Raw genomic sequence first — 144,179 nt, forward strand, 5'->3', positions numbered from 1 at the left:
AGAGGCAGAGTGAGGGAAGTCTAGGGGGTCTGGAAGAGGCAGTGAGGGAAGTCTAGGGGGTCTGGAAGAGGCAGTGAGGGAAGTCTAGGGGGTCTGGAAGAGGCAGAGTGAGGGAAGTATAGGGGGTCTGGAGAAGGCAGAGTGAGGGAAGTCTAGGGGGTCTGGAAGAGGCAGAGTGAGGGAAGTCTAGGGGGTCTGGAAGAGGCAGAGTGAGGGAAGTCTAGGGGGTCTGGAAGAAGCAGAGTGAGGGAAGTCTAGGAGGTCTGGAGGAGGCAGAGTGAGGGAAGTCTAGGGGGTCTGGAGGAGGCAGAGTGAGGGAAGTCTAGGGGGTCTGGAAGAGGCAGAGTGCGGGAAGCCTAGGGAGTGTGGAAGAGGCAGAGTGCGGGAAGTATAGGAGGTCTGAAGGAGGCAGAGTGAGGGAAGTCTAGGGGGTCTGGAAGAGGCAGAGTGCAGGAAGTCTAGGAGGTCTCAAGGAGGCAGAATGCGAGAAGTCTAGGGGTCTGGAGGAGGCAGAGTACGGGAAGTCTAGGGGGTCTGGAGGAGGCAGAGTGCGGGAAGTCTAGGGGGTCTGGAAGAGGCAGAATGAGGGAAGTCTTGGAGGTCTGGAGGAGGCAGAGAGCGGGAGTCTAGGAGGTCTGCAGGAGGCAGAGGGCGGGAAGTCTAGGAGGTCTGGAGGAGGCAGAGTGTGGGAAGTCTAGGGGGTATGGAGAAGGCAGAGCGCAGAAAGTCTAAGAAGTGTGGAAGAGGCAGAGTGAGGGAGGTCTAGGGGGTCCGGAGGAGGCAGAGTGTGGAAAGTCTAGGGGGTCTGGAGAAGGCAGAGGGCGGGAAGTCAAGGAATCTGGAGAAAGCAGAGGGCGCAAAGTCTAGGGGGTCTGGAGGAGGCAGAGCGTGGGAAGTCTAGGAAGTTTGCAAAAGGCAGAATGAGGGAAGTCTAGGGGGTCTGGAGGAGGCAGAGTGTGGGAAGTCTAGGGGGTCTGGAGAAGGCAGATTGCGGGAAGTCAAGGAGTCTGGAGAAAGCAGAGGGTGGGAAGTCAAGGAGTCTGGAGAAAGCAGAGGGTGCGAAGTCTAGGGGGTCTGGAGGAGGCAGAGTACGGGAAGTCTAGGGGGTCTGGAGGAGGCAGAGTGCGGGAAGTCTAGGGGGTCTGCAGGAGGCAGAGCGTGGGAAGTCTAGGAGGTCTGGAGGAGGCAGAGCGTGGGAAGTCTGGGAGGTCTGGAGGAGGCAGAGCGTGGGAAGTCTTGGAAGTGTGGAAGAGGCAGAGTGAGGGAAGTCTAGGAGGAGGCAGAGCGTGGGAAGTCTAGGAAGTTTGGAAAAGGCAGAATGAGGGAAGTCTAGGGGGTCTGGAGGAGGCAGAGTGTGGGAAGTCTAGGGAGTCTGGAGAAGGCAGAGGGTGGGATATCTAAGGAGTCTGGAAGAGGCAGAGCGCGGGAAGTCTAGGGGGTCTAGAGGAGGCAGAGCATGGGAAGTCTAGGACGTGTGGAAGAGGCAGAGTGAGGGAAGTCTAGGGGGTCTAGAGGAGGCAGAGCGTGGGAAGTCAAGGACATGTGGAAGAGGAAGAGTGAAGGAAGTCTAGGAGGTCTGGAGGAGGCAGAGTGTGGACAGTCTAGGGGGTCTTGAAGCGGCAGAGTAAGGGAAGTCTAGGAGGTCTGGAGGAGGCAGAGCGTGGGAAGTCTAGGAGGTCTGGAGGAGGCAGAGCGTGGGAAGTCTAGGAGGTGTGGAAGAGGCAGAGTGCAGGAAGTCTAGCAGGTATGGAGGAGGCAGAGTGCAGGAAGTCTAGCAGGTATGGAGGAGGCACAGCCTGGGAAGTTTAGGAGCTCTCGAGGAGACAAAGCGCGGGAAGTCTAGGAGGTCTGGAGGAGGCAGAGCGTGGGAAGTCTAGGTCTGGAGGAGGCAGAGTGTGGGAAGTCTAGGAAGTGTGGAAGTGGCAGAGCGCAGGAAGTCTAGGGGGTCTGGAGGAGGCAGAGTGATGGAAGTCTAGCGGGTATGGAGGAGGCAGAGCCTGGGAAGTTTAGGAGGTCTCGAGGAGACAAAGCGCAGGATGTCTAGGAGGTCTGAAGGAGGAAGAGCGCGGGAAGTCTAGGGGGTCTGGAAGAGGCAGAGAGTGGGCAGTCTAGGGGGTCTGGAGGAGGCAGAGTGAGGGAAGTCTAGGAGGTCTCTGACTGTCTCCTGTAGTGTGTGCCCAGTCTCTATCAGCTGCATGTTGAGTGTCTGCAGTCTCTGACTGTCCACTGTAGCTTGTTTACAATCTTTGATTATATTCTGTAGCGTATCCTCAGTCCCTGATCATCTTCTGGAGTGGGTTTGCAGTCTCTAACCTCCTCCTGTAGTAGATTTGTAGTCTCTGACCATCTCTTGTAATAGTTTTACATTCATTAAATATTATATCAGGTACTGCACCTGAGGCTCCCTGTATCAAGCAAGAAACTGGTTTACACACACTACACATGTGAACGTTCTCAGTTCCGTAGAAGGACCCAACCCATCAGGTCCAGGTCTTCCTGGAGAGAAAGATAGAGACTTATGGGCTGTATAATCCTTGTACGATCTCTAACTTAACAGATTCACCACCTCTTCCAGCTCAGTGACTGGAGGTATTCAAGAAAACCTTTCCTCCGATATACAAAAGCCGCCATTGCTGTGCTTCTTCTGAAAGCGCTGCTCTCCTGGCTGTACCAGATATCTGTACTTATTGGGAGCAGTATGCAGGGGAGGGAATAAATTCTCCTGCTCTTAGGATGGAATACCAGCCAGGGCACTGGTATTTCCAGTAGAGCTCAACCTCTATTCACACTAGCCAGGTCTGTGCTTGGTATCTTCGCAATGTTATATTTCAGTTCAGCATTAAGCATTGACAGATTTGATATTTGCAGCCTGTGCACTGTGGGGCAGAGGGATCACTGCCACCCACATCCAATATCTTTGAGGCAGAACTCTGCCTGTAAACTGTATCCATCACCCCTCTCCCATGTGCGCAACATCCACCGCAGGAGGACCTGTCACCAAAGCAGCATAACATCCCATATACTTGGTGGAGGTCGAAAACTTGTCTGACTCTTCAGTCCAGAGTGGAGCACTGGTGCAATTAAAAGGTGGCCCCTCCCAGTTTAATCCTCATCTGTCCCATATCCACCGACCAGATTCCACAGTCATTTATCTAATTCTTCCTGGCCGGGTGGCACATTGGCTCCACACTCCCATTCATTCCTTTGTAGAATTAGTGCGGAGTACCAGCTTATAATAAAAATTAATTTGTAAAGAATTAGGGTGCTAGGCGCATAGAAACGAACTGGGGCGCTAAATGGGAAGAAATAAATAATCTGCTCTGTAATCTAGGATATATGTCAATGGATTGGGAATAGGTGGGGGAAAAAATGGAGAAGGGAGGGGGAGTTTAAAAGTGTAACGCTAACCAAGGTGCAGCCAGACCTAAAAGTGAACTGCATAACAAAAAAATTAAGATTTGCTGTTCTAGGGAACATCTAGAAACGTTAATTATGCCAAAGTAGTACCCTGGAGAAAAAAAACTGCACTTCTTGTGCATAGGTACTTTCTTTTTCTGTATCCTCATTGTGGTACATCTGTAGAGTGAGATCATCTAAGGCACTGCTGCCTCTGACTCCTACTGTGTTGCTCAGTGTTCTCCTTGCTGGAGAGGAAGCTTTACCTGAGGAACTGCAGTGGAAGGATTTCCTTGCTTCTACATTATCTATTCCGTGGATCTGTGCTTCCTCCACCTCTAACTTCATGCCACCAATCATCAAGGTGTAAACTCACCCACACAATGTTAGATGTTTGGCTAGCTGAACCACTAATTTTAAGTCACTGACCCATAATGCAGATCCAGTAAGTCGGAGTAAATGAAGAGTGTGAGTTACTGGGGTTGGGAAGATCCTTGGTCATGGAATGCTTACTTTAAAGAGTGTCATATTTGTTACACTTGTTGGCTGTGTTGTTTTGGAGTTTACATGCTTGGTTTGTTCACAAATGTTTCTATCACAAGTCCATCAAGTCAAACCTATTTTATGTCAGTATTACATTGTATATCTCTGTATGTTGTGGTCGTTCATTCAGGTTCTTATCCAGTAGTTTTTTTAAACTATTGATGCTCCCCGCTGAAACCACCGCCTGTGGAAGAGAATTCCACATCCTTACTGTTCTTACAGTACAGAACCCTCTACTCCATTTAAGGTTAAACCGCTTTTCTTCTAATTTTAGTGAATGCCCACTTGTCTTATTAAATTCCCTTTCACGGAAAAGTTTTATCCCTATTGTGGGGTCACCAGTACGGTATTTGTACACTGAAATCATATCCCCTCCCAAGAGTCTCTTCCCCCCAGTGAATAAGTTCAGTGCTCGCAACCTTTCCTCATAATGAAGATCCTCCAGTCCCCTTTATTAGTTTTGTTGCCCTTCTCTGGACTCTCTCCAGTTCAAGCACATCCTTCCCGAGGACTGGTGCCCAGAACTGGACAGCATACTTCAGGTGCGGCCAGACCAGAGTCTTGTAGAGTGGGAGAATTATTGTTTCATCTCTGGAGTGAATCCCCTTTTTAATGCATGCCAATATTGTTTGCTTTGCTTGCAGCAGCTTGGCATTGCATGCCATTTCTGAGCCTATCATCTACTAGGACCCCTCAGGTACTTTTCCATTCTAGATTCCCCTAGAGGATCTCCCCCTAGTGAGTAGCTTGCATTCATATTTTTGCCACACAAATGCATTATTTTACATTTTTCCACATTAAACCTCATTTGCCATGTAGTTGCCCACCCCATTAATTTGTTCAGATCTTCTTGCAAGGTTTCCAAATCCTGCAGAGAAGTTATTGCCCTGCTTAGCTTAGTATCCTCTGCAAATACTGAGATTGAGCTGTTTATCCCATCCTCCAGGTCGTTTATGAATAAATTAAATAGGATTGGTCCCAGGACAGAACCCTGGGGGATTCCACTTTCCACCCCTGACCATTCAGAGTACTCCCCATTTATCACTACCCTCTGAACTCACCCCTGTAGCCAGCATTCAATCCATGTACTCACGCTATGGTCCATGCCAACGGATCTTACTTTGTACAGTAAACGTTTATGGGGAACTGTATCTGATGCATTTGCAAAATCCAGAGACACCACATCTACGGGCCTTCCTTTATCTAGATGGCAGCTCCCCTCCCCATAGAAGGTTATTAGATTGGTTTGGCAAGAATGATTCTTCATGAATCCATGCTGTATACTGCTGATACCGTTGTCATTACAAGACTCTTGTATATAGTTCCTTATCATCCCCTCCAAGAGCTTGCATACTATTGATGTTAGGCTAACTGGTCTGTAATTCCCAGGGATGCATCTTGGCCCTTTTTTAAATATCGGTGCTACATTGGCTTTTCTACAATCTGCTGGTACCATTCCAGTCAGTAGATTGTTCATAAAAATTAGGAACAATGGTCTGGCAATTACTTGCCTGAGTTCTTTATGGACCCTCGGGTGCAAGCCATCTGGTCCCAGTGACTTAATAATGTTAAGTTTTTCAAGTCTCTTTCTAATCACATGTGAGTGCACATCTTTCAGTTTCGCACTGGTGTTCACATACATACTACACTATATATATGTTATTTGCTTAATGTCTGTAGTGCTTTCACCATATGGATTGTTGATGAGAGAAACAGAATCTTTCCATCTGTGTCCCTGATTGAAGAATCGAAGTATTAGCAATGAGAGTTTTAGGACCACTCAAAAAAAAAAAAAAAAAAAAAAAAAAGGTTGTTATTTTCAGGTAGAAGAGGTGTGACTTGTCATTACAATTGGTACACGAGGGATTCTCAGCACATAAAGAATATATTTTCCTATTGTGTGGCGGACTTTTATTCTACAGTTTTGTAATTTAATTTTACTGGCATCTCACTTTTTTTTGTGTATACACGTCACCGATTTTTGTTATATTGGGTTTGGAATGAGTTGGCAGGTTTTGTGTTTATTATTCTCAACCATTTAGCAGACCGACCTAGTCCCTGATGCTGCCTTTATAAGTTCCAAGGTCAACGGCATAGCTCCAGTAGGGTCGCTGCTGTTGGTTCTCAAGATGTTTTTAGCTATTTGTAAAGGATTTATTTTTCCCACTTACCACCAATGGAACCACCTTCTTCCCACTGTAAAGAGGCCCTTTTTCATGGACCAACAATGAAAGAAGACATGTCTTTGTTACTTTTCTGGTTGATATAATTTTTTGTTTTCATTTCCTGATGAGCACCAAAAATAATGTGAAATAATGCAGGGGAACTTTATAAAATGATTCATCTTGGGTGTCAAACATTTTAGGGGAGTCATATTCTTTTGTTGACTATTATATCTGCAATACAATACATCTTACTTACAACACTGTAGGATATAAACATAATTTTTGGCATTGGTTCCCAAGACCTGAATATCATTAAAAGTTCCTCAGTGATAAAACAAAGATTGAGAAAGGCTTCTTTAGATACTCAACCAGAGGTGGAAGTGCCTGGTAACCTTGGTCACCTGACAAAGGATGGGCGTGCCATAGAATCCAGGCTTAGATGTGAAAACCCATAGGCATCCAGAGCGCCCTTGGAACTCCCATCAGAGGATGGAAGAAACAAAGAAACTCAGGGAGCCCTCAGACACACAGAGGAGGAGAGCACCATCGAAGTCGGGGGGAACTTCACATCCACCAGCAGCAGGGTTACCCTCTGACATATAACAAAGGGGGGAGGGGACTATGGAACCACTCCGAGAGCAGTGGTGGTAAACCTTGACACCCCAGATGTTTTGGAACTACATTTCCCATGAAGCTGGAGCGACGTATGCGTACCGCATGACCACGTCTTACGCGTTTCGTCATCAAGACGTCACCTGAGGCGCGGCTCAGATGACGTCTTGATGACGAAACGCGTAAGTCATGGTCACGCGGTACGCATACGTCGCTCCAGCTTCTGACTTTGCACTATCTTCCGGTTTTGGTAGACGGCCCGTGGAACGCACGCCGCTACCACTCAATTGTTGCGCCCATCGGCCTGTAGCTAGCCAGCAGAGCACTGTCAGCTCCTAGTTTTATTTCATTTTGGCAGCTGCATTGTTTTAATCAATAAATTTGTTGGATTTACGCTATGAGGCTCCTCTCTTCTCTATCTATGGACACTTTCCGGTGGATACTAGTAAAAAGACAGCGGTGATCTAAGTGGAAAGGAGACCCCAGATTCCGTGAGAGGGACACGGATCGTTCAGGACTCCGGCTACTGGATCGACATACACTTGCCCATTACCCCTGCAGGGGTTGGGCTTTCTGGTGAGTGAGGGGACAAGTGGGGGTTCAATCAAAGAAAGTTAACATCAACCACATCAAACCTGTCGGGGATCGTTTTGGATGCACACACTACCTGCTCACAGGGATTTTCCTCACATCCATAGGACAATCTGTATTGGACAATACAATTTTTAATTTTTTGGAGTACTTGGTTGCACAGAGTATTACTACATAACTTTCACTATATAACTCATACACTTTTATGACAATATTTTTTTGTTCGTTGAATATCACTTTTGGGATTTTTCAGTCAATATTAAGAGTTTTTTTGTCATTTCTATGTGTCACATTTCTTTGTACATTTATTAGTGGGATTTTTTTGAGGATACAATTGATGTTCTAGCTTCACCCACATTCGTTTTTATTTTATTTTACATGTTATTGTGGCTTTTTGGATATTCCATATTTTTCATGACACATATTTTAATCAACCTTGTTGCACTGAACATTTTTTATTATATATTTTTTATTATGTTTTTATGTTATGATGCACAAAAAATTTTTTCTCGTAGTGAGGTATTTAATAATCAATATTTCTCATGACACATATTTTAACCTGACCTGGTTGCACTGTACCTTTATCATGTTGGTTGATGCACAATAATTTTCTCGCAGTGAGGTGTGAATTAATAATCTGATTTGTGAACACCGCCAATTCCCCTTTCATATATATGTTTTCAATATTTGGACTTCACCTTGGTGTTTTCCTTTTTCTGGGGGGCTGCAGTTCGTAACTGTTGTTGGTCCTAAGCACGGAATATCTGAATTTATAAGAGGGTCAAAATAGCCCAACCTCAGTCACCCAACCAAAGGAGGGAACCCTATGCAAGTGGAGCTTCACATATCCAACAAGATGAAGGAAACACCTTAGAAGCCCAGGCAGAACCACTGACACCTGCCAGGGAATGTTGAGCCATAAATAAGCAGGGTCAACCTCAGATACTTAACCAAAGGAGGGGAGTCCAGGGGGAACCTCAGACACAGAACCAGAGGAAGGGAGCCTCATAGAAGCCTCACACAGATACAGTGGGGAAAATTATTTGATCCCCTACAGATTTTGTAAGTTTACCCACTTACACAGAAATTGAGGGTCTAGATTTTTTTTTTTTATCGTAGGTGTATTTTAAATGATAGAGACAGAATATCAACCAAAAATCCAGAAAAAAAAGTAAGGTTTCTTGGCTGTCGCTTGGCAACTCGAAGTTTCAGCTCCTTCCATAAATTTTCTTTATTATGATTAAGGTCTGGAGACAGGCTAGACCACTCCATGACCTTAAAGCATAACTTCAGTCATTTTTTTTTTCAACTTTCCATCTAATAAATCTTCTGCCCTTGTTGTTTTAAAGTGTTACTAAACCCAGTAATATGAAAATAGTTCATCCGCCCAAACCCCCCCCCCCTCAGTGCCCACAGCATATAAATCTTATCTTTACATTAAAATATTGTCACTATATACCTTTTTGGATGATCTGTATACCACGGTTACATCATAAACTGCAGTTCCTTCAGTGCTGAGAGTTCAGGAAGTTGGAGATTTTCACTATTTGACTCAGTGGACAGAGATTTATGCAGTATATTTGGCAAATACAGAATCACAGTATATATAAAATAATATGCAAAGTGGTTGGAATGGCTTCAAAATGGCAAAGATGTTTTTATTACAAATTAGGTGAGCAGACTGCAGTTCCTTTTTAACCACTTCAGGACCGAGCCTCTTTCTGAGATTTGTTTACAAGTTAAAAACAGTTTTTTTTTGCTAGAAAATGACTTAGAACCCCCAAACATTATACTTTTTTTTTTTTTTTTTTATAACACCCTAGAGAATAAAATGGCGGTTGTTGCAATCTTTTCTATCACACCGTATTTGCACAGCAGTCTTACAAGCACACTTTTTTAGGAAAAAAATACACTTTTTTTAATTAAAAAATAAGACGACAGTAAAGTTAGCCCAATTTTTTTTTTATATTGTGAAAGATAATGTTACACCGAGTAAATTGATACCCAACATGTCACGCTTTAAAATTGCGCCCGCTCGTGGAATGGTGACAAACATTTACTCTTAAAAATCTCCATAGGCAATGTTTAAAAAATTCTACAGGTTGCATGTTTAGAGTTACAGAGGGAGGTCTAGGGCTAGAATGATTGCTCTCGCTCTACCGATCGCGGCTATACCTCACATGTGTGGTTTCAACACCGTTTACGTATGCGTTCGCATCTGCACCCGAGCTCATTGAGACGGAGCGCGTTTAAGAAAATTTTTTTTATTTCACCTTTTATTTTTTCAGTTTAAAAAAAAAAAATTGTCACTTTTATTGCTATTACAAGGAATGAAAACAGTCTAATGAAAGTGAATGAAAAGTGTCAGTCTAACTCACCGCATCAACTATCTCGGTAAAGAGCCTCTGAGGCTCTTTACCACGTGATCAGTCATGTCCAATCACGGCTGATCACGGTGTAAACAGGAAGAGCCGCTTTATCGGCTTTTCCTCACTCGCTCCTGACATCTCTTTGAAAATCAGCGACTTTAAAAAGGTACCTGCAATGCTTTGATGCGACTTTGAGCCACAGAGTGTAAAGTCGCATCAAAGTCACACTCTAGCCTTAGGTTACGTTTCCACTAGTGCGACTTCAAAGCTGAGCAATTTAAAGTGCAGCTTTTACCCAACTTTACACTCTGGATCAAAGTCCCATCAAAGTAGTGCAGGCACCTTTTCAAAGTCGCAGCATAGATGGGAACGTTTCCCATTGAAATCAATGGGCTGTGACTTGTCATGCGACTTTGTGTCCAAAGTCGCATGACAAGTCGCACTAGTGGAAACGGAGCCTTAAAATTATTACTCACGTGTAGCTCCCTCAGCTAGGTGTGTGCCACACCATGTACAGTGCCATGCCATGCACACAGGGCCATACCATGCACACAGTGCCAACCACGTGGTTGTACACTGTAGAAAATCTGCAGCATGATGTATCGCTGGGATATGCAATTAGCAGACCTCCAGCTGTTGCAAAACTACAAGTCCCATCATGCCTCTGCCTTGTGGCTGTCAGAGTCTTGCTATGCCTCATGGGACTTGTAGTTCTGCAACAGCTGGAGATCCGCTAATTGCATATCCCTGCTGTATCGGAATCTATATCACAGTTTCTAACAAACAGAACATACTTCCAAAGCCTGCCCTCCCCGCTCTCTCAGGAGAAACTGCTATCCAAAAGGAGGCTATGAAGACAGGAGGAGATCTGAGAAGGAGGGATGGGGGTGGGGCTGGGCAGGTCTAGGCATGTCTGCCTAAAAAGGAGAGGAGGGATGGGGGGGGGGGGCGTGTAGTAGAGAAGGACATTTTGCAGGAAGCGAGGGGCCCCCATAAAGAATTCAGAAGGTTGTCCCTGAAGAACAGGAAGAAGCCGATTGTCTGGCTTTGATCCAGGGGTCTTCAAACTGCGGCCCTCCAGGTGTTCAGGAACTACAATTCCCATCATGCCTAGTCATGTCTGTGAATGTCAGAGTTTTACAATGCCTCATGGGATGTGTAGTTCTGCAACAGCTGGAGGGCCGTAGTTTGAGGATCCCTGGATTAGACTTTCTAAGCGACACAAACCGCTATACAGAAAATGAATGATGTCAAAGATAAAGAGATTTTACATATAATTAATAGAAATTTTCTCATTTTTGACTGGACTTCCACTTTAAAGTGGATGTTAACCCGAATTTTTTTTTATTTTTATATCATAATGTAGAGTATAAGATTTCCTATCATTTGAGCCCAGTCTTGCCACACAGAGTTAATCCATCTCTGAGCAATCCTCTTTTATTGTTCAGTGAGATAAAACTTGATAAACTGAGAAAAACTTTGTCAAATCCTCCCCCTTGCTGTGAGTGACAGGTGATTTACATATCTCGTGCACTAGCCTAAGACATAGGCAGTATTTAATTCCCTCCCCCACTCCTTTCTTCAGCAGCTCTGCAAGGATTGGCTGTTCCACACCTCACCATGATTGGGCATGCTGAAGTCATGTGGTTACTTTCCTGTCTTTTCACTGGATGTTAGAGATCATAGCAGAAGTTCAGTGTTAGAAATAAACAGGAGAAAATGCATATTGACAAGGGAAGTGTAGAGGTGGGCGGGGAGTCTACTGACATCACGACTCCACCCACCGAGCTCCAGACAACAGACCCACCCACAGAATATGCAGTTTTTCGGGTCTCATAACAGACAGAGGGGAGACATTTGACAGGTAAAGATACATGCAGGAGGCGTGTATATCCTTATAGATAACCCCCATGGCAGTAGTTTAGAAAGGATGACATTGGGTTTACATCCACTTTAAGGATTTAGAGAAGATCTGTAAAGAAGAGTGGACCAAAATCCCTCCTGAGATGTGTGCAAACCTGATCACCAACTACAAGAAACGTCTCACCTCTGTGATTGCCAACAAGGGTTTCTTCACCAACTACTAAGTCATGTTTTGCTTGAGGATCAAATACTTATTTTATTCACTGATATGCAACTCAATTTATAACATTTGTATCTTGTGGTTTTTTTTTGGTTGATATTCTGTCTCTATCATATAAAATACACCTATGATAAAAAATTATAGACCCTTCATTTCTTTGTAAATGGGCAAACTTACACAATCTGCAGGGGATCAAATAATTATTTTCCCCACGGTAGTTGTCATTTCAACAAGTTGTGACTAATATAATTCGTATTTTCATACTTCTGAATTGTGTTAAATGTTTCCTCTAGCATGAAGCCTTTACAGTCACTTATTAATGGAATCAATTGATTCCCGAATATGTTTTTGGACAGTTGTGCTGGGATGTGGCCCTGTACGTTTTTTTGTTTTTTTTTTTTTCCCCCCAGAATTGTTTTATTCTTGTTAAAAAGCACAAAAGGTGTGAACACGCAGACAGGTACTCTTCATCATATCTACAAGCCTACTGATGAGGAATTGATCTTCGTTCTCATAGCAGTGACATCTGGTGTGTTCAGGAAGAAGCCCCCCCCACAATCACCATTAAAGCTTTATTGATCGATCACCCGATTAAAGCAGAATATATATTATAACAATATGATACATTATAATATCTTACATAGAAAACTTTACAGCCTTTTATCATTCAGAAAGTTTACATCCAGAATCGGTCACATCACTAAGTTTAAAGCAAATTAAAAATCAGAGAAAAGAATAATTTACACATTATGAAGGGGAAGTATTATACATAGATTTATATAGACTGAGGTACAAGAATCCTAATAATAATGATTATGATGATAATTAGGAATGCACCGATACCTTTTTTTTTTTTACAATGAGTACGAGTACCGATACTTTTTTTTTTTTAGTACTCGCCGATACCGATTACCGATACCGACCGCAACTGTTTTGTTTTAACTTCAGCTGTCAGCAATGGTACAAAGCATTGAAAAGTCATTTACAAATGAAATGAATTTTTTTTTTTTTTTTTTTAAATTTAGCGCTTTTTCAATGTGAAAATATATGTTAATATATGTGTAAAACTATTCACTAACAAAGCAAACAATAAAAAAAAAGTTTTAATTATTTATTGTTTATAAAATGGACGTGAAGAAAAAAAAAAGCAGGAAAATAATAATTAAATGGAGGAGAATAGGGAGTTAATTAAGGCTGATTAGAGTAAATTAAGGGTTTATAAGGGGTTAAAACAGAGGAACATTTGCTCATCCTTTTGATCTGCAGATGAAGAAACAGAAATGTACAAAAAAAAAAAGTTTTTATTTTAGTGTTTCAGGGCTGAGCAATGTTGTTAATAAACATTGCCGGCTGCTTTTTTTTTTTTTTTTTTGACAGCTCCAATTACCGGACTTCTTTAAGTATCTTTAAGTTTTGAAAGTATCGGTTTCAGGTATCGGTGCATTTGCACGAGAACCAATACTTGTGCAAATACTCGGTATCAGTACTGGTACTAGTATCGGTGCAACCCTAATAATATGTCCCCTTCCGTCCCGAACAATGGGAGAAGCCACAGATCTGACTAGCCCCATACATGAGTGTCACATGATCGCTCATTGAGGTCAGCTGTATTCATTGTAATTTTCCAAGATGGAAACCGTTCAGTGTGCAAAGGCTTGAAAAACATGCAGTTAAGTAGTTACCAGTGTCATTTGCAGATCAGGTGCATAATGCTTAGTTCTCACTAGTACGACCCTCCCCCCCCCAATTGTCGTGCAACTTCAATGCAACATTAGGGCTTATGTGACTCTAAAGGTCGCATCAAAGTATGAAGACGATGTGACTGAGTCGCATAGATTAGGACGGTTGCCATTGGAATAAATGGGTTTTGACTTGTCATGTGACTATGGGGTTGATTAACTAAAGGCAAATGCACTTTGTACTACAAGTGCACTTGGATATGCAGTCGCTGTAGATCTGAAATGAGGGGAAGCTCTGCTGATTATCATCCAATCATGTACAGGCAAAAATGCATTTTTTCCCCTTACATGTCCCCCTCCGATCTACAGCGACTGCACTTCCAAGTGCACAGTGGATTTGCCTTTAAGTAAATCAACCCCCCCCAGTGTCACAAGTCGCACTAGTGTGAACCGAGCCTCAGAGGCGTGGGGAGTATATGTGGCACGAGAACAGGAATGTAGTGGGAGATGTGCAGTAAGGATGTGTTCCGGGGTGGTAAACAAGGCTGGGGGGATGATATGTAGTTAACTAGGACTACACATGGATAGTAGAGCTGTTGGCATACACATAATAAACAGAAGGGATAAGATGTGGTCATGTGCAGCAAAGCGTTAGCAGGACATGGCCAAAATGGACGGAAGAGATGCGGTCAGGGGTGACATCACACACAGCCAATGGCATCATGTGGAATCTCAGGGTGGGGGACGTCATACGGCTGGACACACAAAAGGGTGCTGGAAATAGAATTCCCTTTCAGCCACATCAGTTCCCTCTACACACTGTACACAGTACACTGCATCATTCTCACAGGAGATGTGTATGGATGCAATAAAAAAACATTTATAATTGCTGGCTGAAGGTGGAAAAATGGATGAAGGTGGAAGACTCGGACCTGCTCAGGAAACCGATGAGAGATTCGCTGATATTTTAATTTGTAAAGGATCACTCCACCCAAACCAAAAAGCATTAAATTCTAAATATCCTTATAATATTGACACCAATTTATGTGAAATTCTCATACAGGACAGAGGGAAGAAATATCTATGGGAGGGGAGGACAAGAAGCTGGTTGTGTTTTGAAAAAAAAAAAAAAAACACTTGTCCAGCCACTTCTTTATCTAGCAATAGCCAGAGCCTGAAAAATAAAAAGGTTTTGTTTGGGGAAGTGAAGAGCATCCCGACAACCCTAAAGCTCAATGAAAAGATGACCAGTATCCTCCATGACTCCCACCCTAGTTTCCTCATGGTGTGGGCCCCATGGTGGTCTTATGCCCTTCTAGTTCTGCAACCCACCAGTTTGGGTATTTCAGGGTAATCTCTTCCGCCCTCTTGCCTGGGGGAACCCCTCTCCCTTCCATCTTGCTCCTTTTCTCTTTTGGGGATGTATTTTCTCTTTTGCAGTTATTGTACCAGAAAGAGACACTTTTTCCAGACACTTTTACATATTAACCATTGAGATTGAACTGAATCTGTCATTTACTACCACCTCCTGATTAAAGAGGAGCTCCAGTCTGAGCAAAATTTTTTTTAAAGTCGGAAGCTATAAATACTATTAGCTGCCGACTTTTTATAAAGGGCACTTACCTGTCCGGGGACCCAGCGATGTCAGCACCCCAAGCTTATTCTTCAGTCGGTTCCGGGTGCAGGCGCCAGCATCTTCACTAAGGGAAACTGGCAGTGAGGCCTTCACAGCTGGTTTCCTACTGTGCGCATGCTCACACACAGGTCCCAGAAGACGGCAGGGGGAAGGAGGAGGGGCTGGAAACACTTGGAGATCGCCACAGGGATCTTACCTGGAAGTGGGTGTGGGTACCTGCACCCCCCCTCCCCAAAAAGGGCCAAATGTGACAGTGGAGGATGCTTCCCCTTTTAGGTGTAGGTCCGTTTTAAAGAAAACTCAGTTGTGTCCTTTAGTCCTCACCACAGGATCCTTTGAGGATATTAAACAGAATCCTGTGGTGTGATTCAGTAAGGTCACCTTCACCTAGACAGGTAGGAAAAGTATATTTACATTTTTGTTTTCACTTTTACGAAGCCTTTTTTTTTTTTAATCAGGAGGTGGAGGGCTGACAGATTAGATGTAAATTCACAAAAGGTCCACTTTTCTTACAAGTCTTGGATACTACAATATGGCATGCAGGTACCGCCATCGTATTTAACGCAAACGTCAGACTCGGGTAAGTGAAAGACAGGATTCCGCTCAAATCCCAGCCCATTGGTCCCTCCTCTCTGACAAGTTTAATCCACACTGGGCTTCGACATAGAGCCTCTACGATTAAGCCCAGTGGGGGTGAAACATGTCAGAGGGGAGTGACCAATAGGCTGGGATTTGAGCTGAAGCCTGTCTTTCATTTACCTTACATTGGAGTGAAATACAGGGTGCGGCCGTACCTGCATGCCATATAATATTTTGGAGCGAGAAGTGGTCTCTCTGCCAGCAACTGAATATAGACTGCAAACCTGGAAGACTGATACTGCAGGCTTGGAGTGGCACCGATCTGTTATGGTAGTTTAATACTACAACCTTGAGATCTCCCCTCTGCCATAATTCCCCAGCTTTGTTCCTGTCCAGCTGGGAGTTTTGGGTGCCCCATGGGGGTGTGTTCCAGCTTCTCCTATTACAGGTCACCATAAGAATAAACAACCAGCAGGGATATTGTGCATAGCAGGTAGGAGACCCAGGAACTCAAAGCAGGGATGGTGGGAACCCCTATTAATGGGCACAGCCAGTTTGTAGATCCCAGGAACTTAGTGCAGGGATGGTAGGAATCCCTCATATTGGGCACAGCAGGTGTGCAAACCCAGAAATTGAGTGCAGGAATTTGGGGGGGGCACCCCCCTCATAATGGGAAAGGTGTTCTACTGGATGAGTATACACATTTCCAGGTACAGTATATAGAGCTGCTACAACATTTCTAGCTGGAAACTGCTCCAGTTCAGGGGATTATTGATGGCTGTATATAGGTGGAGAAGTGCGATTGCTGGGAATGAATTTGGAGTGTATGCACACTGGCTATACCTCAGGGTACACAAGGGATATATTGGATTGCCAGAAATGACCTTTTTTTTTTTTTTGCAAGAAACCTAGAGAGTCATTATCAGATCTGACCTCTCATTACAGAAATGAATAAGTGGATTGCTCCAATGTATATCAGGCCCGGGTAATGCCAATGTGCCTCTGAGCTGTATGCACAGGAGGCGGCACTGCCTAGCCAACTTCTCAGTTACACCCAGCAGGGTACACAATTGCTGAACCCAGTGGGACCCTCCTATAAACCTGACCTTAGACCTCTACACATGATGACAGTGTTGTAGACATTGACCAATAAATATCTAACATTACAAACCCCAAATCCTCATCTGGTACCACGGCAAGGTCATCATGGGGTGACCAATAAATAAAAGAGTAAAATCAGATTATGAAAAGCTTTACCCCAAGTAGAAAAAATAAAATTATAGATTCATCTCCAACCAACTAAGAACTATAACGAGTATGAACACTGCGGAGAACATAAAAGACACTTTAAGTTCCTAAACCTACGTTCCGCGGGGGGGGAGGGGTTGACCTCTGTTGCCCACAGTCCGGGCTGGGGGCAGACATGGTGGGTAATACTGGATGAAAAGGTAGGCCGGTTGTCTGACTAATACACAGAGGAATCAGTCTTCAAGCAGCACTCGCCACTGTACTGTCCATCATCCACCATAACTGTCCCAGCAGCACCAATCATAACCGACTCATGCTGTTCACCTGAGGCTCCTCTTCTGGGCTCCAGATCTTAAAGACGACCCCAATCCGCAGGAAGAACCTCCTCAGCACTGCACGCAGCTCGGGAATCAGATCAAACTGCATGATCTCACACAGCTGGGGGTAATACTTGGAGGCGTGTGCCTTAAACTGCAGAGACAAAAAGGAAAATGTTAGCGACGCACCGCGCAAAAGGTGGAGCAGTGGGCAGACAATGCAAGGCCTTTCACAAGGGATCAAGTGGAACCAGTAGTTGGGAGTCAGGGATCAGCATACCGGGATGGAGGGGCTGCTTTAGAAGTATTGATATAATCTGTGAACTTCAATATTGATGTTCTCTGAGCATTTCTACAATTTATTTTAAGATGCTCCAGGCCGATTCCCCAATCAGATGAAAAGGATTTTGGGAAATCTTAAAGAGATTGTAAAGTCTCACTTTTTTTTGCTAAAAAAAAAAATAACAAACATGTTATACTTACCTGCTCTGTGCAGTGGATTTGCACAGAGCAGCCCGGATCCTCCTCTTCTTGGGTCCCTCTTCGGTGCTCCTGGCCCCTCCCTCCTGTCAAGTGCCCCCACAGCAAGCAGCTTGCTATGGGGGCACCCAAGCCGGGCTGCAGCTCTGTGTGTCCATTCAGACACGGAGCTGCGGTTTGGCCCCACCCCTCTCCCTCCCGATTGGCTAACTGACCGATTGACAGTAGCGGGAGCAAAAAGCGCAGCTGCTGTGTCTCAGCTAATCCCGGACAGTTGCGACATCGCTGGACAGAGATGGGGCTCAGGTATTAGGGGGGCTGCTGCACATAGAAGGCTTTTCATCTTAAAATGAGAAGTCCAGGCAAAGCTCATGTAGCTGGGCTTCTCCTATGGATCACAGGAGTCCAATTAGTTTTGCATTCCTGTGACCCGTTTTCACTGAAGTCCGCTCTCTGCTGACGTCACAGATATTAGTCCCGGAAGTCTGGATTCGCCAGGTGCCTGGACTGACACCCGTCTCAGCCTCTCAGCAAGCCGCTGAGAGGGCCACTCCGCCTCCTCCACAGCTCAGCGCTCCAATGAGCGAGGAGGAAGATGGGTAGAGAGCTGTGACTGACAGTCTGCAGCTCTCTGCTCACGGAGCTCTAAAAACTGAGTGATCTGTGGTGTTCGATCGCTCGGTTTTCAGTGCAAAGGCGCCGGGGGAACAATGCGGCATGCACCTAAGTAAAAATCTAAAAAACTGCGACTTCCATTAAAGTCTATGGGAACAAGTCAGATAGAAGTTGCTTTAAAGTAGTACAGTAACCTTTTATAAAGTCGCAACGACTTCAGGAGTGTTAAGACAGCTTTCATTGACCAACATGGGATTCCACGTCATGAGACTTGGGGCCTCAAGAAGTTGGATCCCAAATCACGCCAGTGGGAGCTGAGCCAAACAGAGGATGCATAAAAGAGAAGTCTGTGTTGTCCCCAATTAAATCTAAAGAAATGCAGGACCCCTTCACATAATTGTCTCATCTATCCTTGTAGGAGGCCAAAAAAAAGGGAAGAGCCCTGAAACTGGGAGGTCAAATCGCCTACAGAAATTGGACAATTTACCACACAGGATCGTTCTGCCATAATACTACGCACTGACTCCACAGCACTCTATAAAGGAAGATCGGTGACATGATGAATGGATACCCCCTTCAACTCACAAGGTGACTGGAGAGGCCTGAATGAGGGACGGGCAGCCCGGAGTGATTGGAGGAGGAAATTGTGAGGCTGATACTGCTCAAGGAACAAGATGGGGGTCATCATACAATCACTGCACCTACCTTCCCGTCTGTAACTTTCAGGGTTTTGGTAAGAAGTAACATCAGTAGATTGGTCCAGGCCTCTCGATGACTTTCTGAATTTACAGTGATAAAATAGGTGAGGGCCTCGCTACACACGCTGCAATGACAGACACAGAGATCATTAGAAAGGAAATGGACCGCATTCCACTTGAACGTGTTCCTTTCCCAATACTGGCAGCAATGCCAAAACCTGCAAAAGTTATGTGACATCAGTCTGGGATCAGGGGGTCTCTTCTTGTGGAAGAACCTTTAAAATAGGATGCACCTGAGCCAAGACGGAGTCATATTTATTATAGCAAGCAGCTTATTCAACCAGGGTTTCATGAAACTTATGAATCCTCCAGAGGTTGCCAGGGGTCCTTGAAGTAACTATTCACCCGACAGTCCCTACAGCGCCAGAGCCAATTGTGAGAGACCAGAGGGGCAGTTTCTCCCATATTTCATGTAACAATGACACTAATCATTTAAGGGGGGCCCTCAACTGACTGCCAATGTAAGGTGCCCCTTCTACCAATTGCTATTGTAAGGGGGCCCTTTTCCACTGATGGACATTGTAAAAGAGTCCTTCTCTTACTGACCACCAATGTAAGGGAGCCCTTCTCCACAGACCACCAGTTTAAGGGAGTCCTTCTCCCTTTGGTCATTAGCACAGATATAACTCCCTGCTAATTGGAGAACCCTAGCACTAACTAAGGGTAGGTTCATGTAGATGTGGCTCTGCGAGCCGCGTTTTGCACATGCACAGCAGCCCATGAAACGTAGGAAAAAGGTCCCTGCAGCAGTTCTAAAATCGCAGCCTGCGCGTGCAGTGTGGTTCCCAGTGCAGGTGTGATTTCTAGTATTTGCAGCGTGCCATTAGAATTAATGGCACCTACACACATCCAGCGCATTTTTCTGTGCAAGTGGTTACAAGCCCCACAGTGGGAACCATCCGCACAGATGTGAACCTAGCCTTAAAGTGAGGTTTGTTGGACTGCTGCGGAGGGACCACTCATGTCTGAAGGTCTGATGCTGCCACTGAAACTGAAAAAAACAAAAACAAATGAGAAACAAAACTTCTTAACAATTTATGTTTTTGAGAACCCTATATGTATCTCATTCAATTTATAGCAGACAACTTAATTTGGGTTTAAAGTTGGGGTTCCCTAAGAAAATAATGCAAGAAGTTTCTCCATTGAAACACTGTTTTAATACAGACTAATGTGGGTGGGGGGGGGGGGACACTAATGGACTAATTTATTTAAACAGACTAATGGTCGGGGAATAGATATAAAGGGGGGGGGGGTTAATTTGTTTCCTAGGTGCTCTGTTCTCCTTTTGTGCTTTATTTTATATACTTCAATGTCTAGAGATATAACTAGACACAACATTTGATAAACTTTCTATAGGTTTCGAATATCTAACGCACAATGCTTGTGTAGGATGTACAGACTGGTGATAGGGGGCTCGTCGACAGAATCTTACGTTAAGAGTCGTTGCTCTATCACATTCCAGGAGTCTTGCCTCTGCGGGTCTGTATACATCCGGAATAAAATCCGCAGACAACAGGCCAGGCTGCTGGTCTCCTGCTTCAGTAGGTTGGGCTTGGATTTCCCCTTGAAGCCTACAGAACAAAAAGCCATCATCACGAGTACTCCCTTCTGCATTTCCTATACGGCAGTGGTCATCAACTCCAGTCCTCAGGGCCCACTAACAGGCCAGGTTTTATGTATTACCTTGGGGAGATGCAGACTAGAATACTGTAATCACTGAGCAGCAAATGATATCCCCTGTGATGTATTTCAGTTATCTTGCAAACCTGGCCTGTTAGTGGGCCCTGAGGACAGGGTTGATGACCACTGCTATAGGGGACACACAATGCGATCCTGCCCCATGTGCCTTACCTGCTCTCCACAGTGCTGTCCTCTGCTCATTGTTGGAATTGAACGCTTTGGCGAAAGAATGCGACTCCTGCAAACAGTCTAGCAGTTTAAAGAGATGCGGAGTTGACATGAACTTGTACATTCCCTGATCTTCCGATTCAATGTGAATCTCTTCTTCCAGGGCATCCCTCTGTGTGTACAGAATATACAAACATGTATTATTACAGGTTCATATACATGGATTCTAGAATTAACTTCTTTCTAACTGCAATCTGTAGACCAGAGATAGGCAACCCAAGGAACAAGTGCCAGAGTGGTCCGCTAATGGAACCCAATTTCGAGGTAACTTGGAAGATCATCAAGTCGCATGTGCGTAGGCTCAAATGGACTTGGTTATGATTAAGCACAGTTGTGTGAAACGCGTCAAACATCTGTACCGGTTACTGTCCTGGGTGTGTCACTTTGGGATGTTTAAATAAAAGGATTCAGGACCAGCTGTTGTGTGCAGCTATTTTTTCCAGTACATGCTATACAGAGGCGAGCACCCATGCATGGAGGAGTCTAACAGGTTTAATTGTCTACCCTGGATGGGGCGTTTCTCCTGCTCTCCATGGCCCACCAGAGGACCAAAGAATCCTCCGCCGGGTGCCTGTATCCTGCTAATATAGTGCCACAGGCTGTGATTGGCAGCTCACCAGGCTGTCAATTACAAAACCTGGCCTGACCCTTTGAACCATCCTGGAGGTGGGCCTCAGGTGCAGAGAGGCCTGCCTAACATTACTGACGTTTACATGCCAGCCCCCTCCTCCTAGTACCAATGTAGGCCCACCTGCAGCTGTGAACATCGTAAAGTGAAAAGGCCCACCTGCCCACCCTCTTCCTACTCCTAGTGGAATGGACTTCAGCAGGTATGAATATGAAACCCCTGGGTTTCTTATGGAGCATGAACTTGGATTAATATGGGGTCTGATGGAGCATATATTGGTTCTGATTTGAAGTCTGAAGGTGCAGGAATTGAGACTGACCAAAGTAGTGAAGTTGAAGGAATTGGGGCTCATCCCAGGTCTGATGGTACAGGAATTAGAGCTCATCTGAGTTATGATGGTACAGGAATGGGGGCTCATCCCAGGTCTGATGGTACAGGAATGGAGGCTCAATCCCAGGTCTGATGGTACAGGAATGGGGGCTCATCCCAGGTCTGATGGTACAGGAATGGGGGCTCATCTGAGTTATGATGGTACAGGAACGGAGGCTCATCCCAGGTCTGATGGTACAGGAACGGAGGCTCATCCCAGGTCTGATGGTACAGGAACGGAGGCTCATCCCAGGTCTGATGGCACAGGAACGGAGGCTCATCCCAGGTCTGATGGCACAGGAACGGAGGCTCATCCCAGGTCTGACGGCACAGGAACGGGGGCTCATCCCAGGTCTGACGGCACAGGAACGGGGGCTCATCCCAGGTCTGATGGCACAGGAACGGGGGCTCATCCCAGGTCTGATGGCACAGGAACGGGGGCTCATCCCAGGTCTGATGGCACAGGAACGGGGGCTCATCCCAGGTCTGATGGCACAGGAACGGGGGCTCATCCCAGGTCTGATGGCACAGGAACGGGGGCTCATCCCAGGTCTGATGGCACAGGAACGGGGGCTCATCCCAGGTCTGATGGCACAGGAACGGGGGCTCATCCCAGGTCTGATGGCACAGGAACGGGGGCTCATCCCAGGTCTGATGGCACAGGAACGGGGGCTCATCCCAGGTCTGATGGCACAGGAACGGGGGCTCATCCCAGGTCTGATGGCACAGGAACGGGGGCTCATCCCAGGTCTGATGGCACAGGAACGGGGGCTCATCCCAGGTCTGATGGCACAGGAACGGGGGCTCATCCCAGGTCTGATGGTACAGGAATTGGGGCTCATCTGAGTTATGAAGGTACAGGAATGGAGGCTGATCTAAGATCTAAGCCATGCTATTGTTCACCGACACACTGTGTCAATTTGCAAGCATTGGACAACCAATGTGGAAAAGGTTGCAGACCCCTGCTGAAGACTAGGGTCTCCTTCTACAACACCCTATACTAATGTATTGTTAACTGTCCCCCCATGACAGCTACCATCTGATTCTATCCGTATCCGCTAGTGATCACTGACAACACAGGTCCCCACTTACAATGGGGAACCAATCATAGTGATTCTTAGTCATGTAATGTGCACTTTGACAGTGATCACATGTAGGCTGGAGGTTCTTGGTCTCTGCAGTGTTTCTTAACCTGACGCCCGATGCAATGCCCGTTTCTGAGTGAGGATGGGGACAAGGCATACTGTCATGCTTTCTCACAGCATGGTGTCCCCTGTTGATGAAAAAGGTAGACATACATATGTTACATTCTGCAGAAGCATTGATCCTTTACCTGGGCTGCAGCCAAGTGTTCAGCATCCTCTTTCTTGCTGGTAGCAGGGAAGAAGACGATATTATCAATGGTCTGGATCAACTCCAGCTGCACAACACATTTGATAAGGAGCCCAGCGAACAGCTTCTGATCAGCCAGCCCTGTGTGGAGAGACAATGATGGTCAGCTTGTGACCGGGGATACCCTGTGTGAGGGGGACAAGAAAACCGGACTCACTCTCACTGCTCTTCCCCTTCCAGTTCTCCTCAGAGACCTGACTTTGTGCCCTCTCCGATGGATTCCTCTCCATGCTGCTCATTGACTGGTGATCGATATCCAGATCCTGCTGGAAACCAGAAAGAATGACCAACACATAAAACACCATCATGTCTTGGAAAAATTCATACACAGCCCTGGCAGGCTGACCCCCCCCCCCTTCTAAAAGACTTGACCTCTGGGAAAAATTTACCCCTCTTCATGACCAAGCCATTTTTTGTGATACGGCACTGCGTTACTATAACTGACAATTGCGCAGTGCTGTACCCAAATAAAATTTACTGTGAGGGGAAAAAAGTATTTGATCCCCTGCTGATTTTGTACATTTGCCCACTGACAAAGAAATGTTCAGTCTATAATTTTAATGGTAGGTTTATTTTACCAGAATAACAAAAAAAATTCAGAAAAACACATTTGAAAAAAAATGTATAAATTGATTTGCATTTTAATGAGTAAAAAAGTATTTGACCCCTTCCCAAAACATGACTTGGTACAGAATCCCTTGTTGGCAATCACAGAGGTCAGACGTTTCTTGTAGTTTGGCCACCAGGTTTGCACACATCTCAGGAGGGATTTTATCCCACTCCTCTTTGCAGATCAACTTCGAAATCTTAATGACTTGGAGAAGAAGTTTGGTAACCTTCAGCTCCCTCCACATATTTTCTATGGGATTAAGGTCTGCAGACTGGCTAGGCCACTCCAGGACCTTAAAGTGCTTTCTCTTGAGCCACTTCTGTGTTGCCTTGGCCGTGTGATTTGGGTCATTGCCATGCTGGAATACCCATCCACGACCCATTTTTAATGCCCTGGCTGAGGGAAGGAGGTTCTCACCCAAGATTTGTTGGTACATGGCTCCGTCAATCATCACTTTGATGCGGTGAAGTTGTCCTGTCCCCTTAGCAGAAAAACACCCCCAAAGCATAATTCCACCTCCATGGTTGATGGGGGGATGGTTGTTCTTGGGGTCATAGGCAGCATTCCTCCTCCTCCAAACACGGCGAGTTGAGTTGATGCCAAAGAGCTAGATTTTGGTCTCATCTGATCACAACACTTTCACCCAGTTCTCCTCGGAATCATTCAGATGTTCATTAGCAAACTTCAGACAGGCCTCTACATGTGCTTTCTTGAGCAGGAGGACCTTGCGGGCGCTGCAGGATTTCAGTCCTTCACGGCGTAGTGTGTTACCAATTGTTTTCTTGGTGACTATGGTCCCAGCTGTCCTGAGATTACTGACAAGATTCTCCCACGTAGTTCTGGGCTGATTCCTCACCGTTCTCACGATCATTGAAACTCCAGGAGGTGAGATCTTGCATGGAGCCCCAGACTGAGGGAGACTGACAGTTATTTTGTGTTTCTTCCATTTACGAATAATCGCACCAACTGTGGTCACCCTCTCAGCAAGTGGCTTGGCGATGGTCTTGTAGCCCATTCCAAAAAAAAGGAGAGGGTAGAGAGCCAACTAAATGAAGGTACACATAGGGGTACCACCGGGTAATTATCCACACACTCAAATCGAGTGGGACTCAGTGGCCAAAAGAGAAGCATATGAAAAAAATGGTGCACTATACCAAAGAGAAGGTGAGTGCCACATGGAAAGAGCCCAGGGTAATAATACCACTATTAGTTGTTATATTAAATAATTTATTAATATTATGAAAAAAAGACTATACCAAATACCAAAATAAATGACAATTGAACAAAAAAATCCTACATCTAACATCATATAGACAACGATGTCTGGTACCAAGGACAAAACACACATAGAAACAAACAAAGCAACAGACAAAACCCAAGCAACTATGTATAAATCTCAGAGCACTATAGAGAAGTGCCAATTTGCAGTAGCTGTACTACCAGCCAGGCAGTCCTATTGGTAAAAATACAGGCAACGGCCATTGCAAAAACAAAGAAAAAAACAAAAAAGAGCGCCAAACCGTGGCTGAAGAGGATACCGCTAGTGTGGAACAATCCTGAGGATAAGGGGAGGGCAAAGGACAGGAGAAAAGGGCTGCGTATCTGCAGATACTGTGGCATCCACTGAATGATGAATGACCATCGACCAAACAAACCACCTGTAGCCTGTCAGTGTTCCTGGGGAAACAGAAAGGTGGATGATAGTTCCCGGATGGCTAAATGGTGATCACAATGAGATGGATGCAGAGATTCAATCAGCAAATGAAATGCATATTTATGTGTGTCAACAAAAAAGTTGTAAAGGCGGCACTGCGTAGCACAGCCATACCAGAGCTCCCGAGCTCTCTCTTCAAGGCTATGTTGCCAATCACGTATCTCCAGAGACAGTTCATTCACGGAGAGTGGAGAGCAGGGAGATCTTTGACTGAAATGACTGACGGGCCCCAGGCTGCTGCTCCTGTGTTCCACTGTTCCCAGAGCGCGGTCCACGCCACGGACCGGCGCAAAAGTGAGGTGGTGGTATCAGCTGGATGCTTGGGAAAGTGTCTGACGCTCAGAGGAGTGACGTCAGCGCGTTTCACTGGGAAACCCCAGCTTCTTCAGGACTCTTGTAGCCCATTCCAGCCTTGTGTAGGTCTACAATCGTGTCCCTGACATCCTTGGACAGCTCTTTGGTCTTGGCCATTGTGGAGAGATTGGAATCTGATTGATTGCTTCTGTGGACAGGTGTCCTTAAATACAGGTAACAAGCTGAGAAAGGGAGTGCTCCCAATAATCTCAGCTCGTTACCTGTATAGAAGACACCTGGGAGCCAGAAATCTTGCTGATTGATAGGGGATCAAATACTTATTTCACTCATTAAAATGCAAATCAATTTATAAAACTTTTTTGAAATGTGTTTTTCTGGATATTTTTGTTGTTGTTATGTTTCTCGCTGTTAACATAAACCTACCATTTAAATTATATACTGATCATTTCTTTGTCAGTGGGCAAACGTACAAAATCAGCAGGGGATCCAAAAATACTTTTCCCCCCCCTCACTGTATAGAGCTTTCTTTTGGTGGTATATGATCACCTCTGCATTTTTATTTTTTGCACTATAAACAAAAAAAAGGCTGAAAATTTTGAAAAACAAATCTTTTTTTTTTTACTTTCTGCTATAAAACAAATAAAAAAAAAAAAAAAAAAAGTCTTCATCCATTTAGGCCAATATGTATTCTGCTACATATTTTTGGTAAAGTAAATCCCAATAAGAGTATATTGATTTGTTTGCGCAAAAAAAAGTTATAGCCTCTACAACCTATGGGATATATTGAAGGAATTTTTATTTTTTTTACCAACGGCGAGAGCAGCATAACAGGATTGCTATATTGCGGGGGACATTCGAACACTTGACACTTTTTTGGGAACCAATGACACCAATACAGTGATCAGTGCTAAAAATATGCACCGTCACTGTACTAATGACACTAGCTGGGAGGGGGTTAACATTAGGGGGCGAGCAAAGGGTTAACTGTCTAGCTATCCAGTGTTTTACTACTGTGTAGGAGGTGCTTTTACTAGGGGAAGACATGGATCCTACTACAGGACCCATGCCTTCCCTCCCGTCAGAACGGCAATCTGCCTTGTTTACGTATCGCTGTTCTGTCTCTCTGCAGGAAGATCTGTGTATAATCACAGCGGAAGCAAAATGCCAGAGGCAGGCATTCGCACCCCCTAACCGAAAGCACAGGATCACATGTGTGAAAATATATATTATATACAAACATATATATATATATATATATATATATATATATATATACACACACACACACACACACGTATATGTATGTATATATATATATATATATATATATATATATATATATATATATATATATATATATATATATATATATATATATATATATATGATCCTGCGCACAGCTGCTGCGCTGTAGCAGTAAAACTGCTATAGGGCGGTCAGCAAGACCAAATGTTGGTGAAAGGATGGCCACAATGTAATCCTTCAGGCATTGTGGGTGTGTGATCCAGGAAGACCAAATTTATTTAAATAGACAGCAAAAGCTTGGACCAATATAAAATACATATAGTTATGCTACAATGATATAGTCAAGTCATTGCATTGTCACATATGAAGTCTGTATATACAAAGCATCTGGCGTCTATATATAAAAGGCATATCCATGTGCAATTTCTTTGTTGTGTGCCAGGAATGGCTGATTTTTCCCTCCAGGTATGGGACCTTATACCAAGAAATGTTCATCTCACTTTCATTAGGTTACTTTCACACTGGGGCGCTTTTCAGGTGATTTAGTGCTAAAAATAGCGCCTGTAAAGTGCTTCTCATGCCTCCCCCCCCAGTGCTTTCACACTGGGGCGGTGCGCTTGCAGGACGAGAAAAAAAGTCCTGCAAGCAGCATCTTTGGGGCGGTGTGGGAGTGGTGTATACACCGCTCCCAAAATTCCCTGCCCATTGAAACGAATGGGCAGCGCTGCCGAACCTGCAAAAGCTCTTCGGCAACACCGCAACCCTTTCTTCGGCCACTAGCGGGGATTAAAAGCTCTCCGCTTGCGACCGAAAAGCACCGATATAAAAGCGGTAAAGCTTCGCTAAAACTAGCGTCGCTTTACCGCTGACGCCGGGCACTAGATACTTTCACGCTAGGTAGTGTGAAAGTACCCTTACAAAGTGCCACCTAAATCAAGGTGGAATCCCACCACTGCTACATCAGGAAATACCACGAGGGAGAAATTCCTGAGCAGGGAGCAGCAGGCACTTTATAGAAAAAAAACAGGCAAATCACATCCTACCCAACACTCACATAACGCCTGTCTGAAGAATCTTCTTCCATCCCAGATGGTCTCCATGCTAAGAGCCTGGAACAGTAAAAGGAAAGAAGTGTCAGATTTTACTTTTCACTAAACAAAAAAATAAAAAAATGCTGCGCAACACCTTTGTGTCTCAAAGGTTAATTACTGCTATTGTGAGTGCTCCAATAATAAATTAAATAATAAGTTAACACCACTATAAACAAAACATGCGCAAAACAACCAATCTCACTGTTGCATGAATAAAACAGGGTGCTAAAAAAAACCCCACACACGTACCGTATATACTCGAGTATAAGTCGACCTGAATATAAGCCGAGGCACCTAATTTTACCACAAAAAACTGGGAAAACCTATTGACTCGAGTATAAGCCTAGGGTGAGAAATATGCAGCTACTGTAAGTGACAAAAAGAGAGTCAACAATGCCCATTTGCAGCCGCACTGTGCCCATTTGCAGCCATAGGTCCCCCGAACTTCAAACTCAGTAGTTAAGGGTTCCTAGATGCCCCCTAGCTGCAGCCAAAATTTGGGGTCTCTGGACCCAAAGGGTCCCGAAATGACATTGCTGCAGATGGACACAGTTGACTGACTTTAGGGCCCCGTATCTCGGGGGCCACTTGGTGCTAGGAACCCCAAATTTGGTGTGCAAACCCAGTGGAACTAGCAGTACAACACATCCAAAGCTGGGGTTCCTAGCACCAAGTGGCCCCCAAAATACGGGGCCCCAAAGTTGGTTCGGAAAATGTCAAGCACTTTTCTGGTGCAAAGAATGACATTTTCCGAACCGACTTTGGGGCCCCGTATCTCGGGGCCACTTGGTGCTAGGAACCCCAGCTTAGGATATGTTGTAGTGCTAGTTCCACTGGGTTTGGGGTCCCTAGCACCAAGTGGTCCCGAGATACGGGGCCCCAAAGTCGGTTCGGAAAATGTCATTCTTTGCACCAGAAAAGCGCTTGACTCGAGTATAAGCCGAGGGGGGCACTTTCAGCACAAAAAATGTGCTGAAAAACTTGGCTTATATTCGAGTATATACGGTAATAAAATAATAATAATAATAATAATGTTGTCCTTTTACATAATGGTGCCGTTTCTTCAGCTCTGCTATGTAAAAAGACCAACTTATTTTATTTTTTTTTATTTGCTAGCCATCCTAGCAGATTCGCAAAAAAACAAAGGCATGCTGGTAGAGGGAGGGATTATATTGGGCCAACATACAGTATTTTTGTTTACCAGTGTGCAATCTTTCTATAGTCAGCAGTAAAACCCAAAGGTTAAAGGACTTCCTGTGTTTCTCAACAGGCCAGAAAAAAAACAAAAAACAAAAAAACAAAACAAAAAACAAAACACCACACATTTTCTTTAGCTCTTCCACCCGTCTGAAAGCCCCATCATAGGCAGACCGGATATAAAAAGAACCGCATAGCTGACACTTACACACTGGGGATGGTGGTCTTGAAGATGTCCAGCATACAGTTACATGTTTGGTCCCAAACCTCAGGACTGAACTTCTTTCCGTTCAGGATCACCAGATTTTCCAGACAGTTGGTGCCGGATCGAGCCAGCTGCTCATTGTCTGGAATGAGAGAACACAATTTGACGTCTTGGGCGGAATCCTGGTAAATTTTCACACTTATTGTTTATTAGGAGCAACGTTACAATTACTTATAGCTTTTAGTTCTATGAAAACTTTCAGAATCCCTCAACTTTTTTTTCCAAACATTTCAATTGCTTTCAGTATCCAGAATTAGGTCACCTGACAAGTGATACAGGTGCTGGATGGGTCACTGATCTACTCCGGGTGCAGTCGGGTGTCACTCAGCACTGATAAAGCAATGTAAGACAAGAGCTCCCCCCCTGCTTGTCCAGAGCCACCAACCACATGGGGCTGACAATCAGATGGAGGTCTCTTCTGATTGGCTATTCCAGGTATGGGCATGAAAAGAGTAAGCTGAGGGGAAAAATTCAACACAGTAACAGATTGCTGATATGAGAGCCAAAAAGGGATACGGGTGGACTGAACACCATTTGGACAGCATATTGGGTTGAGACTGTCAGTATAGGAGGCAGGTTGTGGGTACAGGTGGGCTGTTGGGTTTCAGAAACAACCACTTTTTAAAAAAAAATGTAATGGTTTTTAACAGAGAAGCCCCGATCCCCCCCCCCACCCCCCCCCCACCCCTCCAAGTGCCCCTAGAGCAAGCAGCACTGGTGTTTCCTTGCTCGCAAACAAGCTCTGTGTGTCCATAAGACGCAGAGCGCCTTTGGGCCCCGCCCCCTCTTCACTGGCTGTGACTGACAGCAGCAGGAGCCAATGGTAAACACTTAGCTGAGCCCCATCTCTGTCCAGGTAATGTCCACGTATCTCTCGGCCGTCTGGGACTCTCCCTCCTGATTGGCTGAGACACAGCAATTTCTATCCCCACACAACAGCCCTCCTCACACATCCAAGCAAACTTACCTTGCTTAACACACCAGTGTAACTGAGCAAAGATGTCAGAAAGGAGAATGCCATTGAGGTCTTCGTAGAACTGTGTGAAGACATCACAGATTGCGTAAAGGGCGTGGTTACAGGTTGTCATCATCCATTCGGACTTCTGCAAAAGAGAACCCAGAAAAAAAAAATAAAAAAAAAGGTTCACTCTAAGTATACAGGTGTACAGTATGTATGCAATAAATTAAGGGCAACTAATCCAAATTTACCAGTGTTTGACCAGCACTTCATGGACTTTGATGGGTTGCCATGGTTTACAGCACATAAACGGAGCCATTTATTAAATGAGGCAGATGGTGTGTGAGCAAAATTATTTGATTTCATTGGGGCTTTTAGTAGGAAAAGATTTCCCACCTGTTACAGATCACCATACTTTTTAGGGCAATTCTGTGACATGCCTATAAACAAGCCTAATGCTGGAAATGTATCCTATATGCTGATAATATGGTGCTCAAGGACAAAGCCAGAGAAATGCTAGTGAAACCCACCTGAGGCTGGGCAAAGCCAGGAGCTATGCCTAACAGGGTCGATTCGCTCAAAACAAGAGGAGCATTGTTTGAAATATGCGTGGAAGACTATTGCACAGAAGAGACCAGCGACGAAACGCATCGGGGTGTGACTACACGGCAACCAGAAGTGACGCATTGGCGCTGTTACGAGTGGAGTCTCTCTACAGAGGTTGGAGCCTGCATGGAGGTGGTGAGACAGTTGGGGGGGAACGCTATCGTTTTATGATTTGTATAATGCTTGTTGCAAGATTTTTAAAGGATATAGTGGTGACAATATTACACGAGTGGAGCCCTTCCTTTCTTTTCTACATACCTGGTGACAAGAGCATATGTCATAAGAAAGGCGGAAAAGCGAAATGGATTATTACGAAAGGAGTCATCATAGATCAATATGCGTGTTAACCCACTCGTGAGGATGGGGGGGGGGGGGGCATCAGGATCTGGCGAGTTACTTCCCCCTGGGAGAGGGCTAATTGTGACACAGCAATGGAGGAACTGGTGGCGTTTTCATCGACAGCTGGATATCACAGTGTCCTTATAAATGGATTTATATAGAGGACTTTATACTATCACGTTATAAAGCAATTTTTCTTTTTGATGTTGTTCACTATTGTTGGCTGCGCTACTGTGAAGGAACACTTAACTTAATATTACTTGGATTATTTCACCTGTTTTTCTGCAACATGATCTATAGGACACGAGGACTGATTGCTGAACAGCTCCAAAAGGAAAGAGATTATTTTGATACCCTTTAGGTTGGGTTCACACTGAACCACGGAGTGGCTCACAGCAGGGGTGCAGTGCATCCCTGTTCACCTTTTCAGGTCTGATTTTGGTCTAAATTTTTGACTGAATTCGGACCTGAAACGGACCAAAAGACGCACAGGAGTCTTGTGCAATTCGCACTAGAGATGTGTGAACTGGCTCCATAGAGAGCCAGTCACAAACTCCTAACATGAAAGTTGATTGCGGGGAAACCCGCATCCAATTCGCACTAGTGTGAACCTAGTCATACACACAGATGTATTTGTGTCTATATAGCTGTAACTTTGAATCATGGTACTGATAAAAAGTATAAAGAACACAGCTTGGACCCTTGTACCTACAGGTAAGCCTATAATATAGCTTGCCTGTAGTTACAAGGAATATCTCCTAAATGTGCACAGTTTAGAAGATATTCACGGTCTCAGCAGCCGATAATGTCACAAGCGCATGCGCTCTGATTGGCCAGCATACTCCATGCCGTCCTTTCAGAGCTCTGTGCCTCGCCCGTGACATCGCGGCTCAGCTGTACAAACAGAAAGTTTGAAAGTTTGCTACCGCTTTCTGAAAAAAAGAAAAAAAATACATCCAACAAGCTACATGGAGAAGGCAGGTGATGGAAGCTTTTTGGATAATGATACAAGACGTCATGTGAATGTAAAGAAGGAAATCACCCGCCCAGTCAGACCGGCATCGCTCACCTCCGTCTGCTGCTCTGGGAGCTTCATATTGTCAAATATTCGGAAGACGATTCGGAAGAGGTCATGCCACCAGTGATTCTCAAAGGTATGACCGTAACTCTTCATAATTTCAAACATCACTGTCAGGCCTCTGCAGGTAAAAAAAATGAAAGGAGAATCAGACCGACACCAAATCTTGTCTAGCCTCGAGAGTGGCACTGATGTGGAAAATTTGGGTCAATTTATAAAATCTAGAGGTCGACCGATATGGGTTTTTCTCTGGCCGATGCCAAAGCCGATATTTAGAAATCGCGGTGGCCGATGGCCGATATATGATGCCGATTTTTTTGGGCCGATATATTAGGCCGATTTTTTTTTTTTTTTTTTTCCCTTCATCTCATAAAATCTAACAGTTAGACCCCTTTCACACTGGGGCGCTTTTCAGGCGCTTTTGGGCTAAAAATAGCGCCTGTAAAACAGCTCCCCTGCAGTCTGTGTGAAAGCTCGAGTGCTTTCACACTGAGGCGATGCGCTGGCAGGATGTTAAAAAAAAAAGTCCTGCAAGCAGCATCTTTGGAGCGGTGTGTATACCGCTCCTCCACCACTCCTGCCCATTGAAATGAATGCGCACCGCTGCAGAAGTGCCTGCAAAGCGTTTCGGCAGCAGCGCTTCAGGGGCGCATTTAACCCCTTCTTCGGCCGCTAGCTGGGTTATAAGTGCCCCGCTAGCAGCCGAATAGCGCCGCTAAAATTATGGTAAAGCGCCGCTAAAATTAACAGCGTTTTACCGTCAACGCATGCCTGCTCCAGTGTGAAAGCAGCCTTAAGTAATAAGTGATACAGAAAATTTTTTATATTTAAACATAACAAACCTCCAATCAGTTCACTTGTATGTAGAATTTAGATTAAAAAAAAAAAAAAACTATATCTTAAATATTAAATACACAAAAACAGGTAATCAAAACTTTTGGATGAAAAAAAATGGGCTAACTTTACTGCTTTTTTTTTAAAATTTCATTAGTGTATTTTTTTTTTAAAAATTGCGTTTGAAAGACCGCTGCGCAAATACCGTGTGACATAAAATATTGCAACAACCGCTATTTTATTCCCTAGGGTCTCTGCTAAAAAAATATATATAATGTTTGGGGGTTCTAAGTGATTTTCTTGCAGAAAATACAGGATTTTTACTTGTAAGCAACAAGTGTCAGAAAAGATTTAGTCTTTAAATGGTTAAACTGAAAACTTCTCCACGGGAGTTGTCTATTGATAAAAGAACCTGAAGAGATACAATGTATCTTCTTATCAGACTTGGCAGGCTGCCCAGAGGAGGAGAGAAGAAAACTTCAGACAACTTGCAATTGACTTCAATTACAGAAGTCATTTGCAAGTCCCGCTGAATCGCACAATCGGCTGCCGATTAAGTAAAAAAAGCCAAATATCGGCCGATATATCGGTCGACCTCTAATAAAAACATTTTTGAATTAGGAGGTGAAATATGGCCGTAATGTTGAACGTGATATTTAAAGGCTAAGTTCACCTTTGGAACAAGCCGACGGCTTGTAGTGCTTATTGAACTGCGAGGGCGCTGGTGAGCACTCTTGTAGTCCATTGATTCTCCCTGCAATTCAGTAACTGCCTGAATATATCGGAGGTACGGGCAAACAGTGTACTGGGGGACTGCAGGCTCCTGGCATTGCACCTGCGGTCTTCTGATAACTGGTGCAATGCTTTACAGGGTCCAGTGTAAAAAAAAAAAAAAAAAAATTATATATAATTATATATATATATATATATATATATATATATATATATATATATATATATATATATATATATATATATATATAATCACTTTTTTTTTACCTGCAAAAAAGATTTTTTTATTGTTTTAATAAAAAGGTGAACTTATCCTTTAACTGAGTTTCAGAAACAGCTTCATATTGAACCAATGAAAAAAGGAAATCCCTCACAGCAGGTTCATATGGAAGCTCCCAGGAGGGACGCCTCCCCAGAAATCCAATCTTATATCTTGGAATTTTACCTGGTTCGAACATCAAGTTTACAGCGGTTGATGATGCAGGAAAGCTCAAACAAAATGGGAAACCAGCCACGGACCCAGACACGGTCCCCAGGGGCCACATTCATGTCATCGCTGGTGTACTCCCTCAGTGCCTGGAACAGACAAATGTGATGTGGTCAGTAATTAGGACAGTGACAGATGGCTATAGGAGCAGAAGATTTAGTGTAGGGTGAAGTGCAACCACCCTGACATAAAACGTTTGTGAACAAGTCCCCAGCACAGTCCCCTAAACAGGAACTTGCCAAACTCAACATAAAAAAGGTAAATTCAAGTCAGTTTTTTGTTGTTGTTGTCATAAATAGTGTCATGCAGTGCATGTAAATTGCGTGTTTTAGTTAATAGTTATCTTTATGCAAATTCTGTAATTACACAGATACAAGCCGGCAGCACATCCATTACTGTATCTGTGCAATACAGCGATTGGGCTTTACTCCTCCACTTGCAATATATCAGTTTAAGACACAAATCAGTAATGAGGCCATTATACACGGATCATAGGTCTCAACAAAGCAATAATGGACCACCTGAGGCAAGGAGTCTGGAGAAAGAGAAGTATTTATTACAGCCGTCAGGACCTAATGGCATCCCAGTCTTAGGCCGTAGGGTTAGGTATTGGGTTGGCCCACCCTTTGCAGCTATAACAGCTTCAACTCTTCTGGGAAGGCCGTCCACAAGGTTTAGGAGTGTGTCTATGGGAATGTTTGTCCATTCTTCCAGAAGCGCATTTGTGAGGTCAGGCACTGATGTTGGATAAGAAGGCCTGGCTCGCAGTCTCTGCTCTAATTCATCCAAAAAGGTGTTCTATCGGGTTGAGGTCAGGACTCTGTGCAGGCCAGTCAAGTTCCTCCACCCCAAACTCGTTCATCCATATATTTGTGGACCTTGCTTTGTGCACTGGTGCGTAGTCATGTTGGAACAGGAAGGGGCCATCCCCAAACTGTTCCCACAAAGTTAGGAGCATGAAATTGTCCAAAATGTCTTGGTATGCTGATGAATTAAGAGTTCCCTTCACTAGAACTAAGGGGCCAAGCCCAGCCCCTGAAAAACAACCCAACACCATAATCCCCCCTCCACTAAATGATTTGGACCAGTGCACAAAGCAAGGTCCATAAAGACATGGATGAGCGAGTTTGGGGTGGGGCAACTTGACTGGCTGCACAGAGTACTGACCTCAAATTGATAAAAACACCTTTGGGATGAATTAGAGGAGATTGCGAGCCATCCACATCAGTGCCTGACCTCACAATTGCACTTCTGGAAGAATGGTCAAATATTCCCATAGACACCCTCCTAAACCTTGTGGACGGCCTTCCCAGAAGAGTTGAAGCTGTTATAGCTGCAAAGGGAGGGTCAACTCAATATTGAACCCTACGGCCTAAGACTGGGATGTCATTAAAGTTCGTGTGTAAAGGCAGGTGTCCCAATACCTTTGGTAATATAGTGTACTAGTAGGCAGCAGCATAAGCCAAAGGTTTACGACTTCTGTGTCGCTCAATGAACTATAAAGAAATTGCCTTTAGATACAGTACTGAGAGTTTACACATTTCTTGCCTTTATTTCTAATCATGACCCTCTTTTTGGGGACACAGAACACAGACGTTTTTCACTTACCTGAGGCTTTTCAGAGACATACTTTGCACAGTGTCGGATGAGGCGGATGGCCTCCATGCTGGTGTCAGGAAAGGCAGCATTACATGCAAACTCTGAGAGACATTTTATGGCGTCTTGGAAAGAATCGATGGCAGCTGCGAAGTGATGCTGGAACACATTGGCTACAAGGGAAAGAAAGGGACTAAATCACAAAACTCAAGAAAATCCAATTTACAGTATCTCACAAAAGTGAGTACACCCCTCACATTTTTTGTAAATATTTTCTTCTATCTTTTCATGTGACAACACTGAAGAAATGACACTTTGCTACAATGTAAAGTAGTGAGTGTACAGCTTGTATAACAGTGTAAATTTGCTGTCCCCTCAAAATAACTCAACACACAGCCATTAATGTCTAAAGTGAAAATGTCCAAATTGGGCCCAATTAGCCATTCTCCTTCCCCGGTGTCATGTGACTCGTTAGTGTTACAAGGTCTCAGGTGTGAATGGGGAGCAGGTGTGTTAAATTTGGTGTCATGGCACCTCATGGCAAAGAACTCTGAGGATCTGAAAAAAAATAGGATTTTCTCGTCATACGTACCTGTAAAATCCTTTTCTTTGAGTACATCATGGGACACAGAGTTAGGCGAATATTCATTACCTGCTGGGTTATACTCCATCTCCAGGTGAATGGACACTGGTAGACCAAAAGGTCTTTAGACAGGAAGTGATCCCCTATATAACCCCTCCCACACAGGAAGTGCTTCAGTTTTGTAGCAAGCACTAAATCCTCAAAAAAAAGAGGGAAGGGATCTCTGTGTCCCATGATGTACTCAAAGAAAAGGATTTTACAGGTAAGTATGATGAAAAAAAAATCCTATTTTCTTTTTCATACATCATGGGATACAGAGTCAGGCTAATAGTCATTACCTGCTGGGACATCCTAGAGCAGTGGTTCCCAACCTGGGGGTCGAATGACAATTTGCCAGGGGTCACCAGGTCTGTTCCTGAAGCCCGCACCGCTCTCCCAGCCTTTTCATGGCCGCCCAGCTGGGCTGTTCTTGGAGCCCGTGGCCGCCCACTCAGCTTTTTCGCAGCCACCCATTCAGTTCACAGCATGGCTGGGGGCAGAGACTAGAGGTCAGCTGACTAGTGAGGAATGTGAAGTGGGAGGGGCTGGAGGAAACCCTATCTCCTGATTTCGGCATAGATGTCACTGCTACGAGACACCACAAAGTTGGAGACACAGTGAGTAACACTACCTGTGATTATAGTGGCCATTAAAAGTCCCCACTACAGTTCTCAGATCAGCAGATGACCCTGATCAAGAGCATATAAGTTGGCAGATCAGTACTCCCCCCAGCACTGCCACTCATCCCATTCCCCCACCCACCAAGGAGTAAGAGAAGGACTAAAGATAGAGAATACATGGAAGAGAGAGCAAAATTGGGGGAGGAACAAAGAAAAAGGGAGAGGAAAGAATAAGAGAAAGAACAAGAAAGTCGGCTAGAGAGAGGAATGGGGAAAAAAACAAGAAATTAGGATAGAGAGAGATAAAAGGGAAAGAAGAATAAAGAGTGCTACATCCTAAAATGTACCATAAGGGCTTTTAATACTGTACGAGTGGAAGGGACTCAGGGAGCGCTAAATGTCTGGGTTAGGGGCGCAAATTACTTGTCTTGTCTTGGGTGCTGACAACCCACACTACGAAAATAATTTTACTGTTCGGGGTCCCCACAACTTATTAAGGGGTCACGGCACCAGAAAGGTTGAGAGCCACTGTCCTAGAGCAATTGATAGGAGGGAGACACCCTGCCAAACAATAGCCATCAGAACTTATACGGCAGCCCTCAGCTGCTCGAACATACACTTGATAAACTTTTGTGAACGTATCCACTGAAAGACCAGGTAGCAGCTTACAAAATCTGAGCCACAGATACCTGATGGCGAAAAGCCCAGGAGGTTCCTACACCCCTGGTAGAATGAGCTCTCACTCTAAAGGGAAGAGCTTTACGTTTCAGACCGTAGGCCTAAATGATCAATTGACGGACCCAATTGGCAATGGAAGCTGCCTGCCCCTTCAGCAAGGCTGAGAGAAAAAAAAAAAGGCAAAATAATGTCCTGATTTAAATGAAAGGCTGACACCACCTTTGGCAAAAAGGATGGAACAGGTCGTAACACAACCCTGTCGTGGTCAAGTATGGTTCCCTGCACGAAAGGGCTGCCAACTCTGACACCCTTCTAGCCGAGGTAATGGCCATCAGGAAGGCTAGCTTGCGTGACAGCAAGTCTAATGGAATTTCCTTGATAGGTTCAAATGGTTGTTTCTGTAACAGACAGCACCAAGTTCAAGTCCCAAGGACACATAGGTGACCTAATGGGGGGAAGCAAGCGATTTGCCCTCTGCATAAAGGTTCGGATCTGTGAATGGGAGGCTAAAGGCCTTTAAAAGAATACTGATAGGGCCAAAACTTGATCTCTGATTGTACTCAAAGCCAAAATTTGATTTCCACAGCTGACTGTAGAAAAGAGAGAATTCTCCCAATCACGTATTTCCAAGGACGCCATTTTCTGGCTTCACACAAAGCAATAGAAGTCTTCCAGACCTTATGATAAATTTTCCTAGTGACAGGTTTTCCAGCATTCACTAGGGTAGACACTACTGATCCTGAGATGCCATGGTCCTTTAACACCCTGGCTTCAATAGCCATGCCATCAAATTTAGACTGTAAATTGGGGTGGAATAACGGACCTTGAGACAGTAGATCAGGGCATTGTCAGACTGAACCCTGATAGGGCTATAGATTAAATAAAGCTGGGTGTGCGTCGGAACGTTCCGTGTGTGCGCACGTGGTCCCGGCGAACGGGTGTGGCTGTATTTGCGTATGACGAGAATCCTAATGCACTCAGATAAAAGGCTACTGCGTATGTGCGCCGAAGCCACGTGCGTCATGGCTGCCAAATAAGCTGTTAAATCCTACGGCGCTTTTGCGAATGCACGTGAGCACTGATGAACCAAGGCGAAATGGCGCACCGTCATGCGCCATCATACAGGTAAAAACCAGCCAGACACAAGCAAAAAAGGTACACTCTGCAAACACTCACAGCTAGCCCAAAACTCCCCTGTCTGGTCACCGCACACAGGTGTCCAGCCTCTAGCTAGCTTGACCGATTGTTACAATCACTGGGACACCCCACAATAATAAGTAAAGGGGTTTCACTTACCCATCCAGGCGCAGGGCAGCTTAGAGACTAAGAGCCCAATCTTCATCCTTCACAGCGGGTTCCTGTCACTTGAGAACCTTCAAGGACTGGGTACCCTTTTCATGTTTAGGGGCCACTCCCTTGGACCTGTACAGCACCCTGCAGGAATGCCTTAGCGCTGTGGTGTCCAGGATTCCACTTCGCAGGGTCTAGCGCCCGGAGGCCGCATTACAGGCAAAGCCTCGCAGGCTCTTCAGTCTTCTTTGCGAGGCTCGAGTACCATTTATCTAAGCATATAAAGCCTGTGTCAAATGGATCCGATTGGTCAATCCCTTGATTCATTTAAGAACCATTTATGGGACTAGAGACCTGGAGCTCAGAAAGCTCAAACAAACCGTGCCATCCACCTTGCAGACACTGGTAAAAAACTGAAGTGCTTCCTATGTGGGAGGGGTTTTATAGGGCATCACTCTGTCTAAAGACCTTTGGTCTACCATTGTCCATTCACCTAATGATGAAGTATAACCCAGCAGGTAATGAATATTAGCCTGACTATATCCCATGATGTATGAAAAAGAATTGTCGCACTACATAAAGATGGTCTAGGCTATAAGAAGATTGCCAAGACCCTGAAACTGAGCTGCAGCACGGTGGCCAAGACCATACAGCGGTTTACCAGAACAGGTTCCTCTCAGAACAGGCCTCGCCATGGTAGTTTGCTGAAGACAAGCAGACTAAGGACATGGATTACTGGAACCAGAGGGTGTCAAGCGTGTGTGGTGGCAACCAGGTGAGGAGTACAAAGACAAGTGTGTCTTGCCTACAGTCAGGCATGTTGGTGGGAGTGTCATGGTCTGGGGCTGTATGAGTGCTGCAGGCACTGGGGAGCTACAGTTCATTGAGGGAACCATGAATGCCAACATGTACTGTGACATACTGAAGCAGACCATGATCCCTTCCCTTCGGAGACTGGGTTGCAGGGCAGTATTCCAACATAACGACCCCAAACACACCTCCAAGATGACCACTGCCTTGCTAAAGAAGCTAAGGGTAAAGGTGGTGGACTGGCCAAGCATGTCTCCAGACCTAAACCATATTGAGCATCTGTGGGGCATCCTCAAACGGAAGAAGGTGGAGAAGTGCAAGGTCTCTAACATCCACCAGCTCCGTGATGTATTCATAGAGGAGTGGAAGAGGACTCCAGTGGCAACCTGTGAAGCTCTGGTGAACTCCATGCCCAAGAGGGTTAAGGCAGTGCTGGAAAATAATGGTGGCCACACAAAATATTGACACTTTGGGCCCAATTTGGTCATTTTCACTTAGGGGTGTACTCACTTTTTTTGCCAGCAGTTTAGACATTAATGGCTGTGTGTTGAGTTATTTTGAGGGGACAGCAAATTTACACTGTTATACAAGCTGTACACTCACTACTTTACCATGTAACAAAGTGTCATTGCTTCAGTGTTGTCACATGAAAAGATATAATACAAAAAAAGTGAGGGGTGTACTAACTTTTGTGACATACTGTACACGTATAACGTATAATATATAAAAGATGGTAAAATATAAAAGATGAAGTTACGCCGAGTAACTAGATACCAAAAATGCCACGCTTTAAAATTGCACACGCCCTTGGAACAGTGACAAACTACGATACATTAAATTATCTATAGGCAACGTTTAATAGTCTTTGCAGGTTACCACTTTAGATTTACACAGGCGGTCTGGTGCTAAAACTATTGCTCTGACGTTCACGGTGATACTTCACGTGTGGTGCGAGTGCTGTTTTCATATGCACGCGGGACCAACATGTGCATTCACCTTTGTGAACCAGCATGGGGTGGATGAGGGCCCTTTAACAAATTTTTATTTATTTAAATACACAGCTTCTTCAAAAATATTTTTTGATCAACTTTATTGCCATCACAAGGGATTAACATCATCCCGCGCTAGCATGGGCAGTGACAGGAACTGTTTACTGAGAGATCTGGGGGTCTATTAGACCCCAGATCTGTCCTCTGCCCTAAAAAGCATCAGATCAAACCAAGAGTGGTTTGATCTGATGCTCTCACAGGCCTGTTTACATTATACCAAAACCGGAAGTGACAAAATACTCATCGCTTCCAGTTTTAGACCAGTGGTTCTTAATCTCAGCCCTCAAGTGCCTCCAACGGTCCATGTTTTCAGGTTTTCCTTTACTTTAAATCAATATCATCAATGACATGGTATTGATAAGAGCGATTTTATCTAAGGGAAGTTCCCAAAACATGGCCCGTTGGGGGTACTTGAGGACTGGGGTTGAGAACCACTGTCTTAGAACATAGAGATGATCAGGGATGTTCCGGTTCTCAGTCATCTCTATTGGTCAGGCAGCTTCAGTCCCGGGCTCCCGAGTGGGACGTGAGAGTCCAGGAAAGCAATGGAAGGTGGCGCCTGTAAAAGCGATCCAGCGGCTAATTAGTACGGGTACATTGCTGAAGCTGTTAAATCCTCTTATCCAAACTAAACAAGCTCAATCTTCACTATGAATCAATGGCCACAGCAAACCCGGGGGGGGGGGGCCTTACGTTTTCCAAGGGGATGGCCCACTCCCTCTTCAGCACACAGCAGCTGACTGACAGACTCAGCAGTTCATTTTTTCCTACGAGACTGTATAGAGGGGGGTGGGTCTCCGTTCCCTCCACTCAAGTCTCAGATTACACTTGCTCCCTAAACTATGCTGTGCAGTTTGTGACATCAGATCCCCACTCACTGCCTTCTGGTGCTCAGAAATGCTGTGTAAATTCTGGATTATGAACTGCTGTAAAGGAAAGAGAGGGCTAAACAAACTGGTACAACTTATGTAGGAAGATTTGTTTCTTCCCTGTGTATATTTTGAGTCTAGTTACCTCAGTGGGTACATGCAATAGCACCTTTAAGTCTCCTTCACCACTGCTACATACAGGAGAGCTGCTACTTACTAACGATATGGCCCACAGACTGGAAAGTCAGCTCCACAATGTTTCCGTTTGTGTCAGAGGCGGCCTGATAGAATAAAGCAAAGATGTTCTTCCACCCGGAACGGATATTTGCAGCCTGCATGTTGACAATCTGGGCGATGCAGCGGATGACCATGTCCCGGATGGTTGGAGACCTGGAAGCCAGACAGACAGATGGACACAGCATTTAAAAAAAAAAACATCTCCCAATCCCCTCCTGACTGCACCAACCTGTTCTTCTTCATAATGTGCTCAAACGGTCTCAAGAAATCCTTCTGGAAGCGAAAATTGGCCAGTTCATCTTTTTCCAGAAACTTCATAGAGAGCTGACGTAGGGAGTCAATAGCAAAGATGGCCACGTCTTCATTCGGATTACAACCGACCTATACAGAGTGAAAGGTCATTCTCACACAGACGGGACCACAAGCTCAGTATAAGGCTCTCCCCACCAGGACACATTACATGCTGCAGGAAGCATTTCTTGGATGTCAGCTACACGCACACACACACCAGCAACAGCCAGCAACCTATAGTATGCTAATGTGGAAAAATTTATCAAGTTTGGAGTATATCTGGGCAAGATAAAAAATATTCAGTACATTTTTGCAGCAAAAGCACATTTTCTCGTGTTTTGTCTTTAAAAATGCTGCAAGCACAGAAAAATACCTGCTGATCTGCCAGAAATCCAGTGAACGCCTAATTTCCTGTTTGCGCTGACAACACAGTACCTGTACTACAATGACACCCAAAGCACTCAGCTCTGCCAGAGTTCTCTCCCCCTGGACAACAGAATACACCCCGACACACACACACACACACACACACACACACACACACACACACAACCCCACTCATCAGAGAGGAATTAGTGGATGTACCTGAAAACCATCTTTATTCTACTCATTACTGCAATGGCTTCACTGAGGTGGCTTTACCTCTCAGAAGGGTGAGAACATTTCACAGAGGAAATTACATTCAATGAACCTGGAAACCAATGGATTACCTTATTGAAGTGGTCACCAATCACTTGCCAAATCCTGGACCACTGAAGCCGGATTCGGTCCATGTTGTAGTAGGAGATCTCCACAATCTTCTGCAGGCTGAACATGCGAGGATGATGGATGGAGGCGAGCTCATCCATGGAGACCACACACAGCCAGCGCACAAAGTCAACTGGATAAAAAGAACATACACGTCACTGCTGTAAATGGGCATTCGCTTCATACAGACTCTATAGGGGTGACTATACCATCGCTGTACAATACTGGGAGATCACCAACTGCAGACTCTATAGGGGTGACTATACCATCGCTGTACAATACTGGGAGATCACCAAGTGCAGATTCTATAGGGGTGACTATACCATTGGTGTAAAATACTGGGAGATCACCGAGTGCAGATTCTATAGGGGGGACTATACCATGACTGTACAATACTGGGAGATCACCAAGTGCAGATTCTATAGGGGGGACTATACCATGACTGTACAATACTGGGAGATCACCAAGTGCAGATTCTTTAGGGGTGACTAGACCATTCCTGTATAATACTGGGAGGTCGCTCTGTGCAGACGCCAGGAAGTAAAAGAGCACACAGGAGGGCACATGCGCCTAGTGCATTACCGAAGGTTTATTGTATAAAACAAAACATACAGCCAAAGGGATTCTTACAAAAATAAATGTATATAGGCAGTGTATGACACTAAATCTCAATTCAGTGTGGGAATAGCGTGCCCAAACATATTGCAGTGCTGCACTGGCAAGCCGACGCATTTTGGAGGACGCACCCCCTTCTTCGGAGCTCTGAAGGGAGTGCGTTCCCTGAAATGCTTCAGCTTGTCAGCACAGTGTTACAATGTGTTTGGTCACGCTATTCCTGCACTGTATTGAGATGTAGTGTGATACAATACCTATATACATTTTATTTTTTTGAGTATCCGTTTGGCTGTATGTTTTGTTTTATACAATAAACCTTCGGTAATGCACTAGGCGCATGTGCCCTCCTGTGTGCCCTTTTATAGTTGTCTACTAGATTCCCTGATCCGAGAAGGGCTGCATTGACAAAGCATACCTGAAGGATGTTATTCCATTGCTTTTGATGATCCACTGCACAAGTAGACTCTGAGGCAGAACTCTATGTGAGAGAAGTGTTTATGTGTTTTGTGCAGACTTCAGGAAGTAACCAGATCACCATTGTATATAACTAGACCCTACAACTGAGATTACCCAACATGGGAGTGTGTACACTATAACATTTCCTTTAATTCTACTTTTATTACATGCAGTTATTATAAGCCGTATTATGTGATCAATGCTGAGGGGTGATCCCCCATAATATTCTGCAGGATGACAACACAGGTCACATGACCAGAGTGGGTGTAAGCAACATATGCCAGTCTCAGAAGGATCCCATACAATCAAGGATGTGCAGGCCGTGCTTTCCCTCATATACCCAGAAGCTAAAAAAACAGCACAGGGCATCCACCAAGCACATATATATAGTACATATTCTACCTATGGCCTTTCCATCCAATCGCGTCGATCCAGTAAATATCCTGGAAAAGAAAAACAAACAAAAAAAAAAAAAGGTATAAATAACTAAGCCTCTCCGCAATATTTTATTTCATCATATAACTATAGGGAAAACTTGGAAAATAAAAATACTAAACACTGCACACTTAAAAGTAGTCCTCCCACTGACTGAAATGTTAGCTGTACAAGTCTGGACCATCATCTTCCATAGTTGGGCTGTGCCGTTTACGGACCATCTATGTATTGAGTCATGGACAATCACCATATATTGTTCACCGTTTGTTTTAATAGATGTTAAAGTGACAGTAAAGGTACATTTAAAAAAAAAAATAAAATAAATGATTATAATATAGTGTGGCCCCGAACCTCGTCTTCTGGAGTCCCACGGCGGCTCTCTTGGCTCCTCCTCGCATCAGATAACACCCTGGGAGAAGCGCTCTCCGGGGGGGTTACCTTGCGGGTGCGCTCCCAAGTCCAGCATTCGGCCCCACCCGCCCAGCGGCCACGCCATTGGATTTGATTGACAGCAGCGGGAGCCAATGGCTGCGCTACTATCAATCTATCCAATCAACAGCCAAGAATCCCGGGCAGAGAGGCAGCGCGTCACCGTGTGACAAGTTCGAAGGGTCAGGTAAGTAAAACGAGGGGGCTAGGGGGCCGGTGACTGCCAGGTGTTTTTTTCACCTTAATGCATAGGATGCATTAAGGTGAAAAAACACAAACCTTTACAACCCCTTTTAAGCTTATTACCAGTTTTTCATGTAGGATAGATTTTCAAGCTCCTGAAGAAGCGCTGACGCGCGAAACATGTAGAGAAAACCTTCTATACGCCTCAACAATAAACTGCATCTAAGTATCTGGAACATTATTTGTCTATCCTAGGACATTGCACTTCTGTATATGGCACTATTGATACAATTAGTGGTGTGAGTGCTATGTAGTCAATTTGTCATAATGCGTTTTTTCAATTGATTATATATGTATACATAATGTTTAAATATCGTTAAACAAACTACACTCTATTTTAAGAAATTTGATGTGTATGGGTGTGCCTATAAAGTCCAATATACCCTCCCTTCTAGATTGTAAGCTCTAACGAGCAGGGCCCTCTGATCCCTCCTGTATTGATTTGTATTGTAAGTGTACTGTCTGCCCTCATGTTGTAAAGCGCTGCACAAACTGTTGGAGCTATATATATCCTTAATAATAAAAATAATATATATATATATATATATATCTATATATATATATATATATATATATATATATATATATATATCTATATCTATCTATATATCTATCTCACACACAATTTCCCATCACCCCCAATACCCCTAAAAGATGTCAACAGGCCCTGGGGCTGTCATCCTTTCCTCACTTACTACTGAGTCACTGACTCAGAATAAGCACAAGTTGGTGCAGTCAGGGTAAAAGGTGACACACCTAGGGGCTTATTTACTAAAGCTAGAGAGTGCAAAATCAGTCACATTTCTGCATAGAAACCAATCAGCTTCTAACCACAGCTTGTTCAATTAAGCTTTGGCAATAAAAGCTGGAAGCTGATTGGTTACTATGCAGAATTGTGACTAATTTTGCACTCTCTAGCTTTAGTAAATAAACCCCCTAGAGCAGTGATGACGAATCTTGGCACACCAGATGTTTTGGAACTACATTTCCCATGCTGCTCCAGTACACTGCAGAGTGCATGAACATCATGGGAAATGTAGTTCCAAAACATCTGGGGTGCCAAGAGTCTTCACCTCTGAAAACAGTTTAGCAATATCAGCTGCCTTCTGAACATACTGAATCCCCGAGTGTCCTGCCAATCATATGCCCCGTGATGTCGCTGACTGCAAGCTTGTTCCAGGGCAGCGTCTCAAAGTATGAAGCTGGACACAGCCAGGCATCTTGCATTTTTAGAAGGTCAGCAATGGCCATCTTTGCATTCCTCTCAGTACAGGCTTCTCTTACCTGTCCACGGCCACTACCACACTCTGCGAGCTGGTCTCTCCGACAGACTCCTGAAAACTGGCGATCTGCTTCCTGTCCGCCCCGCTGCCAACTAAAGTGCCTGGAAGACATCACCAGTGAGTCACAGACCCTCTCAGCTTCGCCTCATCCTTATCACCAATCAGAATATCATACTCACCAATTCCGATGCCCATAAACTCCTCGCCTCCGGAAGTGAAGCTCTTGATTCCCTCACGATCTCTCCCAGTTCCGGAGATGTAGCGCGTCTTAACCCCCGTCCCAATGAGCTGGGCGAGCTCCAACTGGCTGATACACTTCAGAATCTGCAACATACATACCATATTACTATATACTTCTATATCTTATCCACCTTCCTATGACATCTCTCTATATACACACTCACACTTCTAGATCATAGTCACCTTCCCATGACATGCCTCTATAAACACTTATTATATTCTACGATATCCCTCTAAATGAAAGCGTTTGTTAACCCATAAAAAATAAAAAACATTTTTTTCAAAATTGATCATGATCCTTTAAAATATTTTATATAGCACAATGCTTGTGCTGTGTAATTTGGCCCCCCGTAACACCTAAAAAACCTGGCTGATCCTGCCAGTTTCTCCCCTCCCCTATGTAAACTGACCACGATAATCATGGCTGCTGAGCCCTGACACCATGGTCAGTTTACTTGCCTCCGTCATCTGCAACCTGCTCTCCTGTGTGGTAGCTTTATGGTCATTGGGTGCGTTCCATTATAGAGTGCTACTGTATGCTGCCCAAACTGAGGCCCGGATTTAGTTCTTCACCACCCTGTCAGCTCTGTATATGCTCAGCCTCTCCTATAGAAAGACACTTCCGGTCTAAATCTGTCTCCACATACTCGTCCAGCCAGGAGTGCGCTATGAGCTGCTCTATGCACACAGACCTTGGCTGGATGGACAACACTGATAGAAGAGACGTGTAGAACAGACACAAATCCCTGATAAACTCTACACACCTCATGCCAGGAATTGCCCAAGTAATTGCCATCGGTGTGAGCTACAGTGATCAGCGTCTTGATGGTATCGATATTCTTCTGCTTCATCTCGGTGATGCTTGAGCTGGCGGTCAGCAGGGAGAAGCGAGCCAGAGCCTGGACATACGCATCTCGTTCCAGCTGCAGAAGGAGAAAACACGAATAAACATTTGGTGCGCAAAAGAGGAGATCCTAAAAGTCAAAAGAACGTGAAGGAGTCCATAAAAGTATTTAAGATGACTGATCTGACAGTGTAAGAGTTACTGGGTCTTTACGCTTGAAAGCAGCCGGTGTTCTGTCGAGAAGTGCCTGGGACAAATGGCGCATGCGCCGTATGGAACAGCACGACAGCGAGACGGCGCCTGCGCACAATAGCCGACAGAAGAAATTTTTCTGTCAGATTGTGCCCCGCGCTCCTGTGGCGAGTTCATGTCGGTGAGGGGCGGATTTCTACCTGTTGTGGGCAGAATTATAAATGATGGGCAGTTGGGGGCGGAATTTTTAAAGATGGGCAGTGCTGCAAAACAAAACTTCTTATGCTAAATACGCCCTGCAAACCCGCCCATCAGTTGGCTAAACACGCCCCGCAAGCGCAAAAGCATAAAAAAGTTTTGTTTTGCAGCACTGGCCATCTTTAAAAATTCCGCCCCCAACTGCCCATCATTTATAAATCCGCCCACAACATGTAGAAATCCGCCCACAACATGTAGAAATCCGCCCCTCGCCACGGGAGCGCGGGGCTCAATCCGACAGAAAACCTTCTTCTGTCGGCTATTGTGCGCAGGCGCCGTCTCAACAGCTGATCACAAAATCAGCTGTTGTGCTGTTCGGCCACGCATGTGCCGTTCGTCCAGGGCACTTCGACAGAACACCGGTTCCAGGATGAGCTAGAAGGAACTCTGTAGTCAAGAAGGAAGACGGGGAACAGCGTTTTCTAAGCATAGTAGTTTTAGGAACACTTTAACAGTTAAAAGGTAAATAACTCACAAAACGTAGATGAAATCTCGCTTTTAGCAACACAAGTCCCACTTATAAATCCTGAATGGTCCCGCTAGGTGTCACTGTCCACAACAGCAGACTGTCAGCTACCTGGTGGATTCCCCCACTACCATTAGTGCTCGTGGATGCTGAAGATCAAGGTGTGACTTGCTTCCGGGATGCAGGGGGAGGTAGCATGTGTTCGGAGTATGCGTGCTCCTTCATCAGGCCTGAACACGTGGCACCTCCCTCTGCATCCCGGAAGCAAGTCACACCTTGGCCTTCAGCGTCCACGAGCAAGGATGGTAGCGTGAAAAAAAAAAACCCACATCTTTTAACTATGGAGTCTTACCACCCCCCAAACTACAAATGTAAATGAACCTTTACTGTTCTGAGCCCCCTATAAGGCTGCTTTCACACTGATGTGCTGCGGATAACCTGCACCGTGGGGGTGCAGTGCATATGCAGGTTAGAAGCGCTTTGCCATAGTCTTATATTATATCCTGCAGGTGTGGTGTACTTTCTGAAAGCACACCAATAGTCCTGCGTCCAGAAAGTGACTCAAACCCACAGGATATAATTGAAGTCTATGGCTAAGTGCAGAAAACCCACAGGAAAGCTTCAGGTACAGGTCCCTGCACCCGCAGTGTGGGTAAACCACATTGCATCAGTGTGAAAGCAGCTCTATACTATTATGCCCAGTGTATTGCTTCACACTGACCCGAAGATCTCTTCTTTCCTGCTGCTGGCATCTGGAGACCGCTACCTGGCATTATAGGTGGAGTGCAGTTAGTATTACTCCGCATGGGACAAGAGCCAAACCTACAGAGGAGGCATCCGCTTATGTGGCTCTTACTCCCTACTACTGTACAGCTCTAACTTCACAAGTAGTCCCCTCTGCATTGCACTCTGCTTGATGCTCTGCAATGGAGGGTCAACAAGCCCAGACTGTGATCTACCAGTCACCTGTCCGCGATCTACAGGTTGCTGACCCCCCACTTTACAGTTTTTGGAAGTGATTTCACACAAACCAATTTATGACAATTCTGTAATTTTCATATAGTTATTCTGTGAAGAGAACCTCTCCCCAGTATACGCGCTACAAACTGCTATTAGCTGGTGATCAAAGGACCCAAAAAGGAGCTTATATTCTCCTCTGAAGCCTGAAACCTTCCATAAAGGCTGTGGTGAGCACTGAATGCAAACTGAGATTTCACTCCAAGCGGGAATGTTGCACATCACACAGCTGGATATACCACAGTGCAAAGCGGGCATTCCAGCATGATGTGAATGGATTATTGGTGGAAGCAGGAGATTGCGTCCGAGCTCCAACTAGAAGATACAGATCTGCATACTAAAGGTGCCAAGGGTTCATTAATGCTTCATAACGTACCTACTACCAGCCTAAGCCAGTGAAACTCCCTTTCTTCACATCAGGCCCCGCCCCTTGTTATAGTGGCAGTAAGCAGTTCCATCGTGGCAGATGTCTTGGGTGCGTCCGTTCCTACCTAGTCATGGCTGTTCATTTCATTTCCTCGATCACGAAACCTGAAAAGTGAATACAAAGTGATGACACTGACCTGCATGCTGAAGATACACGAGATCCGAATGGCGCAGCGAATCCCCTCCAAACAAAGATAAGCAACTTCATTATCATCGCAGTCCTGGAGGCCAATGCTGAAGGCAGCCAGCAGTGGAGTCCATACCAACTGCAGAGAGAAAAAAAACAAAACAAACACTGAGTAAACTCTACACTTCCATGTCTCTATTATATACTACAATGTATGAGGAGGCAGATAGAGCGGCTGATGCAGATACAGCGACTCCCCCCGCACATACAGCCACTCCTGGGTAAAAAGGAATTGTGGGTGGAGGGCAGGGAACAGGGGAAGAATATAGGCGATCTGGAGTAAGTACAAAATTACAGGAGAAGTTCACCTTTAAAAAATAAATAAAATGCATTTTTTTGCAGGTACAAAAAAATGTGCATTTTTTTTTTTTTTTTTTTTTAAGAAGCCTTCAGAGCAATACACTCACGATCAGATCATGGATGTAATCTCAGGCTCCAGCAGGCTCAGCATAGCTATTTACTCGTACCTCATACGGGCAGGCAGTTACCCGAGAGCAGGAAATAGTTCATTGAGAAATACAAGCTGCCAGCCATTACTTCACAGAAAACTGAGAAAAAAAATGGCACTGCCTTGTTGGGCGGACCCCTGCACGGCCACGCTGGTTTCAAATTGTGACAGCGGGTGCGGGGAAAGGATCCCCCCCCACCTGTGGTCACAGGGAGGGGGCTGCAGACGCTGAACACGTTACACTAAAAACAGGTAGAATGTGCAACATGTACCAAAGATGAACTTATCCTTTAAATTAAAAAGGGTTACAGATCTCCTTAAAAATTGAAAGGCAGGATAAGCTGGGCAGATTTAAAATTTTTTTTTTTTTTTTTTTTTTTTTACAAAGAAAAGTCCTGAAAGGAAGAAGATATCTCAATGGAGTAGAAAGGATTCGCTACATGACAGGGATTAAAGCCTTAAATCACATAAGGGAGTAAAGGCAAAATGAATCATTGAATGATAAAAAATGATTGCTTATATTTTTACAGGTACTTATAGAGCGCCACCAGTTTACACAGTGCTTCACACACACACAGATATGGATATAATATAGATATAGATAGAGAGCTAGATATAGATAGAGAGCTAGATGTAGATAGAGAGCTAGATATATATATATATATATATATATATATATATATATATATATATATATATATATATATATATATATATATATATCTCTAATACATACACACACACACACACACTGTGCATTCACATCATTCCCTGCCCATTAATCAGAGTTTTAAATTAAATTTGGGAACATTCTGGGAGAAAGAACCAACCCGATTGTCCTTGTAGGGTGAGTTAGGAATTTTTACAACAAAGTGATAAATTGTTCACAGTCACCCCAGAATTTTGTAGTCTGAAAATGAACATGCCAGACAAAGTTTTATCAGCCTACTTTCTGGAGTAGCCATCTTTAGCACAGGATCAGGTCTCACTTACTTTGAACATAGGTCTGACGTGCTCCAGGTGCGTGGCGCTGGTGAATGGGGCTTTCTCCTGACAAATGGCTTCCATCAGCGCCTTGGCTGTTTTGGCCATCTGCTCCATCTCCATATTGTACAACAAGCGCCGTTCCTTCTCAGTGGGAACACCTGAATAAAAGAGAGAGAGTGAGAATTGAACCCATCCAGGCAAAAAATTTGATTTTTGTACTCACAGTAAAATATTTTTCTCAGAGTTCATTGAAGGACACAGCCATGAATTAAGCTGTATCCTTCAATGAATGAGAAAAAAAAAAAAAAAAAGTTTGCTATATAAAAGACCACCATCTGCTAAAAAGTTACTTGCACCTGGAAGTGATTCAACACAGACATCCACCCAAATACAAATATTAATTCTGAGTGGGCCAACATCATAAAGATCCAATGTCCCAAACACTAACCTGGTTTTGTAGACTTGTTAGCGATGGTGTGCTCCTTCGTTTCCTTCATGGCAATCTTCTTGCCTTCAATCTCATCATATATGGCGGACAAGTACTCCTCTGGGAGGTCTTTGCTGTCATTAATACCGCAGTTCATTTTTATATATTGTTCTTTCGTCATTTTATTTTTCACCTGGTAAAATAAAACACAGACTGTCATATGATCTGGACGGACGGGGATGACACATTCTGAGGGTGTAATAAAAACGCACCTGAGGATTGTGAAGATCTGTGGTGAGCATGATGATGGAGTAGGCCAGGACATAGGCTGTGTCGGCGCTGGCAAACAATGTCTGTCTAGAGGAGAGAGTGAGAGACGTGTAAATCTACAAGCACATTCAAATATCTGAGAGAGTATTACATATGGTAATCAGCTGTCTGACAGCTTTATGCCAATTTAAGGTGATTCTGGATTGGTTAATGTTCCATTAAAGCCTGACCGGGTTGGCCCGCATGAACCACTTAAAAGTCACAAGAAACCTGACGTTAGACTTATTTGAACTACTTCAGGTCCGGAAGATTTAAACCCCCCCCTTCATGACCAGGCCATTGCGGTATTTTAACCGACAACTGCGCGGTCGTGCTATGCTGTACCCAAATAAAATTGATGACTTCGTGAAACACGGAGGTGGATCGCTGATGTTTTGGGGATGTGTGAGCTACAAAGGCACAGGAACTTTGGTCTAAATTATTGGCAAGATGAATGCAGTATGCTATCAAAAAATACTGGAGGAACATTTGCATTCATCAGCCAGGAAGCTGCGCATGGGACGTACTTGGACATTCCAACATGACAATGACCCAAAACACAAGACCAAGTCGACCTGTCATTGGCTACAGCAGAATAAAGTGAAGGTTCTGGAGGGGCCATCTCAGTCTCCTGACCTCAATATCATTGAGCCACTCTGGGGAGATCTCAAATGTGCAGTTCATGCAAGACCAAGACCAAGAATTTACAGGAACTGGAGGCTTTTTACCAAGAGGAACGGGCAGCTTTACCATCTGAGAAGATAAAGAGCCTCATCCACAAATACCACAAAAGACTTCAAGCCGTCATTGATGGTAAAGGGAGCAATACACTGTATTAAGAACTGGGGTATGTAAACTTTTGATCAGGGTCATTTGGGTAGTTTCTGTTGCCATTATGATTTAAAAAGAGTAAAGACAGTTGATTAATAAATGGCTTCAGCCAAACACGAACCATGAGTGAAAGAAAAGTTTTTGTTTTATCATTCATATTCTCTGAAAAATGTCCAAGAAATCAAAAATTCTACCAGGGTAAACTTATGAGCATATACAATATATATATATATATATTTATATTACACACATATACACACACATACAATATCTATATATACCTATATATCTAGTAATGGCGGCGATCAGAGCCTTAAAGTGGGACTGCAATATTGCAGTGGACAAATCAGACATCTGACACTTTATGGGAAACAGTGACATGAATACAGTGATCAGTGCTAAAAAATATGCACTGTCACTGTACTAATGACACTGGCTGGGAAGGGGTTAAAGGAGTTGTAAGGTCTCACCGTTTTTCACCGTTTGTGCTGCAGCAACCCCCCAGAGCAACCTTTTCTTACCTGAACCTAATCGTTCCAGCGATAGGGGCGCTCTGTGCAAAACCCTTGCACAGAAGTATGTATAACATGTTTGTTATAGAAAAAAAAAAAACAAAACAAAAAAAAAAACGAACCTTTACAATCACTTTTACACCAGGGGCGGTCAAAGGGTTAAATGTGTGCCTAGCCTGGGCTCTCACACTGTGGGAGAGCTGCTTTGACTAGGGAAAACCATTGATCCATGTTCCTGCTTTACAGAAACACAGGATCAGAACCTTCCCTTCTGAGAGAACGGTAATCTGCCTTGTTTACGTAGGTGTACGGTGGGTGCCGGTGGACATAGAGTCCGCAGTACCCACTACTGGGCTCCCGCTGTATGTGATCACAGTGGAAGCGGGTCGCTGGCTGTGCGCATGCCCCAGACCCGGAAGTGTCAGATCACGTACTAGGTACATGACCTGACACAGAGCAGCCGACCTACCGCAGTATATGTACGGTGGGTGGTCCGCAAGTGAGCAAAAAACAAACATGTTATACTTGCCTGCTCCATGTGTGGTTATGCACAGAGCAGCCCCGATCCTCCTCTTAACGGGTCTCTCACTGGCGCTCCGGGCTCCCCCACCCCTGCCAAATGCCCCCATAGCAAGCCGGTTGCTATAGGGGCATTTGTGCATGCTGACTCCCAAGTCCCGCTCTATGTGCCCCGTCCCTGATCCCTCTTTACTGGCTGTGATTGACAGCAGCGGGAGTCAATGGCTCTCGTTGCTGTCCCTGAAAAAATGAGGAGGCAGAGAGCCAGAACAGCAGCAGCTCTCATGCACATCACAGGACCGAGATCAGGCACGGGTAAGTGTAAGTGCGGGGAGAGCTGCATACTGAAGGTTTTTTACCTTCAGGCGTAGAATGCCTGAACGAAAAAACCTTCAGGCTTTACAACTGCTTTAAAACACAATTCAATGGCATTATCCATCTCTAGGACGGCAATCTCCTCCATGACAGGTCCCCCTTTAACTGGCGTACAGAGGTCAGCTCAATAACGAGGGCTTCAGTAATGACCTAGTCAGGATCCACATTTAATGCTGATGTTTGTATGATTTTTAAAGCATAATTAGGTTGGTCCAGCTTGGACCAATGTAAGTATGCATATCTCATACATCGCCAATCTCTGGACGAGATGAAAATCTTCCAGGTCTGAGTGGCTGCGCTTATGCATACAAACCATTCACAGGTGGTCGCTCGGCACTGCCGCCAATCAGAGAAGGCCTAGGATTTTTTTCAATGACCACAAGGCCTTCTCTGATTGGATGAAGTGAAGATCATGGGATCACCGCACCACTTTCTTGATACGATCGGTTGTCCAGCTGTAGCTGCGCTTTCTCCATCCAAACTATGACGTCACAGACTTTACAAACGGTACATTTATCATTAATTAGAAAGATTTTATATATAAAATGATGCAGGTTTGTAATGAGCATATGAAAAGGAAGTTATGGTGCAAGTTAACAAGTATCCCAGAGTTTAGCATTTGGTTACAATGGTATGACCTATGTGGATTCTCACTTTGATTCTTAAACTATTTGTAACTGAATAAGCTCATAGCTATAGACATTCATGATTTCACCCTCTAGATGTACAGCATATGCGTTACCTCTGGTTACATTCCAAGTATCTCGCTGCAAATTTCTCCATCAGCCGGTCAATTTTTTGGGCTTCTCCAGGTAACCGGAATCCTTGCAGAAAAAGACGCAGCGCTGAGATAAAGTTCTTGTCATGGAAATCCAACTGGTCCACATAGGTGTACATCACCTCTCTATTAAAGCGATTGTTTTCTCCCAGAAATTCCCCGATCATAGTCTGGAAGAGAATTCAAATCACAGGAGTGACTTTCTACAGGCCTGTACTGCAGTCACATTTCAGCAGCAAAAGTGGTTTTATCTCAAAGTGCCACAAAATACAGAATCTGGTCATAGTAGCTTTTATGTAAATGATTGGTTAAGGTGGATCTGAACTCAAAAGTGAAGATTTGCTGTTATAGATTTGCAACATCTAAAAACAATATCTGTGCCTTAACAGCACCCTAAAAAAATTTAAAAAAAATCTAACCTTTGTCTGGACTTCTGTGCTGAAGTACTCTTATTCTGTATCCTCACAGATGTATATGTGAAGTGTGAGATCATTACTGATGCACCCTGGCTGCTAGTCTAGCCAGATTTGGAGTGAGATTTGGTGAGGTTACTCCTGTGTTTTTCATTGTTCTTCTTAAGAGGAGAGGAAGCTGTACCTGAAGAACTGCAATGCAAGGATCTCCCTGCTTCATGCATTCTGTGGATCTGTGCTTCCTCCATCTATATCATTAACCCACCAGTCATCAGGAAAAGCAGCTCTGACACGAGGAAGCAAAGACCTGTTCCTATACCACTACCACTCACTAGCCTAGTCTCAAAATACCAACCTAATTGCCCTCTTCGTTCCTCCCAAGACCTCCTGCTCTCTAGCTCCCTCATCACCTCTTCCCATATCCTCCTCCAGGACTTCTCCCGAGCCTCGCCATCCTCTGGAATTCGCTACCCCAATCTGTCAGACTGTCTCCAAATTTAGCCACTTTCAGGCGATCCCTGAAAACTTTCCTCTTCAGCGAAGCCTATCCTGTCTCCATCTAACAACTGCACTATTTTCTCTATTAGCTCATCCCCCACAGCTATTACCCTTTTGTATCACTTGACCCTCCTTCCTAGATTGTAATCTCTAAAGAGCAGGGCCCTCCGATTCCCCTCTGTATTGAAATGTATTGTAATTGTACTGTCTGCCTTAATGTTGTAAAGCGCTGCGTAAACTGTCGGCGCTATATAAATCCTGTATAATAATAATAATAATAATAATACCAAGATGCCCACTTCCACACAGGGGCACAAATCATGGTAAATCAGTAATGAGGAAAAGTTCAGCTGCAGGGAGACCACAGGCAAAACTATTGGCCAGTCTTTGCCCTCTGCTTGACTTTTTTTTTTTTATGAACAGCTTCCACAGTACAGGTCCTCTTTAAAGGGGTAGTAAAGGCTGTTTTTTTTTTTTTTTTTTATCTTATTGTATTCTATGAATTAGGATAAAAAGCCTTCTGTGTGCAGCAGCCCCCCTAACACTTACCTGAGGTCTCTCTCTGTACAGCGATATCCACGAGTATCTCAGCCGTTTGAGATTCTCCCTCCTGATTGGCTGAGACACAGCCAATTATTGGCTCCTGCTGCTGTCAAAGTTAGCTAACCAATCAGGAGAGAGAGGGGGCGGGGCTGGGTCAGGGCTCCGTGTCTGAATGGACACAGGGAGCTGTGACTCGGCTCTGGTGCCCCCACAACAAGCTGCCATAACGCCAACCTGGCACAACCGCCCCCTTCCCATCATAGCCCCCACCTCTGCCTACTTCTACTGCAAAAAAAAAAAAAAAAACACGGGAACAGCCCCTAGTGTCCGTCTATGGGGTGCAGTCAGTCCCAGTGTTCATCCTCCTACAGACAGGCCTTGTTACCCCAGGAAAACGCTGCTCTGGCAATAGTGGACAGGAATAGCAGGCACTTACAAAATCCAGCCGGTCCTCTTGGTGAAAAAACTGAGCAATGTCTTGAGGTGTATTTCCCAGCATTCCCTGCTCCTGCAGATACTGAATCCCTCTTTTCGGCTTCCGATTAAACCTTAAAAAGAGAAGATAAAAACATTTTTTTTCTGAGTGTTAGCAAAGTGAAATAAATATACAAAAATGAACATGATGCATGTAATCTGATGTTGGAGCAGATCTCACTGAACTCTTTTTTGGTTAACTTCTATCTGTAGACTGAAATACCTTACTGCTATTTTAGGAAAGTGCCAATAGTGTTCTAATATTCTGTACACCAGTCATACATTGTTACCACTGTACAGGCAAGCAGTAAAGCTATAGTGATTTGCAGGAAAAACGTAGTGTAAAAATTTCTACTCACAGTTCAATGCCGTGCTCAATGATTTCCTTCTGCTGTTTGATGACCTCAAACTGTCCAGGGTAATCAGGGACGGAGGTCTGAGAACCCGTGCTCCCGATCAATGAAGACACCGAAGAATCCACTGAGCTGGCACTGCTTCTGCGGCCTAATATTTCCGGCGTTTTATTTTCACTGGTCTCAGGATCGCAGGGTTTCTCTGGACCTGAAGAATTCAGAAGAGATCGTAGGTCAGTCTGTGGTCTGGAATCACGGTGTGTGTCAGACTCACTGATCAGGGCACATTCACAGTTTCCTACTCGTCAAGATTGATGAGCGCCGGCGTGTTCGCACACTCCACGTGCAGAGCCCGCCAGGAAGTCGGCACGGCGCTGTGCTAATCACAGGCAGTGAGACATTTACCGATCTCTGCAGCCGCGCATCGGGACAATGTCTCACTGTCTGTGATTAGCGCCGTGCCGACTTCCTGGCGGGCTCTGCACGTAGAGTGTGCGAACACGCCGGAGCTCATCCTTACTCGTCAATACCCCAAGAGTGCAGGGTGGATAAAAATTCAATGATGAAGAAAATAAAAAAGTTTTAATATTCAAAATCATTTTTTTTGGTTTTTATCAAATGTATTTTAATAAAATGCTTTTAGAGTCACAATCTATCTAAAGATAGTTTTCCATTTAGGATACATTAATAATTTAGCTTACTCAGCATTAAATGGAGCTTAGTTATGTAGCATGAGGCTGTATATTCTGCAATATTTACATCTTTGGTAAACTCATTCAATGAATCCAAGCTCTGAAAGCTGAGATAGAACATGCACTACATTGTTTTATCTCTTACTGTGAAATTGTGTGAATGCATCAAAGTTCAGGAATATTCCTTTATCCCAATTGTTTTGCAAATCTATGTACACTACAAACTGTATTATGATTGAATCGGTTCTGATATCACCGCTTTACTAACCTGACAGCTTATTATTCTAAATAGAAACTTTAATATTTGCAAACAAAATGAAGGTTTCCCAACTACCAGCAAGAATAAGTGCTTACATTTAAAGAGCACCTGTCATTTCAGATCCATCATGGCAGCGCCTGTTAGCGGGCATCCACTCACCTGCTGCTGCCACGTCCCTCACCTTGTTGTGTCACTGCCGCATCACCAGCCGTCCCATTAAAGAGAATGGGACTGTCAGTGAGTCAGCAGAGGGTCAGAGGAGCCGCCGCTATGGGACAGATATTAGTTGTTCTTTAAAAATTATGATTTAAAATTGAGTTGAGTTAAATCAAGCCTTTTTACTAGTGATTTAAATCAAATCCACCCTGTAAGAGTGCGAAAGCCATTGAACAATTAAGAAAAAAAAAAAAAAAAAAGCAAAGCAAGGCCATAATATGCCACAAAATGGTGTTTAAACAGTGTGCAAGTCAAACACAGAAATGTCAACAGGTCTTGGAAGGGGAGGGAGGGTTAGCGGTGATTAATAATTCTGCACAGGAGGACACACGCACGCACACACGGGAGAACCAAAGATATTTTGTGATTAAAGGATAAAATTTACATTTTGACATTATTGCATTATTTTTTGTTTTGGTAACATGTAAAGCATTGCACCAGTGATCAGTAGATGCCATGCAGATCTCCTGCAGGTCTGTCAGTGTATGGGCTTTGCTCGCACCTCGTACCGAGGAAGCTGATACAATTTGCAGGAAGAATGAGTGAACCTACCACAGCGCTCACAGCACAAAGGCAAAGGCAGCCGGATCTTGTCGTTTTCCATTCACAGAGCTCTATGAATGAGTGACACAACCAGGCGGGCAGAGGGGAAGATCCATCGATAGCTGTCACAGAAGGGGGGGGGGGGGGCAGTACATTCATTACATGTTACACCCCGAATATGGGTGTAACATGTTACGTAAGATGAACTTATCCTTTTAAAGCTGAAGTTTGATCTGCTTATATTTTGCCTTCCCTTTTTTTCTATTCTGAATAAAACCTATTTCCATTACATAGCTTCTCTATGCAAAGGGGGCAGATCATGGCTGGTGTGAAGGGCATGCAGGTTGCTGTACACACCTTATTAACAACATCACAGCACCCTGCCCCAGTACTCCTCTCAAAAGCATTCTGTCCTGATGCAAGCGGTGGGCTGGCTCTTGGAAGCAATAATGCAAAATATCAAATACCTTGATAAGTGGATGTCAGTCTGGAAGAGTAGGCTTTCTAAAACCAGTTATTTTTTGCATGCAGATCTCCCTACGCAACACCCATATGTGAAACTGAACCCCCATGACTGACAGAACCGAATTCTAATGAATGAAAGGGGCAGGCCAGGGACGGGACAATAAGGCTGGGGAATAAAAAGGTGGACTCTATCTAAATGGCTGCAGCTTCTAATGCACATTGCGAGAGGCTCACAGTGTGCATTGTAAATCAGAGTAAGCATTTTCACTATGGAAGGGGCGCCTGTACAACTGTGCAAGACTGAATGGAAGGGAGAAGGTTGGGGTTCAGCAGAAAAGGTAAAATTATTTAACATATACACATTACAGCTGCACGATTCTGACCAAAATGAGAATCACAAATTTTTTGCTTAGAAGATTGCGAATCTTTCAAGATTCTTGTGGCGTAACATCATCTTTTATATCACACAAAAAAAAAAAAAAAATTGGGCCAACTTTACTGTTTCGTTTTTTTTTAAAATTCATTAAAAGTGTATTTTTTTCCAAAAAAATAGCATTTGAAAGACCGCTGCACAAGTACAGTGTGACATAAAATATAAACAACCACCATTTTTTTCTCTATGGTCCACGGAAAAAAAAAAAAAAAAAAAAAAAACACACACACACACACCACACAATGTTTGGGGGTTCCAAGTAATTTTCTAGCAAAAAATAAAGATTTTTAACTTGCAACCAAGTGTCTGAAAAAGGTTTAGTCTTTACGTGGTTAAACTGCCCTCATTTACAGACCGAAGTTAATTCCTTTGATCTAAAGAACAAAATCGTTACAATGTTTATAGTTAGCCTTTTTTTTTTTTTTGACAGGGTTTGACAGCTGTCGTCTTGAACAGAGCTCTGCATAGGGAAAATGCTTTGTTAAGATAGCAAGGGGGGGGGGGGGGGGATTGCAATCTCGATTCTTAACGATTAATCGTGCAGCTCTAATATACTTACTGATGGGACATAATCATGCGGACCAACTAGACTTCAATAGAAGTGAGAAGGCATGCAGAGCTTTTCAATGGATGAAGAGAACAGTCGGAATGTAGTGCAGGTGTTCTCCAACATCTTTCAATCTAAACAGCTGGAAATCTTCAGGAATGGTTCCGATGCTCCCAATAATTAGCAACCACCATAAATATTTCGGAACAAAGCGCAGCTATGACGCGATTGGCTGACAATATATAACAAAGCACCAGTAAAAGGCTAGCTTACCGAGGTTGGATTGGTGGTTGGGGTTGATGTAAATATCTTTGCTCCATTCCACCATACACTTTAATATGGAGACCAGACACTCCAGGCCTTTCTTCCTCAGGCTGATCTCCTGTATGGAGGACACACAAAGGGTGACATGAGGACCAGGTGATAAGCAATCAAGACATAATCCAACCAGCAGTGTTACCTATGGCCTGCTCCCACCCTCACCTGCAGGGGGCTCATCCCCAGCTCATGGCCACTTCTTCCCTGAGCAATTTTGGACAAGTCGTTCACAAGTCGTTCAAAAATATTAGCAGCATTGAGGTCACAGTCATAGTTCACATAGATGTCCACCACACACTGCGCATCTGAGACAGAAGACAATGCAGAGATGTTACACAATTCTTTATTATTCTTCTTTAATATTATTACTATTAGTCTTTATTATATTATTATTACTATTATTCTTTATTATGAAAATGTTATATAGACACAGGTTACGAAAGATGAATTTAGTCTATATACATCAACAAGATCTACAAAACTATAACCATTTGGGAAAAAGCTAACAAACATTGTGTAAAAAAAAAAAAAAAAATCCAAATCATATACTATTAATAAAAACTCTATTAAAGTATTACCAGTATTCTTGTACTTAACGTAGAACTAAAAGCAAAACTTTTGTGTTTTTCTTTTAGTTTTAGATCGAGCGAAGCGGGAATACAACACCTGTCAGGTTATTGTCGGCTTTTGTGAGAGTCGCCCTATTTGTCCCGTTTACCGTTATCACCAATAAAAAGAAAATCCCCAAATTTTGAATCATCACCAGAAAAAGAAGAAAAAAAGAAAAAGAAAAAAAAAAAAAAGGAGGGAATCTCTTCCAATGAGGACACTAGTTCTGGTGACAGAGTAAGATGTGGTGGTGGTGGTGGTGGGGGGGATCTGGCATTTCAAAATGGTATATATGTCCTTAATATGAGATGAGCAATGGCTAGAATAGCAAAGTCTAATAGTCCATATTGATGACTAAAATGGGCAATAAAAGCAGGCAGCCATCCTCATAGGGTGACCATTACCTCTGTAGACATGTGGAAAAGCAGAGAAAAGGGGAGGCGCCAATTGAATGTAGTATAAAATAAAAAAAAACAAAAACAAAAAAAAAAAAACAGCATAAAAATGCACAGGGTTAAAAAAAACAAACAAAAAACAAAAAAACTTACAGAATTCAAAAGGAGATAACGTCCATCGAGATCCGATCAGTCCTGGAGGTGTCTAATGCCGCTCTGCAGCCGCTCCCATGGCTGGTGGGGATGTGGATCTTGTGAACGGCTGTGTATTCGTCCCAGGATGACAGGAAGCTCCACACTGGTCAGTCTGCAGCCATGGGACTGCCTGCAGAGGGGCATTAGACACCTCCACAACTGATCAGATCTCGATGGGCATTACCCCCTTTTGGATTCTGTAAGTTTCTTTTTACCCTGTGCATTTTTATGCTGATTTTTTTTTATACTACATTCAGTTGGCACCTCCCCCTTTTCTTTGCTCTTCCACAGTTCTGGTGACAACCATGGATTCCCTCTCACTTCCTACAGTAGGTTTTGGACAGGAAGTGAATTCATTAAACTAATGGGAGACAGAGGTTATAAAACTCTCACATTAGTCTATCCAAAATGAAAAAAAATAAATAAAAACACTATTTCTATTAGTTCTACTTAAATGTGAACTGTAATGAAATGCAAGATAATTTACACAGCATCGATACATTTATTGTTGGTACCAACAGCCTCAGAACTGACCGGGCTGGCTTTGTCTCAAGCTCTGTCCAGCAGCATGAGAGCTGTAAAAGTCACTCCTGGCCAGAGTGCCGATTGACGTGCGAAAAGGTCACACTACAGTTATGGTTAAAAATGAAGTGCATCCGCTCCCCGGCAGCTGCCCAGACACTCAAGAAAAGGTCTCTAAAAGACCATGATATATGATGAGCCGGTCATAAGCTTACTGCCCACCACCTAGCAGGAGAAAAACAGAGATGATATTTAAAATCAGTGATGGTATTAAAACCTGAATCCAGCAGCATTCGACTGTTTAATCTAACATTTAAAGAGGTATTAGGGTGAAGAAAACTCCCTTTAATTCTTAAACATTCTACCCGCCATTCGTTTAAATTATGTGACTAATGCTTTGAATCTCTGAGTTTTGGAGGCCCAGCATGACACTGCTAGAGACCAGTGAGAAAAATTCCTCATCTTCTCATGGTGCTAGAAAAAAAAAAAAACAAAAAAACTAAACTGCTCAATCTTCCAAAATGGGCAGCCTGGGTGCCTGATATGGAGTGGTGCAGCACACTAGTGGAGGAGCAATACCCTAATGCTATAGCCTAGTGTCCAAACTCCTGGAAGAGGGTGTGGCCTATAATCTAGACGTTTGCTGTAATGCAATTCTAAAAACATGAAGATCACGGTTAGTTCTGATGATTTCACATGAGACACCAATGGTCTCTCCATGTCTAGATGGAGGGTGAAATCACAGAGTGCCTCTACAAATTCAAAAACACGGAGACCACCATTCGTTCTGATGTCACACGAGACACCAGTAGATTTTCCATGATCTGGATGATAGGGGGAAATCACAGAGGAGCTCTACCAATTTGGTATCGGCCTTGAGATACCTGCGCAGATCCTTGTCAGCGTCTGGATCACCATCCACTTGTGCTCAAAGGAACTTGATGAGGTCTCCAGTATATTTAAAAAGATTTCTTTAAAAAACACCTGCAATGAAAGATTAAAAAAAAAAAAAATTATTAATAATATTAACCCTTTCTAAGCCTATTTTTGACATTTGGTGTTTACAGGTTAAAATCCGTATATTTTGCTAGAAAATTACTTAGAGACCCCAAACATAATAAATCAATCTATCTATCTCTATCTATCTATCTATATCTATATCCACACACAGAGAATCTAGGGAATAAAATGGCGATTGTTGCAATATTTTATGTCACACGGTATTTGTGCAGTGGTGTTTTAAAACGCACTTTTTGGGAAAAGGGACACTTTCATGAATTTAAAAAAAACGAAACAGTAGTTAGGCAAATTTTTTTGTATAATGTGAAAGATGTTACGCCGAGTAAATTAGATACCAAACATGTCACGCTTTATAATTGCACGCACCCGTGGAATGGCGACAAACTATGGAACCTAAAAATCTCCATAGGTGACGCTTTCAATTTTTTTTACGGTTACCAGGTTAGGGTTACAGAGGAGGTCTGATGCTAGAATTATTGCTCTCGCTCTGACGATCGCGGCGATACCTCACGTGTGTGATTTGAACACCGTTTACATATGCGGGCACGACTTCTGTATGCGTTTTCTTTGCTGCGCGAGCTCGCAGCGACGGGGGCGCTTTAAAAAATGTTTTTCTTATTTTTAAATATTAATAAATTGTTTTTTGTTTTTTTTAATCACTTTTATTGCTGTAATTGTAAACATCCCTTGTGACAGTAATAGGTGGTGATAGGTACTCTTTATGGAGGGATCGGGGGTCTAAAAGACCCCCGATCCCTCCTTTGTACTTCAAAGTATTCAGATCGCCGTTTTCCGCGATTCTGAATACTGTATATTTTTTTTAAACCGGCGCCATTGGCAGCCGAGTAAAGGGAAGTGACGTCATGACGTTGCTTCGGTGTTTACAATTAGGAGGCTGGAACGAAGCCGCTTACGACTTCGTTCAAGACTGTCACTAGCCGCCGGAGGCAGCGGATTGGTGATCGGGCCTCCCGGTGGAACGGGAGGCCTGGTAAGAGTTGCGGGAGGCAGTGGGAGGGCGCCCCTCCCGCTCCTCCGGTATAACAGCCCGGCAGCTTTTAGCCGCATCGGTTGTTATACCTGGAAAGCTGATCACTGGCTCTAAAAAAACAGTACCGGATGATGCCTGCAGCTGCGGGCATCAACCCGGTATAACCCCCGAAAGCCGAGTATGCACATCTGCATACGCTCGGCGGCAAGGGGTTAAAGCCCTGTTTTTTTTCTTGTTTTTAAAACAACAAACATGTTATACTTACCTGCTACGTGTAATGGTTTTCCACAGAGAAACCCAGAATCTCCTCATCTCGGGTCCCATACTGGCACTCCTGGCCCCCCTCGCTCCTGCCGGGTGCCCCCTCAGCAAGCTGCACCCAAGCAGGCACGCTCTCGAGCCATGGCTGTGTTAGTCCATTTACACACGGAGCCGTGGCTCAACCCCAACCTCTGCTGATTGGGTCACTGGCTGTGATTGACAGGAGCGGGAGCCAATGGGTCCTGCAAAAAACCCAATCAGGAGTACGAGTCCCCGGAGAGGCAAGGCTCTTGTGGACACCGCTGCATCAAGAGGGGGCTCAGGTAAGTATTAGGGAGGCTGATGCACACAGGTTTTTTAAAATTCATGCATAGAATGGGCCATCCTAGCTGGGAGAACACAGTGAAAAAAAACTGCGGATCAAAAAAAAACAAAACAAAAAAAACAAAAACAAATGGATTCCCACATCCACACATTTGAGGTGGGAGGAGGAATCCTCCCCGCTGTGCGATTGTACTCTGATCTCAGGACTTCTGGCGCTTGGATGGATGTGCTGATCAAACACAAATCTACTGTAGAATATACCTGGGCCAAGCTTACCTCCACCTGCATTTTTAAGTGCATTTTGAAGTTGGAGAGGAGGCTCAGGAATATGGCCAGGGACAGCTCAAAGACGTCAGGCACGCCAGACACGCCGTTCTTCGATAAAGCTACACAAAGATATTGCTTAATGGCATTGATGAACATTTCGTGGGTCCTGAAGACGGGGCCGGCACTCTGCAATACTGACAAGAGGAGCTGCAGGGAGATGACCTTGGAGCGGAGTTCATGGGATCTGAACAAAGGGTAAAACCAAAAAAAAAAAAATTTATAAAAAATAAATAAATAAAAAAAGTTATCTGCAGGGCCACATCCTACACATCATTTACTTCTTAAACTACCAATCAATATGGTATGCAAGTAAAGGAAGTCTATATGCAGATCAGAAAGTATATAGTAGTTGAAGGGTTCAGCTCAAAGTGTAGGACTTTGGTTGTCAACTTTGTTTAAAAGCAGTATAGGGTTTTTTTTTTTTTTTTTTTTTTGTGCTTTGTTTTTTTTTTTTTTTTAAGAATCATACTTACCTAGGTGGATGCTGCATCTGTCCCCTGGCACCGCTTAATCCCCATACGAATGATCCGATTATCGGACGAATGATGGTCCGTTTTTTTTTTTGCATGCTAATCTCATGTTGAATCTGATGAGTTTACTAAAGTCACGAAAATTCCCGTACAACAGAATAAAATTTCGAAAGTGATGTCATGTGTTGTAATGCATTTGTATTGCATTTTCGAATAGCTGTATTGATTAAGCGAAAATCATACGATCTGGCATCGTAGGAAAAAAATTTCCGTGCATGTCCGATAGAATATTATCGGATGAACTGTCCTGATCGGCTCTCGAAAGCTCTGTACCAACGATCAGATTATCGTACGGTTGATTCGAATGCGGAATTTTTCGTACGATTTTCGGATCGTGTGTACGGGGCATAACAATGAGAACCGAGCGATCGAACACCACAGAACGCTCGGTTCCCAGAGCACCCAGAGCAGGGAGCTGCTGACTGTCAGTCACAGCTCTCTCTTCTGCCCCCTCCTCACTCATTGGAGCATGGAGCTGTGGAGGGGGTGGCCGGCTCAGCCTCTCAGCAGCGCGCCGGGTGTAGGTCCAGCGATCTGGCGGATCCCAGCTCCGTGGTCGTGATGACACAGAACCTGGACCGACTTCTGCGACGTCAGCAGAGAGCGGACTTAAGCACGCTCTCTGCTAAAAACGGGTCACAGGAGTGCAAAACTAACTGCACTCCTGTGTTGCACAGGAGATGTACAGCCAAAACAAGCTTTGGCTGTACTTTAACCACGCCATTTTTTGCTATTCAGCACTGTGCTGCTTTAACTGGGTCATGCAGCACATACCAAAATGAAATTTAGATTTTTTTTTTTCACACAAATAGCGCTTTCTTTTGGTGGTATTGGATATATGTAAGAGTTTATAACCACTTTATCTGATTTAAACTGAAAGTTCAGCTGGGCTTTCAAATTTGCGTTTGGCATTTTCGGACAGTCACAAAGGATTTGGTTTCAACTTCTGAAGAGTTAGAGACTTAAAAGTGGAACTAAACCCATCAATTTAACAGTTTCCAAAAACAGTTTCATTCCAGCTTCCTTGGCTGCAAATGGAAAAGAGGGTTTAGTTGCGCTTTAGAGTGGAACTTTACCCATAACAACTTGCTAAAAATAATGTTCTTTAGCAGGAACATATTCCACATTAATGATGCTACCAATGTGTGCTGTAAATTGCCTCCAGCATTACTCCTGTTACTTCTTGCTGAAGCCCTGAACCTCAGCAGAAGTAAATCATAAAGCGGAACTAAAACAATCGATTTAACAGTTTAAAAACCGTTACATTTCTTGAATGCCAGGATTGTTAACGATCACATTTGCTCGTTTCCTAAACTGTCAAATGTCTGGTGTCATAACTGATCACATGTCCAGCACCATGTCAGTTGCAGATCAAACAGAAGCGGCTTCCTTGGCTGTAAAGTAGAAGAGGATTTAATTTAGCTTTAAGGCTGTCAGCAGATCGACCTCTACAAACACCCCAAAACATACCCGCTGCAGATTGCAAGTGCAGAGCGCTTTGAACGTGGTACAGGAAAGCCGCACGGAACGCGAGTTTCTCGTGTGAACTGGCCTACAGGTTTTCGTCTCAGTTACTTTTAGGATACCACTCTTTAAAAAACATGAGCAACAACCTTTGGCTCAATACAAGACAGACAACTTCAGACAAATTGTATCACATATAGTATTCTCCAATCAATGAAAAGAAAGTCGACATACTTCGGGTCCGGGGGCCCGTCTCCCAGGGGTTTCATGGACAGCTTGCAGAGTGAACGAAACACCAAGAAAGCATCTTTCTGGAGGATGTGGCTAAATTTAGCACCAGGATGCTGGCCGGGTAGGGAGTCCAATTCCTGCACAGAAAATAATAGGTAATTCCAGAGCATGAAAACAGAAAGACAAGGTAATGCAAGTAAAACCATTTTTTACCAAGTTTACCAGGCCAACAGCATGACTGATGGAGCGCATGTCCTACCTATTAGAGACTAGGGAAACAACATGATGGATAGACAGAGATATGTTCCACCCATGGGAGGCTAGGGAAACGGCATGATGGATGGGCTTATAGATCCTACCTACAGAAGGTTAGGGCAGTGGCAAGAAGAATGGGGTATATGCCCTGCCTATGGGGATGTGGAAAAACAGGACCACGGATGGGGAATTTGCCCTGCCAATGGGTAGCTGGGGAAATGGCATTAATGGTGAGGTATGTATCCCACCTATGCATATGCTGGGGAAATGGCATTAAAAGAGAAGTATGTTTTTTGTTTTATTCATACTTACCTCAGTGGATGGAGCATCAGACCGATGGTGCAGCTGTCCCCCGCCATCTCTGCACTTAGAACCGAGCCACTGATCATCGCAGATGGCTCGGTTTTCACAGATCCCCCAGAGGAGAGCTGCTGATTGTCAGCGTCTCTCCTCTCTGCTCCTCGACGCTCACTGGAGCGCCAAGCTGTGGAAAGGGCAGGGAGCGGCCGTCTCAGCGGCTCGCTGAGATGCTGAGGCTGCCATCAATCAAGGCAGCTGGTGGATCCAGACTTCTGAAGTTGCCTCGACAGATGGCAGTGATGTCAGCGGAGAGCGCACTTCAGACCGATCTCCGCTGAAAACGGGTCACAGGAGTGCAAAACTAATTACACTCCTGTGACCCATAGGAAAATCCCAGCCTAAAAAGCTTAGGCTGGACTTCTCCTTTAATGGTGGGGTATGTATCCCACCAATGCATATGCTGGGGAAATGGCATCAATTGTGTGGGGTGTATCCCACCAATGCATATGCTGGGGAAATGGCATTAATGGTGGGGTATATGTCTTGCAATGGAAAGCTGATGAAACTTGGCATAATGGATGGAGTATGTGTACTGCCTATTGTAGGTTGAACACAAAGACCTACCCTACTGGCTCTACCCCAGAGGGTTAGGGAGAAACCTCTGTTATCCAGCAGATCAGGGGTGACAGCAAGGGTGGGTCTTCCCAGCTGAATTCCTGTGCAATCACTGTCCTTAGCCACATAACATAGAAGGGTTCCCTACTCTATGCAGGTGGCCACTTTAAAAAGGTAGAAACAGTTAAAAAGGTCTAAACAAACCAGACTGGAATTCCTCTTTAGAAACCAGGTGTCACCATATTACAAGGAGTTCTGACACAACTCTACTTTCCAAACTTAAAAAAGTAATAGGATGACTGCTGCATACTATACTTATATGCTAAGAAATCGCTCTTATTATCCTGGAAAGGGTTGATGTCACCTGTGTTGGCTCATTGGCTAAAACTGGTCAATGACTCCCTCTGAATAAACTTACCTTTGAACTCAGGAAAAAACCCAAAGCCTTTCACAAAATATGGTGTAGATGGATCTCTAGCCCCATTACTCTAGTCCCTATTTTACCACTGCCTTAATGATGTTCTCTTGTGGATTCGATTGTTCTGAACTTTGTTATGGAAGATGATATTCCTACTAATATTGTATTTCCTCTGTGACAATACCATGAGACATGTGAGATGGTATGTTTGAAACCATATTTTTTTTTTCTTTGTACACTGGGTTTTGTACAACTGTTTTGTTGTTTTTTGTGAATTTCTTTGCTTAAAACCCAATAAATATATCTTTAAAAATAAATAAATATAATAATAAATAATAATATTAATAATAATAAAAAGTGTCTCATGAAAAATTTGAGAGCAGGAATAGGACACAGCGGTTCCAGTCATGAGGGAAACTGGAAGCCTGAAGTGCCCTACCACAGTCCAGCAATGCTCCAATGGACTCTAAATGTTTTACACCAATAAGAGTGCAGATTGGATACAATTACACTGCAAAAAGCCATGGTGTCAAAACCATTCACAGTAATCCTCCTTCCATTACACTTATGGCTTCATTACATCCAGACAAGCATTGTGACAGTGCTGCTTTTTGGCTAAGCTAGTGTCTCCCCCCCTCACCTTAATAGGGAACAGTACAAACTCAGTGGATATTCTGCCATATACCACATACCAAATAATCTGTAGAAGACACAGACTGTCTGTCGTCTGCGATCCCATTGGTCTGAACACTGTCGGGGGGAGAAAATCCAGCAACTTCTGGCTCACCCGGAACACTGATTGGTACTTTCACCTCTGCAAAGATGTACACGATATACAATATATAAATAACAATAATAACAATAGCACAGTATTTTTTTTCCTTTAAAAATAACAAACATGTTATACTTACCTGCTCTGTGCAGTGGTTTTGCAAATAGCAGCCCAGATACTCTTATTATTGGGTCCCTCACTGGCACTTCTAGCTCCTAACCCCTATAGAGTACCCCCCCCCCCCACCCACACCAAGCAGCTTGCTATGGGGGCACCCGAGCTGAGCCACTGCTGTGTGTCTATTCAAACAGAGCCGTGGTGTGGTTCGGCTCCGCCCCGCTCTCTCCTCATTGGCTCAATGACTGATTGACAGCAGCGGGAGCCAATGGCGCCATGCTGCTAATGCAGCCAATGAGGAGGGAGAGTCCCGGGCAGCCGAGACACTCCTGCAACATTGCTGGATCGAGATGGGCTCAGGTAAGTATTAGGGGGGCTGAGGATGGCTGCTGCACACAGAAGGTTTTTTATCTTGATGCATAGAAAGCATTAAAATAAAAACCTAACTTTACAACCACTTGAAGTCTTTAAGAAACAGTTTACCAGAAGGTAGAGAGAATATTGGTCATCTCTCTTTCCTTCCCCTTCTTCTGTATACTAGAAATGGAAAAAGAGGATTGGATTACTACCTTACCTCCATTCCTTCACTCTTCAATTAGAAATGCCAAGGTCTACTAAATCTTGGAAATAGTTATCTACTATGCATATGTAGTAACCTCAGGACCTTGTCCCACACACAAACAGAAAAGACACTTTAGGTTTTGTAACAATATCACTAAACACACCCCAATATAACAGAAGGGGCATACAAACCTTGAGTATAGGATTCTGAACTCTCTGGGACCTGCTCGCGGGGAGATGGCGCCTCCTGTAGACCATCGCGGGGAGATGGCGCCTCCTGTAGACCATCGCGGGGAGATGGCGCCTCCTGTAGACCATCGCAGGGAGATGGCGCCTCCTGTAGACCATCGCGGGGAGATGGCGCCTCCTGTAGACCATCGCGGGGAGATGGCGCCTCCTGTAGACCATCGCGGGGAGATGGCGCCTCCTGTAGACCATCGCGGGGAGATGGCGCCTCCTGTAGACCATCGCGAGGAGATGGCGCCTCCTGTAGACCATCGCGAGGAGATGGCGCCTCCTGTAGACCATCGCGAGGAGATGGCGCCTCCTGTAGACCATCGCGAGGAGATGGCGCCTCCTGTAGACCATCGCGAGGAGATGGCGCCTCCTGTAGACCATCGCGAGGAGATGGCGCCTCCTGTAGACCATCGCGAGGAGATGGCGCCTCCTGTAGACCATCCTGGCAGGATGGTACCTTGTCTACAGGAGCAGTCATCTTCTCCAGTCCTGCATAGACATGAACATCAGTTAGACCGTTTCCAATTAAATCAAACACAGAATTCCAGCAGACAGACACTTACCTGACACTACAGGAGGTGTCTCCCCACTCGCCTTGCTATCTACTTGTGAAACACCTTCTTGGTTCTGAACACCATTTGTGACATCCCGTTTGCTTGGTATGGGGGATCCACTAAGCTGGCTTCTGTGCAATCTGGGTGTAACTTGTGGGGAGCCCGCAATTTTGTAAGACGCAGGAGAATTCAGCTTAAATGGTTGCTTTTCATGATCCCGGAACTCCTGAGACTGTCGGGAGAGAAAAAACTAATCGTTTAGTAGTCTTCTTCCACTGATGAAAACCTCTATCATGGGCAAAAGGTGAGATTCCTAAATAATTTAAGAACATTCCAGCCATACATCACAGCACTCGTATGAGGTGTAAACCCCTCCATCACCCAGACATGAGCCTGTATGCCTCTTACCACCTGCATTTCCATACGGGCGAAGATGACGTTCAGCATCTGGGTCAGTGTAGCTTTGGCGGTGGTCTGATTCACCAAGTTTTTGCTGGCCAGATAAATGTTGTAACAGGTCCTAACAGTCTGGAGAATGGTGGCCTCATGGATCTCCACATATGGGGAGGTGACGACCGTCAGCAGAGCCTAAATTAAAGGAGACATTGAAACCAGCAAAACTTTTCAGACCTGAAAGAAAACATCTAAATTCCCATTTCATATCCCTTCTCTAGTGTCAGAGGATACAGATCCCACGTCATTCCATGGAGGAACGGATGAGCCGCTTGTCACCACACATAGCAGGAGACATGGTTTACAACTGCTGTGAAGGACTTTCCTGCTCAATGTTCTGCAATTTTATTATAGCAGACCAGGAACTCCATGCTGTCAGAATGTTATTTTATGTAAGGAGAGATTTTTATCTTTGGGATAAACCTACGTGGTCATCTACAAAAGCATCCATCAAAATGGAGCAGCATCAGACATGTGACTTTGTTCCCAGAGCCCTTGTGTTTTAGTGGAAAATGATGTTAAAATTTTAAAGCGACGTACGGGATAAGAAAAAAAAAAAAAAATACTCACCTAGATGGATGCTGCATCTGTCCCCCTGCCAGCTCTAGATCCCCATACACACTATACAATTTTTGTTGTCCGATTTCCTTTAGATTTACCAAAACCATGTAGTGCAAGGGCCTGCCTGATTGCACTCTTAAAGTGGATGTAAACCCAATGTCATCCTTTCTAAACTACTGCCATAGGGGTTATCTATAAGGATATACATGCCTCCTGTACGTATCTTTACCTGTCAAATGTCTCCCCTCTGTCTGTTATTAGACCCGAAAAAACTGCAGATTCTGTGGGCGGGTCTGTTGTCTGGAGCTCGGTGGGTGGAGTCGTGATGTCAGTAGAATCCCCGCCCACCTCTACACTCCCCTGTGTATTTCTAACACTGAACTTCTGCTATGATCTCTAACATCCAGTGAAAAGACAGGAAAGTAACCACATGACTTCAGCATACCAAATCATGCTGAGGTGTGGAACAGCCAATCCTTGCAGAGCTGCTGAAGAAAGGAGTGGGGGAGGGAATTAAAAAATAATGCATGTGTCTTAGGCTGTCACTCACAGCAAGTTTTTGTCAGTTTGTCAAGATTTATCTCACTGAACAATAAAAGAGGATTGCTCAGAGATGGATTAACTCTTTGTGGCAAGACTGGGCTCAAATGATAGGAAATCTTATACTCTACAGTATGATATAAAAAAAAAAAAAAACATTTTCGGGTTTACATCCACTTTAAGGTTTAACCTTATATCATATGGTTTTGGTAAATCTAAAAGGAAAAAAAAAAAAATCTACAGAAAATTGGATAGTGTGTATCCAGCTTAAGACTGAGAACTGAGCGATCAAAGACCGCTGGTTGCTCAGTTCTCGGTCTTCAGTGGTGACTGTCAGCCATCGGCTCTCTGCTCTGCCCTTCCATCGCTCATTGGGGCGCCAGGCTGTAAGGGGGACGAGCGCATCTGGCTCAGGCTTTTAGCACCTCACTGAGAGGCTGAGCCAGCTGCCGGTCCAGGCATCAGGGTGGATCCCGACATTAAAGTCTATAAGTTTCCAGAGTCTGGAGCGGGTGAGTGACGCCTGCTGTCGGCTGAATCTGGGTCACAGGAGTGCAGATCTAAAATTGCACTCCTGTGACCCACAGGAGAAGTAGGATCAAGAGCTTTGTCTCTACATCTCCTTTAAATTATTTTTTTTTTTTTTTGTGTGCATGTCGGTGCACAGGACACAGCCGAACAGCGCTGATCGCCCTCTCAAAAAACTTAAAGGTCAATCAGTGCAGTATTTTTTTTTTTTTTGCGTGAACAGCAGCATTGGTCCCCAGAGAAGTCCCTGCTACCAGAGCTGTCAATAACAAATCCTTCGCCTTTCTAGCAGCATTTTCAGACAGCAAGGGGAAACCTGTCAAACCACATTCCTTAGAAACAAAAGGGATGGATTTGAATGGGACCAAGAGCTATATGCACTTGGTCCCTTGGAGAGGTAAAGGACAAGATCACCTTTTAGAAAAAAAAAAAAAAAAAAATTATATTATATTTTATATATATATATATATATATATATATATATATATATATATATATATATATATATATATATATATATATATATATATATATATATATATATATATATATATATATATAGAGCACATTTTTTTGCAGGTAAAAAAAAAAAAAACAAAAAAAATGTGCATTTATTATTTTTTTTCCTTTTGAAGCCTGTAAAACTTTGCCATGTTGACAGATCTGTCAGTATATCTGTGTACCCATACATCCTTTGCGGGCAGGCAGATACACTGACAGGAAGAGATCAATAAACTACCATGGTGCTCCACAAGGCCATGGTAGTTCATTGAGAACTACAAGCCGACAGCCGCTAAGGCTGTTGGGGCTTGTAGTTCATTCACACACAGCTGGGTGGGCGGAGCCCCGCACGGCCAGGCTGATTTTAAAAAGTGACAGTTACTGCGGGAAACTTCTTCCTGTACTGCTGCAACAGGGTGGGGTGGGCAGTGGCCAGCGGCTGCAGCATTGGGCACATGTTACATGTTTCACCCTAAAAACAGGTGGAACATGCAACATCCCAAAAAGGTAAAAATATACTTTAAATGCCATAAATTTTTTTTTTTTTTTTTTTTTTAACAATAGTTCAGATATTAGCCAAGTGAGATGATACAAAAAGACAGAACAGCGAGGTATTGTGACCGATTTTCTTTCTCAGAATTCAGGTAATCACAGCAGTTAAAGTGTAACCTGAAGGATTACACGGGTAAGAGGTGATACTTTTTTAAAGGAGCAATTAAGAAGGAAGTAAATGTGTTTTACTGGGAGAGGACAGGTTAGGATCACACAAAACTCATCGTAAAAATACGGTAATTCTTGTACCTTTATGATCTGAAGTTGTACACCCTCATCAGTCTGGGGGCCCTGGAAACAGTTACAGATGGTGTCCACTATGCGGTCGATGAGCCGTTTTCCCGCTATGCCTTTATCCGGAGCATTTCCAGTTATGTGCCCATATGCAATCAATTTCTGCAAGAAGGAGGTCATCATTATACAGCCGCCTACACAGAGACCCATAAAAGTCATAAAGTGTAAGGGTTCTCTGTGCCAGAGCTTACATGCCAGGAAATGGCCTTCAATACTTTATACAGTATGACACGTTGTTTGCTTAGTAGCTTATAAAACATTTAAAAAAAAAAAAAATAAAAAATAGAAAGAGTAGTGCTAAAGTGCTGGACCCAAATAAAAGATCTCAACTTTAACTTTTGAAAGCTGCTCTCTCAGGCAGTGTGCTCCTGGGGCTGCCGGAAGTATATATAAGGATTAGTCTCATCTTGCAGTTTGGGTGAGGGGACTAAAAATAGGTGGTTACGCCGAATTTTTACCACTCTCCAACTGCCCCCCCCCCCCCCCCCCTTGCATCCAATTCACACAAGTGTGAACCCAGCCTAAAGGATTAGTTCACCTTTACAAAAAAAAATGCCTATACGGATAAGGGGCATCTGTGGATAAAAACAAATGTTGCAGCTTTGACTATGGTTACTTGCACACTGAGGCGTGCGGGCGCTGGCGGTACAGCGGCGCTAAATACAGTTTTAGCGGCGCTATTCGGGTTTAAAGGGTTAAAACCGGCCGCAAAGCCCGCTTCAGCGGCGCTTTGCCGGCGGGTTTGCAGCGCTGCCCTATTGTTTTCAATGGGAAGGGGCGCTATATTAGTTTCACCGTTCCAAAGATGCGGCTTGCAGGACTTTTTAGACCGCCCTGCAAGCGCATCGCTCCAGTGTGAAAGCCCTCGGGGCTTTCACATTGGAGTGTATTGAGTGGCTCTTTCAGGGCGCTTTGCGGGCGCTATTTTTAGGACTTTAGCGCCTGCAGAGCGCCTTAGTGTGAAAGCAGCCTAAAGTTGAATATTGCCCTTGCTATCTACTTCAGCACCGTAAGGTTGTAGCCCCCCCCCCCCCCCCCCCCACTTTTTTTTACCAGCCCATTTTTTTGCTATGCGGCATTGCGTTACTTTAACTGACAATTGCGCGTTCATGCAATCCTGTCCCCAAACGAAATTAACATCTCTTTTTTCCACACATATAAATCTTACTTTTGGTGGTATTTGATAATCTCCGGTTTCTTTATTTTTTTATTATATAAAAACGGAAAAAGATATATTTTTTACTTTCTGCTTTAAAACAGATCCCATACAGAACATCAGATTGGAAACATCAGAGGGTCCAAGCTGTGGGTGCAACTAGAGCATGACCTCAGGAAGACTGAATTGTTCCCCCAGCTATGGATTCCCAGGAACTATCGCACCCTGTCCGCAAGTACCTCACCTTTGACCAGGTCTACCATTACAATTTGGGATTCTCCTCGCATGCATTTAACTGGCCATTTTTTGTATGTAAATGGACTACATCTATAGCAAGGGCATTATTCAACTTTAGTCAGGGCTGCATAGTTTGTTTTTATCTACAGACACACCTTATCTACATAGGCAGTTTTTTGGTAAAAAGGTGAACTAACCTTTAAAAGCGGAGTTCCACACAAAAATGGAACTTCCGCTTTTCGGAACCCTCCCCCCCTCCGGTGTCACATTTGGCACCTTTCAGGGGGGAGGGGGGTGCAGATACCTGTCAAAGACAGGTATTTGCACCCACTTCCGGCATAGACTACCATGGGAGTCTATGCCTCTTCCCGTCCCGACCGCGCTGTCTGCTGGGAACACACAGCTCCCAGCAGAGAGCGGGGACCACTAGGGACGCGCAGCGCGACTCGCGCATGCGCAGTAGGGAACCGGGAAGTGAAGCCGCAACGCTTCACTTCCCGATTCCCTCACCTAGGATGGCGGCGGCAGCTGCCGAGAACCGAGCGTGTTCTCGGCGTCCCCTGCCGACATCGCTGGACCCCGGGACAGGTAAGTGGCCATGTATTAAAAGTCAGCAGCTGCAGTATTTGTAGCTGCTGGCTTTTAATATTTTTTTTTTTGGCGGTGTGGGTGAACCCCCGCTTTAAGTTGCAAAGGCAAGAAGAGGGTTTTATACATGCCATGGCCACAATCCTTCACTTTGCGGCTCAGCAAACAATGCCCCCTATACTCTCACACCTGCCAAAACGTCACCCATTCAAGTGGAATGTTAGGCTCGGGCTTGCACCCACCTCTCTCTGCATTGCAATGCATATAGCTCTTTAAACAGCAACGTAGGTGGAAACGAGCCCCAATAGGATGAGAGCTCCATAAGCCGAAAGAGAAGTCCAGTAGAAATTTTTCATTCACAGCCGGAGGATGGAAAAATATAGCCAACAAGTTTTGAGAGCTTTAGGCTGGCCATACACGGTTCGAATCTCAGCCGGTTCGGCAGATATTTGAACCGTTAATGGGCAGGCTGAATATACAAGTTGATGGATCGATCGATACAACCAGCCTGTCATTCTCCTTCGATTATCGCTAGTGGCTGCTAGCGAAAATCACAGTCTTTTCCCGGCAGGGACAGCTTCCCCCACCGGGAGCAGACAACAGACCGAGAGGAAGGATTCCTTCAGCACTGTCTGGGTTGATGGGGGGAAATCGTGCAAGTTTCTTTCCTGCGACCCTTGTTTGAAGGAAATAAATTTGCACCATATATGGCCTGCCTAAAAATCCCACTTCATCAGAGCTTGTATGCTGACAATGACTGAAGATAATACTTAAAAGTGTTGCTAAACCCACAACAGTAAAAACAGTCTGTATATGCAGTAAAGTATGCTTGTTAAGCTCACTATGGAACCTAAGGGGTTAATCCTCTGGATTGTGTAAAAAGGCTGTTTGATCCTGTCTTCTCTCTGTTCCTCCCCTTCTTCCACTGTCCCCAATTCATCTCATGATAGAACAGAGGATAAAGGACAAGCTGCATATGCTTAGTTTGGTGAGTATTGCTAGAATTTTTTTTTTTTTTCTTGGGAGGGTGCATGTTTTTAGGAGAGGGCCAATCAGCATTGTCCAGACAGAGGATCAGGGGTCCTGCAGCCTGATAGGACAGTCAGAGGAAAAATGAAAACTCCTACAAGCTTTACCAGACACTGACAGAAGTCACAAGGCTGCTCTATACTGCTGAGAGAGAAAAAAGGTATTTAGCAGTTTATATTTACTAAAATAATTACATTTCCATGCTCTGTTTTCTGTGGGAGACCAGATATAGTGAATGCAGATTCCTGGTAGTGAATGCAGATTCCTGGGTTTAGTTACACTTTAACAGGTAATTGTAGGAAACAAATATGGAAATGTTTGTAGTACAGGTCGCCCGTATGGTTTCCCTTGGGTGATCTTTGTCACATCACATCACTAGGCTCTTCCAGGCGGGGCAGTACACATAGTTACATAGTTAGGTTGAAAAAAAAAGACACAAGTCCATCTAGTTCAACCATAAAAAAAAATATATAAATAAAAATAAATATCATACAATCCAATATACCCACACACAGCAATACATAAAACTTTCCAACTTGTGTTTCAACATCTCAGGGTATTAGAGTGTTTTTCTGCATACGTTTGCAAATCTTACTCTGCTGGAAAATTCTGTATATTGTCTGAGGGCACATTTCTTCTTCTGCCAATTTTAGTTTTTAGACCCGAGAGGCTGCCATTGTCGCTCGTCTAGCTCAGGTATATGAAAAAAAACTAGAATTGTGGTGCAGTGCGGTCTGACTGAGCTCAGCGCAGTGATGAGATGCTGAGCTTGGAGGATCGCAGTTATCTTTTTTTTTTTTAAGCAAACTTTGAGATGTCACACAGACATCTAAAAGTTCAATTGCCAGCCCCCCGGTGCGAGGCAGTGGATTGCCTCGCACTGTGCTAAAAAAAATACTAATGCATGCAGTACTTTTGTCAGCACATCGCGCCCGCACACCACATAGGAGACAGGGCATTTTTCCTTGTCCATGCCGGTAGGACAGTGCTGAAATAGCCGCCCAATGCAGTCCCACAGCATCTAGTGTGAATCAGCCCTAAAATCCAGGCAAAAAAAAAAAAAATAAAAACTCGTGTGTTTTGTTGGAGTGGAAAGGATAAGAACTGTTTTGTACATAGCAGCCCCGATGCTCTTCTCTGGTCCCCCACCGGCACTCCTGGCTCCCCCCCCCCCGACCAATGCCCCCAATAGCATGCCACTCGGGGCACTGGTTGGTGCTCGCTCCTGAACCCATCTTTATGCTTCCATAAGACACAGAACCGCTGCTCAGCCCTGCCTCCTGCACTCTCCTCAGTGGCTCACTGGCTATGACTGATAGTAAAGGGACCTAATGGCTCCCGTTTCTGTCCAAGCCAATAAGTACAGAGAGACCCGGGACAGCTGAGGCTCTTGTGTACATCATTGGATCAAGATTGGGACCCGGGACAGCTGAGGCTCTTGTGTACATCATTGGATCGAGATTGGGACCCGGGACAGCTGAGGCACTTGTGGACGTCATTGGATCGAGATTGGGACCCGGGACAGCTGAGGCTCTTGTGCACATCATTGGATCGAGATTGGGACTCGGGACAGCTGAGGCTCTTGTAGACATCACTAGGTCCAGATTGGGACCCGGGACAGCTGAGGCTCCTTTGCACATCATTAACTCGAGATTGGGACCCGGGACAGCTGAGGCTCTTGTGGACGTCATTGGATCGAGATTGGGACCCGGGACAGCTGAGGCTCTGGTGGAGGCTCTTGTGGACATCATTAGATCAAGATTGGGACCCGGGACAGCTGAGGCTCTTGTGCACATCATTGGATCGAGATTGGGACCCGGGACAGCTGAGGCTCTTGTGGACGTCATTGGATCGAGATTGGGACCCGGGACAGCTGAGGCTCTGGTGGAGGCTCTTGTGGACATCATTAGATCAAGATTGGGACTCGGGACAGCTGAGGCTCTTGTGCACATCATTGGATCGAGATTGGGACCCGGGACAGCTGAGGCTCTGGTGGAGGCTCTTGTGGACATCATTAGATCAAGATTGGGACCCGGGACAGCTGAGGCTCTTGTGCACATCATTGGATCGAGATTGGGACAGCTGAGGCTCTTGTGCACATCATTGGATCGAGATTGGGACCCGGGACAGCTGAGGCTCTTGTAGACATCATTAGATCGAGACTGGGACTCGGGACAACTGAGGCTCTTGTGCACATCATTGGATCGAGATTGGGACTCGGGACAGCTGAGGCTCTGGTGGACATCATTGGATTGAGATTGGGACCCGGGACAGCTGAGGCTCTTGTGGACGTCATTGGATCGAGATTGGGACCCGGGACAGCTGAGGCTCTGGTGGAGGCTCTTGTGGACATCATTAGATCAAGATTGGGACCCGGGACAGCTGAGGCTCTTGTGCACATCATTGGAGAGAGATTGGGACTCGGGACAGCTGAGGCTCTTGTGCACATCATTGGATCGAGATTGGGACAGCTGAGGCTCTTGTGCACATCATTGGATCGAGATTGGGACCCGGGACAGCTGAGGCTCTTGTAGACATCATTAGATCGAGACTGGGACTCGGGACACCTGAGGCTCTTGTGCACATCATTGGATCGAGATTGGGACTCGGGACAGCTGAGGCTCTGGTGGACATCATTAGATCAAGATTGGGACCCGGGACAGCTGAGGCTCTTGTGGACATCATTAGATCGAAATTGGGACCCGGGACAGCTGTGGCTCTTGTGCACATCATTGGATCGAGATTGGGACCCGGGACAGCTGAGGCTCTTATGTACATCATTAACTCGAGATTGGGACCCGGGACAGCTGAGGCTCTTGTAGACATCATTAGATCGAGATTGGGACCCGGGACAGCTGAGGCCCTTGTGCACATCACTGGATCAATATCGGCTCAGGTGAGCTGCACACAGAAGGTTTGTGAAAAACCTTCAGCCTTCACAACCACTTTAACCCTCGCTTTCCATTTCCTTTATGAATAATGCTGTACCAAGCCTTAGCCACCCGGCCACACAACTAGGCAGAAGAAATGAAAGCCAAAAAGGAGTAGGTCTTTCCAAAGGATTGTGATAACATGAAAACCTAAATCCTGCAAGAACCGCCACATTTATCTTCTATAGAGCAATACAGGGGTACAATTACTCCAGACATTACCTGCAAGCAGTCCAGGGAGGTGCTGACAATGCGGGGGGCCTTTGTCTGACAAGCCAGCTCAAATGGGAGGAAATACTTGTCGGCCTCAATGAATTTTGGTTTGGACAGCGGTTCTGATCCATGTCTGCAATAGAAGGATGAGATATAGACAGAGAAGAGATATAGAAGCACACATCTGTATTTGCTCCATGTTTTATCTTATACAGCAGGCAGTGCCCAGCACACTGATACCGGGAGCAGAAAAGATAAACAGAGATATATAAACAGTCTGCAAACCATAGCTTATTTGAGTAAAGTCATCACAAGATAAAGATTAAATACCCCGTATATTCACACCCATTGAGCAAACAGCGTCTCAGAGTCACACGCTGTACAAAAAAAACTTTACCTGGTAACTGAGACACAAACATAAATTCACTAGAATGGACACACACATTTTATCACATCATGTGTTGTATATACATAGACCCGTGTTTACAGTAGGAGTCACCCAGATTTCTCATTTACATATGGTGAGGGGCTTATGACTGATCTGGAGAACACAGACTTTGTTTTCCCAGCATCTTAAAAGCGTTTGTAACCCCCCCCCCCAAAAAAAAAAAAAAAAGTTATTGTGTAATTTGGCCCTCTATCATCTGAAATATCTGGCTGATCCTGCCTGTCTATGCTCCCCCCCTGTAAACTGCCCACGGTATATCATGGCTGCTGAGCCCTGACACACGTGGTCAGCTTATGTGCCTCCGTCATCCGTAGCTCTCCTCTGTGTATGTGAGCTGCCCCTCTCCTCCTGCCACTATTAGCAGTATTTAACCACTTCTGGACCGCCGCACGCCGATGTACGTCCAAACTTTGCCGGCAGATATTGCTGTTATGGCAGCAGCTAGCTGCCATAACCCCGGTATCCCTGTTTTCGTGCGGCGGTCGGCTTTCTGATAAAAGTGGTCCCTGCGGCGGATTCGCCGCGAGATCACTTTTATCGGTGGCGGGAGAGCCCCCCCATCGCCGCGATATCGGTGCCCTCCCCCGCTTACTGGGGCCGTCGGTAACGGCGGAGGCGATCGCGTACGTCACCCTTCTGTGCCTGGAGATGAGAGAGGCTAAGATGGCGCCCACTCGTGTCTCTATGACACTGTTGGGCGGAAGCGACGTCGAAACGTCACTTCAGCCCACGCCTCTTAAAAGGCATATTTTTTTCAATGTCATTTTTTTTTTAAATGACTTTTTTTTTTTTTTTTTTTTTATTGCATTTTAGTGTAAATATGAGATCTGAGGTCTTTTTGACCCCAGATGTCATATTTAAGAGGTCCTGTCATGCTTTTTTCTATTACAAGGGATGTTTACATTTCTTGTAATAGGAATAAAAGTGACACAATTTTTTTTTAAATAGTTTAAAAATAAAATAATGTAAAATAAATAATAAATTTTTTTTTTTTTTTTAAAAACCCCCGCCCCGACGAGCTCGCGCGCAGAAGCGAACGCATACGCGAATAGCGCCCGCATATGAATACGGTGGTCAAACCACACATGTGAGGTATCGCCGCGAGCGGTAGAGCGAGAGCAATAATTCTAGCCCTAGACCTCCTCTGTACCGCAAAACATGCAACCTGTAGAGTTTTTTAAATGTCGCCTATGGAGATTTTTGAGGGTAAAAGTTTGACGCCATTCCACGAGCGGGCGCAATTTTGAAGCGTGACATGTTGGGTATCAATTTACTTGGCGTAACATTATATTTCACAATATAAAAAAAAAAATTGGGCTAACTTTACTGTTGTCTTATTTTTTTATTCAAAAAAGTGAATTTTCTCCAAAAAAAGTGCGCTTATAAGACCGCTGCGCAAATACGGTGCAAAAAAAAAGTACTGCAACGACCGCCATTTTATTCTCTAGGGTGTTAGAAAAAAAAAAAAAACATATATAATGTTTGGGGGTTCTAAGTAATTTTCTAGCAAAAAAACCTGCTTTAAACATGTAAACACCTAAAATCCAAAACGAGGCTGGTCCTTCAGCATAAATCTAAGGTTTTATTGTATGAAAAAAGTATAGATTGCACTTACAAGATCAGTTGTATAAACAAGCATACAGGAACGCCGGCCGGCTAAAAAAACTCCCCGTGTCTTCCGGGTGTGCAGATCGTGGTGTCGTCGGGACGTAGCCTTAGATTTTATGCTATGTGGAGCCTTTTATCTCTTTTATGGGGACCTATCCTACCCATTATGGTGTGATTGACGGAGAGAGTTCCGGGATTCGGATGGTAACCAGTGTCTGCTGTACAGATCCCTGGCTGGGGTTGCAGCCATCCGCCCTTTAGGTCTCCTATAATCTAGAGACCAACTTTTTCTGGTAAGAGGCAGCAGTTTTGAATGGTGGAGGTCTGCCTACGCACCTTAGTCACTGCAGCAAGTTTTGGTTCTACAATTCACTCAGCACTGGGGGACACTCATTAATACGTTTTTGTGCTATAAAGCATGCATGAACTTTACTAATTATTGTTCCTGTATGGATATGGACTTTTGGTGGAATACATAAGTTTGTTATAATTTTTACACTGTACAATTTACGTTTTTCACACTGTATATGTTTTATTGTCTTTGCACAGCTCTCATACACTGTTGCACTTGGCATTAGCGTTCTGAAGAATTTTTTGTTGTTCACATATAATCACTTATTTTTGTATTCAATATTTTTATTTTATTTTTCCTTTTCCCCCCTTTTTTTCTTTTTTTATGGGTATAGAAAGCAATATCTGTGTTCTGTTTATTTAATATTTATTCAAATTTCATTGCGGTGTATATATACACTGGGTAGTATTATAATTATTTGCACAGTGACCACTTTTTACGTTCATAATTGTTTTTGATGCTGTAGGCACCTGGTTGTTGCCACTCTCATTCTTCTAGCGCGACTTTTTGAATTATATTGGATTTATGGTTTACTACCTTTTAGTCGCAGCTCATCTTATTTTTTCTGTGTTAGCGCAGTATTTATTTAATACCTAATCAGGTGACCTCCCAGTTGACGTCAGTGGGAGATCTTGGCTCCTCCCGCTGTAGCCATGGATCGGAGTAGAAGAGCGGCTAGGAGTGACTGGCCTGAAGATATCTGCAAAAATGGTATTCAGACGCTTTTTTTTCCCCACAAACACTAAGGGCACTTTCACAATGGGGTGGGGGTGGGGGGCATGGGCGGTAAAGCGGCGGTATTTTTAGCGGCGCTTCACCGTCGTTTTAGCATCGCTTTTCGGCCACTAGCGGGGCGCTTTTAACCCCCGCTAGCGGCCGAAAAAGGGTTAAAAAGCACCCGCAAAGCGCCGCAAATGGCATGGTCATGAATGGGGGTAAAATCTCACAGAGGTCAAGTGGTTAATAAGCCCTGTTCAGAGTTCTGGAGCCCAGATGCTTTTTAGAGCTTTGGGTGGGAGAACGCCTCCAATCCTGGGTCCACATCTTACCTGGTGACTAGACCCCATTATTAGTCTAAGCCAGACTTTCTCAAATAAAATGGGACCGGAGCCCGCCAACCTGGAAGGAAGACCGGGTGAAGATGGAAGCCCTGTCGGCGCGCCGCTGGAGGGCCTCGTTTTGGATCCCTCTCCCAACCCTATGTACACAAGATAAAGGAAAACACTTACTTCTCTCTTTCCAGCTCAGCCTTGATTTCATCTGCAACAGAAAGAAGGATTAATGGCAACAAAATCCTCGGAGAACATATTAGCATATATTATCGGCTTCTCCGCTGGGAGGATGGGGGGGGGGTCGTCTTGCCCCAGACCCTGAAACTTGTCACCACATGAACATCCCCGGAAATTCCAGTGTGAACAGGGCGGCCATGTTTGGTCCTGCTATAGGCAGAAGTGATGGTCATGTACGACTCCACCCATTGGAAGGGCTCATTACATTCCGCAGATACTTCTCAGGTTCAAGTAGTGCGAGTTGACCTTTCCCTTCTTTTTTTTTTAACGAACGATCCTTGGCACCCCAAATGTTTTGGAACTACATTTCCCATGATGCTCAACTACACTGCAGAGTACATGAGCATCATGGGAAATGTAGTTCCAAAACACCTGGGGTGCCAAGGTTCACCATCACTGCTCTATAACATTCTGCCAAACCAATGCATTGACCAATTAGACATGGCCTCAACCCCGGGTGATCCATACAGACACGTACAGTTTTTGTGGCTCTCCTGGTTCTCCAAAAAGAAAGGAAAAGGTCAACTCTCACTACTTGAAGCTGGGAAGTTGAAAGCCATGGTTTTTCAATGGCCACCATTCGCATTGCTGCGACTCAAGTCGCAGCAACACCAAAGAAGGTTCCTGCACTACTTTCTTGCGACTTGAACACCATAGAGTGTAATAAGTTGAATTTAGGTCGCATGAAAGTTGCACTAGTGAGAACAGAACCTGAAGTCACACTCTGGTCTGCAAGAGTATTCTAGATTATCTGCACCCTCAGTCACATACTGGCCCATAAAGGCCCTTTCAAACTGCTCCGTTGCAAAAATGCAATAAAAACGCATATGCAGTTTTGCCTCATTTCCAGTACGTTTTGCACTTGTGAAAAAAGGGACATGCGAGTCAAAAAACGCACCAATAGTGCAACAAAGGGTGCGTTTTTGCCACGTTTTCTACTCATTTTAATAGGGAGGTGCATTTTTTGGTGTATTTCTTTCCTTGCACCAAACATGCACAGTGCAGGACTTTTACAACTGACTGGTGTGAAGGATTTCTATAGGATTTAACGGTCATGCATTTTTCTTACGCTTTTGGCAAGGCAAAAACAGAAAAAATGAAAGTGATCAGTGTGGAGGAAAAAAAAAAAAAAAAAGTATTCTGAAGTGTCTGGCCGAGTATTCTAGAATATCCGTGGTATTCAGTCACACACTGGCCTGGCAGAGGATTATTCTAGATTATCTATAACAGTCACACGCTGGCCGGGAAGAGATTTATAGAGTATTTGCAGACCTCAGTTACATATTGGCCTGGAAGTGTATTCTATGTCCTCACACACCAGCCTGGCACAGTATTATAGGGTATCTGTGGGCCTCGGATACACACTGGCCTGGCAAAATATTCTAGAGCAGCCATTTTCAACCAGGTTCTGTGGAACCCTAGGATTCCTCCAGAGGTTGCTTGAGCTGTTTGACCCATCTGGTGGTGCCTGTAGAGTTCTGGGGCAAACACCACTTGGCAGAGACAACAATAAACCAATGATCTTTTTAGCGGTCTTTAACAGGGGGGGGGGGGGGGGCATTCTTCCCACTGACCAATGCAAGGGGCATTCTTCCCACTGACCACCAATGTAAGGGGCATTCTTCCCACTGAATTGATCATGGCAGGGTCCCCCTGAGACCTGAAAATCTTTTTAGGGTTCCTCTGGTGTAAAAGGGTTGAAAAAGGCTGTACTAGAGTATCAGCACACACCGGTCAGGGTATTATAGAATATCTACACAGCAGTCTGGCAGAGGATTATTATAAATTATCTGCAGCTTTTAGTCACACAATGGCCCGGAAGAGGCCCCCCCCCCCCCGTCACACACCAGCCTGGAAGATGCCCCCCCCCCAGTCACACACCAGCCTGGAAGAGGCCCCCCCCCAGTCACACACCAGCCTGGAAGAGGCCCCCCCCCAGTCACACACCAGCCTGGAAGAGGCCCCCCCCAGTCACACACCAGCCTGGAAGAGGCCCCCCCCCCCCAGTCACACACCAGCCTGGAAGAGGGCCCCCCAGTCACACACCAGCGTGGAAGAGGGCCCCCCCAGGCACACACCAGCGTGGAAGAGGGCCCCCCCAGGCACACACCAGCGTGGAAGAGGGCCCCCCGCCCCAGTCACACACCAGCCTGGAAGAGGCCCCCTCCCAGTCACACACCAGCCTGGAAGAGCCCCCCCCCCCCCCCAGGTCAAACACCAGCCTGGAAGAGGACCCCCCCAGTCACACACCAGCCTGGAAGAGGCCCCCCCCCCAGTCACACACCAGCCTGGAAGAGGCCCCCCCCCCAGTCACACACCAGCCTGGAAGAGGCCCCCCCCCCAGTCACACACCAGCCTGGAAGAGGCCCCCCCCCCAGTCACACACCAGCCTGGAAGAGGCCCCCCCCGTCACACACCAGCCTGGAAGAGGCCCCCCCCCAGTCACACACCAGCCTGGAAGAGGCCCCCCCCCAGTCACACACCAGACTGGAAGAGGCCCCCCCCCCAGTCACACACCAGACTGGAAGAGGCCCCCCCCCCAGTCACACACCAGACTGGAAGAGGCCCCCTCCCCGTCACACACCAGACTGGAAGAGGCCCCCTCCCCGTCACACACCAGCCTGGAAGAGCCCCCCCCCCAGGTCAAAGGGGCAGAGGATTATTATAAATTATCTGCAGCTTTTAGTCACACACCAGGCATGGAAGATCCCCCCAGTCACACAATGGCCCGGAAGAGGCCCCCCCCCCCAGTCACAAACCAGCCTGGAAGAGCCGCCCCCCCGTCACACACCAGCCTGGAAGAGGCCCCCCCCAGTCACACACCAGCCTGGAAGAGGCCCCCCCCCAGTCACACACCAGCCTGGAAGAGGCCCCCCCCCCATCACACACCAGCCTGGAAGATGCCCCCCAGTCACACACCAGCCTGGAAGAGGCCCCCCCCAGTCACACACCAGCCTGGAAGAGGCCCCCCCCCAGTCACACACCAGCCTGGAAGAGGACCCCCCCAGTCACACACCAGCCTGGAAGAGGACCCCCCCAGTCACACACCAGCCTGGAAGAGGACCACCCCCCCCAGTCACACACCAGCCTGGAAGAGGACCACCCCCCCAGTCACACACCAGCCTTGAACAGCCCCCTCAGTCATACAATGGCCCAGAAGAGGTCACACACCAGCCCCGGAAGAGCCCCCCCAGTCACACACCAGCCCCGGAAGAGCCCCCCCCCCCACCCCCCAATCACACACTGGCCAGGCAAAATTGTTTGTGCCCATCAGGCACACAGCAGCCTGCAGAGTATTGAAGTATTCGCAGCCTTCAGTCACACACAGATCTGGAAGGAGTATTAGAGTATTTGTGGCCATCAGCGCACTGACCTACAAAATATTAGAGTATCTGCAGGCCTCAGCCATACACTGGCCTGGCAGAGCATTAGAGAGATCTGTGCCATGAAACCACAAAGCAGCAAGGAGAGCAAACATCAGATAAGGTTTCCAGCACAGAGCAAACAGGGCAGAGGACACATCAATAATACCTGGTTATATATGTGACTGGAGTGCTGCTGAAATGCCCACTGCAGTTTACTTCAAGGGGACCTCCACATCCAGCAGATCCAAGCACACGTCTGTCTACATACCTCCGAGGAGAACAAACCGCACATGTCTGTCGCCGGTATATTCTCTTCTCGTGCCCCCAGGACAAAAACACAGCTGGGGGCCCAACTAAGTCATACACACCTCCTTGTTCTCCGTAAATAAATAATTCCACAACAATCTACAGACAGGTATGATACATCTGACAACTTCTCTTCCTACAACGGTACTCAGCGCTCGCTGTGCACCCAACACCAAGACTGAGCTCTGGAAGATGACTCTTACTGCGGACTAAAGATCGGTGGCCAGCAGGACAATGGTCACACGATCGCTGAACCTTCCTACCCCCCCTACACCCCAAAAACACCCTCCCAATCTTAAAGTTGTATCTGTCCCCCCCACCACCTCAAAGACCAAAGAACCGAGCGATCAAAGACAGCTGATCACTCGGTTCATCGGTCTTCAGCTAGCAGAGAGCCGGTGATTGTCAGTCACCAACTCTCTGCTCGCCCCTCCAGCAATGCGCTGAGAGAGTCGGCTACATTATAAAAGTCAGGATCTCTAGAGAGCCCCAACTGGATGTGCAACGTCAGCTGCAGGTTTTACACAGCTCTATTATCTGCGGTCTGTTAACTATTGAAGTAAAACATCTGCTTGTATTCTCTTATATGTTATTCACGATTAAAACTGTCCTGCGGCTGGCCAAATTTACACTGCTGTATCATCTGTGTTGTAAAACCTAACCCTTGCTTTTTCTATTTAGTAAATTAGGTCCCAGCCTTGCTTATTAAAAATGTGCTACTGCAGGCCAATTTTACACTGCTGTGTTATCAGTGGTCTCTTAGGTCACAGCAGTGCAATTTGTTCTGTACTCCTGTGACCCACAGGAGAAATGGGGTCAAAAGAGCTTTAGCCAAACCTCTTCTTTAAAAGCAGAAGCACAGCCAAAGCTTGTTTGGCTGTACTTCTCCTGTGGAAGCCCGCTGTCGGCTGACGTAACAGAGCCAGTCCAGGCTGGGGAAAGATCATGGTCGGGATCCACCCAGAAGCCTGGACTGGCACTTGGCTCAGGCTCTCAGCAAGCCACGGAGAGCCTGAGCTAGCCGTTCCCACCCCCCTCCACAGCCCAGCACTGCAGTGAGCTCAGGGGGAGGCGCAGAGCAGACAGCGGTGACTGGAGAACTGAGAAACCAGCGGTGTTAAGTCGAGAAGTGCCCCCCCCCCACCGAATAGTGCCCGCGCATGCGCAGGATGGAGCCGCACTTCAGCCGATTTGCCGATCAGCTGGAGTGTTGTGACCAGGGCGCAAGAACACATCGTAGGAGGCATCTCTCGAAGGGAGATACCATTTAACGGCCACAATTGAAACCTATACAAACAGCGGGGGGGGGGCGTAGTTCTCACATGGTGCCTCGCTGTTGCGGGGCGGATTTACAGTGTGCTGATTGGTCCGGTTTTGTCTGTGTTGCAGGGCGGGTTCGCTGTCTTGAACGGCCGGTTTTGCCTGTGTGAAAGGGCGGGTTGTAACAGACAAAACCAGCCCTTCAACACAGCCACAAGTCGCCCTCCAGCAGCAGCGTTGCACAATCTGAGAACTATGGTCTTCCCCGCTGTTTGTATAGGTTTAAATTGTGCGTGTGAAATGGTATCTCCCATCGAGAGATACCTCCTACGGTGTGCGCATGCACCATGGTTACGTCAGCCCAGCTGATCAGCAAATTAGCTGTTGTGCTTTTCCATACGGCGCATGCACAGTACATCCCCGGCACTATTCAAGGGGGGGGGGGGGGGGCACTTCTCGACAGAACACCGGCGGGAGAAAGATGCAGCATCTCTCGCCCACCGCAATACATACATACTTTGGGGTGGCAGCTCCTACAGGTGAAATCACATACCTGTACATGATCGTCCCTTCTGGGTCTGGGGCGTGCCGCCGGCGACCAGCTCCCACTGTGACTGGGCACAGTGGGAGCCAATCAGCGGGTCTGGCTGACTGATGTCCGCCGGGACACACCGATCGTTCACGAAAGAGGCAGAACGGCGGTCTGTCTATGTAAACAAGGCAGATTGCCAATCTGCTAGTAGGGAAGACAGAGATCCTGCCTTTCTGCTAAGCAGGAACTCAGATCTCGGTCTTTAAGCAGTTAAAGCAATTCCCCTCCCCCAGTTAGAAGGGACACATTTAACCCTTTGATTGCCCCTGAAGTTTAACCCCTTCCCTGTCAGAGTCATTAATACAGTGACAGTGCAAATTTTTAGCACAGATCACTGTATTGGTGTCACTGGTCCCCAAAAAGTGTCAGTGTCCGATTTGTCTGCCGCAATCCCGCTATAAGTCGATCACCGCCATTACTACTAAAAAATAAATAAAAATTATATATATACTCTCCCATAGTTTGTAGGCACTATAACTTTTATAGCGCAAAAAAATAACAACCGCAGAAGTGATCAAATACCACCAAAAGAAATCTCTAGTTCTGGGGAACAATGGACATCAATTTTGGGTATGGTGTCCCACAACTGCGCAATTTTCATTTAAAGTAACACGGTGCGATGTAAAAAAAAATTGCCTGGTCATGAAGGGGGGGGGAGGGGAGGTTAAATCTTCCGGAGCTGAAGTGGTTAAGTAATAAGAGGTTGAGGTCCTCCCTCCCCCCTCCCCTGCTCCACCTGGGTCACTAGTCCCACCGGGAGACCTGAGCCACAAGCCGACACGTCCGCCCAGCTGGCTGGAGACCCGAACAAAGCCGAATTTGGCTTTGATCGGATCTCCGATGTAGAAACCCGGAAGCGACGTCACGTCGTCACTTCCGGTTTACTCAGCTGCCAGCGACGCCAGTTTAAAAAAAAAAAAAAAATGTCAGCATTCAACAATGCAGATTTTGGCGTTTTGAATTCCTTTTCAAGTGTAGAGGAGGGGTTTGGGGTCTTTCAGACCCCCGATCTCTCCATAAAAAGAGTACCCGCCACCAGTGGCGTATTTAGGTTTTTTGCTGCCCTAGGCCTGATTAAATTCATGCACCCCCAATTTAAAAATACGACCCACCCTTCCTGTCAAAGCCACACCTTCATATTTAAAACCCATCCTATCATCTGTAAACCACACCCCTTCCATGCTTTTTTGCCGCCCCCCCCCCCCCCCCCAAGTGCCGCCCTAGGCCTGGGCCTTGTCAGCCTAGGCCAAGACACAGCGCTGCCTATTACTGTCACAAGGGATGTTTGCATTCCTTGTGACAGCAACAAAAGTGATCAGATTTTTTTTATTTTTTATTTATTTATTTTAAGGGATAGAGTAAAAAATAAAATAAATAAGAAAAAATAAAATAAAAACATTTAAAAGCGCCCCATTACATTTGGTGCTTGCGCGCCAAAGCAAACGCATACGCAAGTCACTCCCTCAAATGTAAAAACAGTGTTGAAATCACACATGTGAGGTATCGCCGCGATCGTTAGCGCGAGCGCAATAATTCTAGCACTAGGCCTTCTCTGCTAAACCCCATACACACTTTTGTCTTTAAAATTGACCAAAATCATATAATATATGGAGGTCAAACCTTAAGAGTTTCAATTTGTATGCTATCAAGCAGGGGAATATTTTTTCCTCAACAAAAGTGGAGTTCCTCTTTAAATGACAGACAGTATATTGCATATATGACGTTACCAGATGTTTCTATAGGTGGACTGCTCTCCGAGCTTCATTTCTGGTAAGAATGCATCAGAGATAAAGGGGTGCCAGAGGTGCAAATAAGACAAATCTGAGGATGAGGATCACTACTGTCTGTCATTGTTACTGTAACGGGGGGGGGTAACAGGTAATGTGCCCTGTACAGTCCTGAGGATGAGGATCACTATTGCCCTCCTTGACACACACACAGAGAATGAGGATCACTATTGCCTTCCTTTATACACCTGAGGATGAGGATCACTGTGCCCTCCATTATTACAATAGCAGAGCGAAATAAATTAATAATCACAGTACAAACTGAAGGATGAGGATCACTATTGCCTTCCTTTTTACACCTGAGGATGAGGATCACTATTGCCTTCCTTTACACACCTGAGGATCACTATTACCTTCCTTTACACACCTGAGGATCACTATTACCTTCCTTTACACACCTGGAGGATGAGGATCACTATTACCTTCCATTACACACCTGAGGATGAGGATCACTATTGCCTTCCTTTGTACACCTAAGGATGAGGATCGCTATTGCCTTCCTTTATACACCTGAGAATGAGGATCAATCTGCCTTCCTTTATACGGATGAGGATCACTATTGCCTTCCTTTATACACCTGAGGATGAGGATCACTATTGCCTTCCTTTATACACCTAAGGATGAGGATCACTATTGCCTTCCTTTACACACCTGAGGATGAGGATCATTATTGCCCTCTATTACACACCTGAGGATCGCTATTGCCTTCCTTTGTACACCTGAGGATGAGGATCGCTATTGCCTTCCTTTATACACCTGAGAATGAGGATCACTATTGCCTTCCTTTATACACCTGAGGATGAGGATCACTATTGCCTTCCTTTATACACCTGAGGATGAGGATCACTATTGCCTTCCTTTATACACCTGAGGATGAGGATCACTATTGCCTTCCTTTATACACCTGAGGATGAGGATCACTATTGATTTCCTTTATAAACTTAAGCATGAGGATCACTATTGCCTTCCTTGATACACCTGAGGATGAGGATCACTATTGCCTTCCTTTATACACCTGAGGATGAGGATCACTGTGCCCTCCATTATTACAATAGACAAGCAAAATAAAATAATAATCACAGTACAAAGTGAAGGATGAGGATCACTACCTGGCTCCAGGATTACTATACCAGAAGGAGATATCAGGTAATGTACACATCAGAGGATGAGGATCACTACTGGGATCCCGGTAATTACTAGAAGAGGTGAGGGGTGATCACCTCAGATGTAGAAATAACTGTCCAGAGGTGATATCTGATGACTTAATGGAACACTTTGAAAAGCTCTCGGAATCCCCGCGGTGAGCGGTGAACATGGAGAACTGGCCTAACCGGTAAAACCAGCAGAGCGGAAGCAGAATCTGCTCCTGAACACGTGCCGACACCACACCGATTGTGACATTCAATTCCCAGAACTATAGCCAGACAAGGAGTGTGGGAGCGGGGATCGTAGGCCTGGGACAGTGCTGTGTGATGATGTAGAGTAGAAGACCCGGATAACACAAAGAGAGGGAGCACCAGCCCAACACATTCTCTTTGTACACCATTTATTAGTAATAAAATAGAGCAATTGTTATACTCACAAACCAATGAATATACACGCTCATCGGTACAACCAGAAACACCAGAATCTCTGTACGAAATTTCTCATCATAGGAAGAAGACATGCCTGGCTCTGAAGAAGAGGGGAAACCCCTTGAAACGCGTTGGCCTTTGGAGAACTGCATGTCTTCTTCCTATGATGAGAACTTTAGTACAGAGATTCTGGCGTTTCTGCTTCACTCTATTACTATGTGTAACTCCCCCACTAAGACCCCCCCCCCATTCCTGTGTGTCCCTCCCCACCTCTGTGTATGCAAAGAGGAAGATAGGGAGGCACGCACAGTGTACAGGGGGGGCACATAGTGGGGCACGCACAGTGTACAGGGGGGGGCACATAGGGGGGCACGCACAGTGTACAGGGGGGGGCACATAGGGGGGCACGCACAGTGTACAGAGGGGTATATAGGGGTACATAGTGGGGCATGCACAGAGCGGTACACAGGGGGGCACGCACAGCGCGGCACACAGGGGGGCACGCACAGCGCGGCACACAGGGGGGCACGCACAGCGCGGCACACAGGGGGGCACGCACAGCGCGGCACACAGGGGGGCACGCACAGCGCGGCACGCACAGCGCGGCACACAGGGGGGCACGCACAGTGTACAGCGCGGCACACAGGGGGGCACGCACAGTGTACAGCGCGGCACACAGGGGGGCACGCACAGTGTACAGCGCGGCACACAGGGGGGCACGCACAGTGTACAGCGCGGCACACAGGGGGGCACGCACAGTGTACAGCGCGGCACACAGGGGGGCACGCACAGTGTACAGCGCGGCACACAGGGGGGCACGCACAGTGTACAGCGCGGCACACAGGGGGGCACGCACAGTGTACAGCGCGGCACACAGGGGGGCACGCACAGTGTACAGCGCGGCACACAGGGGGGCACGCACAGTGTACAGCGCGGCACACAGGGGGGCACGCACAGTGTACAGCGCGGCACACAGGGGGGCACGCACAGTGTACAGCGCGGCACACAGGGGGGCACGCACAGTGTACAGCGCGGCACACAAGGGGGCACGCACAGTGTACAGCGCGGCACACAGGGGGGCACGCACAGTGTACAGCGCGGCACACAGGGGGGCACGCACAGTGTACAGCGCGGCACACAGGGGGGCACGCACAGTGTACAGCGCGGCACACAGGGGGGCACGCACAGTGTACAGCGCGGCACACAGGGGGGCACGCACAGTGTACAGCGCGGCACACAGGGGGGCACGCACAGTGTACAGCGCGGCACACAGGGGGGCACGCACAGTGTACAGCGCGGCACATAGGGGGGCACGCACAGTGTACAGCGCGGCACATAGGGGGGCACGCACAGTGTACAGCGCGGCACATAGGGGGGCACGCGCAGTGTACAGCGCGGCACATAGGGGGGCACGCGCAGTGTACAGCGCGGCACATAGGGGGGCACGCGCAGTGTACAGCGCGGCACATAGGGAGGCACGCGCAGTGTACAGCGCGGCACATAGGGGGGCACGCGCAGTGTACAGCGCGGCACATAGGAGGGCACGCGCAGTGTACAGCGCGGCACATAGGGAGGCATGCACAGTGTACAGCGCGGTACATAGGAGGGCATGCGCAGTGTACAGCGCGGCACATAGGAGGGCATGCGCAGTGTACAGCGCGGCACATAGGAGGGCATGCGCAGTGTACAGCGCGGTACATAGGAGGGCATGCGCAGTGTACAGCGCGGTACATAGGAGGGCATGCGCAGTGTACAGCGCGGTACATAGGAGGGCATGCGCAGTGTACAGCACGGTACATAGGAGGGCATGCGCAGTGTACAGCACGGTACATAGGAGGGCATGCGCAGTGTACAGCACGGTACATAGGAGGGCATGCGCAGTGTACAGCACGGTACATAGGAGGGCATGCGCAGTGTACAGAGCGTTACATGGGGGGGGGGGGCATGCACAGTGTACAGAGCGGTATATGGGGGGCATGTACAGAGGGGTATAAAAAGAAGCATGCACAGTGTACAGCGGGATGTGTATAACGTTGGTGGGAGGGGGTATACAAACAGGTGTGTACATAGGAGTGTGTATAATGTACAGGGATTATAAACAGGGGTGTGTCCACAGGGGGTTTACAGAAGGGTATGAACAGTGTACAAAGGGGTGTGTGCAGGAGGGTACATAGAAGAGTGTGTGCAAGGTGCAGGGGGGATACAGAGAGGTATGTACAGTCTAAGGGGCGGGGGAGGTGTATACAGAGGAATCTATTTTTTATTTTTTTTTACACTGGTGTTTACAGGGGGGTATACAGCGTGGTATGTATAGTGTACGGGGGGGGGGGGGGTATACACAGCGGTGTGTGCAGTGTACAGGGGAGTGTACAGAGGGGTATATTGGTTTTATTTTAGTGGGATATGTACTGGGAAGTATATAGAGGGGTATCTGTATACACAAATAGGGGGTATGTATTGGGAGGTATATATGGGGGTGTATGTAGGAGGTATATTGAGGGGTATTGGTGGGGAGATATGTATTGGGAAAATTACAGAGGGGTATATGTAGGAAGATATGCATTGAGGGGTATATTATAGGGGGGTACACAGAGGGGTATATATTGGGGGTATGTACTGAGGAACATATTATTGGGGGGGTGTATGTAGGAAGATATACATTGAGGGGTATATTATAGGGGGGTACACAGAGGGGTATATATTGGGGGTATGTACTGAGGAACATATTATTGGGGGGGTGTATGTAGGAAGATATACATTGAGGGGTACACAAAGGGGTATATAGGTGGGTGTACTGAGGAGTATATATATTGGGGACGTATATAGGGGGGTGAACAGAGGAATATATTATTTGAGGGGTATATTATTGGGGGGTACACAGAGGGGTATATAGGGGGGTATACTGAGGGGTATATATTGGGGGGTGTACTGAGGAATATATTATTTGGGAGGGGGTACACAGAGGGATATAGAGGTGGGTGTACTGAGGGGTATATATTTAGAGGGGTATATATTGGTGGGTGTACTGAGGGGTATATCATTTGGGGGGTACACAGAGGGGTATATAGGTGGGTGTACTGAGGGGGTATATATTGGGAGGTGTACTGAGGAATATATTATTTAGGGGGTATATATTGGTGGGTGTATATATCATTTGGGGGGTACACAGAGGGGTATATAGGTGGGTGTACTGGTGGGTATACATTGGGGGGGTGTACTGAGGGGTATATATTATTTGGGGGGGGGGGGTGTAGGTGTGGAGGGTGTCTCACCCCGGGCCACCTCGCAGGCTCTCCTGAGCTGCCCGTGCTGGGTCTTGCGGAGCTCCCTGTCGGTGAGGATCCTCTCGAGCGCCCGGCAGATGAACATACTCTTGGTCTCCCCCGCCTCTTGCATCCCCACCATCACCTCAGCACAGCGCCGCCATCTTCCGCTCCATCACATGACCCCGGCGCGCCACGCCCACCTCCATGCTGGCAAACCAAAGGTCTGCCCGGGGGAGCTCCGCCGACGTCAGCGGGGGAGGGGCGTGTCCGCCTAATGACAGCTGTCAGATCTACTTCAGCTTCCGAGATGGGCGGAGCAAAGGGAGACATTACCTGGCGGCTGCCATCTTCCCGAAGCCACATGGAGACAATTTATGTTCCTAAGAAGATTATTGGGTGAAAGTCATCAGGTGATAGTGAGGGTGCAAGGTGACTGGCTGCCTCAGATCTTTAATCTATCACACACCTCCAATGACTGGCAGCAGAAGAAAGGGCACGCCCCCTGCCAACCCACTTACCAATGAGAAGTCATCTGTAGTAGGCGGGGCGGTGGCACATAAAGAGTTCTGTCTGTATGTGAACTTATACATCACTTCCAACTACTAACCACAAATGTGCTCTAAACATGATGAACATAAATCACATTGGAAGTCACTGGACAGGTGTCCCTCATGATTTATCCTATCTTCTCCAATCTTACATTTGCCCCTTCTCACCCTCTGTCACCATACAGGCCATGGGTGTCATCTCAGTCCTATACTTGCACCCATAGGAACTCTCTGTACTGAGGGCGACACTTTGGTTTATCCCCCAGGTTTTCCAGTCTATGGGATACTTCACAGTTGTGATATGTGGGTAAGGACAGGACTGAGCCTATTACAGTATCATATGACATAACACTGGCTGTGCAGTGAGGGAGTCATCACCTTCTTTGGATCAGGACAGATCCTCTAAATAAGCTCATTAGGATCTCAACTGGGTTGTGGGGGTCATTTCCTCAAGGTCAGGGCAGGTTATCTTAATTAGTTCATTTGGATCCCTGCTAGGTTACAGGAGATCAATATCTTCTCTGGGTCAGAACAGGTCCTCTTAATGAGCCTATTAGAGCCCTGAATGGGTGACGGAGGGTCATCACCTTCTCAGGGTCACAACAGATGTTCCTAAGGAGAACAATAAGACCTCAACTAGGTTATGGGGTCATGTTCTCAGAGTCGGGAGGACAGGTCATCTTAGAGAGCCCATTAAAGCCTCTGTTGGGTTATGGAGGGTCAATCACCTTCTCTGGGTCAGGACAAGTCCTTTTAATGAGTCAGTTAGAACCTCAGCTAAGTTGTGGGGTCATCTTACCCAGGTCAAGAGGGTCCTTTAGGGCCTCAGCCAACACTTGTGGCCAAGACTTGATCTGGGGTCTTACATGGAGAAAGGGGCTACTACCATTAATTAATTATATTATCCAAGCTGGGCTGCTGAGCAGGGGTCCGGCTCTACTTAATTGTGCATTTCAGGAGGAGAAGAGAATAGCTCAAGACCTTCTACCTATCCATGACACTGTTGGGCATAACACCAGGCCAACAGTGATGAGACACTCATCACTTTCGACACTTGGGAAGCCTCACTATAGTGTGGATACAGGCAGGTTCCTAGTGTAACACCCTGAAGTTTAGGCAGGGTTGCTATCAAATTTAGTTGCCAGGCGCTAGTTCCCTTTGCCAATTGTTAGGAGATCAATTGATTTCCCCCTAATTCTGGAATTGCTGCACTTTTCTCTTCTGTCACCAGGTGGCACTGTAGCTGGTGACACTAGATAAGACAAGGGCATAGCAAGGACAGATTAGGAAACCATAACAGACAGAGACAGAAGTACAGCTAAATCACACTTGTTAAATAATAAAAGTAAATAGAACAAACGTAGTCAAAACATAGCCAAAGTTCGGTAACCGGAACGGATAGTCAGACACGCCAGAATGTCAGGAAGCCAGGGATCAGCGTAGAGGAACAGCAAGCAGGATCTGGAGCCAGAAGGAATGTCAGCCAAGCAAGTCTTTAAAGCGGGGTTCCACCCAAATTTTGAACAATATCTGTATGTATTCTCTTCCTTGCCTAGATGCTGACATGCCGTTTAAAAAAATTTCAATCACCGTAATTACCTTTTATTTTTCTATTCTTCTTTGCACTTCCTGGTTCTCCTCCCGTGGGAGTAGGTGTGTTTCTAGCCTCTCCCAGACTCCTGGGAGCTAGTCTCAGGCTTCCCAGGATGCCACTGAGCATGTGCGGGAACGAGCGGTGAATGCTGGGAGCACAGCATTCACCACATCCAGGAAATAAATGCTTGTGGGCTTCAAATGCCCACAATAAAGATGGAAACCGCCTGCAGTGAATAATATAAGTTATTCTTTCCGACGAAATCTGACACAGGCGGACATATTACACACAATATGTGAGTATGTAATGCTGAGAAGAAAAGTTTGTGAATGAACTAAAAAAAAAAAAAAACGATAGATAGGTGGACCCCCGCTTTAACGCAGGAACGCAGGAGATAGTTTCTGTGATGTTGACCAAGGCGAAGGCAGAGATCATCTGGGCTGGGCAGCTTAAGTAGGCAGGACTGATGAGCAGGATATCATCAACAGGTCACTGTGGAGAGATAGGAGCTGGCAATTAACCGACAGCTGAGCGGCCAGCTCAGAGAAGCAAGGGCTGAGCCCAGCCTTCACAGTAACCCCCCCTCAGCAATCTCTCCCCCTCGGAGGACCACTAGGCTTGAGGGGAAAATGTCTATGGAAATCACGAAGAAGGATAGGGGCATGTATGTCCGAGGATGAGACCCAAGAGCATTCCTCCGGACTGTACCCTTTCCAATGCACCAGGTACTGTATGCGCCAACGGAACCTACGGGAGTCAACAATGGACTGTACTTCATACTCCTCATGGTTCTCAACCTGTACAGGGTGAGGACGTGGCACTGAGGTGGTAAAGCGGTTGTAGACCAAAGTTTTTAATAAGGAGACATGAAATACATTCAAGATAAGCATATTAGAAGGAAGCTCTAATGCATAAGCCACTGGGTTAATCCTGCGAAGAATACAGAAAGGCCCAATGAACCGAAGTGTGAACTTCAGAGAGGGAACACAAAGTCGGAGGCTGCGAGATGACAGCCAGACCGTATCCTCGACCTGGTAGGAAGGCACAGACAACTGTCTGCAGTCAGCATGGAGTCTGTACCTATCATTAGTCTGTTGGGTACTGTCTGTAATACTTTTTTTATTTGCACTAACATACAATTTTTCAGGACAAGCTTTCGGGGTATGTCCCCTTCTTCAAGGTCCAAGCAGTACCTTGAAGAAGGGGACATACCCCGAAGTCTTGTCCTGAAAAATTGTATGTTAGGGTAAATAAAAAAAGTATCACAGACAGTACTCATTTTTCTCTGTCACAATTGCACTAATACGGCTACAATCAAATCAAGTATTAGCCTGTTGCAAAGCCTCCTGGATTTGTGCCCAAGTGGAACGAAGACCATGGATATGCTCCTCTAACGCATGAATACTCTGCGGAACAAATGAGTCAGGCAACATGGGAGGATGGAAACCATAGTTTGCCATAATTGGGGACAATCGGGAAGCAGAATTCAAGGCACGGTTGTGTGAAAAATCTGCCCATGGTAAGAGGTCTGACCAGTTGTTATGATGGTCAGAAATATAGCAATGTAGGAATTGCTCCAAGGACTGATTGGCTCATTCTGTGTCCCCATTAGACTACTGATACGCAGAGGAGAAAGCAAGCTGAATTCCCAACTGTGCACAAAAGGCTCGCCAGAACTGGGACACAAACTGACTACCCCTGTCCGAGACAATCACTTGGGTAGCCCATGTAAGCAAAAGATCTCCCAAGCAAAAATGGAAGCCAGTTCCTTAGAAGTGGGCAACTTCTTAAGTGGAATAGAATGGGAAATTTTCGAGAACCTGTCAACCACCATAAGGATAACTGTGTTGCCTTGGGAGTTGGGTAACTCCACAATGAAATCCATAGACAGGTGGGTCCAGGGCCTCTCTCCATTGGGTATGGGTTGTAGGAGGCCCAATGGAGGGTGTCGTGGAGTCTTACTCTAAACACACGGAACAGGCAGCTACAAAGGCGGTTACATCAGCACGTAGACTAGGCCACCAGAATTGTTGGGAAATGGCCCAAAAGAGTTGATTCTTCTCAGGGTGGCCAGCAGCCTTGGAAGAATGGTAAATCTGGAGCACGGCAGTACGGAGACTCTCTGGGACAAAGCAGCAGTCACAAGGTTTCTCAGGAGGAGCATGGACCTGAGCAGCAAGAATTTTGTCATCCAAAGGAGAAGTGAGACTGGTGCAAACCGTAACCAGAATACGATCAGGAGGAATCACAGGAACCGGAACCCACTCCATCTTGGAAGTGGAGGAGAATTATTGTGACAAAGCGTCAGCCCTTACATTCTTAGTACCAGGTAAGAATGAGAGTGTAATTGAAACTTGACAAGAAAAGAGCCCATCACACCCTTGTGGGGGAGAGGCGTTTAGTCTCAGACAAGAATGTGAGATTCTTATGGTCAGTAAGAATGAGAACTGGCACCGTGGTACCTTCGAGGAGATGTCTCCAATCTTTCAGGGCTAAAATGATCGCTAACAGCTCTCTGTCACCAATCTCGTAATTGCATTCCGCAGGTGACAATTTCTTGGAAAAGTAGCCACAAGGATATCTGGCTGTTAAAAAGAAAAACATGTAGCATTTGAAGGTGTTTTTTATGAACTTTATAAAGAACTGTCTAAAGTTCTCAGGAGGCCTTTTTAATTTTGATTTTTAGAAGAATATTGATAAAAATCTTTATGAGCACTTTATAAAGCACATTTGGGGCACAATGTAATTGTTTTTTTATAGATGTAAGAAAAAAACAAACACATAAACGCATTCTGATTTTATGTGCACAGCAGAAGATGCTTATGTTATAGAAGAAGCATTGGAAAGTGTCTGAAAATCTTGAATAATTTGAAACAAATGTCCCTTTTTTACGTCTGTGTGAATGAGACCTAAGGCTGGGTTCACATCTCTGTGCGGAGCGGCTCACAGCAGGGGTCCGGTGCGTCCCTGTTCACAGTTTCAGGTCTGATTTCGGTCTACATTTTTGGCTGAATTCGGACCTGAAACGGACCAGAAGACGCACAGGACTCCTGTGAAATTTGCTCCGCAGCCGTCCCAAACATGTGTAAACCGGCTCCATTGATAGCAGTTCACAGGCTCCTGACATGCAAATTGGATGCAAGGAAACCCGCATCCAATTCGCAATAGAACCTTAGTGGGTGGTGCCTGACACCTCTCGTCTGCAGGGACAGATAATGCCCATACCAGGATTATGCATCTGTCCAACTAATCATTTCCCAGAAAGTAATTAGACCTGGAGACTACCCTCTTATATCTAAGGCAACTTTACAGTGATAGAAAGATTTCTGGGAGGTAAATAGGAAATTTATATATATATATACATACATATACATCACAGCAAGAAGAGGAACAGGCATAGATGGGAGAGGGATAGAGAGGTGATTGGGGTATATTAGAGGGAAAAAGGGTGGATTGAGGTACAATAGATGGATAGAGGGGGGATAGAGGGACAAAGGTGGAACAAGGGTAAAATAGAAGACCAGTGGGGAGACTGGGGTACCATAGAAGGACAGAAGGACAATTGGGGTACAATAAAGGGACAGGGGTATAATAGAAGACCAGAGGGGAGACTGGACAAAGACTGGATAGAAGGACAGAGGTAGGACTGGGGTACAATAGAGTGATAAGGGTTTAATGAAGGGATAGAAAAGGGAGATGGGATACAATAGAGGGACATAGGGGGACTGGGATATAATAGAAGGACAGTGGGGGAATTGAGTATATTCAACAGATAGTGGAGGATTGGGGTACAATAGAGAGGCAGAGGGGATATTTGTGTTCAGTAGAGTGATGAGGTTTGGGGTACAAAGGAGGGACAGAGGAGTGATTGGGGTATAATAGAGGGACAGAGGGGAGATAGAGTTTAATAGAGGGACAAAAAAGGAGAAGGGGGTTGGGGTGCAATAGAGGTACAGAGTGGTAATTGGAGTATAATGGATGAACAAAGGGGGGTTGGGGTAAATAAAGTGATAGAGAGGAACTGGAATATACTAGAGGAACAGAGGGGGATTGGGGTATAATTGAGTGATAGAGGAAGAATTTGGGGTTCAATACAGAGACAGAGGGGATATTTGAGTGCAATAAAAGGACAGGGGGAGTTGGGTTAAAATAGAGGGACAGAGTGGAGATTGGGGTATAACAGAGGAACAGAGGGGGGAGTGGGGTATAAACAAAGGGTAGAGGAGGGATTGGAGACAGAGGGGATATTTGAGTGCAAAGAACGGACAAGGAGAATTGGGGTACAATGGAGAGATAGGAAGGAGATTGACATACAATAGAGGGACAGAGGGGGAACTAGGGTTTAATAGAGGGACAAAGGAGGGACAGAGGAGTGATTGTGGTATAATAGAGGGACAGAGAGGAGATAGGGTTTAATAGAGGGACAATAAAGGAGGGAAGGGGGGTTGGGGTGCAATAGAGGGACAGAGTGGGAATCAGAATATAATGGATGGACAAAGAGGGGTTGGGGTACAATAAGGGGACAGAGAGTAACTGGGGTATAATAGAGGAACAGAGGGAGATTAAGGTATAATTGAGTGATAGAGGATGAATTTGGGGTGAAATACAGACACAGAGGTCATATTTATGTGCAATAAAAGGACAGGAGGAGTTGGGGTACAAATTACAATAAAAAAGCTTGGCAAACAGGTGAAAGCGTCAGAATTTTTAATTCTCCATTAAAACTAAAATGTATTGATTCTGACTTTATATAATAAAAGTAGATGTAAACGCTATCAGTAAGTGGTTATATAAAGCTTATTTTTAGAATTCCAGCTTTCATCAAAATAATCCCCAGTGATCCTGCCATGAAGCTCCTTGTTCAGGCACTTCTGTTATTATAGGGCAGTGATGGCGAACCTTGGCACCCCAGATGTTTTGGAACTACATTTCCCATGATGCTCCACTACACTGCAAAGTGCAGGAGCATCATGGGATATGTAGTTCCAAAACATCTGGGGTGCCAAGGTTCGCCATCACTGTTATAGGGTGACCCTATCTCCCAATTGTGCTTTTGCATTGTCACCCTGACACATTTAGCTTTTGGATGGAGACAAATCCAAATGTCTGTTTAAAAACACATTACACAGGCATGGCCCACTATAGTCACCATCAGCAAACCCCCCAGAAAATTGTACTGTAGCCATCACTGGAGTGCATGCAGTAAGTGGCTTATTTATTTATAATAAATAGTTTATGATTACAGTGCACAGAGCAAGCTAAATGTCATCAAGTTAGGGTTTGGATCCTATCGAAGCCTCTAAAGGCCTCTCTTGGCCCTTTATTATATTGATGACCCCGCGATCACAATGCCATGTCAGGCGTCTCCCCCCGCCCTTCCTTCTGCTGGGGGCAGGCTGGCGGCTCTTAGCGGCTGGTCCAGTCTTGTGGCCGCACAATGTCATCCTTCCTCATTACACTGTGCCCTTTGAAGTCCATTCTTTAGAGTTCTGGAGGAGGAGATCGTGTTACCAAGCCGCCATCTGCTGCATGTTTCCTGGACGATTCTCCTGGCACCGCTGATTCCTTCTATAAAAGGTTCACAAATAACTCTGCTGTCAAAGTCAGGCTGAAGGAGACTGCGTGAATCATGGCGGCCCGAGCCAGGAGATGTCCAGAGGGCCGGGAATTGAACGGGCAATTTTCACAGACTGTTAACAGCTGCAGCTGCTAATACCCGAAGGCACTACCGATGGCACTATTTCATTTGCAGCCATTATTAGTTTTCGGAATGTACAAACGACAGATGATCATTTTTTATTTTAAAGGTGACAAAGTGGTGCTTGAACATTCGCCAGTAACTGCACCATTTACGAGGGATATACAGTTGAGAGATAACATGCACAGATGTTTCGTTGAGAGGAGGAGGTGGGGAGAGATGTCTACCATCCCTCCACCATTCCAAGACCTACCATAAAATGCCTGCCAACCCAGCCAACATCATTGGCTCACATACAGCTGATGTCCTCCTTCCCTTGTGTCCATAGAAAAGGGAAGGAGTGTAAAATGCTTACTGTTCGATAAGTTGGGAACTATCTGGGTGTGATAATGAGTGCATCTGGTCATCAGAAAGAATGATTTTTAAGCCTCTAGGGCGGGGGTCAGCAACCTCTAGATCGCGGACAGGTGACTGGAAGATCTCGGTCTGCTGATCCACCATTCCAGAGCATCAAACAGAGTGCAATGCAGAGGAATTACTGGTAAATTTGGAGCTGTAGTAGGGATAGGGTTGCCACTTTTTTTTCAAGCCAAACCCAAACACTTTAGCAGCACACAGTAAATATTTTTTTTTGTTTTAGTATACACTATAGGATTGTAACAGACCTGGGACACCTTTGGGCACTCCAAAGAGAATAGTAACGTAGTGCTCCCTCAACCTTCTGTCAAGCTTTCTTCCAAGCCACATTCCTGTCTGAATAATGTGTCCGGGTGTCAAGAGGACTGAAACCCGGACACATGATTCAAAACCTAGACTGTTTTGGTGTCAGGGCTGGGCTCAGCCCTTCCTTCTCTGAGCTGGCCGATCAGCTGTCGGCTATTTGTCAGCTCCCATCTCTCTCCACAAGTTACTCAGCTGTTGATGATCCTGCTCGTCAGTCCTGCCTACTTAAGCCGTCCAGGCCAGAGGAGCTCTGCCTTCGCCTTGGTCACATCACAAGAAACTATCTCCTGCGTTTCTGTTTAAAGACTGGCTTTGCTGACATCCCTTCTGGCTCCAGATCCTGCTTGCTGTTCCACTACTTTGATCCCTGACTTCTGGCTTGGCTGACTATCCGTTCCGGTTCCTGAACTCTGGCTATGTTTTGACTTTGTTTGTTCTTTTTACTTTTATTATTATTATTATTATACAAGTGTGATTTAACTGTACTTCTGTCTTGGTCTGATTTCATGGTTTCTGACATCGGGTGAATCGTGGACAGGTGGCAACCCTAAGTAGGGAGCAAGAGCAGCATAACCCGATGCCTCCTCTGTAGTGCTGGCTCCTGTCCTATGCGGAGTGATACCAACTGCACTCCACCTCTTATCCCAGCTAGCGGTCTCCAGAGTGGTGCCAGCAGCAGGAAAAAATTGATTTTCAGGTCAATGTGAAGCAATACCCTAGGCATAATAGTATAGGGCTGCTTTCGACACTGGTGAACTGTGGTTTACACACACCGCGGGTGTAGTGCCGTGTACCTGCAGCTTTCCTTCCGGTTTACTGCTCTTAGCCATAGACTTCTATTATATCCTGCTGTTTTACCACCTCCAACATTACGCGTGAATGAGCCCTAAGACTGCTGCTGCTGAATGCAACTAAGGGCTCAATCACAAGTGCAGGAGGCACTGCTATTCCTCTGAAAAAGCGATCCGAGTGTGTGTTGACAGGTGGTGAGGAGGCGATATGTTGCCTTCTCACCACCTGATTTAAAACCATAATTGCCATGCAATGTACATGATTGCAACACAGTAATACAGCAATTAGAGGTTTAAATCAGGTCTGAGGAGGCCACATTGTGCCCGGTGATCTTTGATCTCTCCTGTGTTGTTCAGGTGGATCTTCACTTCTTTAAGGTTGCCTACCCCTGCTCTAGGGGCACCAACAAGTCCAGATCCTTACCCCATTGAAATAACAATGCCCAAATTAAGCCACGTTTGGGCTGTGTGTGTACACTCTAAACCTGCCATTCTTAACCAGGGTTTCCTAGAACTCTAAGATTCCTCCAGAGACTGCTGGGGATTCCCTAAGCTGTCATTGACTGACCTTCCATTTGATGGTTACATAGTTACATAGTTACATAGTAGGTGAGGTTGAAAAAAGACACAAGTCCATCAAGTCCAACCTATGTGTGTGATTATGTGTCAGTATTACATTATATATCCCCGTATGTTGCGGTCATTCAGGTGATTATCTAATAGTTTCTTGAAGTTATCAATGCTCCCCGCTGAGACCACCGCCTGTGAAAGGGAATTCCACATCCTTGCCGCTCTTACAGTAAAGAACCCTCTACGTAGTTTAAGGTTAAACCTCTTTTCTTCTAATTGTAATGAGTGGCCACGAGTCTTATTAAACTCTCTTCTGCAAAAAAGTTTTATCCCTATTGTGGGGTCACCAGAACAGTATTTGTAAATTGAAATCATATCCCCTCTCAAGCGTCTCTTCTCCAGAGAGAATAAGTTCAGTGCTTGCAACCTTTCCTCATAACTAAGATCCTCCAGACCCTTTATTAGCTTTGTTGCCCTTCTTTGTACTCACTCCATTTCCAGTACATCCTTCCTGTAGACTGGTGCCCAGAACTGGACAGCATACTCCAGGTGCGGCCGGACCAGAGTCTTGTAGAGCGGGAGAATTATCGTTTTATCTCTTGCGTTGATCCCCCTTTTAATGCCAATATTCTGTTTGCTTTATTAGCAGCAGCTTGGCATTGCATGCCATTGCTGAGACTATCATCTACTAGGACCCCTAGGTCCTTTTCCATCCTAGATTCCCCCAGAGGTTCTCCCCCAGTGTATAGATTGCATTCATATTTTTGCCACCCAAATGCATTATTTTACATTTTTCTACATTGAATCTCATTTGCCATGTAGTCGCCCACCCCATTAATTTGTTCAGGGCTTTTTGCAAGGTTTCCACATCCTGCGGAGAAGTTATTGCCCTGCTTAGCTTAGTATCGTCTGCAAATACAAAGATTGAACTGTTTATCCCATCCTCCAGGACATTTATAAACAAATTAAATAGGATTGGTCCCAGCACAGAACCCTGGGGAACCCCACTACCCACCCCTGACCATTCCGAGTACTCCCCATTTATCACCACCCTCTGAACTCGCCCTTGTAGCCAGTTTTCAATCCATGTACTCACCCTATGGTCCATGCCAACGGACCTTATTTTGTACACTAAACGTTTATGGGGAACTGTGTCAAATGCTTTTGCAAAATCCAGATACACCACGTCTACGGGCCTTCCTTTATCTAGATGGCAACTCACCTCCTCATAGAAGGTTAATAGATTGGTTTGGCAAGAACGATTCTTCATGAATCCATGCTGATTACTGCTAATGATATTGTTCTTATTACTAAAATCTTGTATATAGTCCCTTATCATCCCCTCCAAGAGTTTACATACTATTGATGTTAGGATAACTGGTCTGTAATTCCCAGGGATGTATTTTGGGCCCTTTTTAAATATTGGTGCTACATTGGCTTTTCTCCAATCAGCTGGTACCATTCCAGTCAATAGACTGTCTGTAAAAATTAGGAACAACGGTCTGGCAATCACTTGAGTTCCCTAAGTACCCTCGGATGCAAGCCATCTGGTCCCGGTGATTTATTAATGTTAAGTTTCTCAAGTCTAATTTTAATTCTGTCCTCTGTTAACCATGGAGGTGCTTCCTGTGTTGTGTCATGAGGATAAACACTGCAGTTTTGGTTACTGAAGCCCCCCAATTCACTCGTGAAGACTGAGGAGAAGAATAAATTCAATACCTTCGCCATCTCCCCATCCTTTGTAACCAGATGTCCTTCCTCATTCTTTATGGGGCCAATATGGTCTGTCCTCCCTTTTTTACTATTTACATACTTAAAGAACTTCTTGGGATTTTTTTTGCTCTCCTCCGCTATGTGTCTTTCATGTTCTATCTTAGCCGTCCTAATTGCACCCTTACATTTCTTATTGCATTCTTTATAAAGTCTGAATGCTGAGGATGATCCCTCAACCGTGTATTTTTTGAAGGCCTTCTCCTTTGCTTTTATATGCATTTTTACATTGGAGTTAAGCCATCCAGGATTTTTGTTCGCTCTTTTAAATTTATTACCCAATGAAATACATTGGCTAATGCCCTTATTTAATATGCTCTTAAAGCAAACCCATCTCTCCTCCGTATTCTTTGTTCCTAATATTTTATCCCAATTTATGCCTTTTAGCAAGGTTTGTAGTTTAGGGAAGTTGGCTCTTTTGAAATTCAGTGTCTTTGTGTTCCCTTCATGTTTCCTATTTGTGTGATTTATCCTGAAACTAATTGACCTGTGATCGCTGTTACCTAAATTGCCCCGTATTTCCACATCCGTGATCAGGTCTGTATTGTTGGTAATCAGTAGATCCAGTAATGTTTTATTTCTAGTTGGTGCGTCTACCATCTGACCCATAAAATTGTCCTGCAAGACATTAAGGAACTGGCGAGCCTTAAATGAATGCGAGGTTCCCTCCGCCCAGTCTATGTCTGGATAATTAAAATCCCCCATTATGATAACACTTCCCATCCTTGCTGCTAATTCAATTTGTGATAGGAGATCCGTCTCCACTTCCTCCCTCAGGTTAGGGGGCCTATAGCATACTCCCAGTATTATTTTCCCCTTAGCTTCATCCCTTTGGAGCTCTACCCATAAGGATTCCACCTCCTCTCTAGCTCCCTCAGTGATGTCATCTCTCACATTCGCTTGTACATTATTCTTGATATATAGGCATACCCCTCCCTCTTTTTTACCCTCTCTATCCTTGCGGTATAGGGTATACCCTTGAATGTTTAATGGTGCCTTTCTAGTTCCAGGGCCAACACTACTCAACACAGCCAGTGCCATTACACCAATGCTCTTTTAAGCTGCCTGTAAGGGTGGCTTTCTTACCAATACTGTAAGGTGGACACTCTTCCCACTTACCATCAATGTAAGGGGTATTCTTTCCAATGCGTGAATATTGGCAGGGTTCCCAGAGACCTGAAAGTTATTCCAAGGGTTCCTCGGGGATAAAAATATTTAGAAAGGATGCTCTAAACAGATGATTGTTTTATCCTTGTGGACACACTAATGGCAACATTTATGCAATGTAAAAATCATTTTTGTACACTAAATTGTGCCAGAGACACCTTCCTTGACTGAGAATTAATTTAACATTGGCCCACTCAGTGTTGTATAAGGCAATTTCTCCCCATATTTTAAAGTTGCCGCAGTTAAAAATCTCATAGTTGGATCTTGGAATCGAGCTGGTGGTCCGCCTCAAGGCGAGCTATCGCCTGTCCCAGCCTCTGCCTATCGGCGACTCCCGATGCTCTTGACTGAGTGTCCCAGGGGCCCGAAGTGTTTACTTTGAAAAAATTAGAGTGTTCAAAGCAGGCCGATCACCTGAATACTTCAGCTAGGAATAATGGAGTAGGACTCCGGTTGTATTTTGTTGGTTCTTTGGAACTGGGGGCATGATTAAGAGGGACAGCTGGGGACATTTGTATTGTGCCACTTTACTGTCTTTCAGACTTAAAGGGGGACAGACTAGGGCCAGTGAGAGTAGAAAATGTCTTGGCGTCCAGTGGGAGTAAGTAATGCCCTATTTTTGGTTTCAGTGGGAGGACTAGTGCCCCATCATTGGTGTCAGTAAAAGGAATAGTGCCCCATTGTTGGTTTTAGTTGGAGTAATAGTGCCCCATCATTGGTGTTAATGGAATAAATTCTGCCCCATGGTTTGTGTCAGTGGTTGAAATTCTGCCCTATTGTTGGTGACAGTGAAAGCAATTGTGCCTTTTTGTTGGTGTCAGTGGGACTCAGTGGGACAGTGGGAGTAGTGGCCCATTGTTGGTATCAATGGATGGAATTATGTCCCATCGTTGGTGTCAGTGGAAGGAATTGTGCCCTATTGATGGTGTCAGTAGGAAAAATAATGCCCCATTCTTGGTGTCATCTACAGGAATTATGCCCTATTGTTGGTGGAAATACAAATAGTCACAAACACAAATTCTCCTGCACTTGGGAGTGAGCCTGCTCAGGATGAATATGCCACATCTCCATCTTGGTTCAACAAGGATAAGCCACGTCTTGCTGCCCTCTAAAGACTGGGGTAGTCGGATATTCTACAACCACAAGTAAACGAAAGAAAGGACGCACCGAAGGGGCGGCCCATCCATTAAGGACGCGCGGGTGCTGCACCCTCTATTCACCCTCTATGAATAATGGATAGATTCCTGCATAGCAGGAATCTATCCACGGCCGCCGCGGCCATCCCCTATTCATGCGTCCGGCACCTTTCAGGATGCCAGGTGCATGAATTACAGCGGCGGGGGTGTTTTTTGAAGCACCTAATTAGAGCCATAGGCCCTAATAGCCTTCAAAATAGAGCATTGCGCACGGAGCCCACCCAGGTGTGTTAGAAAAGCAAATGAGTATTCGCTTTTCTAACACTGAATTGCCTCTCCTCCAATCAGGAAGCGCAGGTCTGATACCCGTCACCTGATTGGCTGAAAGGACACCTAGCAAGAGGAAAGAAGAGACGCACGGCGGAAGCATGGAGGACAGAGGAGCCGCTGTCTGACCCACCACCTGTCCCACAGCTCGCCCCTGCCTGATCCGCTGCCAATCCTACAGCTCGCTGCTGCCTGATCCGCCTATCCCACAGCTCGCCGCCATCACCTGCTGCCTGACCTGCCAAGAAGATGGGGCAAGTGCCGGGCAGACAATGAGCAAGTGGGCGAGGGGGGGTGGTTGCTGGTTAAATGCCGCCGGGGGGTTTAGGGTTGTATTGGTTAAGTGCCGCGGGGGGGTGTTGTGCTGGTTAGGTGCCGATTATGTGCCGCCGGGGGGGTCACAGTGGCTGCAACCAATGGACACAATGAGTTTGCAGTTGATGTGCACAGTGGTTGCAATTGATGGACACAGTGGCTGCATTTGATGGGCACAGTGGTTGCACTTGATGGGCACAGTGAGGCTGCATATGATGGGCACAGTGAGGCTGCAATTGATGGGCACAGTGGCTGCAATTGATGGACACAGTGAGGTTGGAATTGATGGGCACAGTGGCTGCAATTGATGGGCACAGTGAGGCTGCAATTGATGGGCACAGTGAGGCTGCAATTGATGGGCACAGTGAGGCTGCAATTGATGGGCACAGTGGGGCTACAATTGATGTTTTTTTTCAGAATTTTTCAGTTTGTTAGCGCCCCCCCCCCCCCCCCCCCCAACAATTTTGAGCACCAAACGCCACTGGCGCACCGACCTAGTGCATTATCCTAGAACCATTATTATATTAATAAAAAGTGGTAAGTGTTATACTCACAGAATCTCGGGCAGGAGGTGAAGACCCATAGTCTTTTGGGTCTTCACCTTCTGCCCAAGATTTCGATACACTATGGACTGAACTATGCTGTACCTTGCGATGAACTTTGATTCTGTACCATGCGATGAGCTTTAACTCAATTGTGATTTTGTGAGTATAATACATAACACTTTTTAACAATAAAATTATGGTTTTAAAATAATGCACTAGGTCAGTGCGCCCTTTCTTTCTCTTTCTTTTTGTTGTGGTACTATTGTTGGTGGGGCTGGATAAAAGCAAGCAAAGGGCCACAGTTTGAAGACCACTGTGGTATATGCAAGATCTTGCTACCAGCATAGAAGGGGTGCCAACCCAGTATGCCACTGTGACATGTGTAAAAAAATTCTGGTCGGCTGAACTCCCCAAATCCTCAATATGTACACTTTATCAGTGGCGGCTGGTGCTCAAAATTTTTGGGGGGGCGCAAACAAGCTGAACAATATTGAAACCCCCCCCCCCCCCCATCAATTGCAGCCTCACTGTGCCCATCAAATGCAGCCACTTGTGCCCATCATATGCAGCCACTTGTGCCCATAATATGCAGCCACTTGTGCCCATCATTTGCAGCCACTTGTGTCCATTATACGCAGCCACTGTGCCCATCATGTGCAGCCACTGTGCCCCGTCATATGCAGCCACTTGTGCCAGTCATATGCAGCCACTGTGCCCCGTCATATGCAGCCACTGTGCCCCGTCATATGCAGCCACTTGTGCCCGTCATATGCAACCACTTGTGCCCGTCATATGCAACCACTTGTGCCCGTCATATGCAGCCACTTATGCCAATCAAATGCAGCCACTTGTGCCCATCAAATGCAGCCACTTGTGCCCATCAAATGCAGCCACTTGTGCCCATCAATTGCAGCCACTTAAGTGCAGTGCAGTCCTCTGTGAGAGGCAGATATATTGGGGTTAGGTTATTTTCGTTTTACATACAGCGTGCTGAGTGCTGACTGAGTCTCATACTTACCTTACAGGCAGCTCCGCTCGGGTCGTGTGTTCCATGGAGCTGCCGACGTCACTTCTGGTTCACCACTAGCATATGGAAACCGGAAGTAACCAGTTAACTAGAAGAACAAAGCTCCCGCCCGTAGTAATACTACGGGCGGAAGTTGTCCAGCGCTTTGGAATTCACCACAAAGAAGGTCAAAACCCTGCAAATGAAGCGCCTCATTTTTTTAAAGGGGCCTTTTTAAAGAAAGAAAATCTATTTTATTTTTTGTGACTGCTGGGTGGTGGGGCAGCCCCCGTGCACCCCCTATGGACAGGCCACCACTGCACTTTATTAATACAAAAAATCCATAAAACAGCAATAGTGCACAGACAAAACCTGAGCTCCCCATCTGATCGATGCAAGTGTGGGTAGGTGCAATGTGGTGCGGTGGCAAAAAACACTGAGGAGTTGATTTACTAAAGGCAAATATGCTAAGCACTTTGCAAAGTGCAGTTGCTCCAAGGCATGGTAAATGAGGCAAAGCTTCACTTTAAAAAGAATACCCAATCAAGTGCAAGGAAATTTTTTTAAAAACAGCATTTTTGCTTTCACATGATTGGATGATGGAGGTCAGCAGAGCTTCCCCTCATTTACTAAGCTATGGAGCAACTGCACTTTGCAAAGTCTACATTTCATTTACCTTTAGTGAAACAATCCCTCAAAGTCCATTTGCAGAAAACGAAACTGTACTGAAAATGATGTTTGGCTTTATGCAACAATTTCGGCGGGAAGGCAACACTCACAGGTAGTAACAGCAATGAAAAGTAGCAGAAAGTCTCAGGTGTGCCGACAGCGTCTGTCATGAGGGGCGAATTGCGACCTGGCTGGTCCATACCCAAATGGAGAGGCTTCCAGGAAGATTGTTTGTCCCTGCACTTTCTCTGCTTGTCTGGAATCTCTCTCTGACAGACAGTGGCGGCTGATGAAGTTTTAGGATGGGGGGGCGCCAGACCCTGCCCTTCCTTTTTGACCCCTCCCACTTGGTAAAAATCGGCTGGTTTCAGCGAAATAGTGGGTGTGGCTCTAAGGTGGTGTGGTTGGCGTCTGAGATGAACGAGGGATGGAGGGAGAGGGAGAGAGGGATAGAGGGACAGCAGGCCCAGATCCTACACGACAACAATAGAAATGTGTACTCTACAAAGTTTAAAAATCAGCAGATAAAGATATTCCAAACACCTGGTGTTAGCACTTCAATCACCCCGGCACCATGGTGGTTATGGTGTCAGGATGATTGAAGCGCATTATTTCTATTATTACATTATAATATAAAATGAAATCATTCAACTCACCATAATGCAGAATCAGTGGAAGCCCTGAGTGTGTCACTAGCCACGTCGCCTGCCACCAGATGCCATCAGGTGCACCCAGCGGAGTCCGTCCTTACATGCAGCCTGTGTCACATCAAATGCAGCCCATGTCACATCAAATGCAGCCCATGTCACATCAAATGCAGCCTGTGTCACATCAAATGCAGCCTGTCTCACATCAAATGCAGCCTATGTCACATCAAATGCAGCCTGTCACATCAAATTAAGCCTGTGTCACATCAAATGCAGTCTGTGTCATATCAAATGCAGCCTATGTCACATCAAATGCAGCCTGTCACATCAAATTAAGCCTGTGTCACATCAAATGCAGTCTGTGTCATATCAAATGCAGCCTGTGTCCCACCAAATGAAGCCTGTGTCATATAAAATGCAGCCTGTGTCATATAAAATGCAGCCTGTGTCATATAAAATGCAGCCTGTGTCACATAAAATGCAGCTCGTGTCCCACCAAATGCAGCCTGTGTCCCACTAAATGCAGCCTGTGTCCCACTAAATGCAGCCTGTGTCCCACCAAATGCAGCCAGCCTTTGTCCCACCAAATGCAGCCTGCCTGTGTCCCACCAAATGCAGCCTGCCTGTGTCCCACCAAATGCAGCCTGCCTGTGTCCCACCAAATGCAGCCTGCCTGTGTCCCACCAAATGCAGCCTGCCTGTGTCACATCAAATGCAGCCTGCCTGTGTCACATCAAATGCAGCCTGCCTGTGTCACATCAAATGCAGCCTGCCTGTGTCACATCAAATGCAGCCTGCCTGTGTCACATCGAACCCCCTTCCCCCCTTCTCCGTGCAAATGCAGTCTTGCCTGTGTCCCATTGAACCCCCCTCCCCCCGTTCTCCGTGGGAGCAGCACAGCGGTACTTACCTTGCTGTGTTGTCCTCTCCTGCGGTGTCTCTTTCCACAGCGGCGATATTGGAGTCCACTCCGGCTCCTCATACTTCCAGTTTTCTCTGTCCCGGGCACAATGGGACAGAGAAAACAGGAAGTGACATCAAACTCGGATGTCAATCAAACCGCCCGCCCGTAGTAATAGATACTACGAGCGCCGGGCGGAAGCTACTCGGCGCTTCTGAAAGCTCCGCAAGGCCGGATAAACGCCCGCAAATGAAGCGCCGCGTCTGCAATCTCCTGATTGCATAGACGTGGCGCTTCCCATAAGTCCCCGAACACAGTGCACTTAAGGACCTTTTTTTGTTTTTTTTGTTTTTTTAAAGGGCCAGTTTTAAAATTATTTTTTTACTTTTTTTTTTGACTGCCTGTTGGGGGGGGGGGGGGGGGGGGGCGGCGCCCATGCGCTCCCTATGGAGGGGCTGCCACTGCTGACAGACGGGTGATCTGCCCCTACTCTAGCCACGTTCGAAATAGGCATCAAACATGGAAACCAGGGTCTTAAATACACTCTGCCTGACACAAGATGGCCACAAGCATCCAATTGGATAGCTGCTCCTGTGATGCTGGAAGCCATAGAGGAATGAAGTTCCTCTTGACTTCTTCTCCATCTGCAATGCTGCTGGGGTTGATCTCCACCTGCAGTGGAGAAAGCAGACTGCACCTGCCTACACACCTGTTATAATAATTGGGCTGTTAGTTAACGTAACAAATACTAATTTATCCGAAGTTACGAATTATCCGAAATATCAAATGCCGTATCTAAACGAATGGAACGCAATGAATTATAATAATAAATAACAATAATAATTTTTTTTAATTATTATTATTATTTATTATTAATTTGTTACGTTCCATTTGTTTAGATGTGGCATTTGTTATTTCGCATAATTTGTAACTTCAGATAAATTCCTATTCGGAATGTTCACTAACAGCCAAATTTGAAAGGAAATTCCAATACCTATAATTTAATAGTTATAATTAGTTAGTTATTATTTGGAATTTCCAGATTTTCGAATTTATGTTCTTTCAAATTTTCAGATTTTTTTTCTTATTTTCGGATTTTCAAATTCCGAGTTTCCAAATTTTGAATTCCGTATTTTTGAATTTGCGAATTCCGAATTTACGAATTTTCGAATTCACGAAAAAAAACAAAAAACGAATGAAACGAAAATGAAAACAAACAATGTCTAGTAGTTGTAAGGAGCAGGGGCCTACTGGAAGATCTTTTGGTACTCGGGTGGGTAAGTCTGTGCCTGTGAGTGAGCATGTATATGATGGTATTCCAGGTGCTACTGAAAATGAAATCACGTGCCCACCCTGGCACCCATGCCATAGGTAGTATATGTCTATTCTAACCAATAACAACAAATGTAATATGACTTTACAGGCTACTACCCTCAAGATACAACTTTTTCATTATGTACAAGTATGCTACAACTTTGTTATTCATTATGAAAATTAATAAAGAAAAGGATTCAAAGTAAAACAATCATTCTCTGTTTATGTCCTCCAGCACACACACATCAATATTTCATAAGGATGTCACCATACATGTTACAATTGGATGGGAGACATTTTTTCAGTCTTATGTAATCAGTTTCTCTGCTGATCTGACTGGAAGGTGGTAAAATATAATGAAAAATAAAATATAGCTGAAAAAATGTCATGTGTACGGGCAACATCACACCTCCACCCTCAAAAATCCAGGAGAGGAGAGTAAAGCTGGATACACACTATACAACTTTTGTTGTTCAATTTTCTTTAGATTTACCTTCAACTATGTAGTGCAAGGCGCCTTCCTGATTGCATACAAATTGGTGTTTAGGTGTGACCTCATATTATATGGCTTTGGTAAATCTAATAAATCTAAGGAAAATTGTACAAGAAAATTGTATAGTGTGTATCCAGCTTTAGAGGAAGGAGCAGAGTCCTCCAGCAGTGCAGAGTGTTTCAGGTGAGAGGAGAGTTATAGAGGAAGGAGCAGAGTCCTCCAGCAGAGCAGAGTGTTTCAGGAGAGGAGATTCATAGAGGAAGGAGCAGAGTCCTCCAGCAGTGCAGAGTATTTCAGGAGAGGAGAGTTATAGAGGAAGGAGCAGAGTCCTCCAGCAGAGCAGAGTGTTTCAGGAGATGAGAGTTCTGGAGGAAGGAGCAGAGTCCTCCAGCAGAGCAGAGTATTTCAGGAGATGAGAGTTCTGGAGGAAGGAGCAGAGTCCTTAAGCAGAGCAGAGTATTTCAGGAGAGGAGAGTTATAGAGGAAGGAGCTGAGTCCTTTAGCAGTGCAGAGTATTTCAGAGAGGAGAGTTATAGAGGAAGGAGCAGAGTCCTCCAGCAGAGCAGAGTATTTCAGGAGAGGAGAGTTATAGAGGAAGGAGCAGAGTCCTCCAGTAGTGCAGAATATTTCAGGAGAGGAGAGTTAGGCCCCTTTCACACGAGGTGGGCTCCGTTTCTACGGAGCCGCCTCTGTCCGCCGGCTCAGCGGGAGATCTGTCCGTTGATCTCCGCTGAGCCGGCGGATGACAGGTCCCTCTCTGCTCACTGAGCGGGGAGGAGGGCTTGTCAGGCGCCGCTGCCGCTATGGCTTGAGATCGGACGAAAACGGACAGCGTGTCCGTTTTCGTCAGATCTCACCCGATCCGATCCGCCAGCGACGGATCTGGACGTAGAGCCATACGTCTGCTTTTAGCGGATCGGACGGGGTTGGATGTCAGCGGACATGTCTCCGCTGACATCCTACGCTCCATAGGCTAACATGGATCGCCCGTTTCAGGTCCGCCGTCAAAACTGACAGGCGGACCTGAACGGTCCGATCGTGTGAAAGGGGCTCCTTATAGAGGAAGGAGCAGAGTCCTCCGGCAGTTGCAGAGTATTTCAGGAGATGAGAGTTCTGGAGGAAGGGAGCAGAGTCCTCTGGCAGTGCAGAGTATTTCAGGAGAGGAGAGTTATAGAGGAAGGAGCAGAGTATTTCAGGAGAGGAGGGTTATAGAGGAAGGAGGCAGGTATTTCAGGAAGAGGAGAGTTATAGAGGAAGGAGCAGAGTATTTCAGGAGAGGAGACTATAGCACATCTAGGTAATCTACTGCACATAATCTCAGGATGGAAGAGCCAGTCTTCGGATTGAAATATTTCATCCTGTTCCCTTCCGGTCAGATCATATTTTGGTATGATCCAGAACCTTCCTCTGTACCCCCAGGCACTGTGCACCGTACTCTAGTTCTGTGTATGGCTCTTGTCAGGGTGATAAGTGACATTTCATTTTTGTTTGCCTAATAAAGTGCTGCCTTGAGATCTGTTCCTTTATCACCTCTAGGGAGGAAATGGAGAGCAGACAGCTTGCTTAACCTCTGACTCCCTTCTTGGTGTCCATTTCCACCTCTACTGCAATGACAGCATCAAATTAACTGAAGCATGTGAGCTGCTTATCCCGAGCAATTCACTGCGCAGAGAACTCCGGAGACCGATATCTCTGAATACTAGTTCTACCCTGATATTCACTTATATACCAATATTTTCTGTATATCTATAGTATTCATAGATCACTTTCTGCTACAGGGCAAATCAGCATCAGGAGCAGTGTGTGACTGTGGGGGGGGGGGGGACATTAGAGTGTAAGCTCCTCCGTACAGAGACTGATGTGACTGGCTCAGTGTTCTCTGTACAGCACTAGAGTATATGTCAGAGCTATATAAATGTATAATGAAAGTGTGTGAATGTGGTGGGGGACATTAGAGTGTAAGCTCCTCTGGTGCAGAGACTGATGTGACTGGCTCAGTATTCTCTGTACAGCACTATGGTATATGTCAAAGCTATATAAATGGAATATAATAATAATGTAGGCGGTGGTGGTGAAGAGTGTAAATATTTTGTATTTAAAAAAAAATCATACAAACATACAACTTATTAATAAAAACATATTTACACAAAAATTAACAACAACTAAACAAAAACAAGTGTGCTTACATCAGCAAGTAAAGAAAACTGTTTCCTGACAAGATAACATATTAGGAAATATATTTTAATGACAACAAAAAAGAGACTACAAACCCCGAACCTCAACTTAAACACAATCCAGGCTAAGAAACCTTTTTGAGATTTATCATGATGCGATTCCAAAACCCCCCATTAACCCCTCCCCCCACATCATTCACCTTGCATTCTGCACCAGCCACCCTCATTGCACCAGCCACCCTCATTCCCTCCCCCCCCCCCCCCCCCCACCATCATCCAATCCATCCCTCACTCCACCCCTTAGTGTCTGCTGACCTCCAGCCGCACTTCTGCCATGCCCAGGAGGAGGGGTTAGCACCACCATACATTCTGGTCCAGCACCTTCCACTGCCTTCACTACACTAGGAAAAACAATAGGTGCGGACACAGACTTGTCAACCACACTTTCTGACACTGACTGGGAGACCACAGGCTGGGGGACTCTGACACCACAGAGGACCTCACAGACACAGGTTCTGACGGGACAGAGACACTAGGATCCCCTGGTACAACCTCCGCCAACCCAGACTCTTCTCTATCCAGACGGAAGAATTCCTCCACTAACTCTGGCTTATTGTGCAAAGCCTCAGGGCACCGGCTATAAAGGTGACCAACCTTATCACATAGGTTACATTTAATGATGTTACAGTCCCTTGCCAGATGCCCCAATTCCTGGCACAAAGAGCACTTCTGTTCTGGACATTTAGAGGAGAAATGTCCCTTGACTCCACATTTATGGCACACCATAGGTTGACCAGGTTAGAAGACAGTAATCCTATCCCTACCAATAAAGGCAGAGGAGGGCAAATCCTGGATCACATTCATACACACACTCAACCTCATTGACACTGACCACCCACCCGTCCAGATTCCTCTATCATCCACAATCTTTTTTAGGGGGCACGTTTCACCAAACCTCCTCAACCAGACCCATAAATCCTCAGGAGATATAGATTCATTCCTTGTCAGGATAGTCACATTCTTAATCAAGGGCTGACGTGAGACAACTTTGGGGACAAGCCCCTTCAAGTCTGGCTGGCCCCCATATACACGCTCAAACCGCTCCCAAAACAGATCCAGCGATTCTGGACGCACAAATGATAAATCATATTCATAGGAACAAGCCGGACCAATAAGCGCATAAATATCCTCCGCCTTAAATCTCATGGCTAGGATCTTATCCACAACCACCCTCCTGATAGGTGGAATATCTCCTCCTTCCCACCTGAGATGTACCACATTCCTGCGTTTAATGGAAGGTGTGTTAGGTGAAAGTCCCACAACTGGCTCCCTTCCACTAGCAGCAGCATGACTTTGTCCTGACACAGCCTTAGCATAATTCCTAACTGGGACAGATGACACATTAACTGGTTGCATAGGAATATTAACTGGCTGCATAGGAACCTCTGAAAATGGATTTGGTAAATTACCCACCACTTGATCCTCCCTCCTCCCCTCAAGCACAACAGTCCCGCTCACCATAGTCCCGGAAGTACCACATATACCAGCAGTCTCATCATCAAGTAAAGTCTTCTGTTTAGAAAAAACACCAGCTGTTTCAGCGTTCATACGGCCCTCCTGCTCTGCAGTTTCAATGTTCATGCGACATTCCTGCTCTGCACTGTTAGTGTCCATGTGGGACTCCTCGCAGCCAACTAATCCTGCATTCCCTGCTGATTGCAAGGATTTGTTGGCAGGTGCAATCTCAGGAAAGTCCTCCACACATTGAGAGACATTTTCAGCAAGCACTCCTTTATCATGATCCTCATCTGATGAGTCGGTGCCACTCAAGGGATATTCCATTTCTGTTATGGTCTGCAGCAATCCGCCATTTTCCTCAACCTCCTCCTGAGATGACCCAAGCTGCTGGGGAGGGAGGGGGGCAGATACTGATTCAGACATGACAGATCCTGAGACAGGGGTAGTACTGGGGCCACCATGTGAAGCCACTTCCTTACCCCCCATCCATACTGTCGCCGTTGCTCTGGTATACACCCTCTGACTGGTACTGGCACAGGCACTTTCCTTCATCTGTTGCAATCTCTCCTCATTCTCATACTTTTCTCTAAACACACAGCTGCTCTCCTTCAGAGAGGCAACCAACTTCTCCTGCTTTTTCAATTCCTCTTCCAGAGACTTCAGCTTGGATTTTTCCCTCTTACTGTTTCCAGACTTACTATGCAGGGATTTCTTTTTCCTGAGATCTTCGTTCATGACAGAAAGTTTCTGCTCCTCCTTAGCAATGCGGCGAAGTCTGTTCACCACTTTATTCTTGAAGACTGGTAAGGACTCCTCTTGCATAGGAACAGGCCCAGGATCCATTGCAGCTTGAACACATGGAGTAGGCCTCAGTGCCTCTGGAGAGCCTCCACCTTCGTCTTACCCAATATGGTTCATGCTTGCATGAGAGGCCCCAGGCTTGCTGCTTCTATCAGCTGAGATCACAGCAAGTGAGCCAACAGCACCCTGCAGAACAGCACCACCTGGTGGAGAAGCTCCTCTGGTGCAGAGACTGATGTGACTGGCTCAGTGTTCTCTGCACAGCACTATGGTATATGTCAGCGCTATATAAATGTATAATAATAATGTGGCTCTGGTGGTGGGACATTAGAATGTAAGCTCCTCTGGTGCAGAGACTGATGTGACTGGCTCAGTATTCTCTGTACAGCACTATGGTATATGTCAGAAAGCTATATAAATGTATGATAATACTGTGGCTGTGGTGTGACATTAGAGTGTAAGCTCCTCTGGTGCACAGACTGATAGGATTGGCTCAGTGTTCTCTGTACAGCACTATGGTATTATGGTATATGTCAGAGCTATATAAATGTAATATAATAATAATGTGGCTATGGTGGTGTGACATTAGAGTGTAAGCTCCCTTGGTGCAGAGACTGATGTGACTGGCTCAGTGTTCTCTGTACAGCACTATGGTATATGTCAGAGCTATATAAATGTATAATGATAGTGTGTGACTGTGGTGGGGACATTAGAGTGTAAGCTCCTCTGGTGCAGAAACTGATATGACTGGCTTAGTGTTTTCTGTACAGCACTACAGTATATGTTAGAGTTATATACAGTACACGCATAATAATATGTGCCTGTGGTGGGACATTAGAGTGTAAGCTCCTCTGGTACAGAGACTAATCTAAATAGCTCAGTGTTCTGGAATATGTCAGAGCTATATAAACGACACTAATATTGTGTGACTGTGATTGTGACATTAGAGTGTAAGCTCCCTTTGGTTCAAAGACTGATGTGACTGGCTCTATGTTCTCTGTACAGCACTGTGGTACATGTCAGTGCTATATAAATGTATAATAATAATAATAGTGTGTGATTTTGGAGGACATTAGAGTGTAAGCTCCTCTGGTTTAGAGACTGATGTGACTGGCTCAGCATTCTTTGTACACTACTGTAGAATTTGTCAGAGTCATAAAAAAGTGCTAATAATATTGTGTGACTGTGGGGGATGATTAGATTGTCAGCTCTTGTGGTGCAGGGACTAGTGTAAATGGTCCCCTGGTGTAGTAGAACTCTTGCAATTTTATATTCTGGACTGAATAATCCTTTGTGGATTAGCGCTTGTCGGTCGGTCAGACTTTCTTGGCAGCTGGCATGCACCCATTGTCCTGTGTCTGGCAAGTGATGGCCGTTCCTCCTGCTGTCTCCTCGGAGGAGCTCTGAACATTTATAGAGATGGCATGTGCTATTTGTACCAGGTGGAGGAGAATTAAGGGACAAATGTCAAGGAACTCTGAGCAGGGTTAGAGAGGCTCAAGTGGGTTATATCCGTGGCTCAGGCTGGTCATGGGGTTCGCTGCATATAGCTTATGAAGACATATTTGTGTTCTGGTTTGCTCTGCCTTACATGGGCCGTGTTCGGCCTTCATACTTTGTGTATTATTTCATAGTCTACTTGGATAGAGGAAAGTCACCAATTAAAGTGGAACTTTGTGCAAAGAAAATAAAAATAAAAAATGCATGCATTAAGCATTCTTCTTTGTGTAGTTTGTTTTTGAATGTACCATTTGTATTTAAAAATAGTTCTCAGAAATTACTGCCTGTGGCAGTAAATGAAGCCACCTCTGATTATGCCCTACTTCTGACAATAGAGCAACCATTGCTAACCAAAACAATATCCAACTCCTACTATGTTCTACTTCTGATGGCTTTAGATAATAGAGCAGCCATTGCTAACCAGAACATGATCCACCTCCAACTATGTTCTACTTCTGATGGCTTTAGACAATAGAGCCAACATTGCTAACAAGAACAAGATCCACCTCCTACTATGTTCTACTTCTGATGGCTTTAGACAATAGAGCAACCATTGCTAACCAGAACAAGATCCACCTCCTAATATGTTCTACTTCTGGTGGCTTTAGACAATAGAGCAACCATCGCTAACCAGAACAAGATCCACCTCCTAATATGTTCTACTTCTGATGGCTTTAGACAATAGAGCAGCCATCGCTAACCAGAACAAGATCCACCTCCTACTATGTTCTACTTCTGATGGCTTTAGACAATAGAGCAACCATTGCTAACCAGAACAAGATCCACCTCCTAATATGTTCTACTTCTGATGGCTTTAGACATTAGAGCAGCCATTGCTAACCAGAACAAGATCCACCTCCTACTATGTTCTACTTCTGATGGCTTTGGACAATAGAGCCGCCATTACTGACTAGAACAAGATCCACCTCCGATTGTGTCCTATTTCTGATGGCTTTAGACCAGGGGTCTCCAAACTTTCTAAACAAAGGGCCAATTTACTTTCTTTCAGACTTTAGGGGACCAGCCTATGGCCATTGGGTGTAGAAATTGTCCTGGCATCAGTAAGATAATAGTGCATCCTTGGCATTAAGGGAAGGAATAGTTCCCCATCATTGGTGTCAGTGGGAGGAATAGTGCCCTATTTTTGGTGTCAATGGGAGAAATATACTTAGCAGACACTTTATTAGGTATGCCTGTTCAATTGCTTGGTAACACAAATTGCTAATCATCCAATCACATGGCAGCAACTCAATACACTAAGGCATCTAGATGTGATGAAGACAACTTTCTGAAGTTCAAACTGAGCATCAGAATGGGGAAGAAAGGGGATTTAAGTGACTTTGAACGTTGCATGGTTGTTGGTGCCAGATGGGCAGGTCTGAGTATTTAAAAGTCTACTGGGATTTTCACACACAACCATCTCTCGAGTTTACAGAGAATGGTGGGAAAAAGAGAAAATATCCAGTGAGTGGCAGTTGTGTGGAGGAAAATGCCTTGTTGATGTCAGAGGTCAGAGGAGAATGGGCAGCCTGCTTCCAGATGATAGAAAGGCAACAGTAACTCAAATAACCACTCGTTACACCCAAGGTATGCAGAATACCATTTCTGAATGCACAACACATCCAACCTTGAAGCAGATGGGCTACATCAGCAGAAGATCACACCGGCTGCCACTCTTGTCAGTTAAGAATAGGAAACTGAGGCTAAAATTACAGGTTTACCAAAATTGGACAATAGAAGATTGGAAAAACGTTGCCTGGTCTAATGGGTCTGGATTTCAGCTGAGACATTCAGATGGTCGGGTCAGAATTTGGTGTAAACAACATGAAAGCATGGATCCATCCTGCCTTGTATCACCGGTTCAGGCTGGTGGTGGTGGTTCTGTAATGGTGTGGAGGATATTTTCTTGGCACACTTTTGCCCCTTAGTAATTGATCATCGTTTAAACGTTACGGCCTACCCAAGTATTGTTGCTGACCATGTCCATTCCTTTATGACTACAGTGTCCCCATCTTCTGATGGCTCCTTCCAGCAGGACAATGCACCATGTCACAAAGCTCCAATCGTCTCACCACTGGACAATGAGGTCCCTTTACTCCAATGTCCTCCACACTCACCACATCTCATCCAATAGAGCACCCTTGTGATGTGGTGGAACGGGAGATTTGCATCATGGATGTGCAGCCGACAAATCTGCAGCAACTGTGTGATGCCATCATGTCACTATGGAGCAAAATCTCTGAGGAATGTTTCCAACACCTTGTTGAATCTATGCCACAAGCTGTAACAGCCGGATGCCCATAGTAGAGATGCCGCGCCACCGAGAGAGGTGAGAGGAAGAAAACTGCTGGGGTGAGTGCACCGCTGGACCGTGAGACAGGTGAGTGTGTGTTTATTAAAAGTCAGCAGCTACACTTTTTGTAGCTGCTGACTTTTAATAAACACACAAATGACTGGAACTCCACTTTAATAACTACAGTTGAACCTCGGTTTGCGAGTAACGCGGTTAACGAGCGTTTCGCAAACCAAGCACTGTATTTCTAAAGTTCCTAACTCGGTTTGTGAGTGTTGTCTCGCAAAACGAGCAGGATTCAGGCCAAAAGCTTTTGGCCTGAGGTGAGGGGCGCCGGAGCCGAGCAGAGCCGAAAGTCGCCAATCGGCGCCGTTTGGAAATTCATGGAAAGGCCCGAGGACAGTTCGGCTGACCTCAGCAAACCTCGGAACGGCTCGTGAACGGAGTCTTTCCGAAGTTTGCCGAGGTCCGCCAAGTGTCCCTCGGGCCTTTTCAGCCGTTTCCGAGTCTCTCCGGCGCCCCCCGCCTCTGGCTGCATGCGGTATTGCATCCCATTGAAGTCAATGCGGAACAAATTATTTTGTTTCCATTGACTTCAATGGGAAAACTCGCTTTGATATGCGAGTACATTGGATTATGAGCATACTCCTGGAATGGACTATGCTCATAATCCGAGGTTCCACTGTACAGTGCCTTGAAAAAGTATTCATACCCCTTGTCATTTTCCAAATTTTGTCATGTTACAACCAAAAACGTAAATGTTAGAGTCTGCAAAAGACTTGAGACTGGGGCGGAGGGTCACCTTCCAGCAGGACAACGACCCGAAACATACAGCCAGAGCTACAATGGAATGGTTTAGATCAAAGCGTGTGTTAGAATGGTCCAGTCACAGTCCAGACCTGAATCCAATTGAGAATCTGTGGCAAGACTTGAAAATTGCTGTTCACAGACGCTCTCCATCCAATCTGACAGAACTTGAGCTATTTTGCAAAGAAGAATGGGCAAAAATGCCACTTTCTAGATGTGCAAAGCTGGTAGAGACATCCCAAAAAGACTTGCAGCTGTAATTGCAGTGAAAGGTGGTTCTTCAAAGTATTGACTCCGGGGGGCGCCATACAAATGCCCCCCACACTTTTCACAGATTTATTTGTAAAATGTTTTCAAAACCATTTATCATTTTCCTTCCACTTCACAATTATGTGTGGCACTGTATCTTCAGTGTAAAGAAGAACAAGCATTCCTGGAAGTGATGGTTTGGTCTCCACAGAGCCCTGATCTCACCATTATGGAGAATGTCTGGGATGACATGAAGAGACAGAAGGATTTGAGGCAGCCGACATCCACAGAAGATCTGTGCTTAGTTCTCCAAGATGTTTGGAACAACCTACCTTCCGAGATCCTTCAAAAACTGTGTGCAAGTCTACCTAGAAGAATTGATGATGGTTTCAAGGCAAAGAGCGATCACACCAAATATTGATTGGATTTGGATCTCTCTTCTGTTCATTTAATTTACATTTTGTTCATTGATAAAAATTAACTATTAACACTTCCATTTCTGAAAGCATTCTTCATTTACACCATTTTTTTTTACACCTGCCTAAAACTTTTGCACAGTACCGTATGACTACAGTTGCGCTCATAAGTTTACATACCCCGGCAGAATTTATGATTTCTTTGCCATTTTTCAGAGAATATGAATGATAACACATAAACTTTTCTTTCACTCGTGGTTAGTGTTTGGCTGAAGCAATTTATTATCATTCAATTCTGTTTACTCTTTTTAAATCTTAATCACAACAGAAACTACCCAAATGACCCTGATAAAAAGTTTACATCCCCCAGTTCTTAATACCATGTATTGCCCCCTTTAACATCAATGACAGCTTGAAGTCTTTTGTGGTATTTGTGGATGAGGCTCTTTATCTTCTCAGATGGTAAAGTTGCCCATTCCTCTTGGCAAAAAGCCTCCAGTTCCTGTAAATTCTTGGGCTGTCTTGCATGAATGGCAAGTTTGAGATCTCCCCAGAGTGGTTCAATGATATTGAGGTGAGGAGACTGAGATGACCACTCCAGAACCTTCACTTTATTCTGCTGTAGCCAATGAAATGTCGACTTGGCCTTGTGTTTTGGATCACTGTCATGTTGGAATGTCCAAGTACGTCCCATGCGCAGCTTCCTGGCTGATGAATGCAAATGTTCCTCCAGTATTTTTGATAACATACTGCATTCATCTTGCCATCAATTTTGACTAAATTTCCTGTGCCTTTGTAGTTCACACATCCCCAATACATCAGCAATCCACCTCCGTGTTTCACAGTAGGAATGGTGTACCTTTCACCATAGGCCTTGTTGACTCCTCTCCAAATGTAGTGTTTATGGTTGTGGCCAAAAAGCTCAATTTTGATCTCATCACTCCAAATGACTTTGTGCCAGAAGGTTTGAGGCTTGTCTCTGTGCTGTATGGTGCATTGTAAGTGGGATACTTTGTGGCATTTGCGTAGTAATGGCTTTCTTCTGGCGACTCGACCATGCAGCCCGTCTTTCTTCAAGTGCCTCCTTATTGTGCATCTTGAAACAGCCACACCACATGTTTTCAGAGAGTCCTGTATTTCATCTGAAGTTTTTCTGGGTTTTTCTTTGCATCCCGAACAGTTTTCTTGGCAGTTGTGGCTGAAATTTTAGTTGGTCTACCTGACCGTTGTTTGGTTTCAACAGAACCCCCTCATTTTCCACTTCTTGATTAGAGTTTGAACACTGCTGATTGGCATTCTCAATTCCTTGGATATCTTTTTATATCCCATTCCTATTTTATACAGTTCAACTACCTTTTCCTGCAAATCCTTTGACAATCCTTTGGCTTTCCCCATGACTCAGAATCCAGAAACGTCAGTGCAGCACTGGATGAAAGATGCAAGGGTCTGTCAGGAGTCCAGAAACTCATTAACCTTTTATACACACACACTAATTACAAGCAAACAGAACACAGGTGAGGATGCTTACCTTTAATAGCCATTCAAACCCCTTTGTGTCAACTTGTGTGCATGTTATCAGGCCAAAGTCACCAGGGTATGTTAACTTTTGATCAGGGTCATTTGGGTAGTTTCTGTTGTGATTATGATTTAAAAAGAGTAAACACAGTTGATTGATAATAAATGGCTTCGGCCAAACACTAACCATGAGTGAAAGAAAAGTTTTTGTGTTATCATTCATATTCTCTGAAAAACGGCCAAGAAATCATAAATTCTGCCAGGGTATGTAAACTTATGAGCACAGCTGTACATATTTCCACGGCCTCAGCTTGAGCATGCAGTTTGCTCTCATGTGACCGTTTCCTACGAGGCTTGGACCAAGTTCAGCCTGAGCTTTAGCTTATCTTTATTTATGATAAAAAGTAGATTGTGGAAAACAGAAAACACACACAGGAAAGGTGGAAACATTGCAAAAAAAATGTACCCCTGAGACCCGCCTAATGGGGTCTATTTGGTGGAACAATGGGATCGCAGCTGCCCAGAATCCCTAGATGAACCTTCCAGGAACCAAATGACGAGAGGTGTTTCCCTTATATATTGAGAGCTCATAAAGATTAGTCAGATTCCAGTTCACCAATGACCTCCATTTAAAGCGGTGTTAAACCCAAAGCCCAAAATGTAATATAATGCAGCTTCCCAATCATTAGATGTGGTGGCTGCATTCGTTTTATTTGCCCCCCCCCCCTCTGTTTTCACCTGGTGATATGGTCAGTAACACTCTGTATTAGAGCACCCTACTCTGAACAAAGGAGCACAGGAGGCACAGCCTAGGAACTTATTTAACCCTTTGATCGCCCCCTGATGTTAACCCCTTCTCTGCCAGTGTCATTAGTACAGTGACTTATTTTTTAGCACCAATCACTGTATTGGTGTCACTGCCCCCCCCCCCCCCCCAAAAAAAAAGTGTCAAAAGTGTCAGTTAGGTTTCTGATTTGTCCGCAACCGTTGGTTGTGGTCCCTGGACTCCGCCATATCACCCAATCACAGCAGTTCGGGACTTACGAGTATAACATAGTCATTACCATGCCATGTTGACTTCTATGTTGTTCAGCCACTTATCTTGTTTACATGTACAGATGCCTCTTTTATAATACAGTGGAACCTTGGTTAATGAGTAACACGGTTAATGAGCGTTTTGAAAGACGAGCAACTTTTTTTCAAAAAAAACTTTTCAAAAAAATGTGCAGTACCGCATTTGGCCAGAGGTGCGGGGGCGCCGGTGACACTCGGAACGGTTCGGAGCCGTACAGAAATACTCGGAATCACTCAGGAATTACTGGGAAATACTCAGTTCCCGAGTGTTTCCGAGCCTTTCCGAGGGTTTCAGAGTTCAGCGAGCTGTCCCTGAGTATTTCTAAAGGCTCTCCGGCTCCCCCCCACCTCTGGCCACATGCGGTATTGCATGCAATAGTAGTCAATGTGGAACAAATTATCTTAGTTTTCATTGACTTCTATAGGGAAACTCGCTTTGATATGCGAGCGCTTTGGATTACAAGCATTCTCCTGGAACGGATTATGCTTGTAATCCAAGGTTCCACTGTACATGTATTTAATAAAATTATATTTTTTCTACTATTTTTTTCCTGTTATACCTTGTGTATTGCATATTGTGATCGATTCTTCAATCACTAGGGCCATTAAGACCCCTTTCACACCGAGGGCGTTTTGCAGGCGCTATAGCGTTAGAAATAGCGCCTGCAATCTGCCCTCAAACAGCTGCAGCATTGTCTCCAGTGTGAAAGCCCGAGGGCTTTCACACTGGAGCGCTGCGCTGGCAGGACGGGAAAAAAAGTCCTGCCAGCAGCTTCTTTCGAGCGGTGAAGGAGCGGTGTGTTTACCGCTCCTCCACCGCTGCTCCCCATTGAAATCAATGAGGCAGCGCTGGGATACCGCCGGCAAAATGCCGCTATTGCTGCGCATTGCGGGCAGTTTGAACCCTTTCTCGGCCGCTAGCGGGGGGTAAATGCGCCCCGCTAGTGGCCGAAATGCGCCGCTAATCCGACGATAAAACACCGCTAAAAATAGCGGTGTTTTACCGCTGACGCTGTGGGCGGCCCGGTGTGAAAGGGCTCTTAAGGGAGAACATCTTTTCTACTTGATTTATGGCCATTGCGATGTGGGCCCGCCCCTTAGTTCAACCCTACCTCCACTTGTCTGCAGTCCCGCTATAAGTCGCTGATCACCGCCATTACTAGTAAAAGAAAAAAAAAATTCCATAAAACTATCCCACAGTTTGTAAACGATATAACTTTTGCGCAAACCAATCAATATACGCTTATTGGGATTTTTTTTTTATCAAAAATATGTAGCAGAATACATATTGGCCTAAATTGATGAAGAAATTAGTTTTTTTTTATATATTGTTATTGGATGTGTTTTATAGCAGAAAGTAAAAAAAAATTGTTTTTTTTTCTTCAAAATTTTCGGTATTTTTTTGGTTTATAGCAAAAAAACTAAAAATCACCAAAAGAAAGCTCTATTTGTGGAGAAAAAAAGGACATCAGTTTTATTCAGGTACAGCGTCGCACGACCGCGCAATTGTCAGTTAAAATAACGCAGTGCCGTATCGCAGAAAAATGGCCTGGTCATTAAGGGGGGTCAATCTTCAGGAGCGGAAGTGGTTAAAACAAGTACATATAATATACCTCCTATTTCCTTAGGCTAGCAGCATAAGGATTAAAAATAGTTTAAAAATGAAAGATTAAAAATAAGAGGAAAAAAATTTAAAGAATGATTTGATTCAAAAAGGAAAAGGAAAAAGAAAAAAAAAAAAGTTAATTTTGATTGACAGAGTTTAGTTTCACTAAAGGGCCTAAATATTTGTGACCTTTAGAAAAAAATGTAATATTTAACTTAAGTTGGCCATACACTGACATTCCCTTTTCGTTCAGCCTGCGGGGAGGAACGAATCTCTCTGAGTTGATGCAGGCGCTTTTCAACCAACAAATTTCTGCGTGGCTCCTTCAATTTTTCATTCGAGGGATTCTGGGTCGGGTGCTGCCGATACGGCCACCCACTGGTTAAGTTTAAGGCTCCATTCACACCTAGGCGTTCTGGATCGCGGGAGGAATCGCCGCAAATCCGAAATAGCGAAACAAAATTGCAGACGAAATTTGAATAGTTTTCGAGTCTAATTTGAATGTCCGAAGAGAATAAATTGGTTTGGAAGTAAAGGAATAGAAAAGAATAGAAAAAAAAGAATAGAATAGAAAAAAATAGACTAGAATAGAATCGAATAGAAAAAAAAGAATGGAATAAAATAGAATATAACCTTCTTCCAAAATTTGACTTTCGAATAGCATAAATTCAAATTCAAACAGAATAGAAAAGAATGAAATAGAAAAAAAAAGAATAGAATTAAATTAAAAAGACAATAGAATAGCATAGAAAGAATATAACCATTTCCAAAAATTCAAGAATAGAATATAATTTGAATACTATAGAAAAGAATAGAAAAGAATAAAATAGGATCTGTTGGTGGGCACAGTGGGAGCAATTGATGTGCACAGTGGCGGCAATTGGTGGGCACAGTGAGGCTGCAATTGATGGGGTTTTTTCAGAATTTTTCAGTTTGTTTGCGCCCCCCAAAAATTTTGAGCACCAGCTGCCACTGACCACTATACTACACTAACCACTACATCACACTACACTATACACTAAACTGCCCACTATACTACACTACACACTAAACTGCCCACTACACACTACAAACTAAACTACACACTACACACTAAACTACACACTACAAACTACAAACTAAACTACACACTACACACTAAACTACACACTACACACTAAACTACACACTACAAACTAAACTACACACTACACACTAAACTACACACTACACACTACAAACTAAACTACACACTACACACTACAAACTAAACTACACACTACACACTAAACTACACACTACACACTAAACTATACACTACAAACTAAACTACACACTATACACTAAACTACACACTACACACTACAAACTAAACTACACACTACACACTAAACTACACACTACACACTAAACTACACACTACAAACTAAACTACACACTATACACTAAACTACACACTACAAACTAAACTACACACTACACACTAAACTACACACTACACACTACAAACTAAACTACACACTACACACTAAACTACACACTACACACTAAACTACACACTACAAACTAAACTACACACTATACACTAAACTACACACTACACACTACAAACTAAACTACACACTACACACTAAACTACACACTACACACTACAAACTAAACTACACACTACACACTAAACTACACACTACACACTACAAACTAAAATACACACTAAACTACACACTACAAACTAAACTACACACTACACACTAAACTACACACTACACACTAAACTGCCCACTACACACTACACACTAAACTACATAGTACATTACACACTAAACTGCCAAAAATCAAAAGGGTTGGAAGCCAGATCCCCAGTCAGGCGACCAAAAACAGGAGCATATTGGACTATTCCGGTACAATAATAGGGGGTAATAATATGAGGCATATAACGATAAAAATAAAAATATGATAGTTTTTATTGATGCAGAAGACAAAACAAAGGTAATAGAATAAGACATAATAAAAGTACAAGTATATCACCAGTGGGATCATTGGTATACAGTACAACACAAAATCTCAGATATCATGTTCCTCGACTAGTTTCGCGGACATAAACCGCTTCATCAGGAGGGAATCTAGAGATGATTAAATTCTGACTAAACAGTCTGAACCTGACAAATAGAAAAAATACAATGGAATTTACCAAAATACATAGTGAGTGAAGTTATATTCCAGCATCAACATTTACACCAGGGTAATACAAATTGGAGGGGGGAACAAAGGCGAGTCTGCTTACCCAGGTCCCAACAGGCCCCAGGCGCGTGGCCCCACCACCCGAGGGAGATCTCCCACGGCGACCTGGGGGAACTAACAAAATGACGGGGGTAATTGGCATAGGATAAATATTGTAGGGTAATAAGTGACCTGGATAACCACACACCGGAAGTGAAGCATAGAATGTGGAGGTAATAATGGAAGGTTAAAGGTGATAAGGTGGGTGACTGGTGAAAAATGTGAAAGGTAGCATAAAGTGAAACTACAGTGTGCAAGGAATAAAAAGGATTGCGTATGGTGACCAATTGGGTTGAAGAATATTGCTGAAACATAGAAAGCAATAGTGTTAGGTGGTGTGAAAGTGCAGAGATGAAAGGTGAAAGGATGGGAACAAGGGAAGGGGAAAGAGGGAATAGGATGGGGCTGGGGACACAAGGGGGGGGAAAAGGGGAAGGAGGAAGGTAGGGGGGATTGGGAAAGCGGGGGGGAAAAAAGGGGAAGGGAGGGGGGAGGGGAGGGATGGAAGGGGAGGAGCAGGGAGAATTGGAGGGGGGGGGGGGAGGCGAGGGGGGAGGGAAGAGGAGGGATGGGGGGAAGGGAGGGGAAAGGGGGGGAAGGAGAGGGGGGTAAAGGGAAAAGGGAGAGGAAAGGGAAGGGGAGGGGAAACAGAGGAGGGTGTGACAGTGTGAACTAAGGTGAATGGGAGGTACGAGTACCTGGTGCTAGTGTAGGCACAAATGAATTCCCAGGGGAGGCATCCTGCCAGGGCAGATGCCATCATAAGGTAAATGGGGAGATAATACGGACTGTAAGCGATGGGTGAACACAAAACAAAGCGTGTTCACCTAGCCTAGGGCAACTGCAGGGAAACAAACCAGTATGTTAGATAAGACCAATGTTAATGCCCAGGGGTACGGGACTTAAGTGAAACGATAGGTAAGTACTAACCTCAAACTGGCGCTAGGCTGGTAAGCATACAAAAACCTGGGGGTCAAGGACCGACCGTCAGACTGACAGGCAGGCATAGCCTGCCATTTATAGCTCCCGACCCAGCGACGCTGCGCCGCGCTCCAATGGGGCGCCGGCACACAACGTCACTGGGTCAGAGGTTCCACAGGGCGCGCGCGCGAGGGGATCGCGCGCGCACGCATGCGCACCGGCCATCTGGCCATGGGAAAGACGTCCCTGCCAGGACCAGTGCAAGAGGAGGGGGCGGTCCCGTGTCCGAGACCGAATCCTCCACCAGGGACCTCACCAGGCCGCCGAGGGAAGACACTGGGGGAGGGGCCCGCGCCTGCGCCCTGGCCAGGACCAAGAATGGGAAAGCAGAGTCACCATACAAAATATAATAAAAACCAATGATTGGAAGGTTAATAGAACATGAACAAAGAAGTTAATAAAAATAGAAGGAGCTTGAAAAACATGAATAGGTGGACTAGGGATAGATAAATACCCTAGAAACCGGTGCAGTAGCCCCTCCGAGGCATAAAACCCATAAACACCTAATTGCACACATTGCATATAAGTTAAGGAGGGCCAAGGACAAAACCACATGATTGGGTAAAAGCATGTGGACAAGAGGGCGGGTAGCCAAGGTAAAGATGTCTAGGCCAAACACTAAACTGCCCACTACACTACACTACACTACACAGCAGACTGCCCACTACACCACACACTATACTACACTCTAAACGGCCCACTACACTACACACTAAACTGACTTACTGGCTGCTCCCTCTCCCTAGATCACGTCCACTCCCCCCCAGGCCGGCAACGCAACTCACGAGGGAGTCTCTCACTCTCCTGCTTTTCTTCCATCTGCTCTGCCTCTGCGGTCTGTTACACTACCAGACTGCCTGCCACAACAGGGAAATTATCTGGGATCCGGTCCGGACTCCGGAGGAGAGGGGAGGACAGCAGCATCTCACAGCTAAGCGGAGGCCAGCCCCGCTCACCAGCGATCGAGGACAGGCCAGCCCTGTCGCTGCATATGACCCTATTCGCCCAATCACAGGGCGCCAGGGGTCATCCTGCGACGGAACGTGGCAGCCGAAGCGCGGAGACACAGGAAATCAAAATTAGGAGGACGAAGCTGGGGGGACACACACTGGCGTGGGATTTCGCCACCCCCCCCCCAAATGTTGCGCCAAACCCTAAAACCACCACTTGCTTTGTGCACTGGTGTGCAGTCATGTTGGAACAGGAAGGGGCCATCCCCAAACTGTTCCCACAAAGTTGGGAGCATGAAATTGTCCTAAATGTCTTGGTATGCTGACGCCTTAAGAGTTCCCTTCACTGGAACTAAGGGGCCAAGTCCAACCCCTGAAAAACAACCCCACATCATAATTCCTCCTCCACCAAATTATTTGGACCAGTGCAAAAAAAAAAAAGGACAATGACCGGGAGCTAGGGTTGCCACCTCATCCCTTTAAATCCGAACACATATAAATTACACAAGTTCTCCGGCTTATTTAATGCAGATATGGCACCAAGTGAGTTTAATTACACCTTAATCAGCCACAGGACCTGTGTAATTCATATTTGTTCAGTTTTAAAGGGCTGAGGTGGCAACCCTACCAGGAGCTCCGGGCGTCCTTCCTGCTGGGCGTGGGCAGTGCGGGGGGGGGTGTATATTCTGTGGCCAGGGCCGACGCTACCTATAGGCAAGGCAGGCGCCGGCCGAGAATGCACATCAGTTGGGGATGCCACCGCATTCTGTGCCCCGCAGCAGGTGGACAGGGCAGCACACAGATAGCCCGCGAACAGTTCATCGGATTCACACTCCAGGAAGCCGAGCGGCATACACACGTCCCCCAGCTCCCAGAACCCGTCCAGTGGCTTGGTGTAGCCCACCCATCCCGTCGCCTTGTAGATCATCATGGCCAGGGCATAGAACCCTGCACCGCCCACGCCTAGCAGGAAGGACGCCCAGGTCTCTCGGTCCAGATGATGGAGTCGGCTCAGCGAAGGTAGGTGTCCCCGTGAGCACTGAACGCGCGGGGCACTGGGAGATGTGGTAAAGCATGTATGCCACGCCAGCCAGACCCCCCGTACAGCTCACCCTCCTGGCCACCCTGGGCAGGCAGCTGCTGGATGATGCTGTCTATGGTCCTGATCACAGGCCCCCACATCACTGCCCTGGCCGGAGTCGCCGGACACCAGGCTGCCCTTGCAGTTGGAGATAGACATGTGCACAGCCAAAAAATTCGTTCATTTTCGTTTTCGTTTCATTAGTTTATTATTTTTTTCGTTTTTTGGGTCATTCGTTATGATCGCTATTCGTAAATTCGTTCATTCGTAAATTCGTAAATGCGTTCATTCGTACATTCGTAAATTCGTACATTCGTAAATTTATAAAATCGTACATTTGTAAATTAGAAAATTCGGAAATTTGTAAATTCGAAGTTTGAAAATCCAAAAACCCGAAAATTCAAAAATCTGAAATAGTAACTAACTATTAAATTATAGGTATTGTAATTTCCTTTCAAATTTGACTGTCAGTGAACGTAACAAATACGAATTTATCTGAAGTTACGAATTATCCAAAATAAATGCTGCATCTAAACAAATGGAACGGAACAAATTAATAATAAATAATAAAACGTTGTTATTATTATTATTATTGTTATTTATTATTATTAATTCATTACGTTCCATTCCGTTTTTTCGGATCATTCATAACTTCGGATAAATTTGTATGTGTTACGTTCACTAACAGCCAAATTTGAAAGGAAATTACAATACCTATAATTTAAAAGTTACTAGTAATTACTAATAGTTAAGTTATTATTAGTTAACTATTATTTCAGATTTCCGAATTTACAAATTTACGAATTCACTAATTTACTAATGTACGAATGTACGAATGTACGAATGTACGAATGCCCGAATTTACGAATGTCCAATTTTATCGAATTTACGAATATTCGGAAAAAATTCGTTAAACGGGTTTTCGTTAATTTGGATATTCCCGAATTAACGAATTTGTCGAAATTCGTTAAAAAACGAATTCGGAACTAAACGAATTGCACATGCCTAGTTGGAGAAGTGGTTGGGGGAAGCAGTGCTTGTTCTCCATCTGATGAGGACTGATGGAGGAGGCATGATGGACCACCTCTATTTTCAATGTTCCTGGGGAAGACAAGGACATAATCAGACAGCCTGGGGTACCCGCTGGAGAGCAATGGAGCTGTCAGAACCTGGAGAGCATCGGACATGCTGGAGCAGGGAGGAGTGAACACATAGCACAGGGGTGCTGGATGGACGTTCGCCTAAGTAGAGAAAAATCCTTGCACCGGCCCTGGCTGTGGCCAGGATGATCTACAAGGCGGTGGGACAGGCGGACTACACCAAGCCGCTGGACAGGTACCGGGAGCTGGGGGACGTTTGTATGCCGCTCGGCTACCTGGATTGTGGCTCAAACAAACCGTTAGTGGGCAGGAGCGGCTATCTGTGTGCTGCCCTGGTCCTCCTGCTGCGGGGCACAGAAGGCGGTGGTGCCCCCGACTGATGTGCGCTCTAGTCCGGCGCCTACCTTGCCTATCGTTAGCACTGGCCCTGTGTGTGACTGGTAGAGTGTAAGCTCCTCTGGCACAGAGACTGAGGTGACTGGCTCTGTGTTCTCTATACAGCACTACAGTGTATGTCAGAGCTATATAAATGTACAGTATAATAATTGATTTCTTCAAGCCGTTGAAACTCCAGATTTCAGCATGCCCAGCCTCCTTCTTTCTTAGACGGCTGGCATGTCATGTGCTGGACAGAAGGATTGGACAGAAGGATTGGGTGAATTATGAGGGGGGGTGGTAGGAACGGCTATTCTTGCCATTAAAGCATTAAGTCATCGTGTCACCCACTTACAGAATGCCTTTCAAGGAGGGCTGCCATGGCAGCTAAGTCCGTGTTGGCATCTGGAAGAATGTGAAAGGACCTTTTGCTCTTTTCTTCGGTTGGCATTCAATCTCCATAAACAGACAGATGCCTGGTACAATGACTGGCATCCGGGATCAAAGCTCAGGCCAGAGCACCAGCTATGTCAGGCTTTCTATGAAGACGTCTTGGGCTCATCTGGCTGTAGCTCATTGTTCTTTGTTATCAGGAAGGAGCCAGCAGCATATCTGAGGTTTGAGACACAGAATGCCACCCTGACATTTCTTAGTGCGTTCTTCTTTAACCACTTCAATACCGGGGACTTTCACCCCCTTCCTGCCCAGGCCAATTTTCAGCTTTCAGAGCTCTCACTTTGAATGACAATTGCGCAGTCATGCAACACTGTACATAAATGTCATTTTTATCATTTTATCATTTTTTTTAGACAGATAGTGCTTTCTTTTGGTGGTATTTAATCACCACTGGGGTTTTTATTTTTTGATTAACAAATGAAAAAATACTGACAATTTTGAAAAAAAAAAAAACCCTTTCTTTATTTCTGTTGTAAAATTTATCAAATAAGTAATTTTTCTTCTTTACTGATGAGCTTTGATAAGGTTGCACTGCTGCACACTGATGGGCACTAATGAGGCTGCACTGATGGGCAGTGATGAAGAGGCACTGATGAGGCTGCAGTGATAAGGCAGCATTGATGGGTACTGATAGGTGGCACTGAGCTGCTGCACTGATGAGGCTGCACTGATGAAGCTGCACTGATGGGCACTGATGAGGCTACACTGTTAGGCACTGATGGGCACTAATGAGGCTGCACTGATGAGGCTGCACTGATTGACACTGATGAGGTTGCACTGCTGGGCACTGAAGAGGCTGCACTGATTAAGCTACACTGATGGGCACTGATGAGGCTGCACTAATTGACACTGATGAGGCTGCACTTCTGGGCACTGATGAGGCTGCACTGATTGACACTGATGAGGTTGCACTGCTGGGCACTGATGAGGCTGCACTGATGAAGCTACACTGATGGGTACTGATGAGGCTGCACTGATTGACACTGATGAGGTTGCACTGCTGGGCACTGATGAGGCTGCACTGATGAAGCTACACTGATGGGTACTGATGAGGCTGCACTGATTGACACTGATGAGGTTGCACTGATGAGACTGCACTGATGAAGCTGCACTGATGAGGCTGCACTGATGGGCACTGATAGGCCCTAATGAGGCTGCATTGATGAGGCGGCAATGATGGGCACCGATGAGGCAGCACTGATGGGCCCTGATCAGGCTGCACTGATGAGGCAGCATTGATGGGCACTGATGAGGCTGCACTGAGGAAGCTGCACTGATAGGCACTAATGAAGCTGCACTGATGGGCACTGATGAGGCTGCACTGATGAGGTGGCATTGATGGGCACTGATAAGCTGCACTGATGGGCAGTGATGAAGAGGCACTGATGAGCCTGTAATGATAAGGCAGCATTGATGGGCACTGATGAGGCGGCACTCATGGGCAGTGATGAAGAGGCACTGATGAGGCTGCACTGATAAGGCAGCATTGATGAGCACTGATATGCTGCACTGATGGACACTGATGGGGCTGCACTGATAAACAGTGTCCTGGTTATCAGTGTAAATGTCCCTGTTACCACAAGTAAGCCAGTTAATGACATTCCTTTCCTCAGACACTGACAGCACTGAGGAAAAGAATCCCCAAACATTATACATATATTTTTTAGCAGAGAATCTAGAGAATAAAAAAATAGCGATTGTTGCAATATTTTATGTGACACAGTCTTTGTGCAGCGGTCTTTTAAACGCAACTTTTTGGGGAAAAAGACATTTTTATGAATTTAAAAAAAAAAACGAAACAGTAAAGTTAGCCCAATTTTTTAGTATAATGTGAAATATGATGTTACGCCGAGTAAATAGATACCAAACATGTCACGCTTTAAAATTGCGCACACTCGTGGAATGGCTAAAAAACTACAGTACCTAAAAATCTCCATAGGTGACATTTAAAAAAAAAAAAAATAACGATTATCAGGTTAGAGTTACAGAGGGGGTGTGAGGAGGTACCTCATATGTGTGATTTGAACACCGTTTACATATGCAGCGCGACTTCCGTATGCGTTTTCTTTGCTGCACGAGCTCTCGGGGGCGCTTTCAATTTTTTTTAATTTCATTTATTTTTATTTTTTTACATTGTGTTTTTTTTTTTTTTTAAATTTCGGTCACTTTTATTGCTGTCACAAGGAATGTAAACAGTGATAGTAATAGGTGGTGACAGGTACTCTTTATGGAGGGAATGGGGGTTTAAAATTCCCCCAATCCCTCCTTTGCACTTCAAAGTATTCAGATCACTGAACACTGTATATTTTTTAAAAACCGGCGCCATTGGCAGCCGCGTAAACAGGAAGTGACGTTGTGACGTCACTTCTGTGTTTACAGAGAGATGACTGGAACTAAGCCGTTTCTGGATCCGTGCCAGTCTGTCTCTAGCCGCCGGAAGTAGCAGATCGAGGATCGGGTCTCCCGGTGGGACGGGAGGCCCGGTAAGAGCGGCGGAAGGCGGCGAGAGAGGGGGATGTCCCCTCCCGCTCCTCCGGGATAACAACCGAGCGGCTTTTAGCCGCAACGGTTGTTATCCCTGGAAAGCCAACCGCCTGCTCTGAAAAACAGTACCTGCAGCTGCGGGCATCATCCCGGTATAACCCCCTAAAGACGAGTACGCACATTTGCGTACGCTCGGTGGGAAGGGGTTAAATATACACACATGCACGCATCTTTTTCAGGCAATAATGGATGTTGGTGTATAATTTGTAAATACTGTATGTATATACTGGTACCATTTACACATATTGGTCCAATATCATTTACACTACAGACATATTTGGAATTTTTTCACCCTTGCCTATTTTGTTTGGAAGGTGCTCCTGGGGTGTGTCGGTGCGCTCGGTTCTTCCTTGGGTTCATTCCCTCAGCTCCCGGGACAGACTTGACTCGCACAACACTGCTTATCTAGAACAATTTATACGTAGGTATTCCGGGGAGATACATATCTTTTTACCCCTTGCCCCTACCCTTCCCCCTACCTTATTTCTTACTATCTTGGCAAAATATTAGATCCTATTTGGTTTCTTCTTTCAGATATGCTTTGCGTTTGCACCTGATTAGTGCTGACTGGCCATGAAACGCGTCGAGCCTATCAATGTCATCATGTTCCCAACACATAGCTTGACCTCAACTGTGATTCATTTGTATCTTATAACCCATTTGTATCTATTATTCTATAAGCATTGGCTTTTTATACTAAATACTTCCATGGGATACTATGCAATTTCAGATGCGGGCATGTGTGTATATATTTGAATTCCTCTTTTTTGTATGCCATCGCTTTGTACATAGATAATACTACTCATGTTCCACCATGTATCATATGTTTATGAGGTATGCTTCGTATATATACCAATTGAACAATTTTACAATATATCCTGCCACGTGTCTTGTGTCTCACTCAGAGTCCCAAAAAGCCCTTTCTTTTTCCTCCTGATCTCTGGCGCCAGGAACAGTGTTGTTGGCAGCAACTCAGGACACTGTAGTTATGGTCTTTCATGGAACCAGTGACACCCCTTTCCTCCAACTTGCTGGATCTCTCCGACGGCTGTGCCCTCCACTCAGATGTAGGAGCCCAGTCTCTCAACAACCCCTTGGCGAACACTCTTGATCTCTCCAACCCAGCAGCTATCTCCAATAATAACCCCCCACTTCCCATGTGAGGCTACCCTGAGCCCGGGCTTCTCTTCCTTTTTACTTCTCCTGTAGCTCCCTGTCCTGTTGGGACTTGTAGTCCACTCCCATCCAGTATTTGCTAGGGGATGTCTCTTTGGGACTAAATCCCCCATAATTCCAAGTGCACCTCCTAAGCAGCCGCATGTATACTGGAATGCCCCACCCTGCATGGCCAGGCACACTGAAACTTCACAGGCATTCTTAAAGTGGTGTTCCGGCCGAAATTATACTTTTTAAATAAAAATACCCCTATAATACACAAGCTTAATGTATTCTAGTAAAGTTAGTCTGTAAACTAAGGTCTGTTTTGTTAGTTTATAGCAGTAGTTTGTTATTTTATAAACTTACAGCAGGCCGTGGCCATCTTAAGTGTGGGCATCTGAAGCCAGACTGTATTTCTTCCTGGATCTCATCCTTGCAGATCTCGCACATGCTCAGTGCAGCACAAGTAGTGTAATAGGTTTAAGGTCAGGTTTCCATAGCAACGGCAGTGTCAGAGGAAGTTGCCGCCCCTTCCCAGAAGGCATTGCAAACAGGAAATGACGCAATGGGCCACGGCCAGGGAGGAGGAAGTGAAAAATGAATACAGCAGATATACAGTAGGTGCTGAGAAAAAAAAAAATATCCAATTCGTTTACAGTGCACAGTTTAGTGAGGGATGCTGAAGAGTTGTAAAAGTGGGTGGAACTCCACTTTAAGTCAAAGAACAGTCCATGACTGTTTTTTTTTTTGTTTTATTGAGGGTATTAACTTGGATAGGGATGGGAGGTTATGGGATGCCCAGTTGACTTCGACAATAACTCCAGGGACAACTCTTCCTATATACAGTCTCTATATACAGTTCCTCTTCTCCACTCCAGCACTCGCTTGCAGAACCTTAGCTGGAACACTGTAATTGCCTGACAATCATTTAGTCAGGTGAAGCAAAGGCCCGTTACAGGCAGAAACCCGAGGCCCCTTAGGTGTAGTAGAACTTCAGTGACCATCTTACATCACTCCCGTGGCTACTGATCCCAGCGCCACCTCTTCAGGCACTGCCAAACCGCCTGGCTACAGCTGCCCTTTTCACTAGACCTCAAGGCTAATTTCTCTCCACAGTCCTCCAGACTGACACTCACCAGTCCGCCCGGTTGACTCTCAGGAGATCTCCTGGACATACTGACCTGCTCCTGCTGTCCTCTCTCCTTGCTCCTGTTCCTCCAGGAAGAGCTTCCTCAGTGTGTTGTGGTAGGAGTCTTCCAGCACCCGAGCCCCAGGCCCAAGGTCACCCCCGAGACTAGGGGG

General features: G+C 45.3%; 1 protein-coding gene across 2 annotated transcripts; it reads right to left on the minus strand.

Annotated features, from left to right (window-relative positions):
• Positions 1–11,959: 11,959 nt before the first annotated feature.
• On the minus strand, positions 11,960–98,033 carry ARFGEF2 (ARF guanine nucleotide exchange factor 2). Of its 2 annotated transcripts, none has more exons than XM_073606776.1 (39): positions 97,813–98,033; positions 85,597–85,627; positions 81,969–82,092; positions 75,762–75,908; positions 72,786–72,965; positions 72,387–72,609; positions 71,779–72,312; positions 70,829–70,950; positions 68,552–68,685; positions 66,273–66,507; positions 64,285–64,384; positions 61,845–61,984; positions 61,635–61,743; positions 58,213–58,414; positions 57,816–57,927; positions 55,890–56,095; positions 52,874–52,958; positions 52,623–52,794; positions 52,181–52,332; positions 50,690–50,818; positions 48,114–48,272; positions 47,289–47,433; positions 47,111–47,210; positions 45,122–45,162; positions 43,612–43,781; positions 42,840–42,991; positions 42,591–42,763; positions 36,448–36,608; positions 34,798–34,928; positions 32,778–32,907; positions 30,773–30,908; positions 29,749–29,887; positions 28,307–28,361; positions 23,526–23,634; positions 23,310–23,449; positions 20,923–21,091; positions 20,504–20,642; positions 19,019–19,136; positions 11,960–17,372 (listed from the first exon to the last, which is right to left on the minus strand). In XM_073606776.1, the coding sequence occupies exons 1-39, from the start codon at positions 97,943–97,945 to the stop codon at positions 17,202–17,204; spliced, it is 5,808 nt and encodes a 1,935-aa protein (XP_073462877.1). In that variant the 5' UTR covers positions 97,946–98,033; the 3' UTR covers positions 11,960–17,201. The 2 variants fall into 2 exon arrangements, with proteins under 2 accessions (XP_073462877.1, XP_073462878.1); XM_073606777.1 differs by having other exon boundaries at positions 23,526–23,631; positions 97,813–98,032.
• Between the last annotated feature and the right edge of the window lie 46,146 nt (positions 98,034–144,179).

Source organism: Aquarana catesbeiana, linkage group LG12 (assembly GCF_042186555.1).
Source record: "Aquarana catesbeiana isolate 2022-GZ linkage group LG12, ASM4218655v1, whole genome shotgun sequence".
NCBI lineage: Eukaryota > Metazoa > Chordata > Amphibia > Anura > Ranidae > Aquarana > Aquarana catesbeiana.

What these genes read in the sequence shown, in the direction of transcription:
- ARFGEF2 (XM_073606776.1), bottom strand. Translation starts at nt 97,945, where the DNA reads ATGGTGGGGATGCAAGAGGCGGGGGAGACCAAGAGTATGTTCATCTGC. An exon ending in CCTCCCTGGACTGCTTGCAG is followed by an intron (nt 75,909 to 81,968) that starts GTAATGTCTGGA and finishes TCCTTCTTGCAG; the next exon opens with AAATTGATTGCATATGGGCA. An exon ending in CCCGTATGGAAATGCAGGTG is followed by an intron (nt 72,610 to 72,785) that starts GTAAGAGGCATA and finishes CTCTCCCGACAG; the next exon opens with TCTCAGGAGTTCCGGGATCA.